Source organism: Natrix helvetica (assembly GCF_964273705.1).
Source record: "Natrix helvetica genome assembly, chromosome: 3".
NCBI classification, from domain to species: Eukaryota; Metazoa; Chordata; class Lepidosauria; order Squamata; family Natricidae; genus Natrix; species Natrix helvetica.
Window position 1 is genome coordinate 129,272,017 of NC_138549.1, and position 144,179 is coordinate 129,416,195.

At 39.5% G+C, this 144,179-nt stretch overlaps 1 protein-coding gene across 12 annotated transcripts; it reads left to right on the plus strand.

Moving 5' to 3' along the window:
- Positions 1–4,360: 4,360 nt before the first annotated feature.
- TMCC2 (transmembrane and coiled-coil domain family 2) lies at positions 4,361–101,036 on the plus strand. Of its 12 annotated transcripts, none has more exons than XM_081948560.1 (7): positions 4,361–4,566; positions 4,774–5,138; positions 39,004–39,510; positions 72,256–72,300; positions 90,510–91,444; positions 95,758–95,893; positions 99,566–101,036. In XM_081948560.1, exons 2-7 carry the CDS (start codon positions 4,950–4,952, stop codon positions 99,875–99,877), a joined length of 2,124 nt encoding a protein of 707 aa, XP_081804686.1. In that variant the 5' UTR covers positions 4,361–4,566; positions 4,774–4,949; the 3' UTR covers positions 99,878–101,036. The 12 variants fall into 12 exon arrangements, with proteins under 12 accessions (XP_081804686.1, XP_081804690.1, XP_081804691.1 ...); XM_081948564.1 differs by having other exon boundaries at positions 4,813–5,138; XM_081948565.1 differs by having other exon boundaries at positions 4,920–5,138.
- Positions 101,037–144,179: the final 43,143 nt, after the last annotated feature.

Consider the following 144,179-nt stretch of genomic DNA (forward strand, 5'->3'; position numbering starts at 1 on the left):
ACACAGAGTACCTAAAATAGGTCTGATGTGATATTTGCTTATGGGAAGACCCATGCAGGTGGTGATCTCTGGTGAAGAATGTGCCAGAGTAAGAGCAGAGTCCATTAGTTTTCATGAAAATTCAGTCAGGTGGTATCTTGCTTTGTGGGAACCTTCTGTTTGTATAATTTCCTCAGCTCTCCCATTCCCCTAGGCAGTTCTTAAACAGATATTAAGTTGTCTATAGATACCTTATCCAACTGTTGATTCTAGGTGTCTTTGGTCTACCAAGATGGAAATTTTAGAATTTGCACTCCCAATATATCTTAATATACACTGAGGGAAGCTACCAAGATCATTTTCATATGTCACAAAACTAACTCCACAGGGCTCCAACTGAGACATTTGTACTAATGAATACCCCCCTGAAAGGACTTCCATAGGAAATTATCTTTGTGAAGCTTATGCATATCCTGCTGACTTAGTGAATTATGCACCAGGCACATTCTGATTTTGGCCCCTATGCTGTCTACTGAATATCTTTGAAAATGATACTAGAGCCATGCCTTAAAAAAAATAGAGGAACAATTCAACCGCTTGCTAACAAAATTTGGTAAATCAGAAATGGGCAAAGTTTTAATAATATAAAGAAATTTTATATATCCATCATATTTCATTTTCTATTTAACTTTTTCCTTTTGGAAAAAAAAAAACTAGTCATCCATAGTCTGTTGAAGCAATTATATCTATGATGTAATCAGTTTATTTGAAAGGACTGAAACTGATCTTATGCTCACAGAACTATAATCTGAACATCTTCATATGACTGAGACTTTTGCTTGAAAATAGTGTCAATGAAACCAGACAGTCTTACCTTTTAATTATGGACTGTTCATAATTGGCTCTGTGAAGTTGATCTGAGCTGACAGTTCAGAATATTTAAGTTGCTTGAAAAACATCATGATTTTTAGGATGCATTTAAAATAATTATTTTTAAAATATTCAGCTAGGTTTCCTTGTCTATATTGTACAAGAAAAACATTTCTGTCTTAACTATTTTGCATCCTAGTTTTTAAAAGTCAATTGCCATTTATTAATTTAAAAATATTTTGCAACAGTTCAATTGAAATTGAACTACAGTTAAAGAATGAACATATTTTGTGTTGAGAGATTTGTGGTCAGTTTTTAGAACTTTAAATAGCTCTTCTAATAGAAAGTATGAGGTGAAGAAAAGCATGGAGAATATGTGTGAATCTTAGAAATTTGAAGGCAAAAATTTGGCTACCATTTAAAAATGAATGTTAGTTCAGTACAATTTATTGCTTGAAGCAGAGAAGAAAATGGTTGCACAACTCTTGCTTAGTCAAATACTTTAAGAAAGTAATCTGTCACCCACTTCAGTGGAGTAAACTCTATTGTGAAGATAGATAGGAATCCGTCACCCACTTCAGTGGAGTAAACTCTTCAGTGGAGTAAACTCTTCAGTGGAGTAAACTTTATCCAATGGGATCTCAACATAGAATTGTTGGATAAAACTACAATTCTAAATGTATGTTCTCAGAAGTAATCTAATTGAAGTTATTGGCATTTATTTAAGAGTAGACATTACAGAGTTACATTATACAAGGTCTTGTTCGGACATTCATTTCTGCCTTTATCCTCTTCATTATTTGAAACAGGCTATTTCATCATGTTCCTATGAAATACCATGTCACCTGATGAAGTTATTTTACATGGATTGTTATACATAGGTTAATTAGTTTTTGCAGCTTTTGTGGGACCAATTAATCATAGGAAATTTACCTGTGGGGAAGTTCATTCTGCTATGTTTTCTGTCAAATGAATCTCATAATAAATGGTCTTCCCTATCCAAATTTTAGGTACATAGATCGTTCTGTTGTGATTAAAATGATGGTACATTATATTTGGTCAAAATAGCTATTTTGAACTGTCACAGATGTATGACTTGAATAATTCGTTGTGCCAGTTAAACACCAAGATAGATTACTAGATTGCACCAGGGCAAGAGTTACTATCACTTGATAAAAATCCCATCCCCCTGCTTAGAGGGGCATTGTTGTGGTTCAGACTTTGTGCCAGGCACTGCCTCTCAGCCCTAGGAAGAACTATTGCTGAAAATATGACCAAGAAAACTGCTTACTATAGATTAGACCATGTAGTCACCTGTAGTAAAGCCTAATTGAAAAGTGCATATACACCCAAAAAAGGCTACTGTCATTTTGCTGGATTATTTTATTTTGGAACTGCAGTCAGAGTGACTCATTTGATGGGACATAGGAAAAGACATGGCAAAAATATAATGCTGTTCTTATGTGTTGAAGTCATATGACTGAGTATTTAGTCTTGAAGTTACTGTGTGTTGTATGTTGTTCAAGTTCTGCGTGGACCACAAAGCTCAAAGTGAACATTTTAAACAAGACTCAAAGCAACCTATAAAATGTGGGTCATCTTTTTTTGTAGAAGTTAGAAATTGGAACAAAACTGATGTTCAAAGACTTTATTGTTGAAGTACCAAAAGCCTCTATTCAGGCAATATATTACATAAATACAGTATCAATACTGTTGGAAATATAAACGCACCCACAAAAACATTACTAGACTACAGTAAGTCAGATGACTAAGAGCTGACAAACAGCTGACCAAAAGGGCAATATGATTTGAGGAGATTGTTATGGACATCAATCAAACTCTTAATAGCAGTTGACAGTAGTTAATTATAGATGCTACAGACATAATTATGTAGCAGCAGTTGATAGTGGTTTTTATTTTATTTTATTGTTGGCCTCCTTTACATATCATGGATAATTTCAAAGAAAAATCATATGTGCTGAATCATCAGGGATTAGTAATTTTTTTTAATCCTTCAAAAGTGAACATTTTGAAGAACCCTGGCTTGGGGGAATTTTTTTTCTTTCAATTTAATAGCTGGACTGATAACTCTCTCCCTCCCTCCCCCGCCTCCTCCTCCTCCTCCTCCTCCTCCTCTTCAAAACCCCCTTGAAAAGACTTTCCTGAAAGTCTTAATAAAGTTTCAATGAATCTAGTGCAGTGTATGTCATGTTTAGTATAATGGATCTCAAGGTAAAACTACCCTAGGTAAGGTAGGGTAGAACTCAATGCTCTAATCTTCTTGAGCCGCTGGCATCATTTAAGTATTTTGGTCTACGGCATTAGTGTCCAGCCAACCTTTCCATTTACTGTAGCCTGATGTCTGAGGAATGCAGTGTAGACTAACCCATTTGATGAGCCTATGCTGGGAAGGTCTTCTAAAAACAACCAGAAATAAAACCAATATTTATTGTGAGACTGATTGAAATTGAAATGGGGTATGGGGCCTAGGGTACCATGGGGAATCTCTACCATAAATATGATGCCATCCTGCACGTGGGGAAAGCAGCAGACAAATCTTCTAGGTCAAGGAAAGTTTAAAAGCCATATGGCAATTCTAATTTTATATAACATACAGCAATATGAGTTGTGAATTATATGTAAGCATGGTATGCACGTTGCTTTCTTGCCTTTTAAAAGTCGTAAGATAAAGGTTTCAGTAAGGGGAAGAAAACAAAACGAAATAGTATATGACACATGATAGGCTTCAAATATAAAGTCATGTGGTGAAATGTTGGCACATAGATTAATAAATACGATTGAATACATTGAATAAGAACATATTTGAAATAAGTTTGCACTGGAGCACTTGCAGGCTGGGGTTGATGGGTGCTGTGGTGGATTCCTTTTGCTACATGCATATGCAGGATCATCAAACATCTCTCCCCTCCTTTCAATGGAATTGGAACGAAGTGTATTAATGAAAGTACGAATTCTGTACGTCCTATCGACACTGACATGCACACCTGAAAATGCATAGCCAGAATTCTAGCCGAAAAGCAACCAAATGTTTACAGCTGAAACATAGCCCTCTGGTGAAGCTGCGAATAAATTCAAAGCAAAACCAGCCCTTGGTGAGTGGCTTGCGGGTGGGAGGAGTTCCCATGGCAATAGAAGAGAGTTGGCATGACTGATATCAGCCGCGTCCCCCAAAACAGGCTAAGCGGGATCCAATGGAGGGGTTCACGCGAGGAGACCACGCCAATGTCCTCCTCCCGTCCCCGCAACGCTGCGAAGCGAACTCCCGCCCGCACTGCAAAGCCGCAGCCCAGTGCAGCACCATTCCCCTATTGACAGCTCCTGATAGCGAGAAGGAGCGGGAGGCGGGCGGGGGAGGACGAGAGCCAACCGGCCAACCAAACCTGGAAAGCGCTCGAGGCTGATACCCTCCTCCTGCTCTCCAGATCCAGCTACGTCTTGGATTGGCTAGGCCTGGCTATCAATCAGGCTAGCCAGCCGGCAAGCTAAATGGGTGGGTTAGGCTGAGGGATTTGCTCTTCAGCCTCGGCAGGAACGGCGGAAAGTGGGTTCCTTTTTTTTTTGCATGCGTGGGGGAAGTAAGCGAGCAGCGACTGGCCGTCGCGTCAAAAGAAAAAAGGAAGAGATGCCCACGACGGGAGAGAATTGCCACCCATGCAGGACGCTCAGATCAAGATCGCTCTTTCGTTTCCCTAAGCAGTGAGTAGCCTGTGAAAGAAGGGAGGGGAGCGCTAGCAAATGCATACTGTTTACTCGCGCTTCATCCTCCCAGTCAAATCCCAGCCAGCCAGCCAGCTCTTTCCCCAGTTGCAGTTTTTAAGTCAGGCGGTCAAAGTTGGGTGGTGGGAGCGGGTCCTGTCCTGCCATCCAGCGCATTGAGTTGGATGGACATGTTTTTCTTCACAGCTCCTCCCTGTAGTCTGCTTACCTCCCTCCGGATCACAGGTGAAAATGAACTTCAGCTTTCCGGGATGATCTGACTTGGTCCTTGGCTCCCCCTTCTCCCCCGTTTCCCTTCCCTCCTGTTTCTTATCTGCAATGCTTTGGAAAAGCAAGAACCAGAGGCTGACGTCTCATCCAGCATGAAGAGGTGCAAGTCAGATGAGCTGCAGCAGTTAGACGGGGACTCTGCTGGGACAGAAGATGCCCTCCTTCTGCCAACCATGGATGTTAAGCTTGGGGACTCAGCTGCTGCTCCGGTGGATTTGGGTGTCTCCAATCCAAATCCAGCTCCCCATCCTGTTACCCGGAGCAAACCTCCTGATTTAAAGGTATTTTAAAATGCTTTTTAAAAATGTATTTGGCTGGACTAGAGCCCGAACCCCCAACTGGGAGGTGTATAAATTATTGACAAGTGCAAAAATGTCACAGGTGCTACATTCACATATACTTATTTTTAAAGATGCACCAGTCAATGCAATCATTGTACTATCCAGCTTGCATGACAAGTTTCCAGTGCTGAGTTTTCTTGTGGTCATATATGTTCATTGTTAAATAATAGATTTCCTTTAGTTTGTTGCCTTTGCAATGAATGAACAATATAAATAAAATATATTCTATAGTGATGTGGTGGTTGGGGAATCTGATTTGATCATATTCGATGACATTTTAAGTTGACATTTCACACCATCATTTTTACTTATTATATCTTTAGGCTGCAGTTCCATACCCAAAAATAAACCCCAGTGAGCCCATTGGGACCTAAATGTAAACAGACATTGTTAAAGAGTTATATTGCTAGTTCTAAATTTTATCTCGTAATTCCTTGACTGCTATTTACTGTGGGTGGAGAGTAAATACAAGTTACTATGTAAAATGTAATAAAGTAACACCCAATTTAGTGAAAATTTAGGCAGCTTGTTAGCCAAAATTATGCAATTTCATCCTCGGTTTGTTAGACATCACTGACTATCAAAAGATATTGATCTTAACAGTAGATATTGTTAGAATAGGATAATGAATATAAATGGGTCAGTAGAAGTGATCAAATATGGGTATGATTATTTTTCTTTATTGTGGAGTATGATTTAATGAACTTGGTATAATTTATCTGTACAACTGCAAAATATACTCAAATTATAAACTATAATCTTATTCCCACATAATATACAATATGATATAGGTTCTCTCAACAATGGTTTACACAATTAATGATTGTGTGATAATGATATTTGTATGGATTATTTATTACTTTGGAGTTTAAAATGTTCCCAGAATAATTTCCCAGATGGGTCCTATTCATTAACAGTGAATTATTTTTAATAAAACCAGACTAAGTACTGTTTGTTAATCTATTTAGTAAACTGGTTTGAATATAAAAGTTATAGGTTACATATCGAGTCCTGTTGTAAGTTTGTCGACCCATTTGTAACAATAAAATTCCCCTTCATGTAACCAGGCATGAAACCTTCTATAAGTTAGAAGAGCATTCCTCCTGCTTTTCTTTGAGACTTTAATGAGCCATAAATGACTGTTTTGGGGCACAACCAGATGGCTGCATTATGATATTATTCCTGAATCAGCAGAAAACTATGCCAGCATAATTTGTGCTGCCCTGAACCTTAGCCTGTCTCAGGAAAGAGCCAATTAGTGGTGCCAACATTGAAATTTTTATTGCAGGATGGGTTATGGAAAATGATTACTGGATTCCCCTAACTAGTTTCCCCCTTCCTGCTGAGCATCATTTCCACAGATGAGGTGGGGAATCACTGCTAATCACTCTTCTTAACCTATGGTAGATTAGAGGTGAGCAAATGTAGAAGATGCCTAGGATGAAAAGTTTGGCTATCTTTCAATTTGCCTGAGTGGACAGGTTGCTGATATAGAAGAAAGCTTTAGAGGACTATCATGGCTTTCCTTATCTTTCACCATACCTTCTGGTGCCTGTGATCTGTAACATGGATAAGATGGGATCAGGTGAAGCAAGAAGAGGACAATGAATAAAGAAGCAACTTCCATTCTCAGCTAGTGATACAAGGGAAGATTATTGGTGACAGAACGCAGAAATAACCTGTAGAATGGTCAAAGCAGCACTGCTGGAAACATGCAGGAAATAAGGACAAGACAGTAATATGCAATGGACAGTATCTGTCTCTTTTTCGCAGTCTAAATTGACCCTTAGTGAAACATAGCATTACACTCTGTTAAAAGATCGCTAATCCTGTTGACACAGATCTAAGTCTTTTTCAAAAGAGCACTGAATCTGTACACATTAATGAGGTCAGATGAAAGTATCTCTCAGACATTACATGGAAAGTCCCTCTGAGGAATCTGGCATCTTCTCCAATTCACGCAAAAATGACCACAAAGGACAATGCTCAGCATCTAGAGGAGTAGGGGGTATGCCTCTAGCAGTGCAAAATGGCCAATAGGAGTTGAACTGATCCTCAGCCCATACCACATTGTTAATCATATACCTGATTAAGTATGTTAAAAAGTATCCCCAGCAAAAATTGTATTGAAAAGAGGGAGAACATGTTTTAAACCTTGAACAGCTGAAGTTAACATTAGGCAACTAGAAATGAGACCGAGGGAAACTAATGAAGATGTGGCATGTACAAAATGGGGTACCTGGGTATGTCAGTGCTGCCGTTGGAGGGTTAGCCCCGAGGTACAGGGCTCAGATGGGTCAATAATTACTGTATACACTTTTGCAAAAATGGTATAACTGTACACTAATTATTTTACTTGGTGTTTATATTTGCCCAAGATGTGGGTTGGTACATTTTTGTTTTGTCTGTGGAACCTTGTTTATTACATCTTGACAGCTAATGAAATTTCTGAAGACATTTTATAATAATTCTATTCTCCAGCTGTTCTTTTATTGGTTGAAAACTAGGGACAGAAATAGAACAAAATAAGTTAAAATATATAAACTATATTTTTTTTCTACTGTTTAAGATGAACAGAACACCAGATATAGCCTCTCCATCACTGTTCTATAATTCTTTGGCTCCCATCTCATTTATGATCCCCACTTCCATTTAAATGGTCTCCCTATGAGAATTAAATTGATATTAAATTATCACAAATCACTAGGCCCACACCAATACATACATGTAACTTTGTCTTTTTAAACATTCCTGCTGGGTTTGTATGACCCTGGATTATGGGTTGTTTTTTTTATAAAAGCACTACTGATGTGAACATACAAAAATATTTTTCAGTGGTGTCTCATGCTTGGCATCTCTAAGTTTTTTATGTACTTGTCCATATTTTTAAAAAAATGTTAATTCTACTCATGTTTTTCAGAACAGTTGTAGTCTTTCTACATTTATATTTACAGCCAACAAAACTATGGTTTTTTTTTTAAAAAAATGTAAGGACACATTTGAAAAAGATGCACCCAGTATATAACTTGTTGAAATGTAGCAATTGGTGAGCAGATCAGCCAGAGGTATTAATCTCTTCTGATAGGATTAAATATGGGTGAGATCAAAAAAGTGTTTTGTCTAAGGAAGCATTATACTCACAGAACAAGTATATGCATACTTTTAATATTAACACTATGCAATTTATATACTGCTCTTTATCCCGTGATTACAGAGGGGTTTATAATAAAGAAAAGAAATTTGAGTAAAATAAATTTAAAAGAGTCCAATAAAAAGCAGACAGCACTAAAGGCATCAGAAGGAACCAAGGCCATGATAAGTTTATCAGATACGGTAAAATTGTACAGAATGCTATTTAATGAATTTCACTGCTGTGTTTTATATTTCCTAGGAATTGAAAAGTTGCAAGTGTAGCACTGTTAGCATTCAGAAAAAAATGCGAGGAAATTTCAATTGTGAAGTGCTGAAAATATTATATTAATCACAGTATATGAAATACTAGTGGTTTAAAAAGAAAATAACTTTCATGCAGATATATATAGTATGTAAATAGAAACTATGACAAAAAATGGAATGCTATTTTCCCTGGAAAGAAGGAAGAGTTTTTCTTTTCAAAACTCCTTTAGCCGGGATCTCAAACTTTGCAGGATTATGATGCCCCAAAATGAGAGGTGAATTTGTGGAACCGTTTCATAAAAATTTCAAGGTAACATATAAATAAGAAATGCTATAATAGTAATAATAATAATAATTTTATTTGATTAGCCGCAACCCTCTCCCGAAGGACTCGGGGCGGCGTACAATCAAAGCAAATAAAAAACAGATAAAGACAACATACATACATAAGTAACAAAGGCATATACATGTGCATGGAGGAGGTAGATTAATAAGTGAAGACAATTAAAAAACACAATTTAAAATCCCATTAAATAAAATTACCAATCAAAAACCCGTCAGGAGCGTTATGAAGTTATGGTTGAGCCAGGCCAGCTATTTGGAATAGGTGGGTCTTGAGCTTTATACGGAAGTAGCGGAGGTCAGTGGTTGTCCTAATATCCGGAGGGAGGTCATTCCACAGGGCTGGTCCCGCCACAGAGAAGGCTCTGCTCCTAGGGCTGCCCCTCGGCATTGTCTGGTGGACGGCACCTGGAGAAGTCCCTCTCTGTGCGAGCGGATGGGTCGTAGGGATGTATGGGGCAGAATACGATCCCGCAGGTAACTAGGTCCTGAGCCATGGAGCGCTTTAAAGATCGTAATCAAGACCTTGAAACGCACCCGATAGACCACAGGAAGCCAGTGCAGCTCGTGCAGGAGCGGTGTCACATGGGAGTACCTAGTACTCCCCATAATCACCCGCCGGCCGCATTCTGGACCTTTATATAACTTATAAAGGACTAGACCAGCGATGGCAAACCTTTTTTGGCTCGCGTGCCATAGGTGGGGGGAGTGCAGGGGGATCGTGTGTGGGCGTGCTGCACCCATAATGCAATGCGCGACCCCCCCCAGTGTGCATGTGCGCACTACAGCCGCCCCCCCATGTTTACATGCTTTTTTCGCCCTCTCCAGGCTCCAGCGGCTTTATAGGAGCCTGGGGAGGGTGAAGACAGCCTCCCCCGGACGCCCTCCGGAGGCTTCGGTCCCTGAAGCCTTTGGAGTGCTCAAAATGATCCTCTGAGCAAACCGGAAGTGACTTCTGGTTTGCTCGGAGGGTCGTTTTAAGCGCTCCAAAGGCTTCAGGGACCGTCTGGAGACTTCCCTGACGCCTTCGGAGCGCTCAAAACGACCTTCTGAGCAAACTGGAAGTCACTTCCGGTTTGCTCGGAGCGTTGTTTTAAGCGTTCCGAAGGCTTCAGGGACCATCCGGAGGCTTCCCTGACGCCTTCGGAGCGCTCAAAATGACCCTCCAAGCAAACTTGGAGGATCGTTTTGAGCACTCCGAAGGCTTCAGGGACTGCCCGGAGGCTTCCCTGACACCTCCAGAGGGCATCCGGGGGGGTGGGGGAGGCTGTTTTCGCCCTCCCCAGGCTCCTATAAAGCCTCTGGAGCATGGGGAGGGCGAAAAATGGCTTTTAAAAAGGGTGAACTCAGCTCACGTGCCCTGACAAATGGCTCCGCGTGCCACCTGTAGCACCCGTGCCATAGGTTCGCCATCACTGGACCTGACCAATGGGTTTCAGTACTGTATCTGTCAACCCCAACCAGGGCTTTGCTTCCTGCTTTATGACAGTTTCTGTTTCTGTTTGCTTTGCCTAAGCAAGCCTGATAAACTTTAAAAGGTTTTTGTGACGCCCACCTTGAGTTCAGCTATGAACTATGGTTTGTTTAATCCTGATTTATGAACAGATAATTTTGAACAACCAAAATTATCTGTTCATTTGACAGATAGCCATAAGCTGTGAGTCTTAGAAGATCCCCAATTGCATGCCAGTGTTGAATGGGAATTATATGCCCATTGAAGATTAAGGATGAAAGATCTCCAGAACTGGGGAATTCAGATATCTGCAGCCACTCAAACTTGTCAGGACTCTGTTCCTTCTCTTCCAGGCAATCAATAAATGAGGGGCTCTTTAGTTATTCTATAGATAGATAGTACTAGATTGGTATTCCCATCATCTATGTTATAATTTTTTCTGCCTAACAATTCAAATAAATATTGAAAAAACAAGGTTGGCCCATATGGAAAGGATGACAGAATCTGAAGAAAAAGGGACCTGAAGATAAGGGATTTACACAAGTCTCCTCCAGACAAGATGGGTGGCACCCAAATTTAACAAACAAACAAACAAACAAACAAACAAACAAACAATTGTATGGCTTGGGGAACCTTAGTGGCATAGTGGTTAGAATGCAGTATTGCAGGCAAACTCGGTCCATTGCCTGGAGTTGAATCCTGACATGGCTTAAGATTGACTCAGTCTTCCATCCTTCCAAGGTTGGTAAAATGATGACCCAGATTGTTGGGCGCAATAGCCTAATATTGTAAACTGCCCAGGGAGTGCTGTAAATCATTATGAGGAATATGTAAGCACTATTGCTATAGAATTATAAACCAGGACAGCAGTAAACCATCTAAAAGTATCTTCAAGATAATCAGTCTATAGGTTGCCATACTCTGGATCCCACTAACAAAATTCAACTGTGCGTGGACACATTTCAGTGATATGATATGGATGATTTAATAGGTTTTGGAATGGCTTTAAAGAATGGAATGGGGATAGCTTGTCTTCAGAAAACCTCATATTCCCATTTCAATCTTAAAACTGCTCACCCTCTTTCCAGCCAAAAGGTAGGCAAAAAAGAACCACCTGTATTCCTGTTGGTGATGTGACACAACTCTTGCAGTTCTCTAAAAGGTTGGGAACTTGATTGCAGGGCTTTGTCTTTCAAATGTTGTCTATTCCTGTGATAGGATTTTAATTTGTTTTAACATGTTGTGACAACAGGCCACAGTCTAAGAGCAGTTGATTATCATCCAAATGATGAATTTATTAAGCTGAGATTTTATAACAGCCTTTTCAAACTAGTGCTTACCAGGTTATTGAGTATATTACACTACACGTCCCATTACGGTTGGCATAGTTATTGGTTATGTCCATTGCAGATAATAGGGATTATTATAGTAGAAAAATGTTTTCCTTTCAACATAAGACATCAAGGTAACACAAACTGTAGATAGTCCTCATTTAGTACCACAATTGGGACCAGCAACCTGGTTGTTAAATGAAGTGGTTGCTAAGTGAAACCATGCCTGTGCTTTATCTTTCTTCAGCTTTCCTTTGCTTTACAGTCCTATGAAGGTGATAGAACAAGGATTGGCCATAAAATTACTCTTTTTTTCACCATTGTAACAGCAACACTTGCTAAACAAGGTAGTTGCTAAATGAGCACATGGTTTCATTTAGCAACTCCTTGATTTAACAATTGAGTTGCCAGTCCCAGTAGTCACTAAACAAGGACTATCTGTATTGATAAATATTTTCGGTTCCAAATGTGTAGATAAGGATTTTGAAAGAGAAGATATATCACGAGAAGCCTTATAGCCCAAAGTTCTTCTACTTCGTGTTAGGTTCCATTTATGCAGCAGTCTACTACTATGTTAAGGACTGTCACATGTCACAAGGCAGCCAGTAGTTTTCCACTTTATGCTATAAATTATAACATTGGACTTGATCAATTCAGGATTTCAGTCAATGCTAAGTTGATTTCTGATTGACTGCTCACTCATTATTCCTCCTTTTGCCTACAGATTGTCAGATATTTTGATGTAGTTTTCCTCTGAGCATATTTTTGAATAGTAAACTTATATAAACATGCCATGTACCTGTCACTGCTTTCTTATGCTGTACAGTTTATAAAGAGAAATGAATTATAATATACTTCTGTCTCTCAAAATCTACAGGTCTGTTTAGAACTGCTTTAAAATATGCTTCAATCCTTTTGACCTTATGAGAGACAATTTTTAAAATGATGTCCTTCAACAGCAATATTATTTAGCAGATCCTTTACAGCAAGAATGCATTGAAAGTGATGGTCAAAGATAATTTAACACATACTTATTTTTATACAATTGTGAACAATAAAATTATCAAAGCTCATTCTTAGCAGAAATCATCAGGATAAGACATGATCAAAGGATATTTCAGAGATAAGATACATAAAACCCAAGTAATAAGCAATCCACCATATCTAAGCAATAGTAAAGGTCAGTTTTCCAGAAAAATCAGTTACATAAGCCACTGCTAAGAATATATAAGGCAAGCTTGTTGCTGATACTGTTCTAGGACCTGACTCCTCATAGCTACCGTAGATGCTGTTATACAGAAAGTCTTTTAGCATTCACCTACATCCAGGTGATGCTAATTGCCCTGAAATAGAATCTAGAACTACTTGGGAGGAATTCTCAACTTCCACGCAGCTCTTCCTTGGTCGAGTGATCTTCTGTCTCCCTCGTCTCTTTGAATCTCAGTCTGGTACAAGTAGCTCTTTGTGGGTTTGGGAATATGCAATTTCATCAGAGATGTAATTAATCCAAAGGAAAAAGCTAAAACATGGTTAGACTGAGTTCTGTCATGATTCTGCTGAGTTAGACTTTAAAATGAATGACCTACTTCTCCTCCTCTAGTTATTCGTCTCAGATCATGATTGTGATTGGATAAGGAAGTCATGACATGCCATCTTGAGTGCCCCATCATAAGATTTGCAATTGTATTTTGATGGGAGTTTAATCAGCTATGAGGTTCTGGTAAATGTACTGACATACAATGGAGGCCAACTCAATATTTGCTTCCTTTCCCTTTCTGGAGCCAGGCTGGGAATTCTCTTTTCTGGAATTTATCACTTGAGGTCAAAAAGTGGAAATTCATCTTGTATTACTGTTTTAAATAGTGTATACATGTCTATGTTTGCAAGACTCCCAAGGTTTTTCTGAACCCATTTTTAAAGGTTATGTGAAACATTGAAATGTTTTTTTCCCTTGAGACTCGCATCACTGTGAATAACCATTTATACAATACTTCATTTACTTATGCAACCAAACCCAGTTTGAAGCAATATTCTGTTGGCCTGTTCATGTGCTTATGCTTCACTTAACCATGTTGTTTACTCAGGTTCAAGGAAAAAAGAGACCTCATGCACTTTTGAGGTATAAATCTCCAAAAGACTGCATTCAGAATTGTGTTCCCAATTAAATCAAAATATTTGGATTGTTAGGTTTTATTTTAACTCAGCTAGTTTGTGTCTTATGAACCTGGAATGGAGTTTAAAGTGAAATGAATTCCATTTCCAGCTTTGAATACATGAAGATAAAGCATCAATTCATTTCCATTGTTTTTTTTTTATCCATGTAGGTAACAAAATGGAGGCAGAAGGAGACAAGGTTGCTAATACCCTCCATTTGCAATGGCTTTGACCGCAGTTGGGTCACCATTTTGATCCCCCCTCCAACTTGGAAATAAAGAATGATTAGGTGGAAGAGAAAATAGGACATAAACCTAGATGTTGTTTTGTGGTTGATAAAGGAAAGTGTGACTTTTCCCCATTGTCTAGTATGAATTACCAGGTGCATAGCAACCCTGTGGTATCAATATCAGCAGACATGGCTTAATCTATCATAAGAACATAATCAGGCTAAGTCAAGGCTCCTTCTCCCAATAATACAGTTATTGTACCTATTGTAAAGTAAAGTAAAGCCAACAAAGGCCAACTCACTCAACTAAAAATACATTCTGCTTTTTACTTTAGTTGTACTGTTATTGGTTCCCTAAATTGATTGAAGGCAGCTGTTGTCTTGCTGGGATACTCTTTAAAGATGTCCCTTGTGAATCACATTGCTTGCTCAATTCTTCCTTGAAAACCAGAGAACTTGTGATGGGATTTAAGGGGCCACTGGAAAAGAGAGGAGGGCTGAAGATAATAATCTGAGGGTAGAGAGAATCGACAGTATGTTATTTTGTAACTTTAAACATTTCTGCTACCTTTTGATTTTGAAGATAAATGAAATACCATTGGTATTAGTTTCATTTTACTTCCATTTACTACGCCTTTTTCCTTTATTTTCCCATCACTTTATCTTTTCCCCTTTGCTTTATGTTTCTTTTGTATTTTTTAACATGCTTTTTAGGTTCTATTTGTTTTCTTCCCTCATCCACAATTGCAATAGAATAGGTACAACGAGTAACTGGATTGGAGTTAGAGAGCGTGATATGCCAGGATGTATATCTTTGTGAGGCATAAAAAATACCTGTATGTAGAGAAAGCTTGTGTAGGTTCATTTATCAGTACTGTAATTCTGCCTATTTCAGCGGACCTTATCTTATATTTGTAGGCTAGCATTGTAATCTTAAGAATAAAAAAGGAAAAGTGGTAAATGGAAGAGGAAGTAGAAAGTGTGGATGGATACAAACTTAGTTATATTCCCAGTAATTGTGTACATATGGGGATTCTAAATAAGTATAGCACACTATTTTATATCTGATGGTCCGGTCCTATAATAACATAACCATCAAAACACATATTTTGCTATTTTATTAGAATGCCAAACTGCTGCATTTTAAAGATATTTAAAAAGCCTGGGAGTAGAATTTAATTACAATCAATAAAATACTTCTTACTATAGCACAAATGAACATATTTTGAAGTTTTGTGTGTAGACATTAGATCCCCCATGTTCTGCTTTATATGCCTACAATTTGCCTTTTAGTCTTCATTCACATTTTTGTGAAATGGAAATCTTTGGAGATTTGTTTTCTGTTGCGATGTGCAGCTTTCACATTTGAAGATTGCTCTGGCTCCACGTAGTATAAATACTAACTGCTTGCAATTATGTCTATCCCACTCTTATTTGTCTTGACTGTAGCATTGCATAGCATTTCTTCACAGCATTGCTTCTATCCCTAAATTCCTCCAGCTGCTCACTCCAGAACAGCAGAATACAATGAACTAATCTATGTTGCCCCCTCTGGGTGACCAGTAGGAACTTGATAAAAAATGCATTCAGTTGGTGTTCTATTCTGGCTTTGAAGCAGCAAAAGCAAACAAACAAAAAAACCCTCTCTCTTTCCCTCAACCCCAAAAGGAAACTCCCCACCAATGCATATTTTCAGTACACATTGTGTGCATTTGGCTGGCCATTTACAAAAAACAGAAAAGGGACACAGTGGCCTTACAGTTAAGATGCTGGGCTGCCAACCAGAAAGTTGGCAGTTCAAGACCCAAGTGTATGGATAATGAGGTGAACTCCCATTCTAGCCCCAGCTCCTGCCAGCCTAACAGTTTGAAAGCATGCAAGTGCAAGTAGGTAAACAGTTACCATTTTGGTGGGAAGGTAACAGCACTCCATGCACCTTGCCATATAGTTATGCTGGCCTTATGATCCCGGAAGCTTCTTTGGACCACGCTGGCTAGGAAATGGTAAAGAGCACTGCCCTCTAAAGTTGGACATGACAGAACAAGGGAAACCTTTACCTTTTACAAAATGTTTGTGAAAGGATGATTTGCCTGGATTCCCATCATCACTTTTCACTACTACAAATTTATGGAGGTCTGTTATCAATTTTGCCATCATGTATTTTTTAGGATCTGTAACCACAGTGACTGAGTGAGGAAAGGAGTTATTAATTATAAACATAAAAACAGCCTGAAAAGACTGATGGGTGATTGTGAAGGTATTTCTATACTACCATCCTCCTTGGGACTCTATTGGAATAACCAAAATTCCCTCCCAGAAAAGGGGGAAGTATATTTAAAAATCTAAGCAGTCTGGTGCTTAATGTGCCTAGCCCTTCCCTGCCAAAGAAAAGTGGGAAACTGATATCACCCTCATCAGGCTCATCCCTGTTAACTCAAGCCAGCATTCACTTTAACAGGGTGGTTGAACCTGGAAAAAAATACTTCAAATATGAAATTCAAGAGCTTCATAGAGCTTCTGAATTGCAAAATAAAAAAAAAATGTTTTTAGTGATTTGGATTATGCTGCAATTCAGCTAGAAATATATCCACAGCTGCCAAATCCAGTCAATATTATGGGTTCATAGAGATCTGGATGGGTATTTGAATTATTGCAGCTTCTTCACATAGAAGTATCTACTAGATGTCTTTTTCCTTGGCAGCAATAGAGGTTGAACCTGGGCACTCGTACTTAGCTACATATTATTTGTATTTCAGCATCCTGTGAACAGTTCCACTCTCACCTATATCCCAGCTATCCCCCCCCATTATAAAAAGGGTTATTTATTTTTATTATTAATTTATTTATTAATCATTTTTATATGCCGCACCCTCTCCACCAAGGGACTCGGGGCGGCGTACAATTTACTACATAACAAATAATGACAATGACAAGGAGGAGATATACAAAAAGCATTATACACATACAATAAATAAATAATCAATTAATTAAAACAGCAAAAAAGCAATTAAAAACAATTAAAACACCCAGAGTCAAACCTAATTTAAAATTGTATCCAGAGGGATTAGAATAGCTATAATTCAAGCCAGGCCGGCTAGTCGGAACAGGTGGGTCTTGAGTTTCATGCGGAAGGAGCGGAGATCGGTTGTTGTCCTGATGTCGGGGGGGAGGTCATTCCAGAGGGCTGGGCCCATCACAGAGAAGGCTCTGCCCCTCGGCGCCGCCCTCTGGCATTGCTTGGTGGACGGCACCCGGAGAAGTCCCTCCCTGTGAGAGCGAATTGGTCGCAGGGATGTATGGGGCAGGATACGATCCCGCAAATAGCTAGGTCCTGTGCCATGGAGCGCTTTAAAGATAGTAATCAAAACCTTGAAACGCACCCGAAAGACTACAGGGAGCCAGTGCAGCTCGCGCAGGAGTGGTGTCACATGGGAGTACCTCGTACTCCCCATCACTGCCCGCGCGGCCGCGTTCTGGACCAACTGCAGTCCTCGGGTGCATCTCAAGGGAAGCCCCATGTAAAGAGCATTGCAGTAGTCCAGACGAGACGTCACCAGCGCATGAGTGACTGTGCGAAGGGCATCCTGGTCCAATAGGGGGCGCAATTGGTGCACCAGGCGAACCTGGTGGAACGCCCCCCTTGCCATGGCTGCCACATGGTCATCCATAGACAGCCGGGCATCTAGGAGAACGCCCAAGTTGCGCACCCGTTCCACGGGGGCCAGTTGGTTGCCCCCAATGGCCAGCAATGGGGTCAGCTGGTTGAACCAAGGGGCTGGTAGCCACAGCCACTCCGTCTTGGAGGGGTTGAGTTTAAGTCTGTTGTCTCCCATCCAGACCCGTACGGCTTCCAGACACCGGGACATCACGTCAACGGCCTCGTTTGGGGTGGTTCGGGGTGGAAATGTACAGCTGAGTATCATCAGCGTACAGATGGTATCCCACCCCAAAACCACGGATGATCTCACTCAGCGGTTTCATATATGTGTTGAACAGGAGAGGCGAGAGGACCGACCCCTGTGGCACCCCACAAGTGAGTGGCCTCAGGGTCGACCGCTGCTCCCCTGCCAACACACATTGCGTCCGGTCAGAGAGGTAGGAGCAGAACCACCGTAAAACGGTGCCTCTTACTCCCAGCCCCTCCAGCCGGCGCAATAGGATACCATGGTCGATGGTATCGAAAGCCGCTGAGAGATCTAACAGAACCAGGATAGAGGAACAACCCCTATCCTTAGCTCTCCAGAGTTATTGTAGAGAATCTGCAGAGTAGAGTTCAGTCCTTCTTGTTGCATAGGTTTCAGGCTTTAAAGTTCTGCTGAAACATTAGGAATAGTGAAGAATCTATTCTATAGCATTTTCACGGATGGAAAAATAAGAGTTCAGTGCTGCAGGTTTACTTTTTTCAAGGTAGGTCATTCAGTTATAAGCAAGCTTCTTATCAGGGCTGTAGACTTGGAAAAAGCCCTGGCAAGAGGCAACAGCAGATAGATGACTTGATTTTGCCTAGGACGAGTTGGAAAGATGGTGATTATGAAGTCAGCAATCATTATTTAAGAAGAATAGAAAGAAAATTTGGAATGCGCAGTCGGCCATTTATTGTAATAGGATTTAAAAACTCTGTGGAAAATTGCTTCCTAACTACTGGAACTCTGCCAAGTTCTTACTGATAAAAATGAGTTTTGACAATGTTTTTCTCCCAGGTGTAGTGGCATATTCTTGTTTTTCAAATAGCATTGTATCTGCCAGGAATATTTTTCTACTGTACTGTTGCTATTTTATAAAGGGGTAATTGCAATATTATGGTTGCTACATGGATTCTATTTAGTTCTTGTGAGTTTGGTCTAGTTCCTGAAGTGGAGGATTCCAATCCCTCCCCCCAGCTATGCATCTTAGTGCCATGGGGCCAACTCAGTGGTGTGTTCCAGATCCATTGCAACCGGTACAGTGCAACAGGGTCAGGCATCCACCACATGCAAGAGTGCAGCACGCGTGCAGCATACGCATGCGTACTTTACATTTGTTCCAGCTGCTCGGCAGAGCTTCGCGGAAGCACCATATGCTCCATCCGCATAAGCCTTGATCGGCTCAAATACAGGTAAGGGGGGCAGGCGGGTGGGCCCTCCAGAGCACTGTACCGGAACGCTATCTGGTGCTCCCAGCAGGTACCGGTACTCCCGTACTGGGGCGTACCGGTCATATCCCACCACTGGGCCAACTATAGAATTTATTTAATTTCTTTCTATTTTGCCCCTTTGAATTTCCCAGAAAATTGATACAGTTGCAAAAGCCCCTTCTGTTTCACATGCTTTAGTTAGACCCCATATAAACTGTTCCCTGGAGACAGGAAGTAGCAGCAAGAAACCCATTGCACTAGGGGGGTTAAAACTAAAATGAATAGACCCTGAAGGCATCTGGAAGAGGAAGTTTGAGACTTCCAGTTTCTTACTTCACAGGCTTAGTCATGCTGCTGCAGCTACATATATATTTTTCTTTCTATAAATGTTACTTTACCAAGTGAATAAGTAGTAAATTATAGTTTCATGTCTTTTTCTTTTGTTGTATTCAATAGTATTCCCTTTCTGCAGCAAGGTTGTGATTGAAGACTTTTTTTTTTCAGCTGTCAAAAAATGCTGATGTAGTTGCATCCTTCATTTTATTTTATGGAGTAAAAGACAATATAATTTCATCACTGTCCATACAATTTCAGAATTTCATACAAACAGCTTTGTTTTCCTTGCTTAAGGTCAGTTTTGCGAAGATCCTGTTCTTCATGAGGCATATGATTATAATTCTTTGCAAGCTGAGCTTTTAAAGGAAGAAAAAAACAGTCCTAGAGTTATAATGGGCTCCAGCATTTTTCTCAGGGTAAAAAAAGGATGATAATTAATTGCTTTCCCCATCTTTATTGAAGTGAGCATTGGAAGCTAAAGTAAAGATAGTAAAATGTCATTAGGAAGTTGTCAATTTCTTGCTTTTTTTATTTAAAAAAAGCCCACATTTTTGGACGATACATTAATTGAAATTGTGGAATGTGGGGAAAGCAAGTCCCCCCCCCCCCAGTCGTAGACATATACAAAAACCACTCCTTTGAATATAATATCAAATAAAAGAACAATGCTTTATTATTTTCAGTAGGAATGAATTTTCTTTCTGGTGCTAATAGCATTGGAGAGGGAACTATTTTCATTGGGAACACAATAGAGATTTCCCCTTTCTTGATTAAGATTGCAAAGTCTTCGTGATTACTATTACAAAAGCTAAAGAATTTCTTCAAGCTGCATTTAATATCAAATATAACATGGACATAAAGAAGCCAATCTCCAGAAAATTCCATTCTTCACTCTTCTATTCCTTTTTTCAATTCCATAACCCAATTTCTGATATGGAAATTGCTATTTCAGAATTTTAGAATATAGAAAATATTTGGTGTTCATAGAATTTACACTTGTCAGTGAGATTCTCCCCCCCCCCACCCTCCAGATTCCTGATATCTCTTCTACTAAATTAATTTGCAGTGAGAAAAACTACTTCCACACATGAGAGATTTTCATACAAAAGAAGAACAATCCATTTAGTCTAAAACCTGTTTCTAGAATGAAATAGCAGCAGGAAGCTCACGAGCATGATTCAAAAGTAATAGCAGTTTTCCAATAAACTATAGCAGTTTCCTTGCCATTAGTATTTAGAGATATAGGTCCTATTATTCTGGAGGATACATAAAGCCTTCATTATTGGTTATCATTAATGCCTTTATTAATTGGTCTTGTTTTCTTTTAAAAGGCATTTAAGTTAATGGGACCATCACTATATCTTAGGTTAGAGAATTCCAAAGTTCAGTTCTGTACTGTATACATTTCAGTGCAGTGCAGGGATCTATCCAAAGCAATTTTGATTGATTGGATTCAAATAACTCATTAAGCTATGGTTTACTTAATCAATATTTCTCTGCTTTCTCTCTGCTGCCTCTTATTTCCTTGCCGTCTTCTCTGTTTAGTGGACTGACTGTTTCCTTGAGTGCTTTCTTGTTATTTATAGGTTGGAAGAAACTTTTTTGTTATCTTTGACTTTTGTTGCAAGTCTTTGTTCATTCTGAACCTTTGTTTTCCTGATTTTGTCTATCTGTCTTTGTCTTTGTCTGGCTATCTGCTGATATTCCGCCTTAGATGTTTGTGCAGCCATATTGGTTTCTTCTTGGATTTCTTGTTTTTCTTTTTCAGTGGTATTGTGCTGGACTGGGATTTTATGATCATATTTCCTGACTAAAGAACAATTGGCTAGATTATACTAATATCATGAACAAAAGCTAAACAAATTATATCATATATCCATAAACCAAAATAGTAATAATACATTCTGGATTAGTGCACTTGAAATTGTGATTTTATTTTATTTCAAAATGACCGGTTTAGTTCAATGTAATAGCTGTCTTGCACCTGTCTTTCACAGTACTCTTTTCAAATTTGGATACTGTCCCCTTTGTAAACAAATTACTAGTCTACATAGACAGATTACCTATCTAAAATCTCAAATCTGTGCTCTCCAAGCAGAAATTTGGTGTCCAATTTGGCCATTCCACTCTATGGAGATGCCACACTATCAGCCTCCCCTACCACAAAGATCCTGCAGGAGAAGAGCAGTCTGGACAACCGTGGGATCTGGCAGAGTGAGAGCTGTGAACCATAAACACAAAGCTTTTTCTGTGACCCAGCATAACAGAATTAGCACCCTTGCTGACCTTAATGGAAACACTAAAGAGACAGGTCAAAGTAGTTATGATAATGATGACTCAAGCAGGGGATTGTGGTCCAAAATGAAGAACTTACTTCGGAAAGGCAAAATGGGGAACCAGGTATCACACATCAGTCACACAAGAAGGGCAAGGTATACAAAAAGGGAAGTCACCTTCTGGTTGGTGATTCAATCATAAGGGATGTAAATTTAGGAAAGGATATGGAGGTTTTAAAAGAGGTCAGGTGTCTGCCAGGTGCTACTGCCAGCAGAGACAAGAGGCGTATTTTTAAGATAGTCAAAAATGCAAGTAAGGACTGTGATGTTGATGCTATTATACATCTTGGCACAAATGATCTGTCCCAAAAAAATGTACTCTCTGTGAAGAATGATTTCTAGAGCTTGGGGTATGAACTTAGTAGTATAGGTTGTAGGCTTATCTTTTCAGAGATTTTACCAATATATAAGGAACAAAAAGGGAAGGGCCAGTGTGTAGCAGAGTTTAATGTGTGGCTAAAGGAGTGGTATAAAAGGGAAGGCTTTGGTTTTATTAGTCATGATGTATGCAGCTGGTCCAATGAAAAACTGTACAAAAGAGATGGTTAGCACCCATCCAAGAAAGGAACTGAGTTACTTGGCATAAAATTCACAGATTTTCTGGATAAACATTTAAACTGAACAGCGGGGACAGAGAATTAATTGATACAGAACATTTATGTCCCCAGCAATCTAAAATTCATAGAGTTATCAGTGCATGTAACACAGATGTTTGTGCGGGTAAGATTATCACTCCCACTGTCAAGTAAACCAAGCATTTAATAGTGAGTGCCATACCATATCCATGAATCATACAAGTGGCAAGAAAATAGGGGCAGTCAGGCATAACACAGGTTATGTAGACAGTAAACACAGGGTCAATCAAAATGGACTCAAATGTCTATACACCAATGCACAGAGTATGAGGAATAAACAGGCGAATTTGAAATTCAAGTAAAAGAGGGCAGATACGATATTGTTGCCATTACAGGAACTTGGTGGTATGAAACCGACAAATGGAACATACAGCTAGAAGGATTTAAATTATTTAAAAGAAATAGACCAAATAAAAGAGGAGGTGGAGTTGCACTATATATAAGAAATAATTACCTCTCTACAGAAATAGAGCACAACAATGATGAGAAATATCTTGAATGCGTTAGGGTCAATATTAAAAGTTGGGGGGGGGGGAATGATATTGCCATAGGTCTATACTACAGGCCACCAAACCAAGCAGAGGAAGTAGATGAACTTTTTGCTAGTCAGCTAACTAAGGTATGTAGGAAGCACACCACAATAGTAGTGGGGGATTTTAACTAACCTGACATCAATTGGGAAACAAACTCTGCACCAAGTGGAACATCCAACAGGTTCCTAACAAACGTAGCAGGCAACTTTGTTTCCCCAAAAGTAGAGAAGGGAACAAGGGGATCAGCCATATTGGACTTAATTCTCACTAACAGAGAGGAAATGATAGAAGGTGTTGAAGCCACAGGAACCCTGAGGGCAAGTGACCATGCAATATTGGAATTCAACATTATGCAAACAAAGTAGTAAAACAAAGTGAAACTAGAGTCTTGGACTTTAAGAGAGCTTGGGAAAAGTTCCATGGTGAGAATCCTCAAGGGGAAAACAACTCCAGAAGCTTGGGAAATTTTGAAAAATGAGATTACAAAAGCTCTGCCTAGCACAATACCAATGAAGAAGAAAAATAACAGCTCCCAAAAGAAACCAGCATGGCTACATAAAGAACACTCTGACAAATTGAAAGACAAAAAAGATAAGTATAACAGATGGAAAGGGGGGGGGGGGAGACATAACTAAGGCAGAATATCAGCAAATAGCCCGAGCATGGAGAAGTGAGGAAAGCTAAGGCTCATAATGAAGAAAGGCTTGCCACAAAAGTAAAAAAATAACAAAAAAAGCTTCTTCCAACATGTTAAAAACAAGAAAAGGGTTAAGGAAACAATTGGTCCATTGCTGAGAGAAAGTGGCAAGAAGGTGACAAGCAACAGGGAGAAAGCAGAACTATTTAACTCATGTTTTGCATCTGTCTTTACACAAAGGGATAAAAAACAGTCCAACCTACCAAAAACAGCACCACAAAAATCAGATTAGGAACACAAGTTGAAATAGGGAAGAAGTAAGTGAGCACCTGTCTACCCTAGACGAGTTCAAATCACCAGGACCGGATGGATTACACCCCAGAGTTCTGAAGGAACTGGCAGACGAGATCTCAGAACCACTGAACTATATCTTTCAGAGATCCTGGAGCACCGGGAAACTACCAGAGGACTGGAAAAGAGCTGATGTGGTTCCCATCTTCAAAAAAGGGGAAAAACAGATCCAGGAAACTACAAACCTATCAGCCTGACCTCAATACCAGGAAAGATTCTGGAAAAGATAATCAAGCAATGAATTAGCAAACACCTAAAAGCAAACAAAGTAATAGCCAAAAGCCAACATGGGTTTGTCAAAAACAGATCATGCCAGGCTAATCTTATTGCATTCTTTGATAATGTGACAAAATTAGTGGACCGGAGGAATGCCGTCAATATAGTTTACTTGGACTTCAGTAAGGCTGATGATTAGGAGACTGGAGACTAAAACATATGAAGAACAGTTGCAGGAAATGGGTATGTCTAGTTTAATGAAAAGAAGGACTAGGGGAGACATGATAGCAGTGTTCCAATATCTCAGGTGTTGCCACAAAGAAGAGGGAGTGAAACTATTCTCCAAGGGACCTGAGAGTAGAACAAGAAGCAATGGGTGTAAACTAATCAAGGAGAGAAGCAACTTAGAACTGAGGAGAAATTTACTGACAGTTAGAACAATTAATCAGTGGAACAGCTTGCCTCCAGAAGTTGTGAATGCCCCAACACTGGAAGTCTTTAAGAAGATGTTGGATAGCAATTTGTCTGAAACGCCTAGGCAGGGGGTTGGACTAGAAGACCTCCAAGGTCCCTTCCAACTCTGCTATTATATTATTGTATTGTAACTCTAAATTAAGAACTGTATAAGTAACTGTAATTTTGGAACTGGACATTATGGAAAGGTGGGAATTTGAAGAATTATGTGAAATTATTAAAAATATGCATAAATCATTAAAATCAAGTCTTAATAGAATTTTGAAGCTAGATATTAAAGAGAAGCAGGAAGTGAAGGAAGAAGAGGGGGGGTAATGAAGGGGTAGAAATGGTGGAAAATAAAAAGCAGACCAAAAATTTCATTGGATCTGACAGTGGTATAGGGGAAATTGAAAAGTGGGGGAAGTGTCCCAACAAAAGGAAATAAAAAGCAGATAAAAGATCCCACTGCGTTTGAAGTGGCATAGGAAAAACTGAAGAGGGAGGCTATGCACGAACAAAGGGAAATACAAAAGATTTCACTGGGTTTGACAGTGGCTTGGGGAAAATTGAAGAGGGTGGACATGTCAAAACAAGGAAAAGGGAGAAGACAGGAATAGAGAAGTAGGACAAAAGACTTACTAGAAAAAAATCAGACAATTAGAAATTATTATATGGGAAATATAAAGTTGAGATGTAGTTTACTCCTATACATGATAATTAAACTGAGTTGCTAATTGATTATATATGACAATGGAAGGACAATTAAGTGTAGGTTAAAATATATGAAATATGGACACATATAGAACTCTTAAGATGATGAACAAAGTGATTGTTATTCTATATAGTAGATTAATGGAATTGTAATGAACATTTAAGAATTGTTATTTAAAGACAATTAGGGTAAGCTAAGCCAAGATATGGAAAAATGGAGAGGGGACATGAAATATACTTATAATGGAAAATTATTGAGATTATAAAGACAACTATAAATTTGGGGTGTGTAAGGATGCATAACTATATAAATATAATGATGAGAATAGCTGGGAATCATAACTAGGTCTACATCTTGGCCAAAAATAGGTTGCGGGGGGGGGGGGGTTAAAATATAATTACTATATACACTATATTGCCAAACGTATTCGCTCACCCATCCAAATAATCAGAATCAGGTGTTCCAATCACTTCCATGGCCACAGGTGTATAAAATCAAGTACCTAGGCATGCAGATTATTTTTACAAACATTTGTGAAAGAATGGGTCGCTCTCAGGAGCGCAGTAAATTCCAGCGTGGAACTGTGATAGGAATGCCATCTGTGCAACAAATCCAATTGTGAAATTTCCTGGCTCCTAAATATTCCACAGTCAACTGTCAGCTGTATTATAACAACGTGGAAGTGTTTGGGAACGACAGCAACTCAGCCACGAAGTGGTAGACCACGTAAACTCCTCAATGTGTGACCTCACAAATGCGCTTCTGGACAAATGCTGAAAAATTCCCATAAACACACTCCTAAACCTTGTGGACAGCCTTCCCAGAAGAGTTGAAGCTGTTATAGCAGCAAAGGGTGGACCGACGTCATATTGAACCCTATGGATTAGGAATGGGATGTCACTTACAGTAAGTTCATGTGCGAGTAAAGGCAGGTGAGTGAATACTTTTGGCAATATAGTGTATGTATACTTTTTTTCTTTTAAAAAATTAGAAGGAAGATATATGTTAAAATTAAATATGTATATTGAAATGGAATTATAAGTACCATCAACATAAAATGGAGCTTGCTCAGAGGCTGAAATACACCAAGTAAATGAGATGAAGAGTGTAAAGTAGAGGAGAGGTAAGGGAAGAAGAGAGGGATAGGAGACAGGGCAGGGAGGAGGGAAGAGGAGGAGAAAAAGAAGGAGTGGAAAGGGGAGAGAGGAGAAGGAGAAAGGAAGGGGAAGTAGAGAAGAGAAGGATGACATAGGGAAGAAAGGAGATAGGGAGGAGGAGGCAAGAGGGAGAAGAAAGTGATGGATAGGGTACAGATACGGTGTATGGAGAGCAGAAGAGCCAATGATCGTTTTTGGGAGTTGATGCTAAGATGAATTGATGTAAACATTTAACAATATAATATAATGTTGGTTATATAATAGTATACATGTAGTTATTTGTTATGAAAATGAAAAAATAAAAAACTTTATAAAAAATCTGTATACATTTTAAAATTATATACATTTAATTTAATTTTCAGTAGGTACTTTCGTGAGTGCCAAGAAACCCAGCTTAATTTGGGAATGAAAGAAGCAACTATCTAGTTCTCAGGTACAAAAAACTAACAATGGAGATCAAGTAGATTATACTGTATGACAAAGAGCTTACAATGGATAAAAGAGGTCAGACTTATTACAACTTCTATAACTTATCTATGTAATAAAAGATTTTGCAGAAGCTGACTCATGTCTTCCACACCTGAATGGTAGGATTTCAAAATAGGAGTCTGCAGAAGGGGAATATTTCTCCCATCTGCATCCTGGCACCTGCTATTTTCATTAAAATAATATGCAAGATATGTTATTTGGAAATAGTGCCCAAGTTTTTATACATGCGTAGCACAAACGACTCGTTTTCCACCTTTACCCTTTGAAGAAGATGAACTCATTTCCTATCAACTTAAGCCTGACAAAAAAGAAATCCTTCCTTAAAATTTTAAATTTAAATACATCATTATATATCTATATCAGTGACGTGCGGTGAGGGTTATGGCTGGGGAGGCTGGTGACGTCATCAGGAAGGCGGGGAATGGGACCACGTGTGCAGACCACGTGGTCTCGTTCTCCGCCTTCCTGAGTGAACATTAAGGGGACCGCGGCGTAGCATTACTTCCTCCACCGGCACCAGTCCCTTTCACCCCGCTCAAGCCTTGCCGCCTGCAGCCACCGCCCGCCCTCGCTGCTCCTTTCGTTGCTTGCCCGCCCGCCTCTAAGGCACGCCAAAGCCTCCTTCGTCCCCCCCCAGCGCGCACCCTTTTTATTTCCCGCGACACCCCCCCCATTTCGGGAAAGCTTTCCCCATTGCCTGGGGGGTGAGGGGGCGGCTCCTCTCCCCCCACTCCCTCCGTCCCTGCCTCTCTCCTCAGCCTCAAAGCTCCGTCCGCGCGACTCACTTCCAAGGCGATGGCTGCTCCATCCCGCTCCGGCTCTGGAAGCGACCGAAGATCAGGCTGCGTCGCTCGCTCGCTCGCCGGACTGCTTCGGCGCCATTCTGGCTACCTTCGTCCATCCGCGCCCGGGAGATGCGGAAGCAGTCCGGTGGACGAGTGACCGAAGATCTCGCTGCCTCGCTCGCTGCCTCGCTCGCTCGCTCGCCGGACTGCTTCGGCGCCATTCTGGCTACCTTCGTCCATCCGCGCCCGGGAGACGCGGAGGGAGAAATGTTGTCGGCGCCTCCAGATGACGAACCAGTCACTTGCTTTCGTCATCGGGAGGCCGATAACATTTCTGCCTCCACGTCTCCCGGGCGCGGATGGACGAAGGTAGCCAGAATGGCGCCGAAGCAGTCCGGCGAGCGAGCGAGCGAGCGAGGCAGCGAGATCTTCGGTCACTCGTCCACCGGACTGCTTCCGCATCTCCCGGGCGCGGATGGACGAAGGTAGCCAGAATGGCGCCGAAGCAGTCCGGCGAGCGAGCGAGCGAGGCAGCGAGATCTTCGGTCACTCGTCCACCGGACTGCTTCCGCATCTCCCGGGCGCGGATGGACGAAGGTAGCCAGAATGGCGCCGAAGCAGTCCGGCGAGCGAGCGAGCGAGCGAGGCAGCGAGATCTTCGGTCACTCGTCCACCGGACTGCTTCCGCATCTCCCGGGCACGGATGGACGAAGGTAGCCAGAATGGTGGCGAAGCAGTCCGGCGATCGAGCGAGCGAGGCAGCGAGATCTTCGGTCACTTGTCCACCGGACTGCTTCCGCATCTCCCGGGCACGGATGGACGAAGGTAGCCAGAATGGCGCCGAAGCAGTCCGGCGAGCGAGCGAGCGAGGCAGCGAGATCTTCGGTCACTCATCCACCGGACTGCTTCCGCATCTCCCGGGCGCGGATGGACGAAGGTAGCCAGAATGGCGCCAAGGCAGTCCGGTGGACGAGTGACCGAAGATCTCGCTGCCTCGCTCGCTCGCTCGCCGGACTGCTTCGGCGCCATTCTGGCTACCTTCGTCCATCCGCGCCCGGGAGATGCGGAAGCAGTCCGGTGGACGAGTGACCGAAGATCTCGCTGCCTCGCTCGCTCGCCGGACTGCTTCGGCGCCATTCTGGCTACCTTCGTCCATCCACGCCCGGGAGACGCGGAGGCAGAAATGTTGTCGGCCTCCCGATGACGAAAGCAAGCGACTGGTTCGTCATCCGGAGGCGCCGACAACATTTCTCCCTCCGCGTCTCCCGGGCACGGCCGGACGGATGTATATAATATTATATATAGTATATAATATTATATACTATTATTCCATGAAGAGAGGTGAGGCCCTGCCTCCCTTGCCTCTACTGACCGCACGTCACTGATCTATATTTAAGCATACTTCCTTGCTTTTAAGCCACCCAATCCCATGTATCTGTATCCATTCTGACTGTTTGGATTTTTCTTTGCTTAAAATTAATATTCTTTATCAAGAGCCATTAACATTCTGCTGCATGGAATAGCTAAACTAAATTGGCATAATGCTGCCTTTAAAAAAATCAGTGTACAGTGTCAGAGCTATTGCTATTGCTAACATCTCTAACAAGCAGGGAGGAAGAATCTATTGTGTTTCAGCCTCCTCAGTTATATTCGTTTGGAAACAGTTTGGATCAGGACCATCTTAACAGAGGTGGGTTAAGATGGGGGGGGGGGTAGAAGCTCTACAGAAGGGTAACAAAGAACTTGATATCCAACAAATGAAAACAGAATTTGAGAGAATGTCTTTTTATCTTAGATTTCAAAATGTTATAGAAGCAGATGGGGAAAATATAAGGGACATCATGACCAATATCTTAGCTGAATATATACACAAAGATAAACAACAGATGGAATGGGAGATAGACCTGGTCTATAGAGTGAATTCAGCATATGCCAGAACACACAATGTACCCAGGGAGGTCCATATCAAATTTCTTAGGAAAAGCACAAAAGACATAATTCTGGGTGTACAAAGGGGGCAAGCATTGACATATCATGACAGGGAGATAACCATCTTGAAGCAGATCCAAAAAAAATTAGGGAGAAAAGAAAAAATTATTCGCAATTGGCGAATAAATTATACCAGAAAGGGGTGTGGTTTAGATGGTTGATGCCTGAAGGGATGCTGATATTCTGGGAGGAGACAAGAATCAGAATCAATACACCCATAGAGGCTCAGGCCTTTATGGAAAAAAATAAAGCGAACCTAGAAAAAACAGAAGACTCTTCAACGGTCACACAGGACACGGGAGGGGCCGGAGCTCTGCCAGCGGGGGGAGAAGGGGCAACACTAAGAAAGCTCAGATCACAAAAATGAATAAGAAAATCACATTGTTATAAACAGACCGAAAGTAATATTGAAATTATATCTAGACTATATATCATAATATATAAGCTGATTGAAAATTCTTTTTAGAATTAATATGCTGATTTTATATGATTTTGTACTAATGTTTTATACATAGATGTATCTTATGAGTTTGGAGGGAGGGGGCGTCTGCCACACTTGCAACTGCCAAAATTTGTATACCATTCCACCTACCCTTTTCCTTATAAATGTTTTAAAAAACCAATAAATTTTTTTTGAAAAAAAAAACAACAGAGGTGGGTTGCTAATTTTTTTTACTACAGGTTCAGGCGTGCACATACGCTCGCGCACCGTGCGATGTTTCTGTGCATGCGCAGAAGCATCCAGGCTGGTGGGCGGAGCCTCCCGACACCACTACTACCTGTTCAGCCGATCCAGGTCGAACCGGCAGCAACCCACCTCTGCATCTTAATTTCTGGAATGTCATGATTAGTAACTACCTTGTTAACATCACTTTTCAGCTACTGGAATTTGTTCTTGCATCAGTTTTCTTGTATACCTTTTTATATATTTGGTAGGGGGCTGCACTATTCATTTAATCTCTGAGGCACCATTATGATAACAAGATGTTTGTTGACACAAACTTCCATAGTATAGTTATTCACAATTGCTAGAGCTCAATATACGAGAGCTAAATCACCTTGTCTTTTGCACTTTATTTCTTTTATTAGATTATATATACTACAGACTTCTGAAATACCCCAGCGATTTGCAACTTAAAGATAAAATCTTAAAGTGATGTTAAAAGTAACGATATTAAAAATGAATGAAAATATGTATGAAGACATGTGTTTCAAGACTTTAAAAAGTGAACAAAGTAGCGAGTTCTTCCACCGGTAGCCTCCCACCATCCAGTACGATCCCACAGAGTTGGCCTCCTCAGGGTGCCGTCTGCCAGGCAGTGTCGGCCGGCGACCCACAGGGAGAGAGCCTTCTCTGTGGGAGCACCTTCCCTTTGGAATGAGCTGTCCCCTGAGCTTTGCATAATCCCCGACCTCTGGTCCTTTCCGCGCACCCTAAAAAGTTGGCTTTTTCAGCAAGCCGGCCTGGCCTGAATAGAATAAATTAAATTATTAATTTTAAATTGTTAACTTTAATTTAATCCTAAATTTGATTTAAATTGTCAATTGAAGGTTATTGGATTTCCTATTTAATCTTTTAAAACTTCTGTCATATGTGTTTTTATGTTGTACGTCGCCCTGAGTCCTTTGGGAGAAGGGTGGCATATAAGTCCAATAAAACCAAACCAAACCAAACCACAGAGAAAATAGTAGTGCAGAGAAGATTCAGTCCCACAATGGAATTCTCCTCAGATTACCTCAGTGAGCATGATGGACAAGGATTGGATAGAAAAACGGTAAATGGCCCTGCAACAGCTTTTTGTTGAACCACTTGAGATTGAATAAGAGAAGCCAAGTGTAAATACTTTAAATTGGTACATTAAATAATGTTGCATTCCTGGGTTGTTTTGAAATCCAAAGGAGGCCTTTGTTTTTGTCTCCAAACTGGCCCATCCATTATGTAGAAAAGTCTTTTTAAAGACCATAATTGTTTAAAGTTTGCAACTTGGAAAGTAAGAGAATAAAATGGGAAAGAACACATATGAAAGAATGGGAAAAAAGTAAAAATAGGTGTGTGTTTTGTTTGTGAATCTAGGAGACAGAAAAAGGACGAATTAAAGTGATGTGAGATTTCGAATTCGAGTGTTGAATTCATATATGGGAATGGATTAATTCTGAATAAAAAGGCTAAATTGGTATCATCTAGATGATATAAATTAATAGATGAGTGATAGTTTCATGATATGCTCCAGGGATAGTAATAACAGAGTAATCACAGATGCATTTTAGGAAAAATTGTACAATGTTATGAATTAAAATGATTCTAGGGCAAGGTTATTATATCATATGGCATGCATAAATGGATGACAGACTAAAGAAAAGTGACTGGACCATTCAAAGAATCAATAATGAATGAAAATAGTATTTATTTGGTGAGTATATTCAAGGAAAAGTTCCAATTCCAAAGAGAAATGTAATTTATACATACAGTACGTATATATGGCAGCCGTCTCCCCAAATCCTGCACTACTGCTTCATTGTGGGAATTATTCTTGGGAGGAATGAGTGAAGAATGCAAGGAAATGTGCCAAGAGTATGGCAGCGCTACCACCCATCCACAATTCCTGAAATCCCCAGGACCAGCTATGGAAATGCATTAAAACATATTTATAATTCCTTCAGTTCCTGGGAGGGATGTGACCTTTTATAGCTTGTTCTAGAACTGAAATATTGTTTTAACAGAAAATCCACCCAAAACCAAATATGAATGCATATCTAGAAAACATTACTCCATGGAAGTTCTTTTCAACAAAACTCTTGAGTGATATTAAGCTACTAATACCATATTTATTATATTTATTTGAATCAACTGTATATGCAAAATATTTAGGGCAGGTTCACATATATTTTTTTCCTTCCAAAAAACTTCCTTTGAAGTTTTTGCTCCTGGTGAATTGGAGTTCTGTGAAAATTCTGAAAACTGCAGATAACATCAAGAGTTAATTAATGCTTCCTTTAGCCAATAAACAGGAATGTGCTAAACCATCATTTAAGTGTTTTTTTTTATATAAGGACAACCTGGTCTACCCAAATATGGGATGGAGCATACTGCTTCCGCTAAATACAAATTTAATACATCATTTAGTGTTCCTCTCCTGAATGTCTGTAGCTAATGGGGTAACAGAAATCTCTTCCTTCTTCCTCATACAGAAAGGAGAGAGAGAAAAAACTTCTAGTATCCCAGCATTTTCAGTATTCGGTATAAATATTTGCTTAGTCATTTTGGAAAAAGTGTGAAGTGTCAGTATGGGGAGGAAGCCACTTAGCCTTCAACATGTGAGTTTTCCTGATATAAATTTCAGTGAAAGCTGTGGTGATTACAAGTGAGCATGTAGCATCTATATTGGTGGCAGGGGTCAGGGAATAACAGCTTGCTTGATTCCAGAGAAGCTTGGCAGGGTGTCATAAAACTGAGTAGAGGAATTGAAAAATAGATATACCCATAGGGCTGCCTGTGAAATGTACCCAGAAAGATCTGAATTGAGGCTATGTGAGTTAGGACAAGACAATGGTCTTGTTACTGGGGTACTAGCCTGCCCCAAAAACTCTTGAAACTCAAAACTTAAAAATTATAACATTGAATTCTGCAGTTTGACCAGCAGTTTGCTGAAATGGAATAATTATCATCTTAGTTGTTCAAGAAATACAGTGTTATGGTAGCACAGAAATTCAACACTGCTGCCAGAATGGCATAAATAGTATATCATATCCAATCATATCCAAAATGAGGAAAAATAATAGGATTCTGTCTCTATTCTCAGTATATATTGTTCCTTTGCATTTTTGTATTTTAAGGGAAATGAATCAGGTTTGCTTGGTTTTTTCCCCCCCTTTCAGCTTGAAAGGAGTTGTTGAGTCACTCTGCTAAGGTTGGCAGGTCAGTGCAGCTGTTTTTGAATAAGATTTTTACCATTAATTTTTCAGAAGAGAAACATTTGGCAGATCTGTCGTAAAATTTAAGGTTTGAGGATTGTAGAATCAGAAAATGAAAGGTTTGGAAAGGACTTGGACATCAAGTACAGGTAGTCCTTGTTTAATGACTGATGATGAAAAAATGTCTTTATAATTACAGTAATCCTCACTTTTATAACCTTTGTAGGTCTACAAAGCAAAGGAAAGCAGAAGGAAGATCATAAGCACAGTCATGGTTTCACTTAGCAACCATTTCTCTTAACAACCCATGGTCCCACTTGTGGTTGTTGAATGGAGTTCAACATCCAGTGCAGGAATTCATCACTAATTCACCTGTAAAAAGTGATCATACAGTCTATTTCAATATCTCCTGTGAAGTCCATAGCAATGGAGGGAAGAAGGGTTTGTTTATTTTTATTGCTTTTAAAAAATGGCCAAAAAAAAGAGAGAACAAAACACCAAAAATTAGTGCAATAAAATTAGTGTGATAAAAATACTTACATTGTTAAAGAAAAAAAACCTATTATTTTCCTCATTTTGGATATGATTAGGATTCTTCCATCTGCAGTATTTATGCCATTCTGGCATCAGCATTGCATTTTTGTGTTCCCATAACATTGTATTTATTTATACTTACATTGGACAATCATGGAACCCAATTGCAATTCAACTATACTTCCCTCCAGCTTCATATACTCTTTGGCATAGGTATTTAACCATCTTTGTATTTTTCTAATAGTAGTCTAGTCCAAGCCTCATTTTGCCATCTTCTCTAATAGAATTGCTGTGAAAGTTTGTCAGATGCTTTGTTGAAATCAAGGTACACTACATCTGCTAATTTCCTATTGCTGACTAATGTGATCATTCTATCAAAAAAATAGAGATCAGGTTGGTTTTGTTTCCAACTGACCATTTAATAAGTAATATTCTGCTTAATATTCTGGTACAATTCAACAAGAAACATTACTGCTAAACTTCAGTATTCGTATTGTGAATAAACCCATGGTGTCTGTAGTCAAATTCTGTGGGAGTGAATTATCCAGAAGTAATATATTTTTCAAAAACAGTTGCTTCTCTGTCAACTATATGTAACCTTGTAAGTAAGTCCTGACTTACTTACAAGTAAGTAAGTTGCTGTTTGCTGGTATCTTGCAGATGTGTTGGGACTACAATACCCAGCAGAGTCCTGGAAGTTCTGGGAGTTGTAGTTCCAACACAAGGCTGGAGGCTGTTACTTGGTGTGACCACTTGTTTTCTTTCTGTGTTGTGTGTCTTCCTGAATAATGTACAAAACAAAAATTTCAGCTGTCATTTATTTGTTTTGCAATTTAGTTGTCATTTGTCACTCCCCAATCCGCTCCCACCCCACCCCCTTTTAATGGAAAAATGAGATTAAGTTAGTCTTTGTATGTTGCTGTCAAAATAACTTGTTCTTCCTCTTCTGTCACCAACTTTCTCTTTTTAATATTTTATTTTAGTTATTTTTAAAATGTGGGAACTGTTCATTTTGGTTCCCATGAGTCTTTTTAAAGGCAGATGAAGAATCTAAATCCATCTTGTATCGTGATGGGAGAAATCTGTAGGTTTTGTAGTTCTTTTTTATCTTATGTACACTGTTTCCATAGAAACACTATAAATAGAATAAACTTTAAATTGTGATGTCCAAAGCAACAATTCAGTAGGGAGATTTCCCCCTCTTTCAAAAATAATTTTCTAAGATAACAATCTGTAGGATATGGATGACAAATTATATCTTGTTCAAAATACTGGATTCTGTTTTTCATACATCTTAGCCTCAGATACTTTGTGAAAGGATAGTTAATATTAAATTCTGGAATTCTAAAACCTATATTCTGTCTATAAATACTAATGTAAAAAGGTCTATCCTCGGTGAATCTTTTACTACTAACTTAACTAGCAAAAGGGATGAAATACCAGTGTGTTTATAATGACATGAGACTAGTTGACAAAAAGAATTATTCAATAATTCATGACAGGGTTGAGAATACTATAACAGAGAATCATCCATAATCCATATTGTATATGTGGTGATGTTGCCACATATTACTAGTCTGATGCAGGAAGAGCTATTTATCCCACTTATGTTTCACTTTGTAGGGTGGGACAGAATTGGAAACAGTCTGATCTATTTGTCATTTCACATTTTGTGGATTACTGTTCCAATCCAGAAATATATGCGCACATGCCATATGTTCACAACCATATGTCAGGATCTCTTTACATCCATTATAGAATGAATTATTAATTTGAAAAACTCAAAAACTTGAGAAGAACTTTAGAAAGATGCAGGGAGTTCTAAAAAGTTTCAAAACTTTAATACGAACACAATAAAGATAAAAGTTCCCCTCGCACATATGTGCTAGTCGTTCCTAACTCTAGGGAGCTGTGCTCATCTCCGTTTCAAAACCAAAGAGCCAGCACTGTCCAAAGATATCTCTGTGGTCATGTAGCTGGCATGACTAAATGCTGAAGGTGCACGGAACGCTGTTGCCTTCCCACCAAAGATGGTTCCTATTTTTCTACTTGCATTTTTACATGCTTTTGAACTGCTAGGTTGGCAGAAGCTGGGACAAGTAACAGGAGCTCACTCTGTTACGCAGCGCTGCAATTTGAATCGACGAACTGCCAGACTTTCTGATTGACAAGCTCAGCATCTTAGCCACTGAGACATTATGTCCCTTAAGGAAACAATAGCTACGCTTTTAATGGAATTTTATAGCATTCCATTATCCTCTGTTGATTAATGTCTTGTGCAGTAACATGATCACTGTTTTTGTATATGGCACTTGACTTGACCCATTATTAGCCTTTTCTTGCTTCCTCTGCAGTGAAGATTCTGTACAAGAAGAAAATAGGAGAAATAAGTGATTTGTGTCCCACGATTTGCATCTTTTCCTGAACGCTTATTGCTTATTTTTATCATAAAGCAATAGCATCATTGCTGTTAATAAAATTACCCTCGGTCAATGGCAAAAGGCAGATTTACTTGGAACAGCTTATATCTATAATCTCATTGGCCTTCGTTTATGAATACCATGGGAACTTTTCTTTCCTTTTGGTCTTTTTATTTATACGATGTATCTTTATTAGGCTTACCTTCCAATATCTGTAACCTTAGCTGGCCTTGTGGTTTGGCAAAAGCAACAGAGCCTTCAGAGCACGTTGCTCTTCCTTAGAGTAACTTCTCCCTTAGGCTTTTCAAATTGTGGCTTTGGCAATAGCTGGTGCCGATGGAGAGCAGTAAAGAGACAGAAGTAGAGTTAACACTGTATATGTAGCAAACTGATCAAGCTTTCGGAGCTGCTTTTTAATTAAATCATACTAAGAAAGGCAAGGGACATGGTGGCTCAGTGGCTAAGACACTGAGCTTGTCGATCAGAAAGGTCAGCAGTTCGGCAGTTTGAATCCTAGCGCTGTGTAACGGAACGAGTTTCCATTACTTGTCCCAGCTTCTGCCAACCTAGCAGTTCGAAAGCATGTAAAAATGCAAGTAGAAAAATAGGAACCATCTTTGGTGGGAAGGTAACAGCGTTCCGTGCTCCTTTGACATTTAGTCATGCTACATGACCACGGAGACATCTTCGGACAGGGTTTGGCTTTGGCTTTGGCTCTTTGGCTTTGAAATGGAAATTAGAACTGCCCCCTAGAATCAGGCATGACTAGCACATATATGTGAGGGGAACCTTTTCCTTTACCCAAGAAAGGCAAAAATAAATATTTCATTTGGAAATATTGTTAAGATTAACAAGGCAAATCAAAGGTGTTCACATTATTGTTGTCACACAAGTTAGACTTTGGATTGTGGATTCTGTGAACTGCTTTGATATTCAAAATATCCATAGGATATTCCTTAAATACCATGTTTCAAATGACACATAGCAATGATGAATGACTTTCATGATTTAGTAAGTTTGCCATCACATAAGAAATGTATCTTTAGAAGGAACAATATACCAATGTGAAAGAACAAATGACAATATCAATATATAAATCTAGGGGAAGCAAGGTGATTGCAAGGTTAGGAATGGAGAAGAATAGTGAATGGTAATGGCATATAAACTACATTTTGCTATATTTTCTTTTCTTCTTATATCTAATTCCTTCGGCTCTTTATTTCTTTTCTATGCTTTACATAACCTTGCTTATCCCAAAACAAAATAGCATGGTGAGTAGGTAGTAAGTTATATTATAACAATATATCCCTATGATGCCAAAGAGTACTCAATTGCAGCTCTTCTAATCATATTATTTTATGTCTTCTTGCCCTTTACCCCTAAGCATTCATTTTCATCCTCCTAGAGTTTTGCTACTATCAGCCTTGCAAGAAACTGTGTGGTCCTAACATGACAATTATTAGAATAGTTATAGTAATAGAATCTTACAAATCCAAATGTGGTTCCCCTCTTTTTTCCTTTTTTCTAATATGATGGAGGGAGGGGAGTTCTCTGAGAATTTTTGTAAAACTCTTTCTTGATATAGGCTCGCGCCACTTTATCTGACTGTTTCCTTGGTAATGCATCTTTCCTGTCTCCATCACGGCCTGCCTCTTTACTCTCTGCTCCTACTTCTTCATCACAAGTTTCTGACTATTGCTGATGTCACCCCTTCAAGATGAACCATACTAGGAAACAGACTGCATACAAAAATAGAACTAAACTTTATTTATATAACTTATTCTTGCAAGTCTGTCCACATCTTCTTTCCTTCCCTCTGATATCTGAGGGAGTCAGATGAGGAGTTAGTCTTTTGGAATGCTTTTGCATCTCTCTAGATTTAATACATATTTTTTCGGCACTTGGCGTTTTCCTACTGGCCTCTGGATTCCTTCTCCATGGTTTTTTCCATAGCCATCCATAGCAGCTGACATTGGCTACCTTTCAAAGGGGGAACAATCTACTGTTTGATATATTGAAGATAGGGCAACACAGGAATTTACTAATGTAATGAGGAAGCATAGTGTCCAGGCTTCTTCGTTATGATGTGCACTTCATATGGATGAAATCTGGACTTCAAAAGAATGACACCAGTCAGTGACAACAGACAATTGTAAAATTGTGATTTGGGGTGGCATGAGCAGGGTAGGGTTTTTCATATTTTCATATTTCACCTGTGTTTTGCAACAGATTTTATGTAGCTTCTTCCATAACTATCTTTCCAATATTTTGTCTTCTTTCCTTGAACAGAAGATACAACAGCTGTCTGAAGGTTCTATGTTTGGTCATGGGCTCAAACATCTTTTCCATAGTCGTAGGCGGTCCCGGGAACGGGAGCATCAGAATTCCCAGGAGTCATCCCAGCAACACCATGGCATGTCTGATCACGACTCCCCTGATGAAAAAGAACGCTCTCCTGAGATGCATCGTGTCTCTTATGCTGTGTCTCTCCATGATCTCCCAGCTCGACCCACTGCCTTCAACAGAGTGTTACAGCAGATTCGCTCCCGTCCTTCCATCAAGAGAGGAACCAGTTTGCATAGTGGCAGTCGCCGAGCCAAGAGTGGCTCTGTAGAACCACAGAAAAGCAGCCCACACCTTGTGCGCAGGGCCCCCCAGGATAGCAGCCTGACAGCAATCCTGCATCAACATCAAGGCCGGCCAAGATCTTCATCTACTACAGACACTACCGTCCATATGGCTGAAAGCGGGAATGTTTACCTTCTGACAGAAGAGTCTGAATGCCTCACTGACAAGGTAAGATGAAATGGTCAATGCTTTGGTAAAGCTTAGAAAAAATGGGAGACACTGTTTTTATATTGCTCAGTTATATATCACTGCTGGATTTGTCATTGGTAGGAAAACTGGGCCCCAGAATCCAACTTCGCAGGAAGTAAGTAATGTTAAGAGTATACATATACCTATTAAGTGTATGGCATAGATATATACACAGATATTTGGTACTGGAGATTTAGCACTTCACTTTTTTTCAAGAAAAAGAGAAATATACAGCATTTAGCAGAAATCATATATCTGTTCAATGTTTAAGAAAACATTGAAAATGTTTCTTGTTTCAGGTGAATTATGCAGGCCATTCTACAGGAGGTAGAGATTTTCTCCCCATCCTCATTGCACAAATCAAAATTTAGGGTATGCTTAAATATTTTTCCATCTAAAAGTGCTTTAATGATTACACTATTTATGCATTCAGGAAATATTATTCTCATTCTAAACTGCATTCAGTTGCCTTTACAGTGAACTTGTGTTATATTCATCATATATTTCCCAATTGGAAAGGGTTACTTTGATGCCTATACCCAGAGAAAAGGAGTGGAGCAAAAGCAGTTGAAGTTACAACCCAGGAAAATACAATGGTATCTTGGTGCACCTTAAGAACTGAATTATTCTACAAATTTTCAGGGATTACTGTTCATTTCATCAGAAGTTTTGAGTACTGTACTGAGAAAATGGTATTGTACTTAACACACAGTTGGTGATGGGGGAAATTTAGTTTTTTTTATTTTCTGACCTTTCCAAATCATTATTTTCAGTCAATTATCAATTATGAGTGACCATGTTACATAGTGCTTTTTTAATGGCATAATTCTTATAGCAGTATCTTTAACACGGAATACTGAATAAATTCAATACAATACCGATTAAATTCAAGAATGAAAATCTAAAGAATTTCAACTTACTTAACAGAGATCATCTAGAAATTGAATTCATAGTTACAGTTGCTTGTATTAGAAGAGGAATTTGAACTCTACTCAAGGATTCATCTTTAAATTTCCTTATTTTGACCATCTTGTCCGATGAAGAGTTCTAAGAAACTGAAAATAACTGTTGCCCTAGGCTACTTGTGTACTTCTGTTACCCTAGGTCAGGGGTGTCCAAACTTGGGAACTTTAAGACTTGTGGACTTCAACTCCCAGAATTCCCCAGCCAGCATGGCTGGCTGGGGAATTCTGGGAGTTGAAATCCACAAGTCTTAAAGTTCCCAAGTTTGGACACCCCTGACCTAGGTAAAGTGCTACTTATGAAAATGTGTAGTTCAGGTTATACTGTTGAGTTCTTAGTGCTCTCTGCAAACTACTATTTCTCTTTGTTTGGGTTGCTTTTCTGTGTTGTATGAATATTAATTTGTGTGAACAAGAGATGCCATTGGATTTATTTGTATTTTTATAAGCTTGTAGATTAGCTAGTAATTTCAACTTCAGAGAATGATTTCCCTCATGTTCTCTATACCCGTAACACCGCACAAGACGCAATCATAAAGTTCACCTTACTCAGCAAATGAAGTTCCCTAATAAGATATCCTAGCTTGCTCTGGCTATTCTTATTACAGTTGAGTGTCATTAAAATATTATTGTTGAGAACCATTTGGGAATATTCCATAAAGCAAAAAGTCAGCAGTCACTATAAGCTCTTATTAAGGCAGACTTTGGTAAGAAACTATAGTTCTACTAAACTTCTATCAAAGAAAGCCTGTAATTCCAGAAGACACATTTTGATGAAATAAGCATATCCATCTTTAATTCATTATTAGGTTCTTAGCTATTTCAACCTTGTCAAACAAGGACTACTTGGGAGTTCAGAGAGGATTTGGAAAAGATTAGAGTGTGAATTTCAATCAAGTTGCATTGTCTGTCTTACAATGAATTACCCAGAAAAAGATAAGCCAATATCACAGGGGGAAATTGTTCAATTTGCTCATTGAAACTACTTCTGCCTGCCCAGGGTAGCTAAGGCAAAATATTTTGCTATGTTTTTCAGTAAAGGGAGTATTACAAGGGCATGTGCCTGCAATGAAGATAATGTCAGCCATAAACAAACAGATCCCCATGCAAAAAGTTCAATTAGCTGTTTGATAGTTTGCACCTAAGACAGACTAGACAAGCTTAAATGGCACTCAAGGACTTTACCCTCTTATGTCCACATAGGAATTCCAGACTAATTTTCTATTTGATTCCCTTCACTCAGCTCAGCCAGTTTCTCTTTGACAGGAAAATGTCTATTTACATTCATCCATCCATTTTACCTTCTTCTGATGATTTTACAAAATCCAGTCGTATTCTTTCATTTTTAAAAAGGTTTCTTGGCTTGCTGCTAGTGAAAGACAGGCAATAAATAATGTGGCTAAGGACAAAATCTGGACAAACCACTATCTCCAGTGTGTCTATTTCAGTGCAGTACTATAATTGTTTTCTTTTTGATTGAAACATAATTGTTCATGCTTACAAAATTATGGATCTCAGATAGTGGAGGGGTTATTCTCTCTTCCACTTGTCAGAGAATGTCAGGAATGGAACTAGGAAGTCTTGATGCCCAATTTTGGGGTGTGTTGATTCTCTGTGGAAAGAGAGATGATGTGATAGAACTGGAAAACTACAGAACTCCACCTAGAGTGAATCTGATATCAGAAAGACGTCATCATCTCGCTTATTTCCTAAGGAGGAGAGATGCTGATAAACAAGCCTTGCAACTTTAGTTGATTATTTTCCAAGGGGGGTAACCAAGTGCTTAGCAGAGAAGGAAAGGCACAATACAATTATCTCTCTCCTTTTTTATTTTTTTTTGAAGCATTCTTGTACCCAACAGTATCCCAGCAATTCCTTGTCATAATTTGTCAGCCATAAATTCTATGCTGATATCGTAAGAGGAAAAGAACCAGTATGACGTCTTTGGCATCTCCCTCTTGCTTCTTCTCTGGTAACATTGTACTGCAAACTAGGGCATACAAAACTTTTACCAGACCAATTCTCGAATACAGCTCATCTGTCTGGAATCTACAGTGTATATCGGACATTAATACAATTGAGCGAGTCCAGAGGCATTTCACGAGAAGAGTACTCCTCTCCTCTGCTCACAATAGAATCCCTTATGCCACCAGGCTTGAAATTTTGGGCTTGGACAATCTAGAACTACGCTGACAAAGGTCTGACCTAAGCTTAGGACACAAAGTTGTCTACTACAACATCCTACCTGTCAATGACTACTTCAGCTTCAATGGTAATAATACACGGGCAAACAATAGATACAAACTAAAGGTAAACTGCTCCAAACTCAATTGCAGAAAATATGACTTCAGCAACAGAGTAATCAATGCCTGGAATGCTCTACCCTACTCTGTTGTTACATCCTCAAACGCCCGTAACTTTAACCTTAAACTGTCTAGTGTGGACCTCACCCCTTTCCTAAGAGGTTTATAGGGGGCATGCATAAGCACACCGGCATGCCTACTGTCCCTGTCCTATTGTCCCCATTTATTCGTACCCATTTCCTTCGTTCATGTTTATACTTTTATCTGTTATCTTGTACATGTTTGACAAATTAAATAAAATCAATCAATCAATCCAGCCTAATATTTGCTCAGTGAGGTGTGGAACAGAAATCAAGGATTCCATGAGGACATTTTTTTCCAGTAAACCATTCAAAACCATCTTCCTTTCCCCATGTTCGTTGTAGGGCTATAATTCCACTCATTCACAGAGGAGCTAGTACTGGACTCAGCATGTTACTTTTTATGTCCTTTGCTTTAGTATGCAGGGGACTGTTCATTATGGAGGGTTTCCTTGGCAGTCCACTTCCATCTCTGTTATTCTGGCAAGTAAAGGGTTGGGCAGATAATTGTAGGAACATGACCACTTACCTTATACTAGTTTAATAATAGATTAAAATTGATTTTTTTTAAAAAAAATGGTATTAGTCATCATGTATAATTTTTGTACAAATTATATCCAGAACAGTGACTGCTTACTAAGATCTGAAAATTAAGCATAAATGAGCTTTACAGTTCGGTTCGGTTCCCAATTTTGGTGCATTGGACAAGTGACATTCGGTCTCACTGCTCTGCTTGGTGGATGCCATAACAGAGCTTTTCTTGCTTGAAAGGCAAGAAAGAGTCTCAGGTGACAGGCTCCTGTTCCCTATTGATACCATTCAACAGGACAGCAACCTCCAGTCGACCTGATTTATACATTCAAAAGGCAAGGTATCAGAGGAGAGACACAGATGGCTCACGACTGGCTGAAATTGTTCCTTAAGTAACTGAAATAAATTTCTTTCTGCATGTAATGAAAGAATGAAATGTGATCGTTTGATCCTTGTGTGGATTGATGCCATAATAGAAACAATAGCATTTGCATTCTCTTCTCTTATTTCACTCATCATTTGGTATACGAGTAGTCCTCTACCTAACAACCATTTGTTTAGTGACCAAAGTTACAAAGGCACTGAAAAAAGTGACTTATGATCAGTTTTCACACTTACGATCGTCACAGCCATCCCCATAGCCATACAATCAAACTTCGGGTGCTTGGCAACTGGTAAGTATTTACAATGGTTGCAGCATGCCAGGATCCTGGGATTGTCACTTACAACCTTCCTAGGGAGATTCTGACAAGCAGAGATAATTGAGGAAGCCAGATTCATTTAAAGACTGCATGATTCCTTAAAAAAACTGCAGTGATTTACTTAACCGTGGCCAAAAGGATGTAAAATGGGGTATGATTCATTTGCCTTGTTAGCAATGAAAATGTTGTGTTGTAAGTCTAGGACTATAGCAATAGACTAGTGTTTTTCAGCACATTTTAGATGCATGGACTTCGACTCCTAGAATTCCCTAGCATGACGCATGGGGATGGCATGCTAGTAAAGGAATTCTGAGAATTTGTAGTCCACACATCTTAAAGTTCCTGAGGTTGTAGAAACACTGCAATACAAATTTCTAGTGATGTTTCTAATGACAGACCACATTCCAGTGACAGAAATGCTGTTATCAACCAAGTTGGCAGGAAGTTTCAATTCATAGTCATGTGACATTGGGCTTAACAATCCATAGTGATTCATTTAACAGTTGCAGCCAATACTGATGAATTGATGTCATAAATCCACCGTCACATAACATTTCACTTTAAAATCATGTCACTTGATGATGGAATTACTGGTCTGAATTGCGATTGGTAAATGAGGACTGCCTGTAGAAACTTTTTGATGATTAAATAAAATGTACTGTATCTGAATAAACCTGAACTCTCCCATGGGACAAGGCAAAGAAGCAGGGGTGGGCTGCTATGGGTTTGCCCAGGTTCGGGAGAACCTGTAGCTAATGTTATGGTTGGTTCAGAGAACGTCCAAATCCCACCCCTGGCTGGCCCCGCCCATGATGCCCCCCCCACTGCCCCCCCACCATGTCCCTCCCAGGAATCTCCATGCGCCCCATTTTGGATGTGAGGTAAGTGTAGGGCCCTCCCAGAGGCTCCAGGAGAGGGGAAAACGGGTCTCCCAGAAGGCCTCAGTAACCCAGAGGAGGCAGTTTGCCCTCCCAGAGGTTGAAGGAAAGCCTCCGGAGCCTGGGGAATGTGAAAATGCCTTCCCCCGGTGGTGCAGGAGGCCGAGCTGGCTGGCCCACCATGCCCACCCAGCAACCGAGCAGAGAACCCATTGCTGAAATTTTTGAAGGCCACCCCTGCTAAGAAGCCTTATTTTTGTAATCAACTGAAATTAACATTCCTACCTCTCCCAATTCATTTTGGTGCCTTGGGCAAGCCTTGTGAAACCAGAACTCAACACTTTAGGATTCAACTCAATATTCAACTCTCCTCCGCCAATGATCTGGAAATTTGGGCTTAAACAAACAAACAAACAAACAAACCTGAATCAACATTCCAAAACCCAGTTTAAACATTATTTGATGACTGCTAAGCCCCATGGCTTGTATTGTGGTCTCCTACTAGGTTCTGTTATTTCAACTAAGCTGATCATGATTTGCATGAAATCAGTGAAGAAGACTCCTTGAAGATGCTCTTAGAAAGCTGACAGCCCTCAACTTGGTTTTTCTTTTTCATCTGATTTCTGTTAGGCATTGGAAATGCTGAGTAAATAATGTGGAATCTGAACTGGACCCGCTAAGTGTGGAGGTGATATTCAACCTATTTTGATGGAGGTTGCATTCCCCTAAAATTCTTATAGCTCAGGAGCACCAGAGGACTTACCTACTTTGTTGGTGACTGTCCAGATTGCTTCTGTGAGCAAGGAATGCCTTTCCTCAGCTGTTACATCAAGTGTGAGTTCTCATAGCTTGATCATACTTGCCTGTACTTTGATAACATTCAAATTAGATAATTATAATGCATACTTGAGGCTCATTTTACATAGCTTTTGGAAGTTATAGTTATTTCACAGTACAGTTGCTAGGCTACTAATCAGAAGTGGACCAAGTCAATACTACCAATATATTTCTGAGCTAAATTCCCTTGAGTTTTAAATGCTTTAAAGCTCTTTGCAGTTTACGAAATGGACAGATTTTCCCCAAAGAAACTGAGGTCATTGTTGGTAGCCTTCTGCTGTGTGCCTCTGCCCTGAAGTGACAAGCAAAGGGTCATTCAACTCTGCCATCTGGTATTTTTACATATCTCCCTTCATTCTGCGCCTTTTCAGTACCACATACCTTGTGCTATATGATAGGATTATATTATTTTCATTTTATTCTGTTATAAACTTTCAAAATACTTTTAAACTGAAAGTTTCGTGTTGTGTTACAATTATAGATCTAGAATTTAGAACTTAATTTTCACATTTCTCAAGATATATGGTCCTATATTAAAATGTTATTTTAAAGGTGACTTCGGTGAGAAAATCATTTTAAAACTGAGGTTTTATTAAAGTCACAATAACTGTAACTGTTTAAAGATCAGGACTTCCTCACATTTTTCAAAGCATGTATTTTCAGTTCTTAGTTGCTTTTTGTTCAGGAACACAACGCACCATATCTTGTATAGTGCTTTCTTTTCCTTTTTTCCTCATAGCAATCCTGTGATATGGAGGAGACTGAAAGAATGTGACTGTTTCCAAAATCCCAAATGAATTTTTCTGGCTGATGCTATTTTTATTTTTTTTAAAGGAGATGTTTACATTTTTAACCCATCCACCCTAAGCCATGGAAACACATTGAGCAATTGTTCTCTTAAACCAATATAATTTACAGGATTGCTATTATATTTTATATATAAAATGAAGGGAGAGTCTCCTTTTAGACATTCAGAGCTCCTGAAGAAAAGGCATTTTACCAATCTAACCATTTATAGATCTATTACTAACTAATAAGTGAAAGGTTAAGTATGAAAAGTATGAAATCTCAGTGACCACAACAAATAATTAAACCAGCTAAAGACAAAATAAAGTTAGTGTAGGTATTAAAAATCAGTTGAAAAATCATATTCATTTTACTAATTTTAAAGTGAAATGCTGAATTATTCTATGTCATATTTTTCCATTCCACATGTTTGAGATTCTCTGCAACATTCTATATTTGGAATGTGTGTGTGAATAAGCATCTGCTTGGGTGTAAACTGGGCAAAGGAGATCATTATATATTTTAACATATTAACTGCAGTAAGTTGCTTATGCTTCACATGCACATGCATTATTATGTAATTTTGCACATACATTCATATATGCATTCTGTATGAGCTCAGAACTGTGGTCAAGCAGTTGCGTAGTCATATCACCAGATGCGTTTGCAAGCACTCACAAAGATACACACGGACATCCACACTCAGCAGTAAGAATAGGCTGAGTTAATCTGTAAATGCTGTAAGTAAATGTTTGAGTGATACCTTTATTGCTACTTTGCTGCTAGCATTTATGTGCCACATTCAAACACTATGCATCTCATTCCCAGTGTGGTGCTTATTGACCTTGACTGCCCTAGAAACTGAGAAGAGGCTGGAGCAGTCAAGACATATGATTCCAGCTTCTCTTTTCCCTTGAGAAGAATTCTGTACATCTGCTTCACAGAGCTGGCTTCGTCTTCCTGCTGGCACTTAGTCTTCAGGACAAATGGCCCGTTTGAGGCATCGTTTCTAGGACAGCTCATTTTTAGCTGTGCTGGAAAGAACACCAAAGCTTTTGCACAAAAATAGAAAACTTTGTGTGATGCACACTTTTGCTACAGTGGTGGCAATTAAGCAATAACAAGCTTAATATGCCTGTTAATTTAAAAGCTCCATGATGGAGATGCAAGGTTATTACAATCCAGGAAGTGATCTATTTATCTATTTACTTCTGCTTTATCTTTATGAACACAATTATTAATGTTTATGCTCTAACTGTGCTGTGAAGATTAACCGTTTTCATTCTACCCGCTACACTCAATGAATGCAGTCGTTTGACATTTTGTGATAGTACTGAGCTTCCTTGTTGGCAACAGTTAGAACCCTCCTAAAATCCTCCTGAATGAAGGTGGATATTAAATAAGTTAGACATCCTTATTCTCTGTTTTTAGTTAACTAGAATTTTTAGGTTTGTGTACAGGGACCCAGACTACCACCCCTTTGTATGCAGGGAACTCATTAATAAAGTTATCTGTTTGTTTTGTAGCAGGTGTGGGACATGGAGCAGCCAGGGGAACAAATATACTAAAAGCTGGAGCGGGGCAAATGCAGAGTAATTATCCTGCGATATATGATAGGCAATTCAAAATATAGGCACATCTACACAACACAAGAAATTATTGTGGTTTCTTGGTCCAAGTTTTGATTTCCTGGAATTTACCTATTTGATAACTTTAGGAAAAGTTTGGAAAGATGCCTAGTACAATATGTCGTATACCAAATTTTTCTGAAAGCGTTCATCAGGTGTAAGTGCTGCTGTGATTGGAGCTTTGATCTGATAAAAAATATATAAAGTTATTAAATAAATACAAACAGGCTTATTGTTCAAATAATAAAGGAATTGATTAATGTGTTTGTGGGCATGTGAAATGTCATTTGAAAGTTTCTAGAGTGAAGATATACCACACATTTCCATGCCATTAGCTTGTGAGTTTTTGTCATTAGGTACTTTTAGGAAAATTGGGTACTTGATTGTCTGGTTCCATGCTATTCACCTGAGTTCAGGGGTGTCCAAACTTGGGAACTTTAAGGCTTGTGTATATATATTGATAAGTAGCCAGTATTTCTTTAGGGAAGGAGACATGATTCAATTGAAGGATACCTAGAGATTCTAAGAACATATAACATAGGAACCATACTTTAGCAATGGATCTTCTCTTATGTGTACATGTGTAGATCCATGTCCAAGCAGAAATGGCTCCTGATGGATCCAGGATTTGGAAAAATTTGTACACAAATATAATGTCTCAATCAGGACACTCAGTGGCTAAGATGCTGAGCTTGTCAATCAGAAATGTCGGCAGTTCATCAGTTTGTATACTTAGTGCCACGTAACAGAATGAGCTCCTGTTACTTGTCCCAGCTTCTACCAACCTAGCAGTTTGAAAGCAAGTAAAAATGCAGGTAGAAAAATAGGAACCTGTTGTGGCCCAGCCCAATTCGGTTCAGCTGCTGATGGACTTGGATAGCAAGGGATCATTTCAGTCTGCCTTGGATGATGTGGAAGACCCTGTGCAAGTTGCAGATTCAGAGCAGGGACCAGAGGGGCTGGTTGGCCACCAGGAGGTGCCTGAGGCATGGAGCAGTGGGGAGGATCAAAGGCAGTCAGTCCCTGATGCTAGAGTAAGAAGGGCTGAGAAACGAAAGCAGCAGCTTCAAAGGCAGGCTCACAGATGATAATTAGCACAGGTGGTTGTAGATTGGCCCCTCCCAAGAGAGCTTATAGGTGAGGTGTTGGGAGGGGACATTTGCAGGAAACAACCGTTCGAAATTAGCAGTGAAGAAAGACGATGTCTTAGAGCCGTGTTTGAATATCTGGTTTGTTTTTCTTGTATTTTGAGTTATCTGGGCCCTCGGCCAAAGGGTTTGTTATCTTGCAATTAAACAGTGGCAAACAGCCAAGCCTGTGTTTTGGCTTGTTCACAGGCGTGGAGAGAGGGGGGGTCAGAACAGGAACCACCTTTTGTGGGAAGGTAACATCATTATGTGCACCTTCAGCATTTAGTTATGCCGGCCACATGTCCAGGGAAACGTCTTTGGACAGCATTGGCGCTTTGGCTTTGAAACAAATATCAGCACCGCCCCCTAGAGTCAGGAAAGACTAGCACATATGTGCAAGGGGAACCTTTACCTTTACCTTATAATGTCTCAAGGAAATGCCTCCTTCTCACTATAAAAAAATAGTCTCTTTTTCACATATTTGAAGTACAACATTTTAATACTTTTTTAATGTGCAAGAAGCTCCATAAAGCCCTCCTGAACACCACAGAAGTTTACTTGGATTGTTATATCAGGTCTCTTGACCTCCTGCTTGTACATATCTATGTAATTAGAGATGTTATTTTCTAGTGCTGACTGTGCTGACACCAGGTGCCTGCCATTGTATGTGGGTATACATAATACGTGGGTATTTCTATGTTCATCTCATCTGGATATTATATATTTAATGATAGGAAGAGTGAAAAGAATGTGGCATTCATTGCATAATGCCTTCAGTAAAAGAGCTAGATTAATTCATTATATGACAGCTCTTTCTCAGCAAGCACTTGGAATAGCTGTTAATATTCATAATTAAATACTTACCACCTGTCTTATCAAACATAATTTGAATGCTGCATACTGGAAAACTCTTTTTATCTCAATCCACACTGCCAGTTCACTGCCAGTTGTGTTAATACAGGTCTCCCTCTACTGGTAGCAAAAATTAATACTAAATCATTTATGTGCTTCAATTTCATTTATGAAATATAGACTTGCCTTATCAGGGAGTTGGGTGGCGGAAGGAAAGGAAAGAGGAAAGGAAGGAAGACACCCAGATGATTGGTGTAAAATATTTCGATTCAATATTTAGATCTTAGTTAAATTACATGACATTAAAAAATTCAATTTTCAATTCAATTTATTTGATTTCTAGATCGCCCCCTCTCCCCAAAGGGACTCGATGTATGTATTTGTGTTGAGAGCTAATTAGCTCGAAATAGATCTATACTAGTCTCCCTTTATTTATTTATCAGTACAAATACAACACACACACACACACACACACATTATATATATATATATATATATATATATATATATATATATATATATATATATATGTATGTATGTATGTATGTATGTATGTATGTGTGTGTGTGTGTGTGTGTGTGTGTGTGTGTGTACACGTCTTTGGTTGTTTGGGTTTTTCCCCGCGTAGAATTGGAAGCACCAAGCTGGAAGCACCAACCTGAAGATGATGAATGAGACTTCATCGAAACGTCGTGAAGATACTTCCAATTCTACGCGGGGAAAAACCTGAACAACCAAAGACATACATATAAACACCCGCGAAAACCTCAAAAAACATATATATATATATATATACATACATACATACATACACATACATACATATATGTATATATCACCCCAATTCCATAACTAAAGGTACGCAGCATATAAAAACCCAATATAAGGCCATAAGGAACCTGAAACCTCTCTCATCCATGCCCCTTAAGACACCTGTCTAAATAAAATGATTTTGACAGTTATGCACAAGATCAGGTGCCAAATATGATAGGCAAAACATCACTGCTATCACACTTGCCTTTGAGTTCCTCATGGAGGTTTGAACCATAAGAAACCTCTCTTTCTATGTTCTCCCCTAGGCAGAAAGGGTCATTTTGAGGAAGGTGGTCCCTCAAATATCTTGGCAATGCACCACATGGATGGTTTGTATATACCAGGGGTGTCCAAACTTGGGAACTTTAAGACTTGTGGACTTCAACTCCCAGCTAAGCTGGCTGGGGAATTCTGGGAGTTGAAGTCCACAAGTCTTAAAGTTCCCAAGTTTGGACACCCCTGGTATATAATAACCAGCCCTTAGGAAATAGTGCAATGACCAAGAAATAGTTGAAAAAGCAACAGGGCTCTATCAGCACCTAGTTGCTGTTTTTGTGAATTGCAGCTTTCAAGCAATCTTCAAAAACAGCCCCGTGTTCAGTGTGATGCTGTAATTAAAATGTGAGATGACAATATGAGTCACTACAGTATTGCAAGGGCTTCATGATCTAAAAAGAGCCCAAACTGACCTAGGTTTCTTTGGTCACAGCTTGAACCTGCTGCTCTAGCAGCAGGTGGAGATACAGAAGGACTGCCAATTACAGAAGTGCTCGTTCAGGGGCAACTTGATCTGCTTAAAGCTATCATTGGAATTGAATTATAGCCACAGTGTTTCCAAATAAACAGGCACTCTTATTTGTTAGGATTTAATTTGAGCTACTCCACACATCAGTTAAAAGCTACACCATTTCCAGTCCATTGTGAGGAAGTATTGCATCATTATCATTAACATGTTTATAATACCTTCTCTAGACCAATAGATGACCTCTCCCAGTGGGTTTTTTAAATAGATGTTGAACAATGCAAGAGCATCAAGTTCTGTAGAACAGCAAAGAAATTGACTGTTGTGCCATCATAGCTACTACCGGTAACTGGAACTAAAGATTTTGGTAGGAACAGAACCACTGTAAACTGTATTTCTACTCTTGATCTTCAGAGGTGGTCAAAACAGATACCACAGACAGTGGTACTGAATGCTGCTGAAAGTTTCAAAAGTACATTCCCTTTACCAGCTGGCAACAGAGAACTCTTCCACCAGATTAATGAGTTCTGTTTCAATTGCCTGTCCTGAATTCTGATTGGAAGGAATCTAAATAATCTTCTTCATCTATGATCCTCCACAGCTACTTCCCCCCCCAAAAAAAAATCTTCAATTGGAGATGGGATAAATTTGTCTTAACACAATTGTATCTAGAGATGGCTTCTTCAAGACAAGGCATACTAGTGCCTTGTTCAAATTTTATAGCACCTTCTCTCAAAGATACATTTGTTACTTCTTAAATCTAGCCACGCATGCTCTAAAAAGAGCCCATTTGATCATAAATTCAGCTCAAATATGGCGGAAGTCATACTGCAGAGAACCGTACCATACCCTCAGGCTCCATAGGGTTCAGAAGAATTCCAGATGATATGAAATTCCGCTCCCACCATTTCTCTTGGTTCTGCCCAACTAGCATCAAGGTCTAAATAAGTGGATGACTTTTATCTGCAAAGAATCTGGCAAATCTTTGGACTGGAGAGAACCCTCCAGAGCAATCTCATTTACTATTCTAATCTCCTTTTGTCAGAATCAACCAGATAGGTGAGAAAATACCTTCTACATCACTGGAAAATTCCCAAATACTTTTAAAAGTTTTAAAACTCAATTCTACCCATCAGGCACTTGGGTGGAACATCCTAACATATTTTTCATTCTTACAGAGATCCAGTTATGTAACATAACTCAAATATGATCCAACCATAACAATTCAGCATTTTACATATCCTATTTTAAAGACTGATTCCCAAAGCACTGATAGCTGTCTCTGTCATATGCCATTTATCCCAAAATAAGCAACAAGTCTAACCGGAACTCATCCACCCTGCTGCCCATGAGTTGTCATTGAGTTATTTCTTGCATTAAGAGGTCAAACAGCAGTTATTAAAAAAAAAACCCAACATATGCATATAGTCCTGCCCTTAGGAAAATGGCAAGCTTCCAGTCTCCTTCATCATAACAGCATTAAGAAAGCAGAGAAGGGTTTTGCTGCCATAATTGCTCTTATACATATGAATCTCATTTCAAAGTAAAATACTTACTGGAATTCTTATATTGTTGCGAAATCATGTCCGACCCATTGCCACCCCATGGACTGCTCCTCTAGGCCTTCCTGTCTTCTACCATCCTCTAGAGTCCCTTTAAGCTCACACCTACTGCTTCGGTGACTCCATCCAGCCACCTCATTCTCTGTCGTCCCATTCTTCTTTTCCCTCAATCTTTCCCAGCATCAGGCTCTTCTCCAGTGAGTCCTTCCTTCTCATTAGGTGGCCAAAGTATTTGAGTTTCATCTTCAGGATCTGGCCTTCCAAAGAGCAGTCAGGGTGGATCTCCTCTAGGACTAACCAGTTTGATTGCCTTGCAGTCCAAGAAACTCACAGGAATTCTTACACTGTATTGTAATTTTGACCTTCCTTTATGCTCTGCTTCTTCTTCATTCATCTGTGGTGGACTTCTATCTTTATCTTTGGGGTGGACTTTATAGACTTCTTTGGCACTGACTCTGTCTTAAGTAACTCAGCCTTTTTGTCTTCATCTATTTTCAGTCAAAAGCTTAATCAGGATCCCACTAATATGTTGTGGGCAAGAGCACTGTATTTTGCTGAATGCAAGCTTGTACCTATCTATAACTTTCATTCAGGGACTTGTTGCTATTGTGGTTGACTGATTTATGGATAATTAGTAAGACTTATAACTGTTGCTTTTTGCCTGGTTCTAATAAAAAGCCTGAAGGAGAGCAATAAACACTGCATGCTTTTTACTTTTCTGTCCAACTTCCTGCTCTCTACTTCCACCTCTCTGTAGTTCCAGCTGCTGCCACCCTAACTTCTGCCAACTTCTTTACCAGCAACTGGACTTTGTCTGATGCTTCTGTCATTATCTCAGAATCAGATGGTCATTACTTTGACTCAATGTCAGATCTGGATCATTCTTCCTTGTTTTCTCTCCTCCTTTTCCTTTTGCACTGACCATTCTCCTGTATGCCCCTTCTTCTCCCTCATGTTAAATAATCTCATTCCATTTAGCTCTTCCACATACTCTCCTTCTCTCCTCCAGTCACAATCTTCCAGGATGAAAGCAAGTGAATTAACAGATATAGGAAAAAAACTGAGTCATCATGTTATCATGCAACTGGACCAGTGTTTATAAAGGTAGGCCTGATTCATAGTGAATAGGAATTAATTGGGAATGATTGATTGTGGTTGGGAATTTCTGAGTTTTTTTTTTAAACAAAGTTTTATTGGTTTTTTTAAAAAATAATGAGGAAAAGGGTATTGGAATAGGTTACAAAATTTTGACAGTTACAATGTGTGAAGGGTATCCCCGCCCCCCGTACTCATAGTATTCATTTAGGCAAATAATTCAATATTACATAGTGATAGTTTGTCAGCATATAAATTCATATAAAAGTTTCAATCAATTTATATAAAGCCGATTTGCTTATTCATTTTTGTGATCTGAGTTTTCTTGGTATTGCCCCTTCTCCCCCCGGCAGCAGAGCTCCGGCCCCTCCCGTGTCTTGTATGTCGGGTGTAAGATCATCAGGAATATCTAGGAGTGTTTTGTTTTTTTCCATAAAGGCCTGTGCCTCTATGGTTGTATTGATTCTAACTCTGGTGTCCTCCCAGAAAATTAACATACCTTCAGGCATCAACCATCTAAACCACACCCCTTTCTGGTAAAGCTTCTTCGCTAATTGCGAATATTTTTTTCTTTTCTCTCTGACTTTCTTAGGGATCTGTTTCAGAATGGTTATCTCTCTATCTTGATATTTCAACACTTGCCCTCTTTGTGCACTCAGAATCTCATCTCTTGTGGTCTTTCTGAGAAATTTAACATGTACCTCCCTGGGAACATTATGTGTTCTAGCATATGCTGAATTTACTCTATATCTGAGTTTTTGTTTTGTTGCACCCAGGGTTGGGTGGTAGCCCAGAATTACCATGTGTGAGTTGGGCAGCCATATATATATCTACTTAATAATAAACTGGGAACATATAATGATGTCAAAGGAGTATTCTAGAGTTGGAAAAACAGAAACAAACTTGTTTGAACATTTACATAATGTTACATAATTACATAATGAGTGCTTATCACAGTTAAGATCTTTTCCCAAAGTGAATAAGGAGGATGTAAACCAAGCATATAAAATTGTGTATGGCACAGAGCACTCTTTCTTAAAGTGTTGTCCTAGCATCCCTGGTACCCCCAAACCATCTCAGGGTTCCACAAGATAAAAAATTGTTTGCCAGGCTTGACTGAAAAATAATGCAACATTAAAAATCCACCAAACAGTAGTAAAAAGCAGTAGCAGCAGCAAAAGTGTCTATTTTAATTTTTTAATATGATAAGTATCGATAATAACATACAAAGAAAAGGATCTTTGGGCTCCTCCATAATTTTAAAAAGTTGATAGAGGTTCTGGGAGTAAAAAAAATTACCGTAACAACTGGCATAGAGAATGAGAAGAGGAAGAAATCTCTTGTTTCTCTTTTGCAATGGGTCCAGAAACTTTTAATGAAGCTGTTCAGGAAATTCTAAACAATTTAGAAACCAGCCATTCTTAATGCATCAACTAGTTTACCTTTGAAATTTCTCACCATAAAAACTAGATGTAGCTACCAATTTATATGGATTTTTAAAATATAATGGACAAATTGCTAAAAATAAATACATAAGAAAAAATCATAAAATCTAATTATAATCATAATGTGGCTTTGAATAATGCAAACCTAAACAGGAGGGTAGATTCACTTTCTACTTTTTTTGTTGTACAATATCTGCTTGATTGTTCTACCACAAAATGCTGCATTCTTAGACTTTTCGACAGCTGTTCTTATCCTTCTCTTGTTAAATTCCTTGGAAGTGCTTTTTTGTTGTTATAAAGAATCAAATACACTGATGACATTATGCAAATACTTGTGTGACTAATTACAGGAGGCTCTGCACACAGTCACTCATGCGTCGGTCACCTCTTATTTGGATTACTGCAATGCACTGTATATGGAGCTGCCCTTGAAGAACATCTGAAAGTTGCAATTGCTCCAGAGTGCAACAGCATGAGCTATTATGGGCATCTTTTGATTTGCTTATGTGATACCTTTGCTTCACATACTGCATTGGCTCTCTGTGGGTTTCTGGGTGCAATTCAAGATTCTGCTTGTCACTTATCAAGTCCTGCAGACTTGAATGGAATGAGCCAGGCTGTTTGAGAGACTGCCCCTTCCACCCCCATCAAGAAGGACATACTACAGATCCTGTCAAATAAAAGAATGCCATCTCACAGGACTCAGGAAGCATGCCTCATCTGTCATGGCATCTGCCCTTTACCTCCTGAGGCCCCAACTCTGCTTGCTCAGTTCAGAAAGCACTTAAGACCTGGCTGTTGGTCCATAGGGTCAAATAGGGGTCAGGAGGGTGATGGAGCCTATATGGTTTGTTTGGTTCTGAAGGTTTTACTCTTCCATTTGTTGTTCTTTTGTTTTGAAGGTGTGGTTTGTTTGGGTATTGTTATTTACATTGTTGTTTCTAAACTTTGTTCTCCACCCCTGAGTTGCTTCGATGAGGTGGGCTCCCATATAAATTGAATGACATAAATAATAAATTATGTTTTGTGACTGGGCTTTTACATTAGAAAATGTTTGTTACATCTTTTTACTGGAATAGCTTAAAGCAGCTTTTCTACAGTAATCATATTAAGAATCTATTCACACACGGGTCATATGTTATGAGATTAAGACCCACAGCTTATTGACTGATGCTTTTCAGGATTCTTGCCTCATATATGATTGCAATTATATGTATGTGTGTTGAAAATATATGAGGAAGAGATAGAGTTTAACATGAATAGATTTTTGGTGAGATAAATTGTGCAGCATTTCTGTATAATGCCAGTAGATGATGCTGCAGCCTGTAGGAAGAATTTGTACAGTTGTGAGGAATAAAGATTTCTCCATAGTGAGATCAAACCAAAATACTAGATAATTGAAGCATCTGTCTCATCTAGGGAGGATGTCAGTGCTCAATTCTCAGCAATGGAATTAGGAATGCTCCAAAGAGGGGCATTTTCATTATCTTACTAATCTCTCCTTTGATGACCTGCCAGACCTTCTTGGAAGAGAGTGACAGAGGGAATTACCAAGACAGAATCATCCATCTCACTGGACAGTCATAGGGGGAGGCGGAAGGGATGGAAATAATTGGAATTCACTCTCGGGCCTTAACCTTCACTGCCTGTCAGTCAAGTGGGGCAGTATATAGGCAGTGTTGGATTCATGCTGAATGAAAGCACTCTCCCTGTGGATTTGGAAGAGCCCGTATAGCTGAAGCAGTAATTTTCCTTCCAACCCTCCACCTACACAAGACGGACTGCAGCATGCTGTGGCCCCAGGCTGCACTGATCTGTAATGCTACCGGAGAGAGGGGCAGAAGGTCATCCACTGGGATAGTGCAGTCTTCATGATTCCGCGAGATGGTTCATGCCCAGGTGAGCATTCTTTCCGGACGTCCATTCGGTACTCCAGGAGAAATTCCTGGAAATCGCTTTTTCTGGCTTTAAAATGTGGATGCATGGAGGGGGGAGCAGCAGGAAAGAGACAGCAGTAGAGAAGAGGATTAAAAAGTGGAACACAAAGTAACTGATGTTTACGGCTTCAAAATTTAATTGAAAATGCAGGGTAAGAGGCTTGTAAAGGGGTAGAAGTTAGCTATTTTTATGGTTAATATCATTTTCACCGTTATTATTATCACGTGCATTAGATCCTTTGTTGTTTCCAATGCACAGTCAGCTCTGCATTTGTTCAGCATTTGTTCTATTAACAATATAGATATGGAGACAGAAGAAGAGCAGAGAAGGGAGCAGATTAACTATGCTGTGATTTTCAGCCCACCGAGAGAGAGTGGGAAGAGAGACGTTTGGGTAAACTGAGAATGTAGGACAATTTGCACCTGTGATGAAGCATGCTGGCTGTACTCTCGTGTGGTGGAGGAGGCAGAGCAGCTGTCCTGATCTATTAACAGTATTTGTCTCATTGCAGCAGGGGAGCTGTGGCTTCGTGCTCTAGATAGCTTTGTCTTCTTCTTTTTTACTTTCCTTTGTTTCTATTCAAAGACAGCTCAAAGGCAAAAGGGGTCCAAAGTTTTAATACAAAGTTTCTGGATTTTATATTCAATTGTGTTGTCCAGAAAGCTCTTGAATCCACTTAACAGAGTTTTAAGCGCTAAATATGCAAATGGTAACCATGACCAATGAAGGTCATATAGCGTTAAAGATCTGTATCACTCAGCATTCTGTCTAAAACAGGAGCTACCTATAAAACCACGAGAAACTTAACAGAACGAACAGAAGTTTGCAATAATCACCCTGGTTGAATTTTCTATAGTGTTTTAATAATCAACATTGATGTGCAATTCATTGATGTTACTGGTTGCTCTTTATAATCTTTGTAGCCAGTGCTATTATAGCATTCCACAACTAAATTACAAAAAATGCTTATCAAGCTACTATGTCTATTTTTTCTCCTCTCAATTTAGATCAGAGACATTTTGGGTTCCTCAGCAACCCCATTTGCAGTCCTTTGATGATTTAATATTATTCTCAGTACTTGTTTTAATCCCTGTTTGATGGGTGTCTGTTAAAGTAGAAGTACTAGGATTACTTTCAGGTGGCACTCAACCAAACTAGAATTTCAAAGAAAGAAACAAGTTTTTATTAGCTGCCACCAGTGGTGGGTTCCTATCGGTTCAGCCCAGTTCAGCTGAACTGGTAGTGGTTTGGCAGCCTGGGTCGCTGGAACCGGCAACAACCCAGGCCTGCCACGCCCCAGAACCGGTTCTCCCAGCGGCGCCATAGGCACCACCATCGGCACCACCATCTTGTTTTTTGCTTCTGCGCATGCACAGAGCAATTTTTATTGTTCTGTGCAGGTGTGCGTGGTGTGCGTAGCGCATGGTGCACCTACAAGTGAACTGGCAGTAGTGACTGCTGGAACCCACCCCTGGCTCCCCCCCGTCTCTGTTCTGAATGTCTACCTCTGTCAAGAAAACAAAAACTACGTTAGACTTCCTAAATGCTGTTTTGCACAGATGCGTTGGATGCTTTGAATCCCATCCAGCATTGTTAATAGACGATGACAAATGGAAGCTATCATGTTTGGAATAATAGACTACTGAACTGTCTAGGTCAGGATTGTGTACAATGGTTGATATTAGCGATCACAAATTTCAGACAAAAATCTCTCCTAGGCCTATTTGGAGATGTAAGGACTGAACTGAGGACTTCTATTAGTTAACCATAATTCTGTGGCCCTCCTCCAAGTATTGAGAATACTTATGCTATCTCATAAAGAGGTGAAATTTGCCTAGCTCTGTCTCATCTTCCACAAAACCATTAATGCAAGTATATGAGAGCAGAAGATTCTGAGAAACTTTAGTAAAAAAGGGGGCGGGAGGCAAGCTTAGTTTATATTTTATGCATCGGGACATGAAAAATGAAAAGTATATTGCATATTCATTTGTGCGCCGATGCTATGTGTGAGGATAAAAACTTGAACATTCTGTCTTTTAAAACCTTTAATTAGTCTCTTAATTATTTTGCTATTTTTTCTAAGAATACTACTCCTGTACTGTAGTCTTTCTATTCTGTTTGGTCAGAAGTTCTAAAATTAGCTGAAATATATTGACGTATATTTCAATATATTTTACTCAATTATCGTGGCAAAGTTTTTTCCCCTCCAAAATTGTTACTTTCAGATCATAATAGAACATTCTGTGGGATTAAAATGATCGATTATTACTTTGTCATCACTTTGAGTCCTGATTACAAATTTGTGTCCATTCTTTTGCACAAACTCTGGCCTATTTATCTCATGTAGTATTTAGAGAACATCACTTGTAAATGAGGACTATATCACACTAGAGGTACAGGGCTTCCAGTGTGGTAAATAGATTCTTATAGAAGCTTGGATAAATAATTTTCTAGAAGGAGGTTTGCTCTACAGTGTAATTTTAATATATTAGCAAAGTTCGGATGAAATTGGGGTTTGAGAGTACAGGTGGCATTGGAGATGATTTTTTGCTTGTTGTAAGGCATGCCGATTCGATAGTTGAGTAATTTCCATGAGAGCCTATAATATGATATTTAGCTTTCTGCAATATATAGACTAAAAGGAGTGCTTTACATCCTGTCCTTTACAAATTACATCATGTTATAGCTATCAGCCCCATAATTACCTGTAAATAGACCTGGGATAAGTTGTAACTCAGCAAATGAGGACAATCCAAGCTCAACTTTTAATAAATGAGGGTTTTTTTCCTAGAATGATCCAATGCTCATTGTCCCAAAATAATAGTAATGAGGACAGGTTTCACATTACTTCAGAGATGATTGGGTAAATGCTATAAGAAATGTATAAGTCACTCCTGAGGAAATAACTAGGTGGAACAGCTGGCATAGATGAAGTCATTGAGAAATAATATATTAGATTATTGGTCTACTCAGAGTAAGGATGTTAAACCTGAGGAAGCAGCTAGGTTTATTTCATTATGTGGTCAAGAAGCAAAAGTATAGAGAATTTGAAGCTTGTTACTTTGATAATTCCAAACAGTTCTTCAGTATTCTGTGTGTGTCTGTCTAGGATTTCTTTATAACTTTATATTCTAAAATGGGGGTTCTTAAAAAAAGGACCTTTAAGGTATCAAATAATTGCCAGAGAACATATAATAATAATAATAATAATAATAATAATAATAATAATAATAATAATAATAATAATAATAATAATAATAATAATAATAATAATAAAATATTTATTTCTTAGCCGCACCCTCTCCCGAAGGACTCGGGGCGGCGTACAATGAAACATATGAAATAAATATGTGGACAAAACAAACATATAACAGAGACATATACCGAGACATACACAAGGAGGAGGTCGGCTGATGAATAAAAAACAATTAGAATACAGTATTTAAAAACCCCTAAATAATTAAATATAATTAAAATACCCAATTAAAAACCCGTCAGGAGCGATATGGTTAGATCAAAGTTGAGCCAGGCCAGCTACTTGGAATAGGTGGGTCTTAAGCTTAATACGAAAGGAGTGGAGGTCAGAGGTATTCCTAATATCCGGAGGGAGGTCATTCCACAGGGCTGGGCCCGCCACAGAGAAGGCTCTACTCCTAGGTGCCTCCCCCCGACACTGTCTAGTGGATGGCACCTGGAGGAGGCCCTCCCTGTGAGAGTGGATTGGTCGCAGGGATGTATGGGGCAGAATACGATCCCGCAAGTAACTAGGTCCTGAGCCATGGAGCGCTTTAAAGATTGTTATCAAAACCTTGAAACGCACCCGATAGACCACAGGAAGCCAGTGCAGCTCGCGCAGGAACGGTGTCACATGGGAGTACCTAGTACTCCCCATAATTACCCGTGCGGCTGCGTTCTGGACCAACTGTAGCCTCCGGGTGCATTTCAAGGGAAGCCCCATGTACAGAGCGTTACAGTAGTCCAAGCGAGACGTCACCAGCGCATGAGTGACTGTGCGTAAGGCGTCCCGGTCCAGTAGGGGACGCAATTGGCGCACCAGGCGAACCTGGTGGAACGCCCCCCTTGCCACGGCTGTCACATGGTCATCCATGGACAGCCGGGCATCCAGGAGGACGCCCAAATTGCGCGCCCGCTCCACGGGGGCAAGTTGAATGCCCCCAATGGCCAATGATGGAATTAATTGGCTGAACCAGGGAGCTGGTACCCACAGCCACTCCGTCTTGGAGGGGTTGAGCTTGAGTCGGTTGTCATCCATCCAGATCCGTACGGCTTCCACACACCGGGACATCACTTCGATGGCCTCGTTGGGGTGGTTCGGGGTGGAAAAGTACAGCTGAGTATCATCAGCGTACAGATGGTATCCCACCCCGAAACCACGGATGATCTCACCCAGCGGCTTCATATATGTGTTGAACAGGAGTGGCGAGAGGACCGACCCCTGTGGCACCCCACAAGTAAGGGGGCGTAGGGTCGACCTCTCTTCTCCTGCCAACACACGCTGCGTCCGGCCAGAAAGGTAGGAGCCGAACCACCGCAAAACGGTGCCCCGGACCCCCAACCCCTCCAGCCGGCGCAGCAGGATACCATGGTCGATGGTATCAAAAGCCGCCGAGAGGTCTAATAGGACCAGGATAGAGGAACAGCCTCTATCTCTGGCCCTCCAGAGATCATCCACCAACGCGACCAAGGCTGTCTCCGTGCTGTGACCGGGGCGGAAGCCGGACTGGCGCGGGTCTAGATAATCATTTTCCTCCAGATGTCGTGGAAACTGGTAGGCCACCACACTCTCTACAACCTTCGCCAAAAAGGGAATGTTGGAGACAGGACGATAATTGGCCAGCTCCAAAGGGTCCAGGGAAGGCTTCTTGAGCAAGGGTCTCACCACCGCCTCTTTCAAGGCGGCCGGGAGAGACCCCTCGCTCAGCGAAGCATTCACTAGGCCCAGGAGCCAGTCTCGTGTAACCTCCCAGGATGCCAGTACAAGCCAGGAGGGGCACGGGTCCAATAAACATGTGGTGGGTCGCAGGCGTCCACGCATTCTGTCCAAATCCTCGATGGCAACCAAGTCAAACTCCTCCCAGATCGATTATTTAGATTTTTATACATTCTTTAGATTTTTTAATATGCTTTGAGTCATGATTTTCAGTTTCCCATTTTTTATATAATTATTACTGAAGTTTAAAAATACAAAAATTAAAAACTAATTCAAATTAAGAAAATCTTAATGTTTATTCCTTTTACGTCATGTCCCAAAGCTAATTATTTTTCATTCTATTTTTTCTCAAGAAATCCTTCATAAATATAGCACATATCTTTCTAAGTGCAAAATTAGCAAGTTATCCAAGTCACTCTTCTGAGTTGAAATCTACACATTCAAGTCACTCTTCTGATTTATTATTTGTGTGTTCTTTTTAGCTATTAAAACATCAGCTATTTTCATTTGTAAGTCTTGTATAACACCTTTTTCAATGCCATTCTTGTATCCTGTCAATTTTAAATCCATAGCCAAAACAGTCTGATTCTAGGTGTATCCTCTTCTATTTCTTCTTTTGAATCCGTCTTTATAATAAGAATCAATCTTAAATATATATTGTTGCTGAATTTCTTTGAATTCTTCCAGAATTAAAATGCTTGTTCCATTCTGTAATAATGGGCCTTCTCTTTTTATTATAATCTATCACTTTCTGGTTGCCTCTAGTAACCAGCCTTCAAGGTCTTCTCTTATGTTTTTCTTTAATCTACAACACTTCCCCAAAAAATGACTTCTTACCCTTAAATTCAAATTTTTCATATATTTTTCATATATTTTAAAACAAACTAAAAAAATATATCTTATAATTATATCAAGATCTTATTTGCAGTCAACCATAGTAGTTTAGAACTTTCGAAAATCAGTGTTCTAATCACATTTGCTGTTTATTTCCAAATTTAAATAGCTTTCTTTAGCTTATTGAACTTACATGAAACTTCTTTTGCTGAGGGTTGAAGAAAAATCACTTGTTCTTCTAAAAGTTCTTGCTAGCTATAAAGGAATTTAAAAGCCATTTTTGCAGGAAGAGAGGAAGTGGGTGAACCTACTTTGTCTGTTTGAAGATTCCGAAATGTGACTTGGACAAAGCTAAGTATCCTCGTACCCAGAGCCCTAAAACCTGCCAGAAACCTCTGTTTTATGGTCTCATTGTGGGGAGTGTCTTTAAAGAACACTTTAAAGAGGATCCCAAGTACTCTCCATAATCTAGAGCAGAATTTGGGGACCCAATTTATTCACTGAAAAATCTTCAGTCCTCAGGACTGCTTCCCCAGGTGTTCGTTCTCTCCCTCCCTCCCTCCCTCCCTCCCTCCCTCTCCCTCCCTCCCCTCTCTCCATCCAAATATGTGTATAGCAAAATAATGAATTGTGATTTAATATTGAAAAGTGTTACTGTTAGAATCTAATGCATCTAATGCAAAATGTTCTAATCTAATGCATTTGCCATTAAAAAAACCCTCTCCTGAAAGCTCACTAGTAACATCATGCTTATATTCTTGATTAGTTCTTTATTTAGAAAACTCATTAAGATGAAACTTGCTTGTAACACAATTGGTGTAGCTGTTTTTAAACTGGATTAGGACGATGATGCTAGTGAAGTTTAATGATTGACTTCAGTGATAGCATTCCTCCCTTATTTCACCCCTATACAATGTAGTTCTTCTGTTGATTCTTCCTAAGATGCTATTTCAATTTAAAAAGTAGCAGTGTAAATATATAAAGCATTTAGATGCATTTATCTAATGTAGACCTCAAATAGGTTTAGTTAATTTTTCTGTGCAGCTTGATTAAACCTTGGTTCTCTTGCTGGTACAATGTGGTCCTTAAAAAATGGCAGCAGTACCTATGCTTTTAAAAATTATTTAGATATTAAAGGTACAATTGACCCAGTTTCAAAAACCCAATTAAGTTCAAAATAGTTTGAAGCCTCCCTTATCTGATGGCAATGGACCTCATTTTAAACAGTACACCAGTACGAACACCATCAAAATTAACTTATGGAGTTGAAAAAGTGGACTTTCCAACTTCTCAAAAGAATGTTTCATCAATTATATGGTGATAGCTACCCATCCATTGTGAAATGCAATCACATTGCCTCTAGGATGAAAACATGGCATTTTATTTTGGATAGCAGGAGAAAGCATGAGCAGGTTTATGCCAACCAAGTCTATTTATGAAGCCCCTTTTTACCATTTATGCAGTCAATTTATTTTTTCTTCTTTTTATGAAGAAAAATAGAAATAAAAACCCATTTTTGCTTCTTTCCCCCCCCCTTTCTTGTATTCATTTTCGTTTCCTTTTCCTTTGTAAAATATAATGATAAAATAATTACTTATTTATTGGGTAACCTAATCTTAAACATAGGGATGCAGTGACAGTAGCTAAGACGCTGAGCTTGTCGATAAGAAAGGTTGGCAATTCGGCGGTTGGAATCCCTAGTACTGCATAACAGAGTGAATTCCCATTACTTGTCCAAACTTCTGCCAACCTAGCAGTTTGAAAGCATGTAAAAATGCAAGTAGAAAAATCAGGACCACCTTGGTGGGAAGGTAACAGCGTTCCATCCACCTCGGCATTTAGTCATGCAGGCCACGGAGACATCTTTGGACAGTGCTGGCTCTTCGGCTTTGAAACAGAGATGAGCACTGCCCTCTAGAATCAAGAAAGACTAGCACATATGTACAAGGGGAACCTTTACCTTAATTTTAAAGATAATAATCTTGAGTGTTTTTGGACCTCCATTACAAACAATTCTGAAAAGAGAAATCTGAGATTTATTTTATGTTCATTTTTTTACAGTGTTGTAAAGTACAAAAGGATCTACAAGTGCTTCATCTGACTGATTTTGTCTGATCTTAAAAAATTAAGCAGAGGCAAATCACTTCCATACATATAGAAAACAACATGGATATCTCTATAGAGTTACAAAAAGCTGAACTAGAATTGATAGAGATTTGACCTCTTTATAGCTGAAAAAGACTTCTAGTGGATTTTTCCCCTAAAGATCAGCAATGACAATCTCATCATTCAGATTTGCAAGTCTAAAGACATAAGAAAAAGGAAAAGGATTGGAAAAAAGGAAGAAAAACAAAAGCAAGGATATACTAAATATTTGTTACAATTTTATTATCATACCCAGAAGTGCTAAAATCTGTGCTTCTATTAAGACTCTTAATCTAGCTGTTCTCTTTTCTGGCCTTTCCAAAGTACTTCAAAATTAAAATGTTCCGTGGAATTCTATGGGCTTCTTTATGATTTATACTGCCAAATTGCATTCTGTATGTACATATAGTCCAGCAAAGGAACATGATAGTACATTCTGTAATGTACTATCATGTTCCTTTGCTGGACTATATCTCAGTTTCTTCCTTTTGATTGCGCTATAGAGAATACTGACTTGAAATAGAGGTCATTTTAATAGTACTTTCTTGATACTGAAAACATTAGGAAACAAAAGTGGTATTTTCCTTCTGTGACTTTGTTCCATATGAAGACTTCATAGAACTGAGTTCCTGAGAAACTGACAAGAGTCCTGGTAACCTTTACCCTACTAAATTGAAAAGAAATGGAACCATAGCCTGTGTCCTAATTTCTTGAAGGTATAACATGATAGCCCAAGATGGTGTCTCTATGCTCATGTGTTGAAATAGAAACATGTCCCATAGGCTTTCAATGACTGGGTACTTCTCATGCTTGAAAATCCTGGGATGCCTCAAATGAGCTCTCTGAGCTTCAGACAAGAAGTTGTTGCTGGAGAAGGACTGACAATGCTTGTCATTTATGACAAGGCATTTTTTCATTGGTCGGGATTTGGGTGCAACTGTGGCTCCTTCCTTCATGCCAGCTGACTTCTAGCTGTATTAGGTTTCAAAGTTCTGCCTCTTCATGCCCTTTTAAAGATTGGTTACTAAGAACTTGTCAGAGTGGACAACGGCCCAGGAATAAAAAACGGCTCCAGGGAGCTGAAACATTTGGTCTGTTTGAGGCACCGTTCACAAGCCATGCAGGAACCAGAGCAAGTAAATTAAATTAGAGGAGTATTTTCAGAAAAGAAAAAGAATGGTGGAGGCAAAAGATATTCCTTGGGAGACATTTTGAAGAGCAAAAATACCCTGGCCTAGCACACCATAATATTGGACTAAGTGGAGAATTTCACAGCATTTCCAGAGTATCCTTTATATTATATAGCACTGGAATTTAGGGAGTTTTAGAGTGGAATTGTGTTAGAATATGCTTTTGTGTGCAGATCTTACCTATATATGATTTTTATTAGTACATTTGCTATTTGTTTCTGTTTTCCAAATATCTGTACATTAAGGACACATATGAAAGTCACAAGCATATTTATATGTATAACAGCTCTCATTAAATTTTTCTGTGCCTCAACTTCTTATCCATTACATAGGATGAACTCTGTATTTTAAAAAAGCTAAGGTTAAGGATGCCTTTGCTTTTACCTACCAGATTAGAACAGATTAGTTAATTCCATATAATGTAAATTTAGTTTTGAGTGGTGACTCAAGAATAGCAACGTTGCATAGAGATTAAAATAAAATTCCATACTTCTAGCAAATTGTATGCTGTATTATTTCAGATCTATTATTTGCGAATGCGACTGTAGTTCCCCTGAATGAAACCTTTGTTTGCAGAGATCACAGACTTCTGAATTCAGGGGATGAAATCCTGGTAATATGAGCTCTCTCCGCTGCTTCTTTTCTTAGTGCTAAAATAAGATGAGATCTTTGATCCCGTAACCTAGACTTGCTGGCTGGCAAGGAAGCAAAGAAGGAATCAGCAGTTTTTCATGATACTAATTTCTTTCTCGGTACATGGACGTAGTTCACTTTAAACTTAAGGACAATTTTCACCTGGTATTTGTATTGTATAACAATATTAATTATAGCAATCTTTTTTCTATATATAACTTTACTGCAATCATTGTACGACTGGTAAAAAGATACAAAATTATGTTTAAGTTTAAGTTTTATTTGATTTATAGACCGCCCCCTCTCCCCGAAGGGACTCGGGGCAGTGTACAGGCATCACATTAAAAACCATATACAAAAAATAAATACACTTATGAATCCTGAAACACAAGTTACTCACAATGATGCTAATAAAAACAAAACAAATATTGCAGTATACATAAAATGTGTAATCATCTTTTCGCAAGCATGGTTAAAATAGGATAGCAATACCTGTACAGCAGATACTAGATGAACTGAGGTGGGGAGACTGAAACTGATAAAAAGGTATGCTTTAAGACAGAGCACATGACATTCATGATGAGCACTCAACCATAAAAGCCTTTAAAAAGGAAGTTAAGAGGCAGGCAGGCAGACAGACAGATATCATCTGACAGGGCTATGATGATGGGTCTAACACTCTGCCATAAACATCTTTGGGCTTATGTTATTGCCTGCAGGTCTTGGGTTCTTGACATTTGTGTGTTGGCACAAAAGGTGATCGTGCATCTTCATTTTGATAAATAAGTCCAAAATAATTGAGATTTTGATTCTGGGTTTATAGGAATTCTGAGTGTAGGAATTTACTTGCTGACACAGTTTTTTTTTTCATTTGGTTAAATGCTTGCAGAAAACTCTAATCCTCTTAGGCAGGTATGTTAGAGAGAGAGATTTATTGATAAAAGTGGTACCTATGATGGTTGCATTTTTTTTCAATATTTATATTATGACAAAGTAAAAATAGTGTGACAATATGTGGAGCTTTACAAAAAACCATTTATTGAGAGTGGTTCATTTTTAAGGTAATTATTAAAGAGAATGGAGGAACAGAGGCTTACTGGGTATTTCTGTTTGGTAGTAGACTAAGCAGGTACACAGAGCACCAGAGCATGTCCTTACCTGCTATGTGTATTTCTGATGCAGATATATTTGTTCTAAATATACTTATAAATCAATGCAAGCCTGAGTCTATTTTGATTTTCTTTGAATCTGTAAGCAGAGAAAAGGTGGGGAGGTATTTATCAGCAATATCTACACCAGCCTGCCAGACCTGTTTTTGGGGTTCCCAACTTTGCACTCCCCCATATCAGAGTTCAAGGTTGCCCAGGTATAACTATTCCCACCAATGAAAGAACAGGGGTTTATTCTGTATCATCTATACTATATTGCCAAAAGTATTCTCTCACCCATCCAAATAATCAGAATCAGGTGTTCCAATCACTTCCATGGCCACAGGTGTATAAAATCAAGTACCTAGGCATGCAGACTGTTTTTACAAACATTTGTGAAAGAATGGGTCTCTCTCAGGAGCGCAGTAAATTCCAGCGTGGAACTGTGATAGGATGCCATCTGTGCAACAAATCCCATCGTGAAATTTCCTGGCTCCTAAATATTCCACAGTCAACTGTCAGATGTATTATAACAACGTGGAAGTGTTTGGGAACGATAGCAACTCAGTCACGAAGTGGTAGACCACGTAAACTCCTCAATGTGTGACCTCACAAATGCGCTTCTGGACGAATGCTGAAAAATTCCCATAAACACACTCCTAAACCTTGTGGACAGCCTTCCCATAAGAGTTGAAGCTGTTATAGCTGCAAAGGGTGGACCGATATCATATTGAACCCTATGGATTAGGAATTGGATGTCACTTACAGTAAGTTCATATGCGAGTAAAGGCAGGTGAGCGAATACTTTTGGCAACATAGTGTATTCTTGAGTAAGAAGATACCTCCTTCAACCAGTATTTGGATGAGGCAGAACAATATCTTTCTTGTCTAGGAGTAACCCTCTAAATGAATGCCACAGTTTTCCTCACTTGCCAGATTATCAATTCCAAGTCATTTTGAAATAATGAAGAAAAGAATGTTTATATTTTATAATAAAGGTAGCAAAGGTTTTCAGAGAATAGTTCAGTTGCTAAAAGTAGCATAAGGCTGAAATCACTGCAGATGACAGCAGCTGAAAAAAGTCTGAAAAACAAAGGGGTAACAAACTATAACCTTATCTAGATTTGAGCAAGCAGCACTGAACTGAAATCAACAATCCCTTATTTAACTAAAAAAAAATGCCCCTTACCTCAGCAGATACAATTCTTTCAAGGATATTGTTTAATTTTATTACAAAGATGTATGGGATCTTGGTTCTAGATTCCTCAGGCCAATCATGTGGCACTTCCCTTATGGGTGGCCATTAGCCAAAACTTTCAGGGAACAAAGAAACCCCTAACTTCCTCCCTCCCTTTTTCCCCCATCTTATCCTCTTATTGGACAGGACAAAGATTCTCATCTTTAAAACTCCCTTATCTAGCCAGGAGTCCTCATCTACATCTAGCCCAGCAGGGTATTCAAAATTAAGAGTTCCTTTTGTTTCCTCTGGTTGTCTTTGCTTTTGTTCAGGTATATTACTGGCTATCTTGGGTGTGAGAATCAGAGACCAAGATTATTTGAATATAGGTATAATCTGAAAGAAGATGGTTTATATGTGTATAAGTCCTGTCTGTCTGTAGATTGTGAGAAAGACCAAATGTAATTAAAACAAGTATTTAAATCTTATGCTATCCAGAACTCCCCTTAAAAAAAGCCCATCCCCTTAAAAATCTTTTTTCATTTGAAGAATATAGAATTTGTCACCTCAATCAAATATAGCCAAAATCATCTAAATAGTTTATTCATAATTTGATAACAGCTATAATCAAGGATAATTTTTTTCTATCATAATCCTCATCAGGAGAAAATAACCTGGCTGTGATTCGCATTAATAATCATTTACAAAGTAGAATGGAAAATGCAATATATTCAGGGAAAATAGGGAATTAGAATCTCCTTAAATTTTACAAGCAAAATAATCTTGTTCCATGTACCCTTAGAGGAATCAAATGCAAGTGAGAGGAGAAGCAGAGATAAATAATAGATTAAAAACTGGCTGTTTAATTGTTTGTGATCAAAAGGCTACTTGCTCTACACAAGAGGGAAAATAACCACAATGACATGTTTATGATTCATCGCTGATGATACGCAGCTGTACATTTCAACCCCAAACCACCCCAACGAGGCTGTCGCAGTGATGTCCCAGTGTCTGGAAGCCGTCGGGGTCTGGATGGGGGACAACAGACTCAAACTCAACCCCTCCAAGACTGAGTGGCTGTGGCTTCCGGCACCTCGGTTCAGCCAGCTGACTCCATCGCTGGCCATAGGGGACGAGCTACTGCCCCCTGTGGAATGGGCGCACAATTTGGGCGTCCTCCTAGATGCCCGGCTGTCAATGGATGACCATGTGGCAGCCGTGGCAAGGGGGGCGTTCCACCAGGTTCGCCTGGTGCGCCAATTGCGCCCCCTACTGGACCGGGATGCCCTACGCACAGTCACTCATGCGCTGGTGACATCTCGCTTAGATTACTGTAATGCTCTCTACATGGGGCTTCCCTTGGGACGCGCCCGGAGACTGCAGCTAGTCCAGAACGCGGCCGCGCGGGTTATGGGGAGGTCTAGATACTCCCACGTAACACCGCTCCTGCGCGAGCTGCACTGGCTACCTGTGGTTTTTCGGGTGCGTTTCAAGGTCCTGATTACTATCTTTAAAGCGCTCCATGGCTCAGGACCTAGTTACTTGCGGGATCGCATCCTCCCACATACATCCCTGCGACCAATCCGCTCTCACAGAGAGGGCCTTCTCCAAGTGCCGTCCACTAGGCAATGCCAGCGGGCGGCGCCGAGGAGTAGAGCCTTCTCTGTGATGGGCCCAACCCTCTGGAATGACCTCCCCCCCGACATTAGAACCACCTCGGACTTCCGCTCCTTCCGTCAAAAATTGAAGACTCACCTGTTCCGACTAGCTGGCCTGGCATGATTATAAATGTTACATCTATGAACTCCTGGTAGTATATTCTCATCTGGTTATTTTAAGTGTAATGTTTTAGTTTTAATTGTTTTTAGGGCTTTTAGCCTCATATTTATTCTTTTGTACAGGACTCTTAATTTTAACCTCCTCCACATACATACATATATTTATGGCTCTATTTATATTTGTATTTTATCTGTGATTTATTGTGGACTGTACACCGCCCCGAGTCCTTTTTTGGGAGAGGGGGCGGTTTAGAAATGTGAATAAATAATAATAAATAATAATAATTTTTCCAGTTCAACGGTTTGCTTAAATTAGCATAAGGCAAAACCTGAGATTTTAGTCATAAATATCTTTCATCTGTCTTTAACAGGTATATTTGTTGATCAAATTTATCTATTGATATTTAATTAATAACAGTGCTTTATCAAAAAAGTGAAAGAAATATAACAGGGATAAATTAATTAATAAAAATATTTATCAGTTAATCTTCCTTTTATTATCTTACGATTAAGATGAATAGGAGCAGATTTATTTAAACATTTCTGGCGTATAAGTTGATAAAATTCTCTTTATTTTTCTTCCAGAGTCTAGAAGTACTACAAATGACTTATAATAGTATTCCTGGAGAGGTGAGCAAATAACAGTGTGGACTAGTAAAAAGGGTGGAAAAGCTTGCTAAGATAAAACAGTTGAGATTCTATTTGGGGTATTGTTGTTGTTGTTATTTGCCTCCAAGTCAGTTTTGGACTTTTGATGATTGCCTGGACTGGTCCCTGCTGTTTCTGGCAAGATTTTTCAGGAGTGATTTGCAATTGTCTGCTTCTAAAGGCTGACAGGGAATGACTGGTCCAAAGTCACCCAGCTGTCTTTGTATCCACTGCAGGACTAAAATTTCCAACTTCCTATTTCTAGCTTGATTCTTAACCACTACACCAAACTTGTTCTCTATGTTTTCTGTATGGGATATAAGAAACAAAATAATTTGTAAAGAATAGTCATAGTAAAGTGACAGAAACTGGAATAACTTTGCTTCAATCCATATTATAAAGGAAATCACTTTCAAATACGGTAAAGAAGGTGGCAAAGAGATCCAAATTTGAAGCTATGTACGGGCGCATACAAAACACCAATCATCAAATCAAGGGCTTTTTTTTTTTTTTTGAGTGCAGAAAGTTCAGCAAAGGTACAGCTTTTTTTAGAATTGCCAACTCATTTCCCCTTCAGATTTTGATCTTTGCACAATCCTAATGTGTTTTCAAATTCCAGTTATCTGAGACTGATACAGTATTCAAAATGAAGGCGACAACTGGAAAGTGTTTGGACTAATTTATTGGGATATTTCAAATGTGAAAATTATAAGGTAAACTTTCCCTGGAACTGAACGGGATTTTAAATGGGAGTTCCATATTGTTTTCTTAACAACAATTATAGATATAAATCACCATTGCTTTTTTCCAGGACTTTGGAAGGGGGAGAGGGAGCAGCAGGGGGATAACTTCCCCTAGTCTACAGTTTAGTCTCTCGTTAAATACTGGCCACATCTAACTTGGGTTAACTTTTTGGAATTCAGTCTAAGTGGTGAACTACTCGTCCTTTGTGTGTAAATCAATTTGAACTAAACATAGTACAAGCTGTTCCTTTTATATCCTTCTTATGTTAAGTGCCATTAATTTTAGCCTTAAGATAATGTAGTTTTCTTTTTCCTAACATAACAGAGGGGAAACCCATACAGGAAGTGCTCAATTTAACAAGCATTCATTTAATGATTATTTGAATTTACAATGGCACTGAAGAAAGTGACTTATGACCATTGTTCATACTTACAACCATTGCAGCATCCTCAAGGTCACGTAATCAAAATTCGAACATTTGGCAACTGACATGTTTTTATGATGGTTGCAGTGGCCCAAAGTCATGTCATCACTTTTTGCAAACTTCTGAAGAACAAGATCAACGAGGAAGCTAGATTTACTTAACAATTGTGGCACTAACTTAATAGCTGCAGGGATTCACTTAAGACAGGGGTGTCCAAAGTTGGCAACTTTAAGACTTGTGGACTTCAACTCCCAGAATTCCCCAGCCAGCAGAGCTGGCTGGGGAATTCTGGGAGTTGAAGTCCACAAGTCTTAAAGTTGCCAACTTTGGACACCCCTAACTTAAGAGCTACGGGAAGAAAGATCATAAAATGGGGCCAAACTCCATTTAACAACTGTCTTTCTTAGCCACAGAAATTTTGGGCTCAATTGTGGTTATAAGTTGAGGATTACCTATAAAAAAAATGAAAGCTCATGCAAGCAGTTAGATTTTGTTGACATGCTGAGCAATTAACTTTGTGGTTATTTGAATAATTCTGTTTAGGAGTTTAATAAGATTCAAAGAAAAATCAGAAGTCAATAGTGTGTATTGCTTTTGAATTTTTGCTCTTATCATAGGGCCATCTCTTAACTCTGATGAACATTTGTTTAGTTCTTTATCCTAAAACAATTTTATTTGAAGTGAGTACAGTAGGGCTGCTTCCAGACTAGTCCTATTATTCTAAACACATCTTCATTTTCAGTAGTAATCTTTCATACCCCTTGCTGTCATACCCCTGCAGTTTCAGCAGGGTGACCTGGTCGAAGTGTTGCAAACAGTTTTAAATAGGAGTAAATAAAGATGATTTCTCCATATATTCTGTTGCTCTATGGTTCCATTAAAAATCGACAATCTCTTTGTTTAGTTTGTTTGCTCACAGCCAGGCAAGTATGAAATATCCTAGCTTCCCTGTTCCCACAGTTCAAATGTATGACAGTTCCATTGCTGGTAATGGGAACTGGAATGACTCCGCTATGCAGAATGAAAGTTGGTTTCTGATATGAAATAATGATTTCATGAACTCCCAGTTGCATGTTGTGGCACCAAACCACAGGAAGCTGTCTAGCATTGCCTTCAATTAACTGAGATGATAAGAAGTGAAGGCAGATAAAAAGGAGTGTAGACAGATAAACATTTCAAGCTATTTTGCATTCATCACATACAGTAATCTAACTTTCTTCAAAGTGAGCTTTGATGATTTGCCAGCAGGTCCAAATATGCATTATCATCTATGTGGGAGTGGACTATACACAAACAGTGTTGGCGAAACATCTGGAATTTCCTACCATGAAGAACCAAAATAGCTTTCCCAAAATCTCAATCAAAGAGCAATATGTCAGGGTCAGCCTGACACAATACATGGAGACATGGAACTCCACACAGTATGTCAGCCAGACACAATACATCCTGATGATTGTTGAGTGATCTGAGTTTGAAAACTAGCAGGAACAAGTAATTAGTAGTTTAAACAAAAAAGTCTATGGTGATGAATGATAAGCTAAAATTTGCTTATCCACTTGGCCTTGCCCAGCAAATCAGTTTTTAGTACTAAATTTCTATTATATGTGCATGTATAAAAACAAACTACTACAAAAAACAAGTGTGAATTTAGATGTAATTTAAAATTAGAATGATGCTGACTTTCTTCCACCCACCATATTTAATAATATTTCACGGTGTAATAATTTTGACATGTTCAGTTTGGAGGAAGTGTATTACATAACAGTATGGAAAAAAAGTTTATTTTAGTAAGAGAAATGAAGAACTAGAAACTAATTGAAATAGTGTTTATAAGCTTTCTTTCTTTTTCTTTTTTTTGAAAACCTTTTGGTTGAAAATCTGCTTTTTGTATTGTAACCTTACATTTTAAGGATACTTCATCAAGAGAATCATTCCCAAAATAAGATTAATTAGAGAAAATTAAAAGGAGATATTTATTAGTACATATATTGAACGGTGTGCCCACTTTCCTTTTTGGACATACTACTTATTGATAGAAAGGTCGGTTCTTAATAAAAAGTGTATTTGGGTGTCAGGATGTGCACATCTCCCTACTTAAATAGCCTCCAAGACACTGATCTACATTCTAGATGAGGGATGTCAAACTCCTGGTCCACGGGGCAGATCTGTCACACCCTGGCCATCCCCACACCCAGTTTAGTGAAGTGGGGGGGGAATCCCAATATGTCACGTGATGGCAATGTGAGTTTGACTCCCCTCATCTAGATATTGTTCAAAATTATAATCTTGCATCTTATTGGAGAAAAATAATGTTTTCATAATGATGATAGGTAGCAAGTTGAATGCTGAGAATGTACTTCCTTGAGGCTACTGACAATGGAATATTTTTTTTTCATTAATGTATTCTCAGAATATATTGTATAGTCATAGAATGTATGTTAATCAAAAACAGTTGTTACATGTTTGATAGTCAAGAGTTTTTTTGCTTCAACTTGATTTGCTTGTGTGGAAAAAGCATTTCAGTTTATATATGATGATGACTCTTTGGCTATACCTGGTATCCAAAGAAACTTTGGAAAATAATGCTAGGAGCCTACATTCATATGCATCTTTGGTTCAGACCATTTTTACTTGCATGGATACTTAGTAAGTTATTTGAAAAGTTCTTCAGACTATACTTTTATTAAGATGTAAATCTAGTTGAGTTCAGTGTATTTACTGCAAATAAACAATTAGATTATCAGTAATGCAAGAGCCAGATCATCCACTACAGACAAAAGTTTAAATACTCTAAAGCCAGAGTACTTTGTTCAAATAATTTCATTTAACAAGGATCCCATGCTGTAGTGACGAATATAAATAAATAAACATATTAATTTATTTATCAATTTATGAATTCCTCCTTTGAAAGACAATCCAAATTCAGATCTAAGTTGTGGTGATGTTTGTCCTCTGAAGGCACTTGAGAGAGAAGAGAGAGGGCAGAGACTAAATAGAAGGACCGAGGGGCCTCTCTGCCGCCTGAGAGTTGTGTGTTCTTTTTTGCCTTTGAGTTCATGCTGTTCTCCTCAGTGTTAGCCAGAGCTTATTGTACTGGCTGCTGATTCAGAGCTTGAGCTTCCAGAGAGAGCCTCACCTCACATGCCTTCCTTTTTTTCTTTTCTTTTATTAAATGCTTTGCATGCCCCCACCAAAATGTAGCTTTCCAGCCCTTAACTCACTTTATGTCAGGAGGCTGGTCTCATACCCCTTGGAGTTTATTGACAGAAAATTTGGTTCTTGATGAAGAGTTTCCCTGTGCAACAATTGCACCAAGAGTTTATAACTAAAGCTGCTCCTCATGCCACATTCCTGTGGTTCCTGTGCTGGGAAAAAGATACTGCTGCTCAACTCTTTCCTTGGAGTCTTTGTAAGTACAACCTTCTTCTTTCTGCGCTTGGGTAAAGCAAGGTGTTTCTTGGGCATGAACTCTTCTTCCAAAGAGTTCCATAAACTTAAGTTTAAGTCATCCTTAAGTAGAATGAGGAAGCAGGTGAGAGAATAAGGCTCGGTAAGGTTATGGGGTCCCATGATGAGTGAGGAGCCATGTTTGGGAAAGAGCATCATGAGGGACCCTAATAAAATTTGTCAAAGTTATGGTCCATAGTTCGATCCAAGGATATCATTTTCTCTGTTTTGGCACAGAAGCAAACTTCTTGTCTCCCCGCATGACATTTCTTTTTCTTATCATATTAAAAATATGAGAGATATGCCAGCTGTTGTGATTTAATTAGTGAACATTGAACAGAAGTACTACTTTTAATTGGCAGTGTCTAGGAAAATATGCATGGTTATGGGAATAATTTTCTTATGAGAAAATAGTTTCAGTCTTGTTTTAATCCTAGTCTAAATTTTATTCACTGTGGACATTTCCTTCCCAAAGTTCATTAATGTATATCCTGCTAGCATTATTCAATGTATGGAAGTTCCTATCTTTTGTTTGGTTATACATTCTGCAACATTTTGTAACTGACTTATTAAATGGGCCCAAAGGCCATCTGCTTTCCTTCCTTCCTTCCTTCTTTCCCTCCCTCCCTCCCTCCCTCCCTCTTTCTTTCTCTCTCTCTCTCTGTCTCTCTCTCTCTTCCTGGTCATATTGAAGATTGAGGCATATTATAACAAGTATATATTCTGTATATTAATGTAGTAACAATGACCATGCTGTTTGAAAAATCCAAGAATGACTGTTAATCTATATTGTACATAGTGTATATTCATGTAGCTGTTACGACCTGGTAGTGTTCTTAATATTCATTATTCTTCTGAAATGGATCATAGGCAACAATACAGCAGAACAGGAGGGATACTGTAAGCCCCCACTCCTACCTCACAGAAAACCCACCACAACTTGTTTCTGATTTAGAGTGAAAAATACTTTTTGGTTATATGTTGAAGGGTTGGTATTTGGAAACCCTAGTTGATTTAGGCTGATCTGCCTTTGTCCAAGCATGAAGATGCTCTAACTATGATTTGGAGATGGTAGGAATGGATTATAACAACCCCAGTCCATCTTTGATCTGCTGGAAAGGCACTCTCTATTCAGAGAGTGTTAGTTGTTAACAAGTGTTTGCTTGTTAGCTGTAGTCCACATTTTCTGCATCATTCTCTCCTTTGCAAATACCTCTGCTCTGAGTGACTGGCATGGGTTCTTGTACTTCTCCACTCCCTTATTGGACTCTACTGTTGACTTTCAACCAAGCACTTTGCGATTGCTGGTTCAAAGCTGTCATAAAAGGCTGGACTTTTGTTTTATGGTTGTTTACAGGCTCAGTAGGGGAAAGGGGAATGGCTAGCATTCTCTCTCCCTCTCTTTTAATTGCTGAAGTTGAGAAGAATCCTATTTAGTTTCTCCTTTGGCCCAAGTGACAAGAGCCCTAAAATAGTTGCATTTTTTAATAAGTGCTCAGAACAGGCCCATAGAAGGGGAAGCAGTTGACACTTGCTTTCTTGGGATGGATAGGAAGAAAAAAGGCACAGGGAAATCCACCAAACAAAGCCCACAGTTTAATCGGGGTCCAGACAGAACACACTTATGACCAAAGTACAGGAAGAGATTAAAATCCAGAAATAGATTTCTTAATGAGGCTTCGCTTGCAGCTGATTTACATATGGGGGTCAAGTATCTCAGAGCTGCCACTGCTATCTTGGTATTTTTCTTGGGTAAAAAAGATGTTGGGGAAAATATTAAACCATCCTTTATAGTTTATTCCAAGAAAAATTGTACATAATCTGATTTGCTTAAAGTCATGCCTTGAATATTAAATGTAAAAGTATGGTTTATTCATACATTTAAATGCGTTCTGATTTGGCCATACATTTTCAATTAAAATGATTTAATTATAATAATCAGAGCTCTTAGAATTCAATTGAATTCAGTACAACTTGGAGGAGGACTTCATTCCTTTGTGTGCTCTTTGAGCACTAAGAGAGATAACGGTCTTGTTTCTAGCCGATAGAAGTAAACAGACTGCTGTCCACTTCACTGGCAAACTAGCAGAAGGACATATCTGTTTCTGCAAAAGCAAACAAGATAGCACTCATGCAAGGAAACCACTGGCTGTTTCCTTCAGTTGTTAAAAATTGCCCTTAAGGAGTCAGAGTTCATAAGAAGTACAATTATCCTGTATAGAAATGATCAGAGGTCATTTGGGGAAAAATAAAAGTTTCAATATCTGAATATCGTTCTTGGCTATTTTACATAAGGTGCAATAAGAAAACATCTCATCTTCTATTTTTCCCTCACTGTTCTTTGGAGAAAAGACAGGATTTGGAATGAAAATAGGGAACATTGGTTCTTTTTCTGTTTTTTTTTCCTTTTCCTTCCCCAGGGGTTTCATACCTTTGTCTTTTTGTACCTCTGAATACATATTATGAGCAAAGCATTTAGAAGGGGCACTTTGCAAAGTACATTGGCATGAGTGCAGGCACATTCTTCAGAAAGTTCACTGTAGATGAGTTGAAGGCTTTCCCCAGTTGTCCCTGTTTGTCTCAATGTATCTATATATGTGCATAAAATATTTCTGATGGAACTAGTGAAGCAGATATGGATGCAGACAGCAGGGGAAAAGCTTTGAAGGGTTGAAATAATGTTTATATTTTATAACACCCTGGGAATGCTTTTAAATGTTAAACTGCAATAACAGGTTAATTTATGGCCATTTCATCTTTTTTTTTAAAATTGCCTCTTGGGTCTCTTCTATTTACCAAAAAATTATTAACATGAGAAAGGAGACAGAATAATTGCATAATGGTTTGTGGTTTGAAGGTGATACTGCGTACTTCTTTTGGGAGTGCTCTGAGCCTGACTTTGATTGTAGGGAAATAAGAAAAGAAACCAAAGAGAAGGGTTATGCTGATGGTACATATTTATCTTTCCTAAGTTGAAAGATGCATATATTTAAAGAGCTGAACAGATTTGGTGCCCTTAGTAACATCAACCATTAGTACCAGCATTAGCAGCTGATACAGCTACAACTATGGACCAAATACAGAGACATACAACAAGTGAGAGTCCTTAAACTCAAACAGCCATTTTTCTATTACCTTAGAAAAAGACATTCTGTCCTGTCTTTTTTGTTCTTAGATTATAAATATCTTGTTAGTTTGAGTTATATATAGCCAAAATCATACATGTCATGCATGTTCTGATATCAATGTGATTTACCGTTGAACTGACAGTACAATCTATTAATTTGGATGAATGGAATTTGAACTCTGAATTTCTTTTGAAGTTGAAAAGTTATGTCTGTCTCTTCAGAAATGGACTAAAGTACTCTTTAAAAATGATTATCATTTTTGCTTTAAAAATTGTTTTATACATGTAGGGTTCTCATTTCATTTTTCCCCCTGGGCTTTCAAGCAGGAAATAGATAATGCCCAAAGGAAAACTACTCCGCTGGAATATGTCAGTATGACATTAAATATAACTAGGTTTCCAAAAGATCAATAAGAATTCTCTCTGAAATTGTCAAGGACAACATTGTTCTGACCCAGGTAGGAAATAAACTGCCTTATAGAGCAGATGCTGCTTTGACACATTTATTTATATCCCAGCTTTAATATTTTTTTAATAAATAATTCAAAGCAAAGAACATACAATATCAGAATAACAGCAGAATGACAGAATTGGAAGGGACCTTGGAGGTCTTCTAGTCCAACCCCCTACTTAGCAGGAAATCCTATACTGTTTTAGGCAAATGGTTGTCTAATCTCCTCTCAAAAATTTCAAGTGTTGGAGCATTCACAACTTCTGGAAGCAAGTTGTTCCATTGATTAATTGTTCTAACTGTCAGGAAATTTCTCCTTAGTTCTAAGTTGCTTCTCTCCTTGATTATTTTCCATCCACTGCTTTTTGTTCTGTCTTCAGGTGTTTTAGAGAGTAGGATAATATTCCTTCCCTCTCCTATTTTCTCTACAACAACAATCCTATGAAGGTTTCCCTTTCCAAACCTCCTGTCTCCCACATGATACTGTCTTAGAAATGGAGGAGCTGAAATGCAAGAGGATACCAGATTGCTTAGAGACGGAATCCATCTGAACATTTAGCCATGTGTTTCTGCCAGTTGGCATCTTTTATTTCTGAGCTTCCTGCCTTGTGGCAATGGAACTCTGTGGCTCTATAATTTCTATTGTGGGTTTGAAACTTCAGAAAAAGCACTTACAATTTTGCATTTAATGCTGTAGTTGTCCTAATGTCACTATTACTAATTCCATTTTATTTTAATCATTCTATTTTGGTGTGAGTCTGCAATGCAGTAGCAATAGTTGCAGTAGAAGTTTTACATTCATGTTTCATTCTTTCAAACTATGGATCATCTTTTGCCTCCCACATGACCGAAGGAGCCCAGTGGCTTTTTATTAAATATATAGAGAGAGAAGTTCCTTGAACAAAGCCTTCCCCTCCTCCCTGCACAACAATGAAAATTTTGTCACAGGTCTATTATATAGGCATTTCGGATTTATTAAAACTGTGGCATGGCTTTATCTTTTTTATTGCTTTTGACACCAGCACAGATCTTTTATTGCAGAGCTCAATTAACAAATTATTTTTCTTCTTTGGGGGGCGGGGGAAGGTGGCTGCAAATTTGACTCAAAATCAGGAACTGGGGTTTTTGCAAGTAATACATTCAATGTAAATGAGTTTAGGAAATGATCCTAAAGGGTTGAAGGCTCAGCATGAGCTACAGCTACCAGTTTCCATTTTGCTGGAAATTACTCTCTTTTGAAAAAAAATGACAAGTTTGTTTTTATTTCTCTCTAGTCTAACACATTGTAGGGTCTAAACTAGTGTTTCTCAACCTTGGCGACTTTAAGTCCTGTGGACTTCAACTCCCAGAATTCCCCAGCTGCTGGGGAATTCTGGGAGTTGAAGTCCACAGGACTTAAAGTCGCCAAGGTTAAGAAACACTGGTCTAAACCTATAATGGGCTCTTGAGAAGACCATCTTATTTTACAATTTCAAGTGCACACCCTTATGACCTTACTTGGAATGTGCTGTTCCTCTTAACAGTCTACCTGATAGAGTCAGTGTAACAGACAGTACAAGACTGATGGTGGGGAAGGGCACATCAGGTTTTAAGAATCAAAATATACCAATCCTCCTTGGAAGGACTGCATTTGTTTCCTCTTCTCAAATGGATTCCTGGTTTCAAATGGGTATGATTTCATGAAATGTTTGTTTTAATGAATTGTTTAACAAAAGACTTGAGCTACAGACTGAGTATTATATCCCACAATTCATATGGTTGTCTGCTAGCTCCTGCCTGGTCTATCCATTCTGCTTTCTATTTCTATTTTGAATTTTAATAATACATTACCCTTTTAATTTCTCACTAGTAGCTTCCTGGGAAGCTTGTAGATGATACATAAAGACTGGACCAACAATTTTAATAAACAAATAAAATATCAGTCAGCAAGATGTATTTCCCCCCCCTTGGAATTCACATTGACTTCTGGTGACTACCTTGACAAGTCTGTGGAGTGTTCCTGGCAAGATTTTTCAGAAGTGGTTCACCATTGTTTCCTTCCTAGGGCTACAAAATAGTGTTTGGCTCAAGTCGTCCAAATGATTTTGTGCTGAGGGTGGGATTAGAACTCATGGTTTCCCAGTTTCTAGGCTGATGCATTAACCAGACACCAAACTGGCTCTCATATTCTTTAATTAACATAATTGTCAACATTTTTTTTTTACTTAGAGGTAAATAGGACTAATATTCCCTTGGTAAAAATGTTAACCATTGTAAGCTTAAGTAGTCATGGAAACCTATGCTAAATACTGGAATTAATTTTAGCTACTGTATATGTGTGTAATGAAACAATACTGTGTCAGCACTGTGAAATCATACTGCAGTAGAAGCACAGCTCATTACAAAGTTGCTCTTTTATCTGACTACCCCTATGCTAATTTATAGCCCATATTTTTACAGGTATGTCCATGGTCCTTATCTTTATTGGATCTATCGGAACCTAATTTATAAATGTTGTATCGGGTAAAGATTAGGGTAGACTAAACAATTTCTCAACATATATTATTCTCTGTTTTTACCCATACAGCCCCACCTTTTTGGAATGAATTTATGCAAATATTTTGTTTTTAATTGAACATGAAAAATCAATTAAGCCCTATATTTACACTGGATTTTGTATTTTTATCCACCTATTGAGTCATTTCCAATGACCTGGAATAGCAAAATATTTTTTGATAACAATAATATAGCATTTATTAGGTAACATGGAAAAACTGTTCATTGACTGTATGAACAAGTTTGTGCAGAGGCATTTATAAAAGCTGGTAGAATTGTTACGAATATTTCTTTTCCACTGTCCGTTAGGAGTACTGAGGGTTCTTATCACCTTATAGGGTCAAGTTAGTTAAATAGCTACCTTGCAATTTTATCACCTTTCAATGAAATTCATATATTGCAATATAACAAAACTGATCCCTCATCCACACCAAAGTGTTCTGCAGTATCGAAGCTTATGATATTTAAAAATAGAGGCCCTACCCTAATTCATATGTGCCTACAACATGCATGCAATTGCTGATCCACTCATCCCTCTCTCAAAAATTGCCATCGGTCAAGATACTGACAAGGGTTGTAGTGCAGTGTAACTGGAAGACTCAGATTGGGGAAAATACCCATTCCTCCTCCTTTTGTGCAGTTTCTTTCCTAATTTTGCTCCCTTCAATAATGTGATTCTTCCTTTGAACTGCTTTTTCTCTCCAAATTCTCTTCACAAATTGTACTTTTCCATGTTCCCCGTGCTCTCCTGGGAAAGGGAAAAAAATCCAAAGAAACCCTGAATGCTTTGTCTCTTGCTTTATCAGTGAATGAAGGCATGCTGGGGATCTCTAAGTTGTTACCTAGCAACCCTATCCATGATATACTAATATCCTTTCCTTGTGCTCTTTTCCCCCTTAAAATTGCTGTAAGCCTCTCCTTTTCAGTTTCACTGTTTTCATTTTTCAGATCTTGTCATGAACTGAGAGAATTATAGTTCCCCATAATTCTTTCCCTTGCCCCCAAGCATTGCTACCATTTGTCCTTCCTGTTCTTATTTTCAATGGACCACTGTTACCAGAACGGCAGAACCTATATGTGCTCCAAAATTGATATGATTTAGATGAATGTTTTGGATTTTCTCAGATAAAAAAAATGTGAGGTAATGTACATTTTTTTTTCAACCAAATGGTTTGCCAATTAATTGAAAATCTTTTTGTTTCTGATAACACTGCATGAAGGATGATGATTAAAAGTATAGACTGGGGAAAAAAATTCTGGGAAGGAGATATGACTGATATTTGAGCCATGCCTGTATCAGGTCACAACTTTTGACAAAGTGCCATAGTCTATGGCAGGGGTGTCCAAACTTGGGAACTTTAAGACTTGTGGACTTCAACTCCCAGAATTCCCCAGCTTATGGAAATAAACAGAAAGGACTTTGTTGCCATCTTCCCTGGCAGAAAAATGAACTGCATCTTCCAGTATTCTTCCCAATCAGGACTGAAGGCTGTGACTTCTCAGAATTTCAGTGTTAGGATTCTAAAGCATAATCTCTGTACAGACTGAAGTTGATGAGCAGGAAGCCACAGTCCTAGGCTGCAGAAGTCTATTATGCCAACATGGGTTGGGTGCCTTCGAAGCTTATCGAAAAAATGGGTACTGACTCAGAAAGGAAGGAGGAAAGGGAGGGAGGCTCCGCCCACCTTCCCAGACGTCATCACGAATGCTCTTTGCATACACAGAAGGTTCTGCACATATGCAGAAGAACCATGCGTGAGCTCCCAGTTCCGAACCAGTAGCAAAAGTAAGAGAAAACCATTACTGGTATATAGTTATGTATTGTAGAGAACAAATACAGAATATGGTGTTTATATATGGCTTAATTCTTGCCTGCAATAACAGTGTTAATTTAGCCAGAAGTGTCTGGAACCTGCTGCTGAATAAGCCAATTCCTGGTGGACCAAGACTGAGTCTGAGAAAAGTTTGAGGATCTTTGTTTGTTTTGCTTTGCTCTCCTTGTGAAATCAAATGTCTCTTCTCCCTTCCAATCCTTAAACATTTTTCTGAGTTCAAGGCACTGATCTTTCTTGATTGGGGTTTCTCAGGCAGTTTAACATATTTCTTCTATCAGCAAGCTTGTTGTTCCCATTTTAAATATACTTTCTTTCCTTCACACATGATTTGTAAGCAAAAAAGCTAGTCAAACAGAAAGTCACTCATCAATAGTTTCCATCTTCTAAAAATTCACTTCTACTTTTATTTCCACTTTTAGAAAACACTCTAGAGAAACTAGTAGGAGACTAAAGAGAAAATTTTGGTCTTAAATAGACCAAGAATAATTTTACATACTTAATTGGCAGAAGTAGTAAGATTTTGAAGATTTGTTTTAATGGTGGGGATGGTTAATGCTAAAAAAAGAGAATTATTTTGAGAAAAATTCTCAATATTGTAGCTGAACAGTTTTATAGGCCATCACTGATCTTCTGAAATATGAGAATACAGTAGCCAGTGAAATTATTCTTTAAGTTGTCTGCTATAAACCCCGTGGCCAGTCCCACTTGGTAATGATCCATATAGTGTGTTGTATATTTTCAGGTTTTCAAAGGTAATTCCACTGCAGTTGATCAAAACTAACATCATCCATACATAGATACCTGCTTAAAATTGTACATTTCTTACTTGAATTCAAACTGGATTAAAATCAAGTACTGTATGGGGTGCATCTTTGAATGTCTAAACTCCAGATTTATAATTATGTCTGAAGTGGGTTTTGACAGATCTCATCAAAATCTCCTGAATTTAGAAGTGAGTTTTGCCCATTACAGGAATATACCAAGCAGGTACAGGTTAATTTAAAAATCATTAAAAGAATTTTGTCTATTATATAGCTAGGCTTCCTTCTGTTGTCATAAAATATGTTCTGTCTGGGAATCTGACATAATTGCTTTAAAGACTTGTGAAGAGATTATTTCCTCCTCCCATCTTCTCTTCCTCTCTCTTAAATCATGCTTCTACTGAGGAAATCAAAAGAACTGGCTGTATAGTTGCCTAAAATTGATATTTGAAATTATTCTTTGGGCAAGGTTGTTGGAGACTAACTAGTGCCTTTATCTCTCTTTGAAAGCGGAATGAGATGTAGCATGGGGAATATATGATTAACGTGTCCTTCAGTGTTCTTGAGTTATGTAAATGGTTTTCCTGTACATTGTAGAGGGTTGGACTAGAAGATACTTGTGGTCCTGTCCAGCTCCACAGTCGTATGCTTTTCTTCACATACATGTTTTACAAAAGTTAAAGCAAATTCTGGTATTGTTTAGAATAGTAGCATTACGAAAGAGAATGATAACTCATTTCTTCCATACTCTTTCTCCCCTTCATATGTATGAAGCCGCACAGCAGGAGAAAGACAAGTATCTTCATCAGATCTTCAAGGCTATTATCAGCTTTAGGTTGAGCCAGATAATAAAATGGCCAGTGAGATAGATTAATTCATCCTTTGATTAAACTTGGAGCCCTATATACCTATGAATGTTATAAAGTGACAATTGACAGGGGAAATAAAACATTCTAATTATGTGTTTCCTGTTTTGATGGTTATTTTAATTCTGTGCTATGCTGATTTATAAATCTCTGGTTGGTTCTTCAAATCTTGACAGCTCAACCCTTTCAAAATTGTTTAACAAATACATTGCAGACATTTGTATCTTCATCCCATGCTGTCATTAAGGATTACTTCTCGGAATTTATCAGAAAGCCGTAGATCGGATCTTATTTTTTTGACAGATCCCATGTGGTCTGCAGTCTATCTTGTGGGGGGGAAAAAAGAACCAAATGATCTTGCCTCTGCATTCTCTGTAAACTCTATTTGCACAGTTACTAAAATCAAGTCGGGCAATTTTATCTTTACCAAACCAAAACAATCTGGTTTTTTTTTTTTTTAAAAAAAACTCATTTCCTGCAAGTCCAGTGCAGTGCCTGTACGTTGATAAGAGCACAGGAGAAACTTTTCACTCTGTTCTCCATCCTGGAAAACCTCAGAGCAACACAGAAGAATAGGCCAGCAGCAAAGTTTGTAAAGTCTGCAATGTTTTTAAAAAAGTGCTGATATGAGACTGAGGCAAATTTGTGGTTGTTCCGTATGCTGATGTACTCTACTGTATGTGGGTGGTGATTTCCCTCCCCCCCCTGCATGCCTCTATAACCCAGCAAAAGTAGATGTGTGAGGCACAGATGAGAGAAAACTGGACAATTATGTAGTAGCTTTGGGAGCTGTTGTTTCCTGGTAGTTTTTCCATTATCAGGGAATTTTTTTTCTTGCTCATCAGTGAGGCTTTGCTATGAGAAAGAAGAAAGTGCTGGAGCCAGATAAGGACTATAAGGTATGGTGTAAAGATTCTGTGACTTGTATACTCCAATCAGTTGCTCCTAGAGAAGAGTTGTCATGAATAGGCATTTCTGGACCATCAATACAATTTGGTTTTCTTATTATCCAAAACCTGGTATTTTTGATATTAAATGGAATCTTGCTATTTAACGAGTGCTAAAGATGCAGCATAAGTTCAGGTTCACCCTGCATGAATATTGAAAGGGGGGAAAACCTGTTGTAACTATAAAATAGTAGTGACTATGCAGTAGCAGACATGCATATATAGAAATTATATGTATAAATATTGTTTTTATTAATTGAAACAGTAATTTGAATGTTACTCTAGAACAGTGTTTCTCAAACTTGGCAACTTTAAGTCCTGTGGACTTCAACTCCCAGAATCCCCCAGCCAGCGTAGCTGGCTGGGGAATTCTGGGAGTTGAAGTCCACAGGACTTAAAGTTGCCAAGTTTGAGAAACACTGCTCTAGAAGCTAGGAAAGACAGTGGTGCTGGGTAGCTGGCTCGGGTCACAGACAGGCCCTTGGAACTGTCTCTTAAATCAACAAGCACCAATATCAAAGGAGCAAAATCTTTTCCAAACTGCAGTGGTCTGTGTTATGGAAACTTAGACCTGGACCTTAAGATAAAATGTTTCAGTATATTAAAAACAGCAGCACGTGCTTAATGGATACTGGTTCTGATGTTCAAAACAAGCAGAGGGGTTAATCTTCTATCAAAAATAACATTTTTTTTGAAAATGACTCCTTGGGAGGTTGGGCACTTCTGTTTCAAATATATTGAAATAGGAATAATATTTAGTTCTTGGATGATGTTTTTTTTTATCCTGTCATAATTTGTGCCCTGACATCTGACAGCACCTGCATGCTTGTTTAAACAGATAGACGTATAATTGCATAGTTAAGAAAAGCAAGGTCAGTCTCCTTCATTGTAATCTTTAGGAAGTGTCCTTCAACCCCCTTACATGTGGAGGCTTGTTTTGATTTGATTTTAACAAACATCTCAGTTGCCCTGTTGATAGAAGGTGAACTGATAATGCCCTTTTGTTTCTTATGCTGACAATCTATATACTACTCTTGTTATGACTTTAACTGGTGTATCATAGGACAACAATTTTTGAACCAAGGTGCCTCAAATGAGCCAACTTATGAAATGTGTCCAAAATCTGGGACCCATGACTCTCAAGGGAATGAAATTAGGGGAAATTGTGACTGTTTCAGTGTTACTGGCTGCTGCTGCACTGCTTGGCTACTGCTGCTGCGATCACATAATCTTCATTTTCAATGATTGGTAACAGTTTCCCAGCCAGTCTTGCAATCCCTTGGTCTTTCCCCCACCCAGCAGCGCCCACTCATCTGTGTGCTGGTAAGGGGGAGGGGGAGGGCAGGGGAGGGCAGGGCAGGGAAGGGAAGATTTCTGATGCTCCCTGCCAGATTTTCACAAGGAAATTCAATGAGGAAACTGGCAGGAAATCACTCCTGCTCCCACTACTATTTTGCCCTTGGTCATTCTGTTTCTCTGTGTAGGTAAGGAAATACTTCTGAAACAACGACCCAATGGTGTACAGGTTATATAGTTATTTATAACAATTACAGATCAGTCTTATGTGCATATGGATGTATGAAATGTATCATATAACTTGTGACACAGGAATTAAGTGAAATAGTCATTAAAGTTACATTTTCATTGGGCCAATTTTCTAATCAAGTGCAAGTAGTATTCATCCGTTACAAATTATATGAACTTCAGGTTCAAAAAACTTCGTAAAATAAGGATTAAAAGCTAGTCTGTGCACAAATGTCCAGTTCTACGAATAATGAATTAGAAATATTTTGTGTCATCATGAGTGGCTGAGGCAGGTCTTTATGTGCCCCCCCCCAACTTCTACTTTCATGATTTTTAAAAAGGTTTTATTGATGGCTTCCTAAGGAAGGGTCAGACCCAGCTTCCTTAAAAGATGTCAGGAACACCCCCTCTTGCAGCAATGTATTAATTGCTGCACAAACCTACACAGAAGTCACCATCCTGGAAGTGTTTAGTAACCAAGAGGCACATAATATAATAAGATAATATTAATAAGCAAGTAATTGTGCTAACAACAACAGTTGCCGTGTCTACTTCCTCAGTTCCAACAGGATCAAACTGCTCTCAGATAACAGGCTAAGTCCATGCTTTGGGCATCTGTACATAGTTTGGTACAATATTTGACCTTATTTCCAGGTTTATGGTCTCCTTTCCTTGTGAGCACTACAAGCAATTTCATTTTTAGAGGACCATAAATCTAGAACCCTGAGTTCTAATCTACTGGTCTATAAATAAAATAGGTCAAGATTCTGGGGAAAACGTCATTAATATTTCAAGTGAAGTTGTTGACCCCCAATGAGACTCATTAGGGCATTCAGTTTTTTGCAGTCAGAGGCAATAGACACATTCACATTTTGCAGAAAAACTGCTATAGCTTTTTGTCTAGCAATAAAAACTGAAGAGAATGGAAACTGATGACTAAAATCACAGTACATCTTTTAAACCTGAATCTTCCACAAAGTAACTTGCTTGGCTTTGCTATGCTAATTGACTCTGTTGTATTACCATAATAGGAAATATTCTATGTTCCTTACTTCCAAGAAAAGAAAAAAAGAAAAACAAATGAAATATAGGATTTAAAATTGTTATTATCTGATGAGACTTGCAGTTATCTCAATTTTAAGAATTCAAAATATATCAAGAATTAGATAGCAAGAACTTTTATATGCATTTATTAATTGGGTGATTAAAAAGCAATTTTTAAGATTAGGTGACTTTAACAGATAATGTTCCTTCTTTTAACTAATTCAACTTTCCCCCAGCTGATTCCCTCAAGATGTGTTTGAGATTACAATTTTCAACATTTCCAAACAACAAAGAAATGCTGGATGTCGCAGTCTTAGCACATTTGGAGGGAACCACCAGGGTAGAGTATTTTAACTATTTTCCTTACTATTTCTTCCACTATTATGTTCAATCACTCTAATGTTTGTTCCAGAGAAAGAAAATATTTCTCAAAGCTTTACTTGTGTCTTTCTGTGTTCTTTTTTCTCTTCCTGCCTCCTACAACAGTTGGACAAGGGGGATGTGAGCCAACTCAACCTGCCTTCCAATACAAGCCACAGTGATGCTGAAAGCAACATCTGTCTTGATGTTCCAGATGGCAACCCTGACCCACAGAGGACGAAAGCTGCCATTGACCATCTGCACCAGAAGATTCTTAAGATCACTGAGCAAATAAAGATTGAGCAGGAGGCTCGAGATGACAACGTAGCTGAATACCTGAAACTTGCTAATAATGCTGATAAGCAGCAAGCCTCTCGTATCAAGCAGGTCTTTGAGAAGAAGAACCAGAAGTCAGCCCAGACCATTGCCCAGCTGCATAAGAAGCTTGAACATTACCACAAAAAACTAAAGGAGATTGAACAAAATGGGCCATCACGTCAGCCCAAAGATGTCTTCCGGGACATGCATCAGGGACTCAAGGATGTAGGAGCCAATGTTCGGTCCAGTATTAGTGGTTTTGGTGGTGGTGTGGTAGAGGGGGTCAAGGGTGGGTTGTCAGGTCTTTCTCAAGCAACACACACAGCTGTCGTTTCCAAGCCCCGTGAGTTTGCAAGTTTAATACGCAACAAATTTGGCAGTGCTGACAACATTGCCCACTTAAAGGACACTCTGGACGATGGACACCCAGAAGAGGCCTCGCGAACTCTGAGTGGCAGCGCTACCCTCGTGTCCAGTCCCAAATATGGAAGCGATGATGAGTGCTCCAGTGCCACTTCTGGCTCAGCAGCTGGTAGCAATTCTGGGGCTGGTCCTGGGGGCTTGGGCAGTCCTAAGTCTAACACCTTGGAAAGTCATCATTATAACTTTGACACTATTGTAGAAGAACTGAGAGACATTAAAGATATTCAATCCCATCTCGAGGACTCCATGGAAGAACTCAAAGCTCAGCTGCAACGAGACTATACATACATGACTCAATGCTTGCAGGAGGAACGATACAGGTAAGGTTTATTAAATGTCTTCCTGTTCCTCATCAAGGGACAAATGCTCCTCAATGATTTAAAAAATGCCCTTAATTGTTCATTTCCGGTAAAGAATCCCAGCAATGGAGAATAATAAGATGTTGGTTGCTGAGCGTGGGAGAGCAATTTAGCTGTAGATCTCACTTTACAGAGAGCATTGATTATGTATGTATATCATAAGCAAAATAAGTAAAATAAGCAAAAAAACTACATATTAAATTGACACATTCTATTATAATTATAATTCATTATACGATTCTACATATTAGAGGGATGCAGTGGCTCAGTGGCTAAGACACTGAGCTTGTTGATCAGAAAGGTCAGTAGTTTGGTAGTTTGAATCCCTAGTGCCGTGTAATGGAGTGAGCTCCTGTTACTTGTCCCAGCTTCTGCCAACCTAGCAGTTTGAAAACATGTAAAAATGCAAGTAGAAAAATAGGAACCACCTTTGGTTGGAAGGTAACAGCATTCCGTGCGCCTTTGGCGTTTAGTCATGCTGGCCACATGACCATGCAGATGTCTTCGGACAGCACTGGCTCTTTGACTTTGAAACAGAGATGAGCAATGCCCCCTAGAGTCAGGAACAACTAGCACATATATACAAGGGAACCTTTACCTTACCTCAATATGAAAGAAGTTAGGGTAAATTTTATAGCAGGAATTATAACTTGTAGCCAGTAATAGTTTAGGGTTTTATCTTCCATCTTATAGAAGAGAAATGGGGAGCTTTTTTTGGCCAAGAACTGAACTTGCCTTTGGCTGATATATTCGGATCAAAATATGGAGTAAGAAGAAAGAACTATCAAGGGAAAGGGAGAAAGCAAAATTTATTTAACTTAAAACTACTTTAAGATGCAAATAATGCAGCCATTGCCCCATATTTTGCCTCATTTTCCCCTTTGTTGTATTAAAATTATAATTTGGTGGCAACTTTTAGAAATTTTCTAAGTGCTGTGTGCAAGACTTGGTTGAGAGGTAGAATTTTGATCTGCTGGGCAAAACTGTTATAAAGAAACTTACGTTTAAATCTTTTCTTAATTGCTCGTCTGCACTTTTCTAATATTAAGAATACTTAGATCATAATCCTAGGCTTGGAAGTGAGTCAACAAAACTCATATATTTATATGAAAAGCAGTTTACAAAATTGGTTTTACAAACAATTCAGTCACAAATGTCTACAGCAGATCACAGAAAACCTTTCATTGCCTAACAGATGACACAGGCAAATGTTACCTATTTAAATTAAGATATACCTTAGGCAAAAAATCCAAGAAACTGTCTTCCACCACTAGCCTTACAATGAGAATAGGCAGTCATAAATAATTGTTTATTATGTTGCTGGCTCATTCTGTCTAATAGTAGGGGCAGTCTTGAAACAGGATCAGAAGTAATATAAAGGCACTATTTGCACAAACTTGCAAAGTGAGGCTTACTTCTAACTCATATGTTTGCACTATTAACCTTAAAAAAAAAAAAACCAACCTTTTTGATTGAAAAACCCAAGCAGATACACAGTATCCCAAAGAGAATTTGACTTTTTTCTATCCAGGCAAATGGAATGTTGCTGTGTGCTGCATGATTTAGATGAATTTACATTCTATATATGCAGACTATTCTATGTTAATTGCTAATGCAAATCTTTGAGAAATTATTTCCCATTTGTTCAGAGAACAGATTAGTGAGAAAACTGATTTAAATCAGTGACTGCCACAGACCTTTTTTTCCCCCCTGGTGATTTAAATACCTCCACCCTGCTTGCCTGATGGTAGTTTTGAAGAATCTTTTGGAATTTCCTATATAAATTATCTTCAAGAGGAAAGACACCCTATTAATTCATTTTTGTCTATTTATAATACATGAAAGAAAGCCACTCCTGGCTCAGTACTCAACATTGGCTTTTTATCTTCCATAGATGGGAAGTTCAGAATCAAGCAAGCTTTCGTTTCTGGGCCCTAAGAGTTTTGTCAGTGAAGAAAGAATGATGTATTCAGACTTTTTTTTGTAGGGAGGAGCTAATGAACCTAAATGACTGGACATTGTTGCAGAGGTTGTGTTTTTCATGGATCAATTGGAGTTGGGGAGGAAAAGTTAAGCATTGATCTTTCATAGTCTTCATCATGCTGGCCCTCCACCATCATCATGACTGATCCACCTATGAATTAGAATTGGTAGATTAATGTGAACATAAAGTATTTTATCAACAGATATAAATGTTCATATATAAGTAGAATAATGGACACACATTCTCTGCATACAATCAGGAACTGTACAAAGTTTATGGGATATGCTGAAACGGCCAAATATTTGTTCTCATTGGTTATTGTTATTGGTTATCAGTTATATTTTGCATTTTTTCCCTTTTAAGCTCTGTTGAAAAAAAAACTGGAAAATTTCCCAAAATGTTCTGGAAATCAGTTATCGGTAACAGCAAGGATGGAAATAAAACTCTTTGTTCCCACAAGCAGACTTCAGAAGAGACATTCCTTCCTCCCCCACTTCATTTGTTTTCCACTCATTTACATCTGCCCTATGTGAAAGACTAGGAGAGACTTAACATTTAATAGGGAAAAAACCCTAAGGAGACATTAGAACTATATTTATTTTTATAAATTTATTCATACCACCTTTTAATTTATTTATTTGGTCTATTTTTATATTCCCAGAATAGTTTGGATAATAAAATATGAGTATCAAAACAGCCTCAACATCATAAACACAACATAAAACAATAATCTGAATTAAAAATGTATCTGAAACCTTAAGAAAATAAAAAGGTCCATACCTAGTACTGGGGAAAAAAGATATAACAGGTGTTAGAGAAAGAGAGGAGAGCCAGAGTCAGAGATTAGAATAAAACTCCATGAAGTACTGCAGTAGGTTGTGTGTGTGTGAGAGAGAGATTCAAAGTCACCTAATGAGTGGCAAGGATGAGTAGGGACTTAAGCCAATCTTATGTACTACAATATACAATATACTAAGACTGTATTACTATTATTCTTTTCTTCCTAGTATCTATCTCTTCCCACTTATGACTATAGCCATGTTGCTTGTATCTTTCAATTTATATTGTTTTATTAATTTACTAGTATGATTTGATAGCTTATTAGTAACTTGACTATCACGAAATGTCGTATCTTTTTATTCTTGATGAGTGTATTTTATTATCCTTATTTACACTGAGAACATATGCACCAAAGACAAATTCCGAAGACAAAGACAAACTTGGCCAATAAATAATTCTATTCTATTCTATTCTATTCTATTCTATTCTATTCTATTCTTGCCTTGGGTGTCATCACTAAGAAAACACATTTTTATATACAGTAGCCACATGTCTCTCTTTGTCATATGCAAGAGACTTTTTATTGAAGAATTTATTATGTAAATAAATAAGTAATGTATTTACTTTTTATTTCCAAATGAGCATGCATAGGCTCAAATGTTAAGATGTATAGTTTTAAATTATGTACCACCCTCATACCATCACAGAAGTCCTTGGGGAAAGGGGCTGTAACATAATTCGTTAGCAAGAAGCAAGCAAGCAAATAGTTTCCCTTTCCCACGTTCAATATTTTGGAGAAAAGGAACTTGAAAACATGAATTAGGAAGCCCATGTTTATAATTCTGTACATAATACTAAACAATTATATGGCAATTATAAAACTAAATAATTATAAAAAATTATAGATCATCAGATATAAAAAGATCAGGTATGCTTTTCTATGTGGTGTAGCAGAATGATGACATGAGGGAAGAAACTGTCCCTGTGTCTACTTGTTTTGGCATGCAGTGTCCTATAGCAGTGTCCCTGAGGGGAGGAATTGAGACGGTTTATGTAGAGCAGGGATGTCCAAACTTGGGAACTTTAAGACTTGTGGACTTCAACTCCCAGAATTCCCCAGCCAGCTATGCTGGCTGGGGAATTCTGGGAGTTGAAGTCCACAAGTCTTAAAGTTCCCAAGTTTGGACACCCTTGATGTAGAGGATGTGAGGAATCACACATGCAAGCACACACATATACATATTTTAAAGCATGTACATCACACTGGTTTTCCATGATTGGTTCACAGGCTTATTTGTATCAACTCCTGACAAATTGCTGGGGATTTTACAGCAAGATCTTATGTGTAAGTATGAGAAGGCAAATCTCCCTGAAATAAGGAAGGCTTATGTTCAAATAAGGAAAATTGAGATGTTACCAGTAATCTCAAAACAATGCAGGTATGCATAGAACTTTCCTCTTCTTTAAGCTAGCCGTTGGTTGAATGCTTTCTCTTATTTCCGTTGCTCAGGTATGAACGCTTGGAAGAGCAGCTCAATGACCTCACTGAGCTTCATCAGAATGAGATGACCAATCTGAAGCAGGAACTGGCCAGCATGGAAGAGAAGGTGGCTTACCAGTCCTACGAAAGGGCCAGGGATATTCAGGTACAGACTTACCAGGGCTTATGCAGTTGGTCCAACAACCAGTTCTCCAAACACACAGGCATAATTTGGTGTGAATTAGTGGCACATGTCCTCTGACCATTCCAAAAACTTATGGTATACTATACAAATCTCAGATAGGCAGCACTTGCAACCAAGTCTTTTGACTGAAACTCTGGCAAATACCCTCAAGGAGTTTTCTGAATATGGTTGTCTGGAGGTGAAAAAATATAAATGGTTGTGGGGGGGGGGGATCTTTATCCCAGAAGAAAATGAATTCAAACAAATCTTTTCAAACTTGTCAACTTTGAGATGTGTGGATCTTAAACTTCCAGAATTCCACAGCCATCACGTCACGTTTGAGAAACACTGAATTAGACCTATATTTAAATAACAAAGGTTTTTTGGTAGGATTTACCTTTATTTTATTACTCGCCAATAAATTACCTTCTTTTGCCAGGTTGTGGAAAGGTCATAACTCAGAGGAAAAGCAGACAACCTCAGTTGAAATCCTGGCATTTCCAAACTGGGAAAAAGTCCTGGATGAGATCCTCAGGAGTCATGGCGTGTAATACTGAGCTGATAATATTGACGAGCCATTATCTGGCTCAGTATAAGGCCTCTTCCTCCTGCCTTCTGTACTTCTTCTCATGGTCTTTATAACTTAAGGAGGAAAAAACGTTGCTGTGAAAATTTTTAAAAGATGGGGTGAGAGAGAGAGCCAATAGGAGCTTACTTTTACCATTATCCCATGGTAGAAACTAAAGCAGGGTTGTCAAACTCCTGGCCCGCAGGCTGGATGCATCATGCATTGGCCACACCCACATTTGGTTTAGCGATGGGGCAAACACTCCCAATACATTATATGACGCCATCATGACGATGTGACTTTGACACCCCTGAACTAAAGCAAAAGTGTTGGTATAGCACAGTGATGGCTAACCCTTTTCTGAAGGCGTGCCAAAATAGTGTGTGTGCATGCCCCACCCACCTATGTGTGCAACCCCCCCGTGCTTGTGTGTGTAACACCCACCCACCGCCCATGCAGAGGGGGAGTTTTCACCCTCCCCAGGCTCCGGAGTCTTTCCTGAATCCTGGGGAGGGCGAAAAACAGCCCAACAGCCCAACCGGAAGTTCAGGAACAAACTTCTGGTTGGCCTGTTGGGCCTGTTTTTTTTCCTTCTCTAGGCTCCAGAGACTTTCCTGAAGCCTGGGAAGGGCGAAAAAGGCCTCCCCTACCCCTCTGGAAGGCTGAAAATCAGCTGGCCAGTATGCACATGCTCGCTGGAGTGAGGGCTGCCGTGCCGGCAAATATGGGTCCACGTGCCACAGGTTCCCCATCAGAGGTATAGCAGGTTGAAGATAATTTCGGATAGCTGTATCAACAGAGGAAAATATTTGTTGGGTTGAAATTAGAGATACTTGGAGTTCTCTGAGCTTGATTGTTTTCTTGCAAATATTTCATTAACCAAACTAAGTAACATCATCAGAGCAATGATTATGATATAGAATTGATATTCCATTCCTCTTTTTTTTGTATTGTGTTCACTGAAATTTGCTGCTGCTCTCTTTCTGTATAAATAATATGCTGTATAATCTGATGTATAAAAATGTTTCCCTTCTTTCTTCATAAATTATATAAAGTTGAATGCAATTGAGAATTATATTCCCGAAATGTGTTGTTCTGCCCCCACGTGGCAATTCAAGGAACATCTCAGTCTGATCAAGATACTTCAAACAAAATAAATAAGTAAAATATTGAAGGAGATAGTGCATGTTTCATGGACGAAGGCCACTATTTTTTTCTTACATTAAAAAAAAAAAAGATTCATCAGAATTTTTAAGGAAGTGCATCTTCTTCTTTACATTGCTGTGAGATATTACCATCCTATTACTTGGATTCAGCAGCAGTTTTGGGGAGGTTTTTCATGCATGCATGGGCATGTTCAAAGAATCAGGGAAAGCTACACAAGTCTTTGAGGGATGCAGCTGCCTTAGCATTTCAAACTGTGGTTTGAATGCTGAATGCTGAACACAGCCATGTCAAGTGTCTTCCACAAGTTACTCTAATCTTTTTCCATTTATTATTTATTTATTTATTTATTTTATTAGACTTGTTAGCCGCTCCCTCTCCACGAAGGGACTCGGGGCGGCGTACAGTAAATAAAAAATCACATGTTACACAATTAGACATTACACGGAGGAGGTATAAAAGTCCCACAACAATTGTTACAATACATACAACAACAATAATAGTAAGGTTAAAAATTAAAATACCCCAATTTAAAATTTCAAGTTTAAAATTGCCAGGAGGATTAGAGATAGAACTATAGTTGAGCCAGGCCGGCTAGTTGAAAAAGGTGGGTCTTGAGTTTTGTACGGAAGGAGCGGAGGTCGGTAGTAATCCTAATGTCGGGGGGGAGGTCATTCCAGAGGGCTGGGCCCATCACAGAGAAGGCCCTGCTCCTGGGCGCCGCCCTTTGGCACTGCTTAGTGGACGGCACCTGGAGAAGTCCCTCTCTGTGAGAGCGGATTGGTCGTAGGGATGTATGGGGCAGGATGCGATCCCGCAAATAACTAGGTCCTGTGCCATGGAGCGCTTTGAAGATGGTGATCAACACCTTGAAACGCACCCGATAGACCACAGGGAGCCAGTGCAGCTCGCGCAGGAGAGGTGTTATATGGGAGTATCTCGTACTCCCCATAATCACCCGCGCGGCCGCATTCTGGACCAGCTGTAGTCTTCGGGTGCATCTCAAGGGAAGCCCCATGTAGAGAGCATTGCAGTAGTCTAGGCAGGACGTCACCAGCGCATGAGTGACTGTGCGAAGGGCATCCCGGTCCAATAGGGGGCGCAATTGGCGCACCAGGTGAACCTGGTGGAACGCCCCCCTCGCCACGGCTGCCACATTCCACCCTCTTGTGTAGTAATCAAAAATTTGAAAAAGAAATCTCATTGTTCAGACAACTGAGACAATTGCTCCCATCTGATATGAGATATTGATAAGAGAAGGAGCCATGGGAAGGCAATGGAACATGCTCTGAGTGTCTGAGCGATCCTGTTATGTGTATTGTAGAACCCTGCATGGGGGTAACTTCAATGTCACTATAGTGAACAGTAGTGACATTCACCATAAGGAAAGCCAACACACTCTCTTCCCTAAACCATTTAAAAATATGTATTTATTACATGCACTTCTTACACTTGCACGAGGCTTGTGGTAGTTTCCTCTCCATATTATCACCTATCCACTGGTGATGCAGCTCATGTTCAAGTTACATATTAGTATTATCTTCAATTGTGGAAATTCTTAAGGTGACTAAAGAAGTCCCTGTGGGTCACATTAGAACGTCATAATAGAAGATATCACAATATTATAATCATTCAATTTATATACACTTTCCTGCTGCCAGAACATTGTGAAATTTGTTGTAAAAGTTGATTTATGTTAGACTACACAATGGATGCAATCATCTTAGTAATGAACCTTCTGTGTTATAGTGCCTTTCCATAGGTCCAATTACAAATTTGCCTGCTATTAGGTCACTGTAACTAGATACAGTGAACTGAATATAATGATCATTCTACTATAGCTAGGTAAAATAAGCATGCACAAGTTATTGCTTAGTGATCGATTAACTTTGATCCCTTCTTTGTTTGGTTTTTCCCCACAGGAAGCTGTGGAGTCCTGTCTGACTCGGGTAACCAAGCTAGAACTGCAGCAGCAGCAACAGCAAGTGGTGCAACTAGAAGGAGTGGAAAACGCCAATGCCCGTGCTCTACTGGGAAAATTCATCAATGTCATCTTGGCCTTAATGGCCGTGCTGCTGGTCTTTGTCTCCACCATTGCTAGTTTCATCACTCCAATGGTGAAGACCCGCATGCGTCTCCTGAGCACTACCTTACTAGTGCTTTTTGTCTTCCTCCTCTGGAAGCACTGGGACACCATCACTTATCTCCTGGAACATGTGTTGCTACCTAGCTGATTTTCTTGGCAGCCAGTTGCTGCAGCTAGAGGGAGTTCATTTCTTATAGAAAGGAAGTAAAACTGAGGCTACTTCCAGTTGGTTTTATGTCCATTTGGATTGTGCAATTCTCACTTGCTTCCTCTTCAGAGCCTTTTGTTGTTGCGCCCAACATTGTCTCAGCAGTAGGGAGAGTAATTACAGCGAAGCTTATGAAAGGCTTACTGTGTTACACCTCTCCTCTGCAATGTTCTCGCAAGGCGGAATGGGAAGACAAATAACCCCCATAGAGAGCTCAATCTTTCCGATTGTATCCATTTCTTAAATCAGATAAAGGGATGATGATGATGAGGGCAGTAATTCATGTACAATCAAAAGGTCTTCTCAAAAAAGCAGTTGCATAGTTATGTATTTTCATCTATGTTGGAGAGAAGTGATGGAACATTTATCAACGTAGTAATATATGAAGACAGAGGTAAAGAAGATTCGACACTGAACTTTTTTCTTTTTATAACTCATGAAGATGAAAACAATCCAAGAATTAAATTGTGCATACAACAGAAGATAATTCAGGTGACAACGTGGAGCTTAATTTTCCTTCCCATAGGACAACTGAAATTCCAGATATTTAGCTGGACTGCTTCATGTCATGGATTTGTTGTCCTTGTGGGTTGGTTTATGAACTAATGACAACAGGATCTGAGGAGAAAGCATTGAGCCTTCTGATGCAAACTCAACGGTTTTGGTTGGCTTTGTTTTCACTTGTTTTCCTTTTTGATATTTCCATGGACTTTAAAAATACTTATAATCTTTACAAGTGTGCGTGCGTGTGTGTGTATGTAAGTGTGCATGTGTTAATTTATCGATTTCAGAGATTTTCTTTTTAAAAAAACCAAGCATTAGTAAGCAGTCACTTGCCTTCACGTGATGGAGGGCTTTAAAGTGCTCTAATAGCAATAAACCCTCAGTCTGCACAAAATGAATGAGCCACCACTTGAATTCGACAGTGTTCATTAACTAGGAGCAGTAGATAATTTGTCCAACCGTCACGGGGGACTTTGGAGAAATCATATTCTTTGATAGACATTTTCTCATGAAAGGGTAAGCATCTGACATGCATCATCTGGTCCTGGGATATTTCTCTAGTACAGGGGTATCCAAACTTGGGAACTTTAAGACTTGTGGACTTCAACTCCCAGAATTCCCAAGCCAGCCATGCTGGCTGGGGAATTCTGGGAGTTGAAGTCCACAAGTCTTAAAGTTTCCAAGTTTGGACACCCCTGCTCTAGTACCTTTTTGAAGACAGCAATTGTTGCAACTCATTTGATGCCATTTTGTCTTTAGCTGAAGCTATCAGATCATGGCATATTGTAAGTTGAAAGCTTAAATTGTATTGATTTGACTAGGGAGTTTTACGCCGGATGATATTTTAGCATCTGCTCTGATTCTGCCGAGATATACTTGCTTTTCTGGGCAACAGAAAGACTTAATTGCATATTAGGGTTAAACGGCTGGAATCTCAATATCTAACAGAATGAAATGGGAGAGTCCTGAGATAGTGGAGAACGGACACTTCAGGCTTATGGCATGGCTATCCTCATTCTCTTTTTCCACTTTATTCTGTTGCATGTGTAGATATTGTTTGAAAACCATAGGTGTTTATTTTGCACTTGCAAGAACTTTGAACAGCCCTTGTTATAAGATAGGAAAAGGAAAGGCAGCGCTGAGGTCTGTGAGAATCTGTTCATACATAAGTGAGCAAGATAGAAGGAGTTATTTTCCTTGTAACACAGGGAAATTATGAAAGTTTATGTTTTGCAGTAGCTGCTTCCATTCTCCAGCATCAAGACAACCAATAAGGATGCATCTGTTTGACTTCATTCTCCTTAGGACTACTAAAGGCTGAATAACTTCACCCTGTCAAAACAATGATTTTATTCTCCCTTCACTGCTCTCCTGTAACCATACGACACATTGGCTCTTTATTACACAAAACATTCCTGGATTCTTTTGGGTAAAATAATATCTACAGGGAATAATTTTAGGCAAAATAACAGTCATCCTGGTTTAACCCCTGTGTTTTACTCGCTGCTAGCACTTAGAAATGGGGAAATGGTTCTAGTTAAAGCAGCTGAGACCAAAATGGACCTACATGATTGAATAACATCATGGAATTTTGGCCTGAGGCTGATTCTTTTCCCTGTAGAGGCCTAAGTGTTGATTTTACCTCAGTACCATATTTTTCTAAAGACAAAATTCCCTCAAATGTAAGCTTCGTTCTGCCCTTAATAAGCCCCGGAGATGTGAAGAACCCAACTTTCATTTAGGCATCTACCGGATTTGTATATTTTCTTGAAAAAGTCTGAAAACCAGTTTTTATCATCAGTCGCAAAAATAATCTGGTTTTATACTGTAATTTGAATGGGTAACATGTTAAGTGGCGTTAGGATGAATGCTGAATGAGGTAGAAAGGAGATGTTGGTTGCAAGAAAAGTGCTATCCCGGAAGATAAAATAAAATAAACATTGGCCACTGTCAGTGGTGAAAGTGTAATTGTGCAGGATTCGATCTTTCATCTGTGTTTTTTTTATTTTGCACTGTTCCTGACTTCTCCCTGTCAGTACATGACAGTGGGAATCGGAAAGCAAAGTGGCTTTATTAAAGAAAGTTTGTGGTGCTGTTCCTAGGTGCTGTTCCTTGCTTTCAACAGCAATAGGAGAGTATAATTATTTGGGATGTTTGTCTCTTACTTCTATTCCCCATTCCATTATTTCCCTTTTCCTCTAGTGATCTATTGCAGGGGTTTCCAACCTTGGCAACTTTAAGACTTGTGGACTTCAACTCCCAGAATTCCTCAGCCAGCATCGCTGGCTGAGGAATTCTGGGAGTTGAAGTCCACAAGTCTTAAAGTTGCCAAAGTTGGAGACCCCTGATCTATTGGCCTGTATATGCCATTGTACACATTAGAAGGTATATATTTTGATCTGAATGTTTGAAAGGATAAGTTTAAGTATAAATCCATGGGAGAAAAGCTGGTGATCATTCCAAGCTTGGGGAAAAGCGCAAACAATCGATTGCCATAATTCTTTGTGGCCTTAGATTGCATAGCTCATTTACCATCCCAGATTCAGCTGACTCAGAATACTGTTCCCTCCCCGCCCCCTTTGCTCCCCGAGGTGTGTGGCATTGGCCACATACCGAGTTTCCCGAAAGCCTAAATTTCTGCCTCTTTAGGATAGATCTGTGCATGCTATGAAAATGATTCAGAAGGGCTGCTTTGGGCCTCAGGCAAGCACAACACTTCTTCTCTGTTCATTAAAACAGCCCCCCCTTTGCAGGCTGCTGCACAAGCCTGAAGAAAAGAGGCAGCTCCTTTAGTCACCCCATTAATGGGTTGAATTCACTCCTTGAGGCTGCTTTGAGACATAGGAGAAACTGCTGTTTTCCCAGGAGATCTGCTCTCCCTCTGAATATTTTCGAAGCATACTATACCTTAGTTTAGGATCCTTATCACGCCATCAGTTATACCATTATATATTTAAATATATGTATGGAGGATTCTCATGATACTGTATGTTCAAGTCTAAACCTCACCTTCAGGCATAGTCCTTTTCTGAAAATGTTTGACTGTATTTATTATGTATGCTTGATTCTTCCCCACCTACTCCTATCGCCCCATACTATAATATTATATTTCTTTTCCATTAGGAGCCCCAGGCAAGCCCTGCAGGTTTGGATTAATTTACTGTGCTTTTTCATTTACTTTTTTTTTCCAAATAAAATGAGATTCAAAACTTTGGCATAAGAAAAGTGCTTTATTAAGCCTGTTAGTACCATTATTTACAAGGAAAGAAATACACAGCAATGTACTAAAAGGGCAAAAAGTTAGCCACATTTTTTTAGAACAGAGGTATCCAAACTTGGCAACTTTAAGACTTGGTGGCTGAGGAATTCTGGGAGTTGAAGTCCATAAGCCTTAATGTTTGGAGATCCCTGTTCTAGGACAGAGTTTCTTAAACCTGGAGATGTGGGGATTTCAACTCCTGAAATTTCCCAGCCAGTATGTTATGACCAGTTATTCTTAGCTTGGGGTAAGATTTAACTTTCCCCAGGCTGATATTTTGCTGGTTCCCAAGTGCCCTTATTTATCCCGATTTTGTCATGTTGGGCAACCCCTTCGCTTCAGCCTGAAACTCCGTATTCCTTATTTTTTGGATGAGCAGTTATTTGGTACTCCGGAGGATAAAACTCTTGTCTGGCAGACAATCTTTGTTTTCTGCGGAAAAAGCAGGTTTGCTGAGAAATATTCAGAAGGCCCAGAATGGCCAAATTACTAGTGAGTCCCAAAAGACCAGAGTTTCATTATTTGCACAAGAATTCATCCTTCTGCAGAGTTAGCTAAACCAGGAGTTGGTATTTACAATGGATTAATTTACTTAAAGTGTTCCCTTACAGAGAAAACATGGAACTGTTGTTGTAAAATGTGGCTCAGACCTGCTTGCTGAGAAGTGAATGTGGAATAGCAAATCTGCAGAAGAAGGAATGCACAGAAAATGACGGGCTGCAATTATCAGAACAAGAACTGAGAGACAGAAATTTAATGAAGCAGATTTTGGATAAACATCAGGAAAGAATTCCTTGTAGTGAGAGCTGTTCAGTTGTAGAAGGGCTGCCTTAGAAGTAGCAGGTACTTCTTTGCTGATGGTTTTTCAGCAATGGTTGAACAGCAATGGGTCAGGGGCGCTATAGCTGTATTGCAGATCCTCTATTAGGCAGGGAGTTAAATTATCTCCAGTGCCACTTCCAACTCAATAATTCTATTATTTAAGAAGGTTCCATGAAGTGTTATATTTTTAAAAAGTGGGACAACCCAGTTTAAGAGAGGCTCATTTCTACTCAGTCCATTTCTGAGTATAAATCTGCATTCATCCACCTTTGATGTTCACCTGCCTATGATTTGACTCTGAACATTTGTCAGAAACTCTCTTTGCATCTTCCACCAAATAATATGGACTATTAATTCTATTTCTGCTCCATGTATACTTTCAATTCTTTATTTAAGATTTTTATAGAATTCTGGTATGTAGGCAGTGAATTCCCTTTCATCATTCCTAGCTACAAATGATCCTTTACTCAGTATCAGGTTAAATATGATGGCATAGGTGAAAGGAAGAAGGTCAGCCTCCTGCAAGAAGTCTCAAATGCTTGATTTAGTATGGGCAGTCTGCTACCAGAAGCGTTTTGTCTATTTATAAAGCCCCAGAAAATGATAGGTCCTGCTAATCTAAGGCTGGAGTTCACTCACTGCATTTGAATCTAGCTGAGACATTCTATCAGAGTGAAATTCAAACCCAAAGAGCAAAACAATTTGCACATTAATGATTCAAAGAGAATTAGAGCTTTGCTACTGAGAGTACTTAATACCACTATCTTTGCAGGAGACTTCAGAATGGACAATAACATCCCCTTTGTTTCCCAGGGACCAATCCAACATTTTCAGTCAATGTACAGAGACAGAAGGATCAAAGACAACTTGAAGCCGAACACGTAGGAAGTGCATCTTACAATCAATGAGAGATGATGTCTTCAGTATAGTGGACCATTATAGAACAGAATTTGGGCCCATATATTTTCCAGATCCTTAGTTCTAGCTTAAAAGGAAGGTAGACACACAGGAGCAGTGTCAACCTCCCACCTAGAATTAAATGAACCATATAGTTTGAGTTACAGTGATTGCTACCACACATTAGTCTTCATTAAAGAGATTCTTAGCAGTTCTATTCCTTGGGGGGGGGGGACTATTTCCTAACATGGGTATTGACTGGAATTGCATGAATTTGTAACCCATGCTATAAATCCATCATTTGGATGGCAATCTATATTAGAGCGAAGAATAAGAATCAGTAAAATATGAAAGGAAAGGTGACTGCACAGACTAAAAATAGCCCAATTGCCATCAATACTACCATTAGTTCCTATCACTGATAGCTAGATTTATCAAGGTTTAATTTATGAAGGCAATAGCAAACAGCTAAAAATATTGAGTCAGGTAGAGGGGCCTTGTATTATTCTTGGAATTCTCCATGTGAATTCGCTGCAAAAGGATTCTTTTACACATCAAAATCAATACATGAAGTTTTGTCCTGGCTCTATAAATGGGAGAAAGTCAGATTAAGCCAAGATTATCTGGATTATGATTCACATTGTCATCAGGCAGAAGGATTTACCGTTCTTCTTAAGCTTTCACATCTAATCCACTTTCAAGGACAACTTGGTGTACACATATCGCGAGTACAATCACAAACCTGAATAATAAAGACAAATGTGCAATCTTCAGAGTATTTGTGTATGCATGTATTTATTTATTGCTCGGCAGTTACTTCAGTCAATATCCACTCTAAATAGCTTATACATCTAATATCCATAAATAAGACTAGAAGATACTAAAAACATTACAGTCATTACATAAGAAATCATTACAAAGTAACTTTCAAAGAATATTAAAACACCAAATAATATTAAAATCAAGTCAAACAAGTACTTTACTTTAAAAAGAAGCAAAGCCATTATCCTGTATATCCCATCAAAGCCTGTTGAAAAATCAGGTTTTGGTTGTCTGATTGACCGATCAACAAGTCAGTGTTGACACTTAGCAATCACATTGATTGATCCTTGCCTTGTTGATCTGTCCCCAAATTGTTCTTTTAGGTCTTTCAACAGTGTGCGCACATCAGCACTGCAACCAAGTCCGTCCACTGTACTGCTTGTCATCGCTTCTCTTTTTCTCCATCTATCCCAGCATCAAAACCTTGTTAAGAAGCTGGACCTTCACATGTGTTTGAAGTAGGACAATATGAGCCTGGTCATTTGTGCATGTAGTGAGAACTATGTGTTGATTTAGGGAATGGCCCATTTATTTGTTTTCTTATCCTGTCCACAGTATTTTCAAGTTTGTTCTCCAACACCAGGGTTCAAAAGTGTCAATGCTCTTCCTATCGTGCTTTTTCAAAGCCTCAGGTTTCTCTTCCATAGAATGTCACAGGAAATACCTTAGCTTACACTATTCTGATCTTTGTAGATATAAACACACCACAGCAATGTTTCCAAGGCTTTCATGGCTCTGTTACCAAACCTTAGACTCTGGTGTTTTTCTTGACTGCTTGTTCCTTTACTGTTGAAGGTTGGTCCTAAAATGCAGAACCTATCCCTTCAATAACTTAATTCTCAGTTCTAAAGTTGCTTGTTGTATATTGTCAGTAGTATAGCCTTTATTGTCATTATACAACATGTATTTGTAATTGGTTTTAGCCTCACTGGTGCCATCCATGACAAAAAAATACAAACAACATAAATAGTATAAAGAATAATCCCTATGCATGTAATTGGGAGGGGGGAGAGTTTGATCTTTATATGTATGTATGTATGTATGTATGTATATATATATATATATATATATATATATATATATATATATATATATATATATATATATATATATATATATATATATATATATATATATATATATATATATATATATATATATATATATACACACACACACACACACACACACACATACATACATACATACATACATACATATATATAAAATATATATATATACTCAATGTTTTCACTATATTCCTTGACTTTTAATACTAAAGCTTGCACATCCTTTGCATTGTAAGCTGCCTGGTGTCACTGGGACTGAGTTGGGCAGCCATAAAATTGTTCATAAATTTAAAAAAAAACTTTTAGTAGTGTCATCAGTGTAGCATAAGTTATTGATGTTTTTTCCTCCAATTTTAAAACCATGCTTACCTTTTTCTAATCTAACTTCTCAATATATATATATATTCAGGATATAGGTTGAATAAATAAGGGAACAATGTAGAGTCTTTTTGCATTCCTTTGCCAGCCTGGAGCCAGTCTATTTCTGCCCATAGTGTTAGATATCAGCATATATCGAGGCAAGTCTCCTCTCTGGTCCGCTGCTACAGCGGGAAACAGGTATCGTTCTGATTGGTCGAGGGGCGTACCCGATCCCTATAAAAGGAGAGCCCTCCGACCACAGAGCAAGCTGGATCACTACTACTATTAATAAAGAGCTGATAAGTCACTTCGTGTCCGCAGTCTGTCTCTCGTTGCCCAGATCTAACATTGGCGACGAGGGTGGGATCAAGAGACAGATAGGACGAAGAACGCTACCTCCAGAATCTCCGGATTTGATCCAGCCTAGGAATTCGGCAGAAATTCCGGCAGCCATCTCAGGTCACCACAGCGCGGCAAATTCAAACGAGAGAAGATGGCGATGCACACTCCCCCCGCTCCATTCGACCCAGCGAACGACGAGTGGGAAGCCTTCATGATTCGTTTCGAGTGTTTTCTCGAAGCGAACGAATACACGGGGATCACCGACGCCCGGAAGAAAAACATCTTCCTCGGCTACTGCGGAAAAGAAGTCTTCAACACGGCCAGAGACCTCACCGCGCCTACTCCAATACAGGCAGTATCGTGGACGGCGTTGCAACAGGCTCTACAAACCCATTACGCGCCAAAACCTTCCCGCCATGTTTGCCGCAAGGAATTCAACACGCGGAACCAGAAGGCGGGAGAATCCATCAATCAATATGTTGCAGCCCTGCGTAAAGCAGCAACTCACTGCGAGTTCAGGGATCTGGACGAGCACATCTTAGCGCAGCTCATCTGTGGGTTAAGAGACATTTCACTACAAAAGAAGCTGTTGGCAAACCCGAATTTAACCCTACAGATAGCGCTAAATGAAGCAAGAGCGTCAGAGTCAGCAGAGAAATCATCGGTAACCATACAACGAGGTTTCAGCGTAAACCAGCCAGCACCAAGGCAGACCAGAGTGCACTACGAGGACACAAGCCCCAACTACGAGGATCCCGAGTTCGAGGACAGTCACCTGATGCGGAGCAGTCACTTGAGGCCTGGGGGGAGACCCGGATCCCGTTTGCCGCCCTGCGCAAGCTGCGGAGGGAATCACCCCAGGTCTACTTGTAGGTTCAGGAACGTTGTTTGTTCGCACTGCAACAAACTTGGGCACATCGCACGAGTGTGCCGGAGCGGAGTCCCTGCCTCACAGCAGCCACCCATGTACCGCCAACAGAAGCCCAACCCAGGGGCTTGGCGAAATCAAAATGGGCGCCCAGAGAGAAATCCACAAGTGTTTACCCAGAGAGAAAGTGCCCAAGGAGCTGAGCGAGCGTATCCCCAGAGAGATTACTCACAAGGAGCTGAGCGAGCGTATCCCCAGAGAGACTACACGCAAAGAGCTGAGAGAGCGTTCTATCAAGACACTCAACGAGAGTATTTTCAGGATATAGACGGTGAGATAGAGTTGACCCAGAGAGAGGAGTTGCGAACGTATCTCACCACGATAAATCAGGTCCGCCCCAAGTGGCCCAAAAGGCTGAGAGTCACAGTCCTCTTGGAGGGCTCACGTTGCGAGCTAGAAGTTGACACAGGATCAACCCTGACGATCATTTCATGGGCATCCATGAAACAGGCTATCCCTAGCCTCAGAAAGAGCCAACTACGCGCTCCAGACGTCCTGCTACGAGACTACCAGGGGAACCAAGTCCCCATCGTGGGCCAAGGCACATTCCAGATCCGTTTCAAGGACATCGTAGCCCAGCTGCCCGTGACCATCGCCAGCGCGCCATTACAGAACCTTCTGGGGCTTGATTGGTTTGAAGCCCTGGGGTTAGAAGTCACCGGAATCAACGCCGTGGAAAACAGCAGCGCTGAACAGATTTTTAAGGAGTTCGAGGATGTGTTCAGCCCCGGTCTTGGTAAGTATGTGGGTAAACCGATATCATTCAATTTAGACCCCAAAGTGGCGCCAATCCGACTTAAACCGAGACGAGTGCCTTTTGCACTCCGCCCAAAAATAGATAAGGAAATAGATAAGTTAGTGGAGCAAGGAATCCTTGAGCCGGTGGATCACGCGCGCTGGGAAACACCCATCGTGACCCCAGTCAAACCAGACGGGTCAGTCCGCATCTGCGCGGACTATAAATGCACAATTAATGTCGCGCTACAACAGAGCGCATATCCTGTGCCTGTAGTACAGCACTTATTGCACTCGTTGGGGCCAGGAAAGGTATTTGCTAAATTAGACATGGCACAAGCTTACCAGCAACTGCCAGTTGATAGCGCCACAGCGGAGGCCCAAACTATAGTGACGCATAGAGGAGCATTCAAATGCAACCGGCTACAATTCGGTGTGAGTATTGCCCCAGGATTGTTCCAGAGCGTCATGGAACGACTTTTGCAAGGGATACCGGGAGTCGTCCCCTATTTTGACGACATCTTGGTGTCCGCTGCAAACGAGGAGCAATTAAATAAAAGAGTCAGAACTGTTTTGGCCAGAATCAGAGAAAAGGGTCTCCGCCTCAAAAAGGAAAAATGCCAAATTAACGTGCCTAGCGTAGAATTCCTGGGTTATAGAATCGATGGTCAGGGAATACACCCCACTTCAAAGAAAATTAAGGCGATCCAGGACGCCCCCACACCATGAAATCAGACCGAGTTGCAGGCCTTCCTCGGACTACTTAACTTCTACAGCGTTTTTCTGAGGCAGAAGGCGACCGTTGCTGAGCCACTACACCGTCTACTCCAGAGGAACGCACCATGGAAATGGGGACGATCCGAAGCTGCAGCTTTCGCCGGAGTAAAGCGCCTACTCACCACTGACTCACTGCTTGTCCAATACAGCCAGACCCTACCGCTGGTATTGACCTGCGACGCATCACCCTTCGGAGTTGGAGCAGTCCTCAGTCACAGGATGCCCGACGGAAAAGAAGCACCCATCGCCTTCTACTCCAGGACTCTTTCATCGGCCGAAAGGAATTACAGCCAAATGGACAGGGAAGCGCTGGCTGCTGTAGCTGGAGTAAAACGTTTCCACGAATACCTCTACGGCCGCGATTTTGAACTGATTACGGATCACAAACCGCTGTTGGGACTTTTGGCGGGAAACCGCCCCACTCCGGTCTCCCTTTCTCCACGCATGACCAGGTGGACTGTTTTCCTGGCTGCGTACTCATACAAATTGATTCATCGACCGGGCTCCACTCTCGGACACGCAGACGCACTCAGCCGTTGCCCATTACCTGACATTTTGCCAGACCCCACTCCAGAAGTACCGGTATTGCTCATTGACTGTTTGGACTCGGGACCGGTTTCTTCATACGACGTTGCACAGTTCTCCTCTAAAGACAATTTAATAAAGTAAGTTCAAACTTGGGTTTGGAGGGGGTAGCCGAAGGGAAACATGGGCCCGGAATTCAAAGTGTTTTGGTCAAAACGGGACGAACTCTCAGTGTTACAAGGTTGTTTATTGTGGGGGGATCGAGTTGTTATTCCGTATGCTTTACGTAGGAATGTATTAGATGCTTTACATGTGGGTCATCCGGGGATTGTTAGGATGAAGGCGTTAGCAAGAAGTTACGTTTGGTGGCCAAACATGGACAAAGAAATAGAGGAGTGGGTGGCCACTTGCGACCCATGCCAGGAATCGAGACCAGCACCCCCGGAAGCGCCCGCCACAGAATGGGAGAAACCTAAAGCACCCTGGTCGCGAATACACATCGTCTTCGCAGGGCCATTCCAAGGTCAGACTTTCCTTATAGTTGTGGATGCATACTCAAAATGGCTAGAAGTAGTCCTAATGACTTCAACCACGGCAGAGGCAGTCATTAAGGTTCTACGGCGACTTTTCGCCACCCATGGCCTGCCCGACCTCCTGGTCTCCGATAACGGGCCCCAGTTCACGGCCATGCAATTTGAGACATATCTAGCAGGTCAGGGAATTCGGCACGCCCTCGTCGCGCCATTCCATCCGGCATCAAATGGACAGGCGGAGAGAATGGTGCGATTCGCAAAAGAGGCCCTCGCTAGGATGGGTCCAGGTGATTGGCAAACACGCATTGACCATTACCTCTTAATTCAGCATATTACCCCTAGCGCAACAACGGGTAGGAGCCCCGCTGAACTACTCATGGGCCGCCGTTTACGGTCTCACCTGGACCGTCTTCACCCAAATTACTCTGCCACAGCTCCCCCAGACTCCACAAGCAAAATTCGGTCTTTTAGCATAGGGGATTCCGTATACGCCCACAACTATGCAGGGGGAACATTGTGGATGCCGGCAAAGATCATTGGCATCACGGGTCCACGATCGTATCTGCTGGAGCTGGAAGATGGGCGGAACTGGAAAAGGCTCATCGATCAACTTCGGGGTCGCCTAGCACATTCAGACCTTCGAAACGAAGACGAGATTTTCCTGCCTACAGAAAGTCAGCCACGCGAGAGCACCATCATAGAAGACTACGACACCTGCGAACCGAGCTCGGAACAAGAAAGCAAGCACGAAGCAGAGCAACCCCCCGACAACGCAACCGAGCAGACTCCGGAACGCCCCAGCTACGAGGGCACGAAACCTTCAGAACGTGGAACAGGAAAAGCATCCGATCCTGCAACCATTTCTGACCAACCAGAACTATGACGCTCCTCCCGAGTAAGGCAACCCCCAACATACCTAAAAGACTATGTTACCTACCGCAACGTTCCATCTAGGAGGGGAGGGGTGTTAGATATTAGCATATATCGAGGCAAGTCTCCTCTCTGGTCCGCTGCTACAGCGGGAAACAGGTATCGTTCTGATTGGTCGAGGGGCGTACCCGATCCCTATAAAAGGGGAGCCCTCCGACCACATAGCAAGCTGGATCACTACTACTATTAATAAAGAGCTGATAAGTCACTTCGTGTCCGCAGTCTGTCTCTCGTTGCCCAGATCTAACACATAGTGTGGCTTCCTGATCTGTACAAGTGTTTTTCATAAGGAGAATGAAATGTTCTGGGATTCTCATATTTGTAAGCACCTTCCACATCTCCAACTGAACACAATCAAAGGCCTTTCTATAATCAATAAAACCTATAGTGATTTCTTTTTGGTATTCTTTAGCTTCCAGGATTATCCAGCATGCTTTAGAAGCAATGTCTTGTGCTTCTTTGCCTTTCTAAAGCCAGCCTCAACATCTGGCATCTCTTTTATCATGCAGGGCTCTAATCTGCATTGGATGATTTTAAACATTATTTTGCTAGAATGTAAAGTTAAGGACACTGCATAATCATTTGCACACTGTTAAATCCCGCTTTTGAGTAGAGGATTGGAATGTAGATTGACCTTTTCCATTCTGTTGGCCATTGTGTTGTTCTCCAGATTGGCTGGTGTAGCTCAGTTAGAACCTTTAATGATTCTCCTTCCATTACTTGCAATATTTCTATGGATATTTCATCAGTTCTTGTAGCCTTCTGACTTTATGACTGGACTGCTGATATAACTTCATTTTAGGTTCTTGTAAATAGGGAATATTTTCTATAGTATTTTGGACGTCCAGATGTTAATGCCTGTCTTAAATCCCAATAGAATTGGAACCACCTGGATATGAAGAGGAATGCAGTTCCAAAGAGCTAACCTCCAGGATCCTTTCCTCAGAACAGTCCCAGAGAGAGTCAACTTTTCCTGATCTTATTTGATGAGCAAATATAAAAAGAATTAGTGGTCCAAAGTTACATAAAACAGCAAATAAAACTACATAACCAGAAAATAAAGCTACTTAAGTTTTATGAATGAACTTGCCAGTTCTGACTAAAAGGCTTCACTCAAAGTTTCGAATGCATTTTGGGAAGTACTGGAACCTTAACCTGAATGGTGATAGGTATCCAAATTTAGCTGCAGATGCAGCTTTAACCTAGTTCCATGGCCAAGTATAGCTGCCAAATTTCTGTAAAGCAATCTGAGTCAAAAGAGGCTGTGAGGGTATTCACAGGATATAGTTATAGCCCATTTGTACTAGGTTTCGTTGCATTTTTCTTTCATGCTTGATCATGTAAGGTAGGGATGTCAAACTCACATCATCACGGCAGTGTCACGTGATGTATCAGGACTTCCTACCCCTTTGCTAAAGCGGGAGTGGGCGTGGCCAGCACGTGACTCATCCGGCTCATGGCCCGGGAGTTTGACAACTCTGACGTAAGGGATCATACTGCATTCCTTACAAGTTACTAAGAGCTCCCCTAAGATTTTGATTTTGGTCTGTTTATTTAGATGAATTTCTGAACAAAAACCATTTTTATTTATTATGATATTATGAAAGCATGGGATGGAGCTCCATTTTATGCCATTCAGTATGTGAAAGTGAAGTACATTCAATAAAATCACCACAATGTATTAATCTGCGAACCGGTAGTGAAGGTAAGTTGATTTCACCCCTGAAATAGAGCCACTGTATATCATAGCCTATTATATACATATGAACATACATGAATCATAATATTCAAAAAAGGGGGGATTATGTAGTGTGCATCCAGTCATCTGGGAGAAGCTTTGTGGTGTGAGAGAGGGTGAGTGGCTCCTTTCTGACTTGGAAAAAAAATCAACACATTACTGTGTTCGCAAAGAACACTCAACACTTAACAGATGCATTTTCCTATTATTCTAAGTTTAATTGATTAAAATCTAATGTAGGTTTTTTTGTGGCTCAGCCTGTTTACAAACTCAGCTCATTGTTAGTTTATGGTTCAGTATATTGTATTAACACAGAATATAGGTTACCTCAGTTAAATATAACCAAGTTAAAGAGATTTAATGGTTTACATTAAGTGCAGCATCTTCCAATTCCTGTTTTAAAAGCATTTTAGGAATGTCATATTTACAAGACCAAATACATGCTAATTTATTTTGGTAATAGCAACTGATAAAACCACAGTGCCAAACCTGAATTTTCTTGATAGCAGGAGTTGAGGACCAAACTACATCTTTGTACCTGTGTTTTATTTTTCTTCTTCTAAGAAATTTCAGATTGCAGGCCAGCTTGGACACCAAGAAGTCTCACAGGACAAGTAATATATCAGGTTCGCTACCATCAGTACCCGAAATGAAATATGAATGGACGTCAGTAACTGCCTTATGTGTATCTACGACCCATCCGCTCGCACAGAGAGGGACTTCTCCAGGTGCCGTCCACCAGACAGTGCCATGGGGCGGCGCCTAGGAGCAGAGCCTTCTCTGTGGCGGGCCCAGCCCTGTGGAATGACCTCCCCCCGGATATTAGGACCACTACTGACCTCCGCTCCTTCCGTATAAAGCTCAAGACCCACCTATTCCAAATAGCCGGCCTGGCTCAATCATAACTTCATAACGCTCCTGATGGGTTTTTTAATTCAGTAATTTTATTTAATGGGATTTTAAATTGTGTTTTTTAATTGTCTTTCACTTATGAGTCTACCTCCTCCATGCACATGTATATGTCTTTGTTCTTTATGTATATATGTTTGTCTTTATCTGTATTTTATCTGTTTTGATTGTACGCCGCCCCGAGTCCTTCGGGAGAGGGTTGCGGCTAATCAAATAAAATTATTATTATTATTATTATTATTATTATTATTATTATTATTATTATTATTATTATTATTATTATTATTATTATTATTATTATCTCTTGCCTCTCCGGAATTGTAACGTGAGACTAACTTCATCACTTGCTATTTCTAGGTTGGAACTAGTTCCATGTGGGTCCAAATCAAGCTGCTAACTTAAATTCATGCTGATCTTAACTTCTCCCAAAGAACGTGGAAAGTTGAGTGTTATCTCTAATTCTGATTCCCTACAATGGTTAAAGTACAAGCAGAGTCATTCATCACTTAAAAGTTAAAATTTATTTGGCATTTGTTGCAGCATCCAAAAATTTTGTTTAGTAGGCTACAGCCAATGTTACATAAATAACCCTACTTGTCCTAAGGATCTAAGAGGTCTCTTCATGTTCTATAGCTACCCAAAACTCATTAAAACTTTTATTAGGGATAGAGAATATTTTTGTCTTTTGTCTTTCTAATAACTGTAAATAAGAGAACCACTGTTGACTGTGTCCCTCTGCCATCAGTTATATGTAAGGATATTTTTAATGAAGGAACTGAACTAAAGACAGAAGGGGGGGAAAGGAGGATTCAGCTTTCAATTTCTTATGTTTCCCACTACTTTGCAGTAAGTTTCGAACAGAATTGCTGTTGGGGAATTAAAAAAAAAAGGATATGCAAAATATTTGGGAGAGGTCTTCACAAAACCACATTAGTTCAGACAAATGATTCCTCTTGAAGGAATTGACATGTTTCCATACTCTGGAGGAGTTAGCCTAGCTGCTTCCTTCGGGTGGTGATTCCAGTAGAAGAGGCTGGGCATATACACCTACATGTACAGGTAGCCAGTCAAACCCTTCAAACCAGCTGTGCCAGCCTTGCAAGAGCACCTGTCTGCTTCAACCCTGGGAGAAGGAGAGATTTGCTTGCGCAGGCATGTTTTACAAGCTGCTCATTTCAAATGCTTTGCATAGCGCCCCACAGCAATGCCATTGTCATACTACAGTCTTCCTCCATAATATAATAGGCATTTTTGCAGCCTGTGAGTGAGCCAGATGATACAATTAAAGAAAATAAAATCCAAATGTCAATGGGGTATGGCCAGGGGTGGATTGCTATGAGTTCGCCTGGGTTCGGGAGAGAACCCGTAACTAACATTATGGGCGGTTTGGAGAACTTCTAAATCCCACCCCTGGCTAACCCTAACCCACCCAGCAACTGGGCAGAGAACCCCTTGGTGAAATTTTTGAAGCCCACCCCTGGGTGCGGCAGCAGCAAAGTCAGGAAGTTGGGTGAGCAGGAGAAATGATGTGATTCTTGGCACACTGCAAAGACACCCACAGTAAATGGGGTTGATGCTTTTGCCTCCACTATCAGTTCTGGGAAAAGATCCAAGCTTCAAGCTCCAGAGTAGTTTCTGATCATAAAGACCTGCTATACTGGGAGGTCTTCTGTGAATCACTATGAATTGCATCAATTGTATAGATCTTGTTCCAATAGATCAGTTTCCCTTACTCTGATATCTGCTGCATAGGTTAATTTTACAGACTTGAAATTGTATAAGAAGGAAACCTCTTGGATATAAAACAGGAAAAGGATTGTTGTAACTTGGAATATGGTTGTAAGCTCCACCTTTTAGTAAAGGAGTCTAGACTGAGTAGGGGTGGTCAGCTTCACTTCATGAAACCATGTTATTCTGTGCACTTCAAAGAAAAATTGAGGCAGGGGCAATTTACCCCACTGAAACTGTCTTTGTGCATGTGCAAAAGCTGTTGTTAGCAAGTGAAGTGAAGCAACACAACTGTTTTTCACAACTTCTTTGGAGAGGCACTGCTGTATGACTGAATCTCCCCAAAAGCACAGTGTTTGCATTCATCCACTAGAGGGAGACATGATCCCAATTTTCAACAAGAAGCAGCTTAGAAAAGTAGACCACAGCCTTTAAAAAAAGGAGGAAGCATTGATTTCTTTTGTTTGAGACATAAGAAGACACTATAGCTTTGCTTTTAAAATAAAATAAAATAAAATATACTGTGTTCACCTTCTCAATACTCAATGACACCTGGAGTCTTTCGGTTTCAGTTCTCTCCTCTCCTATCTCAGCATTCATGATGAGCAAATGCCACTACTGTATATTTCTCCTCTTCCCTCTTCCTCCTTCTAGGGTTGACCAAATTAACTTCCAGCAAGTAGATTTGATCCTTAGCAGAAAACAAGCCACCCAACAAATAAACAGGAAATCCAGTTATAGAACTGCTAATGAAATGCATCGTTCATTCCTCCCATTTTTGCAAAAGGAGATACAACCGTTCTCTCAGCCTTTCGCAATGAGGGAAAAGGAAGGCTCCTGCATGCATTCCCTAACTCGTGTGTGTTAGACTACCGGTGCCATCATTCAGAGCCATCATGGTAATATTGACAGAAAAGAGTCAAAAAGAAGACTTTCATACACTTTAACATTTGTGATTCAACAGAGGATATTTTATTAGATTCTCTGGCTCAATTGGTGCAACTGATTTATCCATGATTAGCAACCGTGATTTTACCAATGATTTTTTTGTACAACCCTCTGAACCATACGCTGATCACACAGGCTGGGTTATGCCACCCACTAGGTTAAAATATAGCTACTTGATAACTTTGTCCTGTAAACAAAGCTTGTTCCATACATAAAAGTCCTTTCTCTGTTCAGCTATAAAGACACAGCCCCCCCTTTCTTGCACCGTAGGCATCCCTCCAATGGGCAAACTGAAAAGCTGGGGATAAAAATTATTTGCTTGATGCATGCTGTGTGTTTAAGCCTTTTGCATGGCTTGTCTATTATAATGCAGCTTTTGGTTTTAAATTAGATAGATAGAATCCTGGATCTTATTTCTTATTTTTGTTGCATGTCATCACATCATGGGAAAATTAAGGAATGAACAAATGAATGAACAAATGAACAAAATATCAGCATTCCACGTCTTCTTTTGCATTAGGTTTTCTCTTTACTCCAACATGCATAAACATATGTACAGTTCTGGGCCAAGGTCAGGGGTAAAATCCAGCAGGTTCTGGTAACGGACATTTTGAATAGTTTGGAGAATCAGTAGCGGAGTTTTTGAGTAGTTCAGAGAACCGGCAAATGCCACCTCTGGCTGGCCTCAGAGTGGGTTGGGAATGGAGATTTTGCAGTATCTTTCCTCTGCCACGCCCATCAAGCCATGCCCACAGAACCGGTAGTAAAAAAAAAATGAATTTCACCACTGGCCAAGGTGATCCTGTTGTTTTATAACTGGTCAGGGAATCAACAAAGGGTTAGATGGCCTTCCTATCGAGCTATTGCTATTGGGGTTGCCAGCCAGGCAAATGTTATCCTTCTAATCTGGATCTTCAGATTTAGTTAAACAATTCACCCTTCCAAACCTGGTCTTGGCCCCTGCCTATTCTTGGAATGATTAAAAAAATGAGAGTTAGTATGCAAACATTTGGAATGGATCTTCAATGCCATTCAGGGATTACATTACATTACACGAAAAAAAAAGACTTGCCCTTTCTAACTCCAGAATTTGATGATTCATTAAAATAATCCTTTATAATTTATAATCCTGTTAGACAGCATCCGTCAGCAATGTCAAGATGTTTTTCTAAGAGCGGGCCAGAAACTGGGTCCTCCTCTTTCTTATGGCTGTAGGAAGACAGAAGATTTCCGTTACCCCAGATAATTAAATGCTTGTTCCCATGAGTTCAATGGTCTCAAATTTATGTTTCGGATCAATTCTCTCCATGTCGCCTTACTGTTTGGCACAATGAAAATTAACATTACAGGATATGCTACACTCCCGCAGATACAGATTATTAATATTAGCACCAGTGGCATATTAAAAGTATTCAAATCAAGTTGAAAGATGCGATAGACAAATTGCAGCAATAGTTGTACCAGCTTTGTTTTAAAAACATCAATTAAATGTTTCTATCTGGGAGTAATGATTTTGAAGAGCAAGTTCTATTCTCACCGAAGTATCCTAAATTTTATTTTATAGGTGTGAGGTTCTCTCTAGTGGAAATTTAACAGCTGTTCAACAGAGACATTGCATGCGGAAGGACATTTTTAATTGACCTTTTTATTTAATATGGCCATCTGTCTCTATAAAGCTATTATACAATCAGTGAAATAATTCCAGAAAATATCTGCCTTCTATAAGACAGTCATTTTTTATTTATTTCCAGAATTTGAAGCTTCTCACCTGTTTCCAGTTTCCATACCTTCCCCTTATTTTAATTGCCCACAGTTTCTCATAACTTGCATGACTATATTTTATTATGTAATGAAGAAATTCCTGCAAGCAATTCCTTGAAGGTACTAGAATCAAGCAAAAAAGAAAAGAAAGAAATCTATTGTGGAAAACAAGATGGTGGACATAATAGGTTTCAGGCAATGTTAAACACTGGCAAGTTCAGAGGGCATACTCTTCATCTCCCTAAGGCTGTACAGGTTTTAGAAATATCACACACAAAAAGGATTGATCCTGACCTTTTCAGGAAGGGTTGGGAATTTTCTCTCTCTCTGAAGATCTGGTTGGAGGCCTGGTAACTGACAATGTGACATAGGGGCAGGCAATACTAGCCACTCCAAGATGTTGATAAACCACAATTCCCAGCATCTTTCATCATGGACTGTACAGCTAATCCTCGACTTATGGTCACAATGCGATATTTGTTATGTGAATTTTGCCCCATTTTTACAACCTTTCTGTCCTCAGTTGTTAAATGAATCACTGCGGTTGCTAAGTGAATCTGGCTTCCCCATTGACTTTGCTTGTCAGAAGGTCACAAAAGGGATCACTTGACCTTAGGACACAGCAACGGTCGTAAATATGAATCAGTTGCCAAGCATTCTGAATTTTGATCACATGATCATGCTGCAAAGGTCATTAACTGTGAAAAAGTTATGTTACTTCTTCAATAATACAATACAATAATACAATAGTAGAGTTGGAAGGGACCTTGGAGGTCTTCTAGTCCAACCCCCTGCCTAGGCAGGAAACCCTATACCATTTCAGACAAATAGCTATCCAACATCTTCTTAAAGACTTCCAGTGTTGGGGCATTCACAACTTCTGGAGGCAAGCTGTTCCACTGATTAATTATTATAACTGTCAGGAAATGTCTCCTCAGTTCTAGGTTGCTTCTCTCCTTGATTAATTTCCACCCATTGCTTCTTGTTCTACCCTCAGGTGCCTTGGAGAATAGTTGGACTCCCTCTTCTTTGTGGCAACCCTGAGATATTGGAACAATGGTATCATGTCTCCCCTAGTCCTTCTTTCTCTTAAGCTAAACATACCCAGTTCCTGCAACCGTTCTTCATGTTTTAGTCTCCAGTCCCCTAATCATCTTTGTTGCTCTTCTCTGCACTCTTTCTAGAGTCTCCACATCTTTTTTACATCGTGGCGACCAGAACTGAATGCAGTATTCCAAGTGTGGCCTTACCAAGGCATTATAAAGTGGTATTAACACTTCACGTGATCTTGATTCTATCCCTCTGTTGATGCAGCCTAGGACTGTGTTGGCTTTTTTGGCAGCTGCTGCACACTGCTGGCTCATATTTAAATAGTTGTCCACTAGGACTCCAAGATCCCTTTTCTTCAGTGCTGTTGTAACTTTGAATGGTCACTAAATGAACTGTTGTAAGTCAAGGACTGCCTGTATTTCCTAAAGATGCTGGGAAATGTGGTTCAGCAACATCTGGAATACTATGGGCTGGCTATGAAGCAATGACCTCTTTCAATAAAGCAGCTTCTAGTGAATTTTATGTCTACTTGGACCCTGTGAATTAGAAATACTTGGGGAAATTGGATGTCTTGGGATATAATTGACCCCCCCCCCTCCATGTTCTTTTAGCACAGGTTGGGCGAGTATCAAGCTACATTAATCCCAAATGAGCTGCATCCTTAGAAAAGAAGGAAAATAACATGGCAAAATATGCAGTGCATCCAAATACTCAAGAGCTGTAATACTGTAATTGCAGTGATTCTAACAAAGTTAAAGAGGGCTTGCATGAGCAGCCTAATCAGGAGGATGATTTGGAAAAATCAATGGTGACCTTATTTCATGCAAACACATTGGCACTCTGGAGAAATAAATTAGGATTAAAGCAGAATTAGAATGTCCAATTCAGTGTGGAATAGGTTCAGCTTGATTCTAGGAAAAGAAAATCTGTTCCAAATGTATCCTACTCAGTTTTAAGGCCTGGTCTTCATCTGAGTGCGTGATGTACCCTCTTAGTTTTAACAATAACACATTTATAGGTATAACAAAAATAAGAGGTTTTTCCTCCAGCAAAGGAAATATCCCTGGGGTTTATCCTATGCATACTTAGCTGAAATAAATCCTACTGATGTGTCATCTCTTTCTCCACCAGTGTAGAGAAGATCTGTGTCCATTAAAAACAAGTAGAAAAGAAAGGTGTAAATGAAGGAAATAAAAGATGGTTTTAGCAGCCATCTCATACTCAGATGTCGCCATTCACAAGAGAGCCCAGTTATTATATCCTAACTTCCCCTTTTCAAGGGAAATATTTTAGGATTTTTAACGAATTACATAAAAGCTAAATCTTTGGGAAAAGAAACATACTTTTCAATACTATTTTGTCCTCTTTTTTTCTACTACTTTTCTTACTGAGAAATTTATGACATGGGAAGGACAGAATGTCTTGCTTCACACTCAACTTTCTTCTAGATAGATCAGTGCTAAATGTTTTGTTCTTAGTGGCATTACACAAAGGACTTTGGCTTGCGATTTTTTTTCCCACAGCTCTTCAGGTAAGCCAGAGATTGCCTTTTGGCTTAAAAGCAACACAAAATGTTGGCACAGATTTCCTCTGTATTTGCTCACTGTGTGGCAAAACGGTAAATTCAGCAGTAACTACCGAGTAAGCAGATCCACAAGGATACAGCCTCCAAGCCTAATTAGAAAAAGGCACAGTGGCAAGCTGATAACCCTTTGTCTTAGCCACAGAACATCAATGAATTTTATTTGTGCTAGGTTGCTTTTGCCTTTGCTTAGAACAGTCACCTGAGTTAGCTCCCCATGTTTTGTTGCAATGCGTTGTGTACCAACCTTGCACTCTGAGATAAAATGTAGTTTTCCTTTCAAAAGACTCTATAGAAATTACTAGTTTTACTCATAAACAACTGCTGTCATGGCGACATCAATTTAATTTTCTGGCGTAGACAATTCGGCAGTTCCATTTAACTATTTGGATTTCTATATCTTTGATGTTTATTTCCTTATTTTTTTAGTTTTGGTTTATTTGTATTATTTATTTAATTATTTTTAAAAATTATACAGCTGTCCAACTTACAGTGATTCTGCTTATAAAATTAAAAGTTCACATTACATTATCCCATAGACTCCCCACGCCCACTCCCATGATGGCAGTCAATTGTTCCCTATTGTTGCCATACATATTTTGTATGTCCTTGTCCTCATAATTTCCAATAAGGTAGTTTGAGGATATATCAACACATCAAGAACATAGTGAAAGAAAAGCCCTTTTGTTTGAAAAAAACTGTACAGAAAAGTAGGAGCCTGGAAGATTTCCATCTGAAATTACTTCTGGGATACTAATAGTGTTGTCGTTACACCATTTTGGATAATATTAGATTGCCCAAATTGGTCTTCCATGTTGCAACGTATGACCATATAAAAGCTAAACCAATCAGAAAAGCTGAGAGAATTAAAATGGAAGCCTGTGCTGTTGGGTATAATGATTGAGCATACCCAATATTTGGGCCATCAGAATAACAAATCATTAAATACTAAATAAAATAAAAGTAAGCTGTTTACTGGAAGCACTAATTATGAAGCTGGATACATAATGTGAAGGCAAGATCCTGATGCTTCAATCAATTGAAGAGAAGGCGAAAAGAAGGAGGTCAATTTCAAATAAGTCAGAGAACCAATTAGCGACACAACTTTGGCAGAAAGTTTATCTACCAATCCGCCCCCCCAAGTCAGAAGAAACTTTATGACTAAACAAAATCAAATTTGATAACCAGCATCCAACACTATTAATGTTATCTATCTTCGTATAATTAGGGGTGCTCCAGGTCCCTTTCCTTAATTATTGTCATAATTATTGTGAAGCCCAGGAAATCTCCATAATAGCCCCTTGCCCTGTGGAATAAATCCAGCAGCCCCTGCTCTCCTAATGAGCCTTGAAGAGCTGGCTCTTCTCACAACCATTGGGGTAGAGGGCGAGTGTTGTGTGAATGTGCACGTTGCCTTTGGGGCACAGGGAGTGACTGCTATAGTTTTATTGTTTTTATTGCCATTTTGTGCCCCTCCCAGGTATGCCACATAAAATGAGTGGCCAAATAAATATGTACACATAAAGGACTTTCTGCAGATGATGTTAAGAGGGGAAATGTATCAAAACTTTTAATAAAGTATTCTGAATAAGGAGGAATTAAGGAATGTGTGAAGTAGTACTCTTATTGTCCCCTCCAGAAGGAAATATTAATCCAGACACAGCCCAGGGGATGCCAATATTATATTTCTTGAGACCCTCTGCCCTCTTCTTTGGCTTTCTTGCTATGTCCGTCCCCCCCTTCCCCCCAGGGGTGGTCCCGCTGTGCTGAGAATGTGGCTTCTCCAATTCCATTCCCACCAACCTCCTGGGATCCATAATTCCTTCGCCCGGTGCAAACTTCCCCACGGCAGGAGAGAAGCATAAACCTGCCGTCCGACCTTTTTCCCTGACCGATTTGCATTCTTAACCAACTGGGCTATTATTATCGCCGTCTGCTGACCGCCGCCGCGAGTTAGCGAAATCTGTCCCTTCCAGGCCTTCCCAGCCATCTTGGGAGCCTTGAGGGCAAATGCCCGACGGAGACAGGAGAGGCGGGTGAAGGAGGCTCCCTCTCCCCAAGACTCCATTGGCTGCCGCACGGGGCCGCGTCGTAGCCAACCTTCCTCTCGTCCGGGAGCGGCGGGGCGAGGGAGCCTCTGACGCTGCCCCAGAGCCTGGCCCCCTGCCCTTTGACTTCGCCTGCTTTGAATAGAGACCCGGGCACCCAGCTGCAGCTTACATAAAGGGCAAATTAGCGGCCAAGGGCTGAATGGCCCCAAGGAATTTCTCCTCCAATGACGGTAGCGCCTCGTGCAGCGCAGACAAAAGGGGACGTACCGGGATCCGCGCCCCCCGCCCGCTGAGCCAGCTTCAGCCCCAGGGAGCGCAGAGCATTAAGAAGGCCCGAGGGGGCCGGCGCAGGAGCCACCATTGTCTTCGGGCTGAGTGGAGCGGAAACAACGACTCGGCGCTGCCGCTTTCCAAGCGCCCCCGCGCGCCTCATTGTTGGTGCAGGCAGATGCCCGTCTGTCTCCTGTGCGCCATCTGCTTGCTCCTCCGCTGGGAGACGGTAACGGGGGAAGACGGGGCAGATGCCCAGCGCAACAAAGGCGTCCCAACTTCTGTCACGGTCCGTTTCTCAAAAGAAGGACTTCCCATTACCCTTCTCCAGGCACCACTTCGATTATATCAGCCACAGGGAATGGGTCACTTTATATTCAGTTGTCAGTGTATTTTTGTCCCGTTTAGTTTAGGAAAGTGATGGATGATTTATTCCGTACTGGACTGGACTTTAAAAAATTGACAGGGTCAGGTAAAAAAACAACAACCCATGACACTTAACATTAAATTTAAAATTGCATATGGTTCATAGGATGACTCTTCAGCCACATCTTTAACACTGTGATGTTCATCTTGTGTCACATTTAACAATTTGTCAATGACTGTGGAGGTCTACAGATTAATAGAGTTGGAGAAGGGACCTAATCCAACTCCCACACTCTCCATTCCACCCAAGCAGGTCACGCTACATCATTTCTAACAAATGGCAGTCCAATCTCTTTTTGAAAGCCTCCAGTGATGAAGCTCCCACAATTTCTGAAGGCAACCTGTTCCGTTGGTTGATTGCTCTCACTGTCAGAAAATTTGTCCTTATCTCTAGGTTGAATCTGTCCTTGATCAGTTCCCATCCATTATTCCTTGTCTGGTCTCTCGGAGTTACGCTTGGAATCTGTGGTTCTGCCTTGTAAGCTTTCTAGACCAGCCATCATTCTCAACTATGCAACCCAAGTTTAATGCTCAACTGCCCAGCAAAGTCTGTTTTTTCCAAGCTGGTGTCTTTCAGAAATAGATACATTGTTCCAGAGATGATAGAAATTATATTGCAATACCTGTGGAGCTTACAGAAAGCATATAGCTGCCATATGATCACGAGAAGGACACGTTTGATTTGAGGTACTCCTGACAGAAATTTCACATGTGCCTCTCTTTATGTGGTTTGAATTAAATTTTGCTCTTGAAATTTGGAAGCAATTCAAGAGGCTGGTGGTCAGCTATAAAACCATTCACAACACAGTGGCTGTTAGCTGCAGGACATCTGTCTTCAGTTGTCTCTGCCCATCTCATATGCTGCAACAGGGCTGGCATCAATCAAACAATGGTACCTTATTATTTGTAACATGTGCTTGATCTACTGCAGTGCCTGCCCCATGCAAATGCCTCTTCCCAAAACTTTAGTTGACCCTACTTCTGTCAGCCTTTAAGACGGTTCTGAAGACTTGGTTCTTCCCCAAGTCCTGGCCCAGGAAATTGGATGAGGCAACCATATGGCCTGGCTCTTCCCATGGTTGTTTTATGGCAGGCAGTTCTTGTTTATTAATTTAGTTCGGACCCACAACTTGGTCATTAAGCAAAATGCACACTAGGTGAAACCATGACTGTGTTTATGATCTCCAGCTTTCTTTTGCTTTATAGACTTGAGAAGATTGTAAATGGGAGGATTGGACATAAAGTTACATTTACATCATTGTCATAAGTGCAAACAGTCATTAAAAGAAGTAGTAGCTAAATAAGGTCTACCTGCATGTTTTATTATAGCCTTTGTACTGAATGTTTTTAACCCTTGTTGTTCTCCCAGAGTTGTTTGTAGAAGGGGCATCCCTGTACATTGATTAAGTAAAGCCAAAATTGAAAGTCCGAAAGCAGTCCATCTGTGAAAATTCTTCCAATATTTTCTGAAGTGAATAATCTTCTGTAAAATTGAATGGGAACAGCAGACAATCTTAAAATATGCATATAGTTTGCTCATGGAGAGGATGAGGAAGTTGTTTAATATGCATGAAGTCTGCATTCCTGCCTGATGATTGGAACAATACCATTATTGTTCCCCTGTACAAAGGTAAAAGTAACAGGAGCGAATGCAAAAAATAAGGGGGATTATGGGTTTGGTAGATATGTGAAGTTATTTGGCAGAACTGTGACTGAAAGGCTATGACAATGAATAAAATATGGGAAGTGCCATGTAATTTTATGTGGGATGGTGGGTGTAGAGAAATCAGACTTTTCAGGAAGTCTATGAAAAACATTTGTGAAAAAGATTATTATACATTTGTTGATTTAGAGAATGCATAGGATTAAGTGAATTATAAAGCATTTTGCACATATGAAGATCTATTTAATTTACTAAGAGGAGTATATGAGAACCAGTTTGGTCTAGTGGTTAAGGCACCAGGCTAGAAAGTGGGAGACTATGAGTTCAAGTCCTGCCTTACCCATGAAAGCCAGCTGGGTAACTCTAGGCAGTCCCTCTTTCTCTCAATTCTAACCCACAACACAGGAATGTTGTGAAGAAAAGAGGAAGGGGAAGGTGTGTTGGATATGTTCATCACTTTGAATTATTTGTAAAAATAATAAAGGCGGGATATAAATAAATAAAAATTAAAAATGATACAAGAAAGCATGGATACGATGAAATCTTTAAGTAATGGTTCAATACTCAGCAGAGTTAGGATAACATAAGGATAACTGATGCCTCCCTTGATTGTTTAATATAATGTGTTTATGGATACATGTATGACTAAAACAGGTAATCTTCATTTAATGTCCACTCTTTCAGTGACTGTTCAAAATTACGATGGTGCTGAACAAGGGATACCTATGACAGATCCTCATAGTTGTGGCTATCAGTGTCGGTCATCAGCGGGAAGCGAGACTTTTGTTTTCAAGTCTTTATTAGTTGGCTGCTATGGTGCTACTTTTAGTTAGTAATAACATTGTCACAATCCAATGGCTCATTACACGAGCCTGTAAATTGCAAGATAATATCAGCTAAATATTCTATTATAAAGTTGGGGAGTTGTCTTCTCATAGGTGGCAGAGTTCCTCCCATAATTTCAGCAAGGCAAAAATGAGATCTGTAGTGAGCAGTGCTTTCTGAAGCAAGATTGTACAATGTTCACAACATAAGGTGCTTAACTCATTACAGAAAAACAAAATTTGTGGATAGTGAAAATCCGATTCTTTTACATAGGGTGTATCAGTGTATATAACCAGATAGTGGAGAGGTGATCCAGGAGACTAGGATCCTCTCGTGCAAGTGCTTCTCAACCTTGGTAACTTCAAGATGTGTTTACTTCAACACCCAAAATTTCCAAGTCTGCAAAATGCAAAATGCTGGTTGTGGAATTCTGGTAGTTTTAATCCATACATCTTAAAGTTACTAAGGTTGAGAAGCATTTGCACTAGAGGACCTTGCTGTGAGCTGAAGATGGACTAGATGAGTGCTCCCCAACCTTTCTGGTACCAGGGACCAGTTTCAGAAGAAAAAAATGTCTTCCATGGACCAAGAGTGGTAGTTTTGCATGCAACCTAGATCCTGTGTATGTGCAGATGAAGCTTTGCTCGCTTGTCTGCTACTTGCACGTTCTGATCCTAACAGACCAGACTCAATCCCAACAGGCCATGAACTGGTACCAGTCTGCAGCTTGGGAGCTGGGGACCCCTGGACTAGATGGCCTTTATGGTTATTTCCAACTGTTTTTATGAAAAAATTCAGCATATGCTATCTCAAACAGCTCTTGACTACATTACAGTCACCTGAACCATGAGATGTGTAGCTATTAAATTTGATAAATAAAATGATAGATAGATGATAGATGATAGATGATAGATAGATAGATAGATAGATAGATAGATAGATAGATAGATAAATGATAAATACTTCAGACTTTAAGAAGACTTTTCCAATCCGTTTTCTAATTGTATTGAACTGACTCCCAAAATTATAGCCACTCCCTAGTTAAAAAGGAGTGTTCTGAATCTTGGCCTGGTTATGTACGTCTAATATTCAACTTGTTATGCTTGGCTATAGGCAGCTGCAGCTTAGTAAATAAAATGAGAATAGCTTGGAACGAATATGGAAGTAAAGTTTGGTAACTTTGAACTTTGAGGTTAATAATTATGCATTTTAATGCTGAAAAAATATGTTTTTATTTGAAACTTTGGTTTCCAACTTTATTTGCAGTTTTTTATATGTTCCTTAGTTCATTCACTACTAAAAAAATGCTCTACTTTGTCTGTTTTTATCTGGCAATATTATTTGTGTTTTCTATAAGCATCTATATTCAAGGAGAAGATGGATACATCTGGGATGCAGTGGATGGCTTCATATTGCATGTTAATCCATAGTTTGAAGCAATTGGCTGTATAAACCACAGTTGTCAGTAGTGCAGTAAACTACATTAAGAGCCAGTTTGGTGTAGCGGTTGAGTATCAGGCTACAAACTAGAAGAACATGACTTCCAGTACCGCCTTACGTACAAAGCTAGCTTGATGACCTTGGCCCAGTCACTTTCTCTCAGCCCTAGAAAGTAGGTAATGAAAAACCATATCAAACTGCAATGTCTTGTCCAGGCAGTCTCTGAGAATCAGACACAACTGAACTGGGGGGCGAAAGCTTTATTATGGCTTAATGCATTGTATGAACTTCTGTATTTGTGGAGTGAATCAATAGAAATGAACAAAGAATGAATGAATGAATAAAAACGAACAAAGCATTTCTCTTGTGTTCAGACTCCTTCATTGAGGCTTGTTCTGATTATTATCACCATCGTACATCAAATGAGGCTAAGACTGAATGGAAGGGGATCCCCATAGGGCTAAAATATGTGGGAGGTCCCTGTCTGGATTTCCCCTTTGTCTTTCAACTTTAAAAACAGTTAGAGGGGCTCTGATTTTAACAAGAAGAGCAGAAGCCCTTGCAACAGAGGTTACATTTTTCAATGTTTGCACATTCGGATCCCTGTCCCAGTGCTATCACTAAAGCTACTGTTAGACTTAAGGAACCTACATCTTTTTTCCCCTCTAATTGTTTTGTTGGTAGTTCACAAAAAGTGAATCCAGTATAATTTTTTTAAGAAGCTCTTGAGAACCTTGGAAGCAAGGATGAAAAACTGTTCAACCCTGAGCCACAAATATTATTTTCTATCAGAACCAAAAACTTTTTGTCAATAAGCAGAGGCTTTTTATTTGGAGCAAGTTGCAGTTGGAACTTAGACGTGGTTGTGCAGATAACCAGTGCCAACAATTATCTTACCTTTTTTCTTCCCTCTACAAGCAGCTTTATTTGGGGTTTATTTAATGTATTAAAAGAATGCTGGATTTGGGGATTCCATGAATAGTTCGCATTCCATGACTATTTTTAGGGGGAAATTGGGCTGACCTACATGACAAATATCCAGCCTCTCTCCAGGTCAAAGAATCCCCAAGAAATATGCTTCAGTGGAAAAATTGTCAATGCAGCACTATATTCAATGGCCAGAGCAACTTAGCAACTCCCATCAGAAGGAGCTGACAAAACAGACACATCATTTCTTTTTGTACGGTAGCATGGTGTCTTACATGGGGAAAAACCTTTGAGCTGATTGATATTAGTCACTCTCTTCTCCAGACCAGCCTTCCCCACACAGATGCTAACCAAATATATTGGACTACCACTGCTTGAACTTTTAATTAGCATGACCAACAGTGGTTTAAGTAGTGGAAAAGTAGGCAATTAACCAATTTAGACAATTACTTTGTAGATGTTCATGTGCAATTATACCAGTATTCCTCTTCTGTGTAGTTATGCTGAGATAATGGGACAGTAGCAATTTAAGGATGATAGCATGAGATGGGGATGGGATTGCAGAAGAAAAAGCAAATCTAATTTAAGATGGTTTTGCAAGTAAGATCAACAGGCAAAGTCCCTTAGCTTTACTAATATTGCCTGATGATGGCAGAATACTTTAGTTCCATGGGCCAGTTAAAGAGATGTGTCAGAACTTAGTTAGATCAGAGCTAGAAATTGATTTTAAAGTGATTGGAGTCTTCATGCCTATTGAACAGAAAAGTTACCTGCTGCAGTTCTTATTTAAAATTTTCACCAGCCTTTGTTTTTCTGTCACACATTCAAGGCTCCCCCATTCTTTTTTTTTTTCTAGAATCAAGATATTACTAGACTTTTTACAATAATAGCTCAGCAAGAAGTAGCTCAGGAACAAACTTGTTTGAGCTTTTAAGCTATGAAGGGTTAATCAGAAATGATATTTTCCTATTCTCTTTTAAGCTATTTAAATATGGAATATAAATGTTCTACTTGAGTATACCTACCTCATTCTTTATGGTCATTCCCTCAATATTTTATTTTTTAAAAATCAGCAATAAGTCAGGTCAGATCCTCTTTTCAGACTTATAATTTTCCACTGATTTTGGAAGAACCTACTGTAATAGCTTGGTGACTGATTAATTGCTTCTACTGTTACTTGCATTTTTGATCTAAGATTAAGCAGTTCATAAATACAGACATTCTCTCTTAACATAAAAATACTGAGTTGCTAACAAAGAGATACACTTATGTTTATAGATTCCAGAAAGAAGGAGAAAATGATGCAGGAATACATGTACATAACTAATAGGTAGTCTAAGCATGCATATTCATAGGTAATAATGTTATAGATCTCAGGTTACTTCCTGACCTTCTGTTATCTATAGAAAACAATGGTCTTAGTGAGAAGAAACATTGACATCTTGAGATTCAGGGGTTGCCATGGGAATGGACTGATAAAAACTGTACAAGGCTGCATTCCCTATGTTGCCATTTGCCTTAAACAATCCCACTCGTCTGAAAATTTACCACAGAAGAAAATAAGATGTAGGCACTGTATTGGGAACATTTTGAGAAATATATTCTTTAATTAATTAGGAGATTGACCAATCTTTAGCAGAATAATTATAGAAATTTAAATGAGATGAAAATGTTCTCTATTGTTATTGGCACCCTAGTGATACTTGTATTATCCTAACTCAAATCTTCCTGTAATTGCTCACTCCTCCAGTAATTTTTCCCTTATGGTAAACAGATTGCCCAGTGCTAATTCATTTACAATAATTAATGCTACACTATATTTTTTTATTAAATGTAGTCTTTGTTACAAAAGTAATTTTAAAAGTCAACTAATTTGACAATTGAACAGTATTTTGTGTCCATTGTTATTTTCCTCCCATGGCTTATTTTTGATTTAAACACTCTCTATCATGTGGATAGTTCTCCAAATTCACAATTGTGTCTTGTGTTCTTACAAGATCATTTTGAAAATCAGTTCTATTTATAGCGCACAGAAAATATTCCTTTTGTCTTTTACTACTCATTATAAACCTGTGCTTTATTGTTTTGGGTTGTTGCTGCCATTCCATTGTTGTAACAAGATCTGAAAACCTTGTCAGATCATATTATGCGGTCAATAAAACCCAGTACTAGAAACAGCATGCCATTAGGGATTGACAAAATAGCACTAGATATAATGGTGGTGGTTCCTTTTTTTTTTTTTTCATTTTTACATGCTTTCGAACTGCTAGGTTGGGACAAGTAAGGGGAGCTCATTCTGTCTAGTTTAGTCTAGTCTAGTCTAGTCTCTAGTCTAGTCTAGTCTAGTCTATCTAGTCATGCCGGTCACATGACCACGGAGACATCTTCAGACAGCGCTGGCTCTTCGGCTTTGAAACGGAGATTAGCACCGCCCTCTAGAGTCGGGAATGACTAGTACATATGTGTGAAGGGAACCTTTACCTTTTTATAATGGCAGCACTTAAAGAGGAGCTAAAATCCCAACCCAGAACCTCAGACTGTACTAGAGAGGAAGCTGGGATAAAATCAGGAGATAGAATCCAAGAGCAAGACAATAATCACAATCAATGATCATACATACATACATGTATGCATGCATGCATACATACATACATGCATACATACATACATATTCCATCACCATATGGAATATAAGTATGTCCTCTTCCTATCCAGGAAGATCTAAGGGTGTGGCTAGGTCACACCAAAGCACAAATATACTCTCATTACAGGTTGGTAACTGGCCTCAGACTGGCCTGAGGGAAGCACAATTCTGCTTCAGAAGCTAATTGGACTGTAGTCTAACCTTCATTACCTAGAGGTAATGAAAACATTCTCCACTGTGCTGGAAGGCAGCAGGCTAGGTTTAAGGAATGCAAGGCAATTAGATGATACATAGCTGTCTCCTGCTATTACCTCCCAACACCTGCTACCTGAGATGGCTGCACATAAATATCTTTTTTTTTAATGGGCAGGGGAAACCCAGAGATTCATGTTTCTGTGCAAGGCAGCTATAGCAAGCAATAGATCCAAGATTAAAGGCTCTGTGTTGAATTGTTAGGAATAGCTAAGTGTAAGCTAACAATGAATGACTTTTGTGCTCCTAATGAATAATAAATTCAGCTCACTTCTTCCATCTTGGGATGGTCATTGAACCGCAAATATCCTGACTGATGTGTCTTCTCTTCTTTAGAGAAATTGCTCCCCACCCACTTTCTGTATTTTAGAACACCTCATCAGATGAAGAGTTTGGAAGAACTTTAAAATGTTCTTGCTCTTTTATAACATTTTGTTTGATCTTTATAACAATTGTTATCCAGCTCTGGGAAGGCTGGGCCTTCCTCTTTTTCTTAAGTTTTCATTTTTTAAATAAATTTTATTTTAAACACATAAACAAAACAAGACATAGATTTAAAAAAAGGTTAAATTCCATCATACAGCAGTTCTGTATTGGTATGTCTTTACAATGGGTGTTTTCCCCCCTATACATTCATCTCTTACATTTGTGGTCCCTTTGTTCTTTACTTATTTGTGTATACTATTCCATATTTGTTTATACTTGACTGTTTATATCAGAATATCACTTCACATATATTGTACACGTTTTCATTGTTGAGTATGCTCAGGTTACTCCAGTAAAATTCCCCCAATATTATTTCACTGAGTAAAGAGGGCAAGTAGTCACAACAACCATAATAATCCAAACAGTCCCCCATGCTTTGCATTCCCATTTTGCGAAGCTCAGGGTTTTTAAAAACATTCTGTCTGTTTTTTGTCTGTTTGCCCACACCTCTTGCTCACACCTGCAAAATCAGCAAAGGGAGAAAAGAAAGAAAAACCACACAAAAGGAGAAAGCATCAGCATTCCAACAGGCCTTGGGAGGCCGCTACAACTCACTAGTTTTTAATACAAGGGCTTGCATTCCTTCCCAAGGTCAGCAGCGGAGGTTTTGTCTGCTTGTGGTGGGTTTGGTGAGAACAAAATGAAAGACCTTTCTACAGCCTAGGTTGCGGTGAGGAAGAAGAGGGTCAAACAAGGAAGTCTAACGCATGTTACTCAGAAAATGCCCCTGGCTACAATTGTAGAATTTTATCTCCAGCCTCAGGCATCATGCAAACATATATTAGCAATTACAGCACTGCTTTACATCACCTTTAGACAGTACAATGCTATGTTGTACTGAGCTTTATGGAACTTAGTCTTTAGGAATACAGAGAATTTTCCCAGATGATGCTAAATGTCCTAATCCCACTAACACAAACTATAAATATTGTAAAATGAAACAGTTCTATAATGTTTTCACTGCTGAATCTTTGAACATAATCACATAGTTACTCTGTCCTACTAGAAGTGATTTTTACATTTAGCTTTAATTTACAGCACATTTTCACTGGACTTTGTGGGATTGTTTGACTCACTCCCCCCCCCTTTTTTTTTGTTCAATCTGATTCAGTGTCTGATTCTAGGAGACTGTTGGGTCAGGGCTTTTCAGACATAGGGGTGTGTGTATATTTTTTATTTATTGTTCTTGTAAATAACTCAAGGTGATGAACATGTCATTTTTCCTTCTATTTCCTCCACAACATTAACCTTCTGTGGTGTGTAATGCTGAATCAGTGAATGATTGACTCAAAGTCAACCAGCTGGCTTTCATGGCTAAGGGGGACTAGAACTCATGGTCTCTGGTTTCTAATCTGGTGTTTTAACCATTAAACTGAAAATGTTCATATTTGCCTACAAAAGAAGCAGAGAATAGAATATTCTGCTTTGTGACTTATTCAGTGAACTTTTTGACCCTTCTGCTCAGCAGATACAAAAGTCATATCCAAAGTTGAATCTTGACAACAGATAAGAGACAAATGTTAGTAAATAAAAAATAAGTAAAACTCAGGATTTGGGCCATTTTTGCACTTGAGTGCAGAAGAATCTTTCACCCAATCATAATTGTGCTGATATAATAGTAATGAAGCAACATAGCCTCAGCAATGCCTAGGTGATATTAGAAGATGCTTATAATTACTTTGGGGAAATATAGAAAGGTGTTACAGTGGAGTAGATAATATAATTGTCTGGCCAGATGAACTTACTGGAACTGCAAAAGAAATGCCAACACCAATCAACAGATCATGGGTATATAACTACTGCTCTTCTTTTTAATTCAATTCTGCCTTTTAAATCTGTACTATAAACAGAGTAATTTGAAACTATCTTATGTCAGATAAGTTTCTCCAAACATATGCTGCAAATTGAGTGAGTGGATGATTGACACTTCTTTAGAGATTTCTACTTTCTGTTCCATTTAGACATTTGTATATTAAGGACGTTACAAAGCTACCCTGTCTCCAGTACTTCAGCTATCTTTGGAATTTCTACTGCTTGTGAAATGGAATTCACAGGGAAAATAACACTGACATTTAAGTTATTACATGCAGTATTTATTTTATTTAAAGTTGACATATCTGCTTTCTAGTTAGAAACACCAGAAAGGCCTTTTAAGATCAATTAAAACAAAACATTCCTTGCCCTCAGGCTTAGTCTTGTCAAAAACAACTGAAAGGGTAGAGAGATGATGTAGAAAAGGGAATATTATACTTCCAAATCATGATTCATATTAAAAAGATTCCTTGCAGCTGTACCATGTTGTGTAAAAGAAATTGATTAAAGTTAGTGCTTTTCAAATGTATCCCACCCAATTGCCTTACTTGCTAAATTAGTGCTCTTTTAATATATTGGTTAGAATCATGGGATTTAAATTTATCACAATTAAGAATGATAGATGGTGGAAGTGTTGGAGTTAGACTGACTGAGCCAGGGGAGGAGTCAAATGGGGAATTAGTCTAGAAGTCATACCTGGGCACAAGAGGGTGAAGTCTGATGCCCCTCTTGAATGCCATTGAACCTTATCTAGATAGAAATAGTCATAGAAGAATCCTGTGTATCGACTTAAGAAATAAAACAGCTAATTGAACTCTTCACATCTGGATCTTGTTCCAAAAGTGCTTTTTTTTTTAAGAGGCAACTTGACTTTCTGTTTTTTCTTTGATGACATTTCCTTTCTCATCCAAGAAGATGTTTTGCTTCTCATCAGAGTTGAAGAAGTTTCTTGGATGAGAAGTGAAATGTCTTCAAAGAAGAAAAAACGGAAAGTCCAGTTGCCTCTTGAAAAAAGAACCTTTGGGACAACCATGACCTAGATGACTGAAAATCTCCATAGACATCTGGATCTTGTTGTTTGCACCTGACAGGAAGGCTGGTTTAGAAGTAATAGCCAAGAAAAGAGGAAAAGAGAAAGATCATTGCAATTTTATATACATTTGAGAAAGGATATTATGCTGTTAAAATACTTAGATTTATCTTGGATTCTTCCACCAGTGCAAGGGGCATACTTAACAGGCAAATTTTTCTTTGTCTGTATCACCCTTCCTATAGATAAACTTCCTAGAATACAGGTGAAACTCGAAAAATTAGAATATCGTGCAAACGTTCATTTATTTCAGTAATGCAACTTAAAAGATGAAACTAATATATGAGATAAGACTCATTACATGCAAAGCAAGATAGTTCAAGCCATGATTTGTCATAATTGTGATGATTATGGTGTACAGCTCATGAAAACCCCAAATCCACCATCTCAGAAAATTAGAATATTACATGCAATCAATAAAACAAGGATTGTACATAGAATAATATCGGACCCCTGAAAAGTATAAGCATGCATATGTACTCAGTACCTGGTTTGGGCCCCTTTTGCAGCAATTACTGCCTCAATGTGCCATGGCATGGAAGCTATCAGCCTGTGGCACTGCTGAGGTGTTGAAGTCAGCATCCCCATAAAGCTTGTCTGCAGAAGGAAGCACGAAGTGCTCCAAAATCTCCTGGTAGACAGCTGCGTTGACCCTGGTCTTCATGAAGCACAATGATCCAAAGTCCTGTTGCTCAGTGGTCCAAAGTCCTCTTTTCTGATGAGAGCAACTTTTGCCAAAAGCACCAAAACCTGGTTCAATGACCGTGGGATTACTGTGCTTGATTGGCCTCTCCATTCTTCCTCCATACTCTGGGTCCTTGGTTTCCAAATGAGATGCAAAAGTTGCTCTCATCAGAAAAGAGGACTTTGGACCACTAAGCAACAGGACTTTGGACCACTGTGCTTCATTAAGACCAGGGTCAACGCAGCCGTCTACCAGGAGATTTTGGAGCATTTCATGTTTCCTTCTTCAGACGAGTTTTATGGGGATGCTGACTTCATTTTCCAGCTGCCCACACTGCCAAAAACACCAAAACCTGGTTCAATGACCATGGGATTACTGTGCTTGATTGGGCAGCAAACTCGCCTGACCTAAACCCCATAGAGAATCTATAGGGCATTGGCAAGAGAAAGATGGGAGACATGAGACCAAACAATGCAGAAGAGCTGAAGGCCGCTATTGAAGCAGCCTGGTCTTCCATAACACCTCAGCAGTGCCACAGGCTGATAGCTTCCATGCCACACCACATTGAGGCAGTAATTGCTGCAAAAGGGGCCCAAACCAAGTACTGAGTACATATGCATGCTTATACTTTTCAGGGGTCCGATATTATTCTATGTACAATCCTTGTTTTATTGATTGCATGTTTAATTTTCTGACATGGTGGATTTGGGGTTTTCATGAGCTGTACGCCATAATCATCACAATTATGACAAATCACGGCTTATCTTGCTTTGCATGTAATGAGTCTTATCTCATATATTAGTTTCATCTTTTAAGTTGCATTACTGAAATAAATGCACGATATTCTAATTTTTCGAGTTTCACCTGTATTTGACAAAGCTTGAGATCAACTTTGAATTCTGTAAAAAGATAAGAAACAGAAATTCTCAGCAATGGAATGGAAGTCATCAAACAAAGAGCTAACACTTCCATTTTCTACTGGCTTAGGATTGGATGTCAATTTCTTTTCCTACTCGCCATTATTTTTCAGCATTGAAACACCTTTGCCCTTTCTGATTCTCTCATTGTTGAGAACATGAAACTTTTATTGGATTATTAGAGTTAAAGGGTCCATCTTTTGTGAATCAGAGTTCAGCGTAAAGAGAATAAAGAGTCCTTCAAGTTGAGCTTGACTTCTGAAAACTTCATGAACAGAACAGCAGTACTGAAGTGGTTTGGTGTGGCCTTCTTCTGCAAGAGTTTTAAATTCCCTATCTTAGGGGTATCTAGGAGGCTTCCTATTCAAATACCAGTCAGGGCTAACCTTTTTTTAGGGATAATATACACATTTGTACATTCTTGTACCTAATTCTAACTAAAACAGCAGAATGCAGCAAAAGAAAAGCTTAGTGGCTTTAAACAAAGATGGCTAATGAAACACTCTTTAGCTGCCATAGATTTAAAATAAACAGGTAACATGACACTTTTCATCTATGGCAATAAAACTAGTCATTTAAAATGTAATCCCAATAATTATTTCAGGTTTTTATCTCTATAATTCTCAGCTACTGGGTTATTTGACAATACTTAATGGATATAAATAATCAAGAAAGGGAGAAGAAGGACAATATGGTATGTGGCTGTGCAGGAAAGGTTAGTCACTATTCTGAGTTTTCCGTCAATTATTTCAAGGTGTTGGTTACTATCTTCAAAGCGCTCCATGGCACAGGACCTAGTTACCTGCGGGATCGCATCTCACCTCATACATCCCTGCGACCAATTCGCTCCCACAGGGAGGGACTCCTCCGGGTGCCGTCCACTAAGCAGTGTCAACGGGCGGCGCCCAGGAGTAGAGCCTTCTCTGTGATGGGCCCAACCCTCTGGAATGACCTCCCCCCCGATATCAGAACCACTACCGACCTCCGCTCCTTCCGACAGAAACTCAAGACCCACCTGTTCCAATTAGCTGACCTAGCTGATTTATAGTCCCACTTTTAACCTCCTGGCAAACATCTTATCTTGGGGTAGTTTTTAAGGGTAATTTTTAATTTCTTAATTCGAATTTTAACTATTATTGCACAGTGTATATCTTACCTCCTCCGTCTATCTATATATATATCTATATTTTTGTATCCACATTGTTGTTTTAATATGACTGTACACCACCCCGAGTCCTTTCTGGGAGAGGGCGCGGTCTATAAATTAAAGTATTAGTATTAGTATTTCAATATTTCATAAAAGCCACCATTTAATATGTCTCAAACCACATGCATAAAAGGACAGAAAATCCTGAGTGGCTGTCTTAACCTTCTATGTCAGGGGTGTCCAAACTTGGGAACTTTAAGACATGCTGGCTGGGGAATTCTGGGATTTGAAGTCCACAAGTCTTAAAGTTCCCAAGTTTGGACACTCCTGTTCTATGTACTTTAACTTATCTGCCTTTTTTATTCAGGATGCTTCCCGATAAACAATGTTTGCATTACATCACTAAAGTAGGAAGATTTAAAAAAAAAACTTGATCCTAGTCCCTGTGACACATGCAAAAATCACTGGTAACACCAGTGAAGTCTTTTGCATAATTCCCAACTTGCCCACTAGATGTCAAAGTGGTAAAAGGGAAATTGAGCAAACTTTCCTTAGAAAAGATGACTCAGTGCACACATGCAATGGTTCCTTTGTGCATGAATCAGGGCTGAATTAAACGGAAGGAAGGGAGACACAACCTATTCCATTTAAGCTAAAGAGCCACAGAATCTTAGTAGAATTGGTTTGTGTCTCTCATCTAAGATTACGTGGTGGCTGTTTATGCCTTTACTTGGTAGCTTCTGCAGAAACACAAACACGAGAGGAGCAGGATATCAGATAAGGAAGAGTCCCACCCTTTCATCAGCAAATAACTTTCCAACCAAGAATGCAAAGAGTAATTTCTAATCGCTCCTTTTTAACCAATAGATAGTTTGAATATCTACAGTATTTACTACTATTAAAAAATCCCGGCTTTGCTTTAGCAAGAGGACGAGATCATACATTACTAATTAGCTGTCTCTAAACTACTTCTTTAACTTGGTTCTTGTATTAATGTTTTTAATGTTTAAATTCACATAATACATTGAATCATAGAGAGCCAATTTGGGGTAGTGGGCTAAAGCACCAAGCTAGAAACCAGAATATTGTGAGTTCTAGTTGTGCCTCAAGCAAAGCCTTGGTGACCTTGGGCTAGTCACTCTCTCTCAGTCCTAAGAAGAAGACAATGGGAAATCATTTCTGAAATCATGTCAAGAAAACTGCAAGTACTAAGTCCAGGCAATTGCCAGGAGCCAACAATGACTCAATAACAGACAAATAATAATAATATACTAATGAAAAACATTGGCTTTACATATTATACTAAACCAGAAAAAAAGTCTAGTTCAAAGTGTTGTATGAATATAGCTACTGGATAGCCATATGACCTCTCAATCACATACTCACCAGATTTGTTTAACTTCAATAAGAAATTGCATTATAATCTCTGATTTCTTTTGAACTGGGATACTGGGGTTTTCAAGTAATCACAAATTCATTCTGAGGGGCAGCCTCTCTTTCTTCCCTCCTTTATTTCAACTGGAAATATTCATGTAATAATATAAATTAAGGAGAATTTGGAAGTTAAAATGATACAGCATGCCTTAGCCAGAGACAATGGGAGGTGTAATTCAACTCATATAGAAGACATTGATTTCATACCAGAAAACCTGGTACAACTCAATGCCCTAGAATTCAGTCACACCATCTTGCCAGAAGGTTGCAGTCATGGTGAAAACCTCTGCTTGAGGCCTTGGAGCGGCTCCCACGCAGACTGCTGGGCTAGTAAATTAATGGTCTGACTCAGAACAAAGTGATTGGTGTTGCCAATGCAGTCTAGGCAAATGTGGAGTCTCAACTTGCCCTGCTAAGAGACGAAATCAAGATAAGGAGCATCCTCTTTCCTGCTACAGCAAGTTGAAGGCTGTTGCCTGGCAAACCAGCCCCAGCCAAGCAGGTGGTGGCCCTGCTTGTTTAGTCATGTATCCAGAGGACTCTGCTAATTGCAAACCTGGGAACATTTCAGCAACAGGCCCTAGGCAGATTTTAAAACACAAGAGTCAAGAAAGACCTGCTCTGAAATCCATTTCTGCACTGCACTTTGTGTCTGACATATCCCAGGGATGCATGCGGGGGTGAAGGTGGTGGTGGTAGTGGTGTTGCTTTAAAAAAAAGTCAAAAGGGCAGCCACATCTTATAATAGAAGCCCCACCCCTTTTTAATCAGTGCAACACATTAAAAAGAGGTGGGGCTTCATTCATGTGGTCATAGCAGCTATCTTGACTTTCTTTCACCAGCCTTCTGAGTTGCGTTAGTCACATTCCCAACAAACTATAATTGTAAAAGTATCACTATCTTAAAAATCCTGGAGGAGACACCCACCCCAAAATAGCTGAAATAATTTGCCTGGTGTTGTTATTTAAACTCAGGTAAAAGGAGATCAGCTAGCTCTAAGGACTTTGACGGAGAGCCAAGAAGGTTTAAGGGAGATGAAGTAGTGAGCTTCTGCTAATACTGTTTACCGATCAATCACAGTACTGTGCCAATATGATGGTTTCACTTTCAAGAAGGCGTTAAACAGGAGGAGAAAAACGCCACCAACATTGGAAATCCAAAATGTGACATCCAGAAAGATGAAATATCCCAAATCCACACCCACCAAACTGCACAAGCTCAGCTCTCTGGGACTCACAGTTTCTTCTCAGAGGGATCCCTCGGCGGCGAGAAACGGTGCCCCTCCACACCCCGGTTTCAGTAACTGAGTCGGGCAGGTGAAAGGGAGGAGGTCCGCAGCGGTTGCTTCTTCTCCCTGAGCATCTCCTTCAAAATACAGCATAACCCGGGGTGGGTGGACATTTCTCGCTTCCTTACTTAGAAGCCTCCATTCCAAAAGCTGGTCGCCCAAAAACTTCTTTCAGGTGCCCCAGAATCAGAGTTCAAAAATCCTGACCACGGCATGGCAGCACAAAGCTTCCTTAGTCTCTCGGTTGTCTTTTCTCCAGCCGCTGCCGAAGCAGTGCCGGACTCGGGAGCGGTAGCAACAGTGAGCTAAGTGGGGTGGGGGGACGGACGACCCATCACAAAACCTAGCAGCAAAGAGATGTAAAAAACTGGGACAAACTAGCGGCAGCCCGGAATTTTGCAGCCCAGAAATAGGGAGGCCCTAAACCAGTGGTTCTCAACCTGTGGGTCGGGACCCCTTTGGGGGTCGAATGACCCTTTCACAGGGGTCACCTAAGACCATTGAAAAACACATATTTTTGAAAAATACAGAAAACATTAAATAATTTTATGGGGTCACCACAACATGAGGAACTGTATTAAAGGGTTGCGGCATTAGGAAGGTTGAGACCCACTGCCCTAAACTGTTGTGATCGGATTGATCGAAGTCATGTAACAAGGAGTGGCACACAAGGAAAAACCTGGGTCGAGCCCCGAAGCAGCAGTCTCCTGCCTACTCCTACTCTGTAGTTAGCTACTAAATCACCCTGTCCCCACCTTTATTTTAGATAGTGTGGTGTGTGTGTGTGTGTGTGTGTGTGTGGCGCACCCCAGGCGATGAGAAATTGCAGGCTAGTTGCAACCTGATATCTGCAACACCTACAAATTACAGGTGTATTTGGTCTGCCTTCTCCTTAAAAATGATTTCAAACTCTTTTTTTAATATTTGGCCTTCTCTTTTGTTCCTATTCTTTTTTTTTTTGTTCCTCCTATTGCCAGTTCCTTAACCTTCTTTTTAGAGAAGAAAGACACAGGTTTCTGAATAGTTGCCTTGATGGGGTTGCCAACTAGTGGTTTGCTCTTTATTGTTATGAATCCATATAAATACTTTCATTTTTTAAGAATTACCTGGGGTGATCAAGCAACAAACTGGTTCATTTTATTAAAGGTGCCTTTTGAAGCAGTTTGCATTCAGAAGATGCTGGGAGCAGAGGTGGGCAGATAAAAATAAGTCAAGAACACACTGCCAGTCTGCTTATAATTTAATTAATTTTGCTCAATAAATTGCTATTCTTGGGCACTTCTTTTCTTCCTCTAAGGCAGTGCTTATATCAGTATCCTGATGCCATTGCAGACAATTTTTGCCAAGAAAAATATCCCTGAAGCAGGGGTGGCTGAGATATTGCAACTGGTTCAAGTCACCTGATTAGCTTCCAATTGCCTGAACTTGGATTTTCTCTATTCTTTATCCAACACTTTAACCACTGCATTATGTTAGTGGTTGAAATGCTAGAGATCTGTGTTGCGCTGATCCATGCAGACTAATTTACTTACATTAAAATAAAAGCATGCATTCATCTCTTCTCTCTTCTCTCTTCTCTCTTCTCTCTCCCTCCCTCTCTCTCTCTCCCCCCCCCTTGGGTCAGAATCATTTTCTGTGTTGTGTGTTTGCAATGGACACGCCAATAGCTAATGCTGGCTTTCCAATGAATTCGGTTCACTGATATTACTATTAACAATAGGGGCAGGGAGGGGACAGGAAGATAAGATTACAGTAGCCATGTTTGCTGTACATGACAAACAAGCACACAAAAAGGAAGCAGCCCTGGGCTATTTCTCCCAAGAACACCATCATGCCGGACTCACAATATATGTAAAATAAATAATAAATCTCTCATGTGGGCTTCATTCACTCATATGAACACGGGGGATGTTGCATTGGATATTGCCCACTTGGTAAGTGATAATCAGATTTGGACTGGGAACTTTTTGCATTAAGCCTGCCAGTTCACATCATAGTCTTAATCCCAAAATATACCCCCGTGGCTATTTTAAAGATTAAAAAAAACACCATTGTGGGTTACTAGGTTCTCTCTGAGCTTGATTTTTCTCTCAGATGTTTCATTACCAAAGTAGGTAACCTCATCAGTGCTAGCTAGCATCATCAGAAACAATTCTTTGAGGTATTTTGGAGGTGAGATTTCTTTTTTGACATTGCTTTTTTTTGAAATCAGTAGAAAAGCTTTCCTCCTTACTAGTGAGGAAAGGTGAATGAACTGGTGTTTGTTATTTCCCCCCAGCCATCTGTGGCTGTTTTTATGCACTTTTATTGTAGAGGTGAAAAATATTAATAATACAGAGATGGGCAGGGGATAATTTTTAAGATCATAGGAAACTTCCAAATCAGAACACACCCCTAACTTTTATGATATCAGCTGAAGGGCTGGATAGAATAATATAGTGTTATCACTGAACTCAGATGCACATGAGCTATGGCTACACAATAACCAGGTAAAGTAGGTGAAAAATGGGATTTGGAAAGTTTGTGGTTCAACATATTATGAAAGCCCAGCAACTAAAGAGAGTCATATTAAACCTTCATTTGTTTGGACAGATTGGACAAATTATACGAAGAAGATTGTGTTTTGTTTTTCCTGGGTAAGGATTTAGCTTTTGTGTGAACTCAA

What these genes read in the sequence shown, in the direction of transcription:
- TMCC2 (XM_081948560.1), top strand. Translation starts at nt 4,950, where the DNA reads ATGAAGAGGTGCAAGTCAGATGAGCTGCAGCAGTTAGACGGGGACTCT. An exon ending in ATAATAGTATTCCTGGAGAG is followed by an intron (nt 72,301 to 90,509) that starts GTGAGCAAATAA and finishes CTCCTACAACAG; the next exon opens with TTGGACAAGGGGGATGTGAG. An exon ending in AAAGGGCCAGGGATATTCAG is followed by an intron (nt 95,894 to 99,565) that starts GTACAGACTTAC and finishes TTTTCCCCACAG; the next exon opens with GAAGCTGTGGAGTCCTGTCT.